Source organism: Miniopterus natalensis, chromosome 9 (genome assembly GCF_054644295.1).
Source record: "Miniopterus natalensis isolate mMinNat1 chromosome 9, mMinNat1.hap1, whole genome shotgun sequence".
Lineage (NCBI taxonomy): Eukaryota > Metazoa > Chordata > Mammalia > Chiroptera > Miniopteridae > Miniopterus > Miniopterus natalensis.
Window position 1 is genome coordinate 4,960,721 of NC_142089.1, and position 140,612 is coordinate 5,101,332.

At 46.8% G+C, this 140,612-nt stretch overlaps 4 protein-coding genes across 6 annotated transcripts in view; 2 read left to right on the forward strand and 2 right to left on the reverse strand.

The window, feature by feature from the left end:
* Window positions 1–9,439: 9,439 nt before the first annotated feature.
* UBIAD1 (UbiA prenyltransferase domain containing 1) lies at window positions 9,440–19,972 on the reverse strand. The gene is made up of 2 exons (XM_016217899.2): window positions 19,154–19,972; window positions 9,440–11,868 (listed from the first exon to the last, which is right to left on the reverse strand). The coding sequence occupies exons 1-2, from the start codon at window positions 19,683–19,685 to the stop codon at window positions 11,381–11,383; spliced, it is 1,020 nt and encodes a 339-aa protein (XP_016073385.1). The 5' UTR covers window positions 19,686–19,972; the 3' UTR covers window positions 9,440–11,380.
* A 2,629-nt stretch (window positions 19,973–22,601) lies between these two features.
* Window positions 22,602–121,490, forward strand: MTOR (mechanistic target of rapamycin kinase). The gene is made up of 58 exons (XM_016217893.2): window positions 22,602–22,673; window positions 24,976–25,151; window positions 25,791–25,899; window positions 26,597–26,829; window positions 27,656–27,856; window positions 28,826–28,960; window positions 30,641–30,916; window positions 30,998–31,106; window positions 34,047–34,233; window positions 35,435–35,563; window positions 36,278–36,522; window positions 37,793–38,008; window positions 38,338–38,543; window positions 40,929–41,051; window positions 41,692–41,781; window positions 41,890–41,982; window positions 42,604–42,738; window positions 42,992–43,121; window positions 44,430–44,680; window positions 46,220–46,306; window positions 49,010–49,177; window positions 49,657–49,769; window positions 50,081–50,243; window positions 51,992–52,084; window positions 52,722–52,868; window positions 55,482–55,624; window positions 58,448–58,610; window positions 58,748–58,893; window positions 83,254–83,329; window positions 86,255–86,394; window positions 90,252–90,352; window positions 92,084–92,199; window positions 93,400–93,477; window positions 93,678–93,785; window positions 96,427–96,552; window positions 96,652–96,783; window positions 100,706–100,821; window positions 101,681–101,798; window positions 103,990–104,238; window positions 104,868–104,968; window positions 105,660–105,756; window positions 106,033–106,131; window positions 106,423–106,545; window positions 106,738–106,920; window positions 107,309–107,443; window positions 107,663–107,837; window positions 109,281–109,416; window positions 110,036–110,183; window positions 110,800–110,922; window positions 112,048–112,130; window positions 113,212–113,284; window positions 113,781–113,855; window positions 114,242–114,377; window positions 115,047–115,112; window positions 116,823–116,903; window positions 117,174–117,254; window positions 119,774–119,879; window positions 120,545–121,490. The coding sequence occupies exons 2-58, from the start codon at window positions 24,990–24,992 to the stop codon at window positions 120,558–120,560; spliced, it is 7,650 nt and encodes a 2,549-aa protein (XP_016073379.1). The 5' UTR covers window positions 22,602–22,673; window positions 24,976–24,989; the 3' UTR covers window positions 120,561–121,490.
* On the reverse strand, window positions 62,720–67,950 carry ANGPTL7 (angiopoietin like 7). The gene is made up of 5 exons (XM_016217894.2): window positions 67,101–67,950; window positions 64,715–64,815; window positions 63,983–64,177; window positions 63,175–63,373; window positions 62,720–62,937 (listed from the first exon to the last, which is right to left on the reverse strand). The coding sequence occupies exons 1-5, from the start codon at window positions 67,468–67,470 to the stop codon at window positions 62,768–62,770; spliced, it is 1,035 nt and encodes a 344-aa protein (XP_016073380.1). The 5' UTR covers window positions 67,471–67,950; the 3' UTR covers window positions 62,720–62,767.
* A 1,716-nt stretch (window positions 121,491–123,206) lies between the features above and the next one.
* The window catches only part of EXOSC10 (exosome component 10), a 17,538-nt gene continuing 132 nt past the window's right edge, over window positions 123,207–140,612 (forward strand). The window contains exons 1-25 of one of the 3 annotated variants that reach the window (XM_016217897.2): window positions 123,207–123,332; window positions 125,033–125,169; window positions 125,819–125,942; window positions 126,993–127,094; window positions 127,388–127,553; window positions 127,713–127,827; window positions 128,798–128,873; window positions 129,057–129,167; window positions 129,378–129,521; window positions 130,029–130,219; window positions 130,367–130,523; window positions 130,688–130,836; window positions 131,006–131,056; window positions 131,698–131,809; window positions 133,162–133,212; window positions 133,340–133,418; window positions 133,513–133,625; window positions 135,289–135,384; window positions 135,678–135,752; window positions 136,891–136,978; window positions 137,975–138,048; window positions 138,564–138,732; window positions 139,489–139,550; window positions 139,967–140,043; window positions 140,603–140,612. The exon at window positions 140,603–140,612 is cut by the window's right edge and continues 132 nt beyond it. In XM_016217897.2, coding sequence (XP_016073383.2) covers window positions 123,207–123,332; window positions 125,033–125,169; window positions 125,819–125,942; window positions 126,993–127,094; window positions 127,388–127,553; window positions 127,713–127,827; window positions 128,798–128,873; window positions 129,057–129,167; window positions 129,378–129,521; window positions 130,029–130,219; window positions 130,367–130,523; window positions 130,688–130,836; window positions 131,006–131,056; window positions 131,698–131,809; window positions 133,162–133,212; window positions 133,340–133,418; window positions 133,513–133,625; window positions 135,289–135,384; window positions 135,678–135,752; window positions 136,891–136,978; window positions 137,975–138,048; window positions 138,564–138,732; window positions 139,489–139,550; window positions 139,967–140,043; window positions 140,603–140,612 — 2,655 coding nt within the window. The other 2 variants (XM_087820111.1, XM_016217898.2) reach the window with 2 other exon arrangements.

Here is a 140,612-nt window from a genome sequence, read left to right on the forward strand (position 1 = left end):
GGAATGGGTGGAACCAGGTCCTTCTCAGAACTGTGCCCCCTAAAGTTCCTAATTCTCTCATACAGCCCCCCAGGCCCTCCTCCCAGGGCAGCAGCCCATGGGCTGGACAGTTCTCATCTGTGTGGCATCAAAACTCACCCATCTTGCATAGCATTCATTTTGGGCCCCATCCTCTGTCCTCCAGGGTGAAGGGCAGATTTTTTTCCCCCTCTGAGAGAGCTTGTATATTAGCAAGGACCTTTGGGAAATACCATGCCTTCATTCCAAGGACTGGCTGATGGTGAGATTCGAGGCACCTGGGCAGGTTGCTGCAGAGCTATTTAGGTGCGGGAGAGCCTCTGAGCTCCCATTAAATCATAGCCACAACGACCTGATGCAGGAGCAGGTAGTGTTCTTTCCATGAAAAGTTTTCACCTGCAGACAGGCACGCTGCTGCCAGGGGTGGGGCTAAGCCTTTAAGAATGTGTTCAGCCCTGGCCGGTGTGGCTCAGTTGGTTGGGTGTTGTCCCGTGGACCGAAAGGTTATCAGTTCGATTCTGGGTCAGGGCCCATGCCCGGGTTGTGGGCTCATTCCCAACCCGGTATCGGAAAACGCAGGAGGCAGCCAATAGATGTTTCGGTCTCACATCGATGTTTCTCCCTCTCCCCCTTCCTCTCTCAAAAAAATCTATTTAAAAATATTTTTTTTTTAAAAATGTGTTCAGTAGCCAGTTGTGAATGAATCCCAAACCAACATGGAACTCAAGACCTTGACCTCATCCAACTTTCCAGATTCTGAAAGTCAGAGCAGAAGGCCCAAGGTCCCCATCATCCTTCCCTCCCTCTAACATCAGCTTCGGGTCCCCAGGTGCTGGACCTAGGAGAGAGCAAAAGCATCTCCTCCCAGAACCAGTCCTCACCACCCAGCGGCCTGGACAAGGGGCCAACAGGGCAGCTCCTCCCAAGGCTGGCCCAGGACACGGGGCAGGTGGAGGAGGCCCTTCTCTGCACCCACTGTACTCCAAACCCAAAGGCCCACGGGAGTGCCAGCTTCCGGAAAGAGCCTGAAATAGACACCCGTCTCTGTTTCTCTAATCCCCCTCCTGTGCTTAAGCGCCTATTAGGGACAAAGGGACAGGAACAGAGGACAGTAACATCTGTTTTTCCAACAAGCCAGCGACAATGCCGCTCTGGGGGCGGGGCTCCCGTTAGCACTGCGCCCAGCTGCAGCCCCGCAGCTGCGGGAGCGGGCGGCAGGCTATCATTTCTCAGAGATTATCTCCCAGTCAGCGCTCCTCACTTGCTCGCTTTAGCCTATCCCCCCGGGGCGCAATGCTGCCTCTGCGGGATCAGGCTGTGCTCTCCGCTAGCTTTTTATCTTTTTATCTCTGACTCGGGCTGGGCACCCATTTCAGGAGGAACCTGGAAGCCACAAGTCCTCCAATCTTGCTCCTTCCTTCTTGAGGCCAGACCAAGGTCACGATGCTGGCCCACACCACAGAGGGGGTGGAAAGAGCACTGGGTTAGGAGGCAAAGGGCCTGGTTTCTAATCCCAGCATGGCTCCTGGCTTGCAACCTGGGGTGGCTACATCTGTCAGGGGACATTGGGAGCCTGTTTCCTCACCTGTAAGGTGGGAACTATCATAGCTCCGTCTTGGAATTGCATGAGTCCCAAAGGCGAACACCCAGACAGGTGAGCCAATCCAGGTTAGAGAGCAGAACTGAGAAGGAGGGCGGTGGGGAGGGCGCTGCCCTGTGGTTTCTGCAGGCGATGCTGTGGGAGGATGCTTGCGCCTAAACACGCCTCCCAAATGTGCAGGAGCCACGCTCCTGCTCTGGATCGGAGGGATGGCTGAGACGACCTCCTGCGTCAGTCTGCACAAGACAAATAGAATCATCCATCCCCTTCTCAATGGGGGAACCCTGAGACCCTCTCTTTCATGAGGCCCCTACCTCTTCCCCCCCTCCTGCAACACCCAGGGCAACAAGCATGAGAAGCCCCACGTGCAGGGGAAGCTACGGGGGAGCCTAGAAAAGGGTTGGGGCGTGGAGGGAGAGAAAGACAATGACAAGAGGCAGCTGTGGTTCTTTCAGCATTTTAAGAGAGATTGGAATTGAAAATAAGATTTATAAAAACAACAACAACCCATCATGCCTTCCCCCTTCTAAAGAAAAGAGAAGGGTTGAAGATTGAAAAGGTTTCTAACCAAACGGAGAGACGACTAGGGTAGAGGTGCTGCCTTTCCATGGCCGTGTGACCTTGAGCAAGTCACATAACCACTCAGCCCGTGAAAAAAGCCAAGCTCTCGGCTCTCAGGGCCATGGGGACATCGGGCTGAGAGACTTGTGGAGAAAGGCTTGGTGAACCCCAGGTTGTGCCCAGACCTAGGGGACAGGCACTCTTACTATGATCAAGGCTGGGCATTGTGGCCCGGCTGCTGTCACTCCCGTTGCTCCCTCAACTTCTCCATCTGAGGACACATCCCAGGGAGTGAACAAGGGACACCCTCCTCAAAGTAGCCCAAGCCACCTCCAAGAACGGCCACCCACGAACACGTCACCCGAGCCATGGAGAGGGAGTAGAAAACGAGTGTCGAGGATCACCCAGGGCGGGCAGTGGAGCCTCTGGGGCAGGGCCTGGCCTCTCCCAGGAGACAGGGACCCTCCGGGGAAGCAGGTCTTGCCTGGCTCTCAGGCAGAGCGAGTTTAGCCACAGCCAAGGATGGCCCGGTACGAGTTACCCAGCCCCCTTCCCCGCTTGACTAATTCGGTTATCTGAGCTCTTCACCAGCCCCTCACTGTCCCTTCTTGGAAGAGGAATGGCCCTTCTCTGCGGAGCAGCCTGCCTGGTGCCCAGCCTCTGCTTCGAGCTGGCAGGATGACGAACCGCTCCGTCTCCCAAGCGGCTCCCGGCTATCGTTTGCTCACAGTCCCTGCGGTTCCCTTTCACCCTCTCTGGAACTGCGAGGAGATTGGTTATCTGGTAATTGAGATTGTTTTACAAGGCGTCACTCATTGCATCGGGCTCCATTCATTTTCGGCTATTCCTGATACACAAAATAATAGCTGTCCTGTGGGTGAAGGGCTGGGGCAGGGCTGGGGGAGGGGTGCAGGTGTCCCCACATGTACACAAGTGCACACACACATATGCACACGTATGTACATGGAAATTTTTTAAAATATGGCAACCCTGCTAAAACAGACTTCAGCCATTTTCTGGATGTCCTTCCCTTGTTGAACTTGACACAGCCCCAAGGAGGTGATGGCATCTCTCTCCAGGGCATATTTGGGGAATAGGACCCCCCTGAAAATTCCCTTAACCTGGAGATTTCTGAAGCCCCTCTGAATGGCAGGCCACTCACAGCCACGCGGAAGCCCAGTACTCCCTCGGCACCAGCTCAACCGTCAGGCTCCCAGGCCAGGCCGTGGGGCATTCGAATGGGAAGCCACCTTGACAGTCTCTGTCGCCAAGGCCAGAACCTCAGGGGTACTGGGCAATGGTCAGGAGAGGGGCCAGTTTCCCATAGCCACCCCACTGGGATTCTAACCTCACACAACCAGGTCTGGCTGGCCCTGAGAGACAGGCTCCAGATGGGTCGCCCCTCTGCTTCCTCATAGAACCCTGTGCAGTCGCCAGAACAGAGCCCCACTGAAAAGTTCTTTTTCTTTTCTGTCTCCCTTACAACCTTATAAGCTCCACGGGGGCAGGGGCTGGGTCTTGTTCATCTTCTATTTTAGGTGTTTCTTAAAAAAAAAGTCTTTATTGACTTCAGAGAGAGGAAGGGAGAGGGAGAGGGAGAGAGAGAGAGAAACATCAATGATGAGAGAGTCATTGGTTGGCTGCCTCCTGCCCGCCCCCAACTGGGGATCGAGCCCACAACCCAGGCATGTGCCCTGACCAGGAATCGAACCATGACCTCCTGCTTCATGGATCCACGTTCAACTGGGCCCGTGCTCACCTGGGCCCATGCTCAACTGAGCCACACCGCCCAGGCTATTTTTAGTTTTTTAACACAGTGACTGGCACTTCTCAGGTACTCCATAAATGTTTGCTGAATGAGTGAATGAACAGTGTTGGCACTGTGAAGACCACCACCGTGTCAGCCGTGGTCCTCTGCCCTTTAGTAAGAAGTCTGAGATTATACAGAAGCAGCCACATTCTAACACAGTCATCGACAGGAGGGAAAAGGGGACCCGCTTTATGAAGTGCCTGCTGCAGAGCAGGCACCATGCTAGGTACTCTATGAACGATACTCCACTTAACTCAAAACTACCCTACAAGCAAATACTATCACCCTCCTTTGCAAAGCAGGAGTTGGAAGCTCAAGAGGTCACATAGCTTGGCTTGAACGCATCTAGTGGGCAGGTGGCACAGCCTGGACTTCATTCAACCCAGTGCTGTTAGCTTCCAGGGGTGTTTTACCAGACAAGCTCCACGAGTGGCATGAGGAATACCAGTTTGTGTCTTTCCCTTGGGACTGTGAGATTCCTGAGGCCAGGGGCCAGGTCTTATTTACCATTATACCCTAGAGCCTAGACGAGTGCTATGGAGTAATATTTGCTCAATTAATGGTGAGGGACAGACTGGCCTTGCAGCCACCTGCAGATGGTGCCAGAGAGGATCAGAGGTCAGAAGACGGGTAAAACAGGCTCTTGTCACAAGCAGTTTGGAACAATGGGGCGTGAAGACATTAATCTCTGCTACCCTAATTCTCCCACAGTCCTTTGAGCCTCTACTATGACACGTGGAATGGCATCAGAATAATTTATGTGTATGTGATCTCTCCACCAGCTCACGTGATTCCTTAAAGGGCAGGGGCATGCCTTGTTTATCTTGAGTCCTAGGACAGAGCTGGCCCAGAGCAAGCTCTCAGTAGGCTACGGTCCTTGGCCAGGGAAAGTGTCAGCTAAAAGGCCCTAGTGGGTGACAGTTGGTGATAGACGTGAACTCTGACCCCCTTGGCATCTCCCCTGAACCTGGACTCCTCCTCGCCTAGCATTCCCTGGCCTCAGTGCAGCCCAGAGCCAAGGCAGTCTTCGCATTCCCCTAACACGATACTTCCCCTGGGCCTCATCTCTCAGGGCCATTTGTCTTGATTAGGTATTGGCAGTCTTGACTGATTTAATGTCCCACCATCCCTCCTGTTTGTTTCTCAGCAAGGAGGTGTCAGGGTCTTTCATTCTTCAGGCTTTGACCTTGCCAGTGGTGTGATGGGCCTTTGCACAACTGCCTCAATGCTGCAGCTGTTTGTCTGTGCAGCCAGAGAGGTTGATTAAGAAAAACTTCCACATTCTCAGGCAGAAATCAGGGGACTTTCTCCAGCTGGGGGAATTGGGGACAGCTGTCTACCAGCACCTCAGCTTTGAAGAAAACAATCATCACCCTCATGGCCGCCTCTTCCTAAAAGCCTTCATCACTGCTCATCATCACCTCTTCCTGGAAGCCTTCCTGATTAGCTCCATCTGGTACCCCATCTCTAACCTCAGTGCACTGTTTGTCAGTGTTTACTCTTATACCTGACATGCGTCAGCCTCCTCTCACTGAACCCAAAGAGTGAGTCTTCTGTGTCCCAAACATGCGTCACTATCACCTCCTGGGCTGCTCCCCCTGACCATGGGGACGGGCTCTCAGTCTCCCCCAGGTGGCCAGCACATTCTCAGGAAGCAGACACTTGGATTCAGTGGCCCGGTGAGGACTACAAGAAGCAGAGAAAATACACAGGCAGATGGGGGAACAGGAGTAGAAATTTAACCTGAGACTAGACCTTCCTGTGTTGTCGGTGAGTAAGTGACCACTCTCCGTTAATGAGGGATGGGAAGACTTTGACCGGAAAGTTTAGCCCAGCCAGCCAGCCAGAGTAGGTTAGACAAGCAGGCTTACTGATCCCTGTAGAGCCGGCCTCCTGGGGAGCTGGAGGACAGAGGGCAGAGGGCCTGAGGGGGCCTCATCTTGAAGACCAGAGGGCAGCAAGCCAGTGCCAAGGCTGAGGGCGGCACCCAGCAGGACCTATGGTGCCTCCTCTCCCTCCAACTGCTCATCTCCCCTGCCAGGTCTCAGGCTTGGGGTGCCCTGAGAGTCACACCACATGGGGCTGCCTCTATGGACATATTAGCACCATAGTAGGGCCCCAAACCAACTTCCCTTTACCCCTGAAACCTGGATGGGGGCATGTGATCAAGACTCTCACTATCCCTCGCACGCGTTCCTCAGAGCTCCTACATTCTTGAGGTGGGTGAGGGGCACTGAGGGGTCTGTGCCCTCCAATTACAGCCTCCCCCCTAACCTCCCAGGAACCTGTCTGCAGGCCCTCCTGAAGAGCCCAGACTCGGCCCTTGTCACCTCTTCAGGCAGGCGACCCAGCTTGCTTTACGCCACTGTTTGGCATCCTGGCTTGGTTACTCGTGGTGGGAGGGCTGTCCCAATTTGAAGCAGGGCAAATCACAAATATCAACTGGCTGAGACCTGAGAGCCAGGTTCTCGCCAGAGGCACTGCGTTTACCCCAGCGGCACAGTCTGGAGCCCGTAATGAAGGAGGCTGACAGTCCATTAGCAGCACAGTGGTCCGCGGGGCTTGGAGGAAGGGAGCTGTCATCCACCTCACTTCAAAGGCTTCTGAGGGTGAAGTCAACTGTGTGTGTATGTGTGTGTGTGTGTGCGTGTGCACAGGCATGCACACAGGTGTGCATGTGTGTGTATAACCTAAAAAAAAGAATGTCAACCACAGCTGTGCCTGTGAAAATGGACAGACCACAGCCTAACATCTTGAAGAGGAAATGTCAACAACTTTCTTGTACTCTGTCTTCCCAACCCCTGGGGACAGGTCTGAGATAATCCCTTAACTACAGAACAATCGTATGGCAGGATCGGAAGATCCTGGGGGTCTCCTCACACACACCCTTCTCTGAGGTCCAACTCTTCGCTTCAGTGTTCCTGACAAGGAATCCTCCTTTCGCTTGAATGCCTCTAGTCACAGGGAACTCACCGCCCACTGGGACATGTCAAACATCTCACTTGCCATTCCTCTAGCGGCTAGAAACTTCTTCCTGACCTAAGAGCTAAAACTTGGGGCCATATAAGTCACACGCAAAAAAACACACAAACCACCAAAAACCAATCTCTTTTCCCCAAAACAGTCCTCTTGCGAGTCTCCTTTCCACGTTGATGTGGTTTTAAGCGCCCTCACCAGTCTGCCTAGTGCTTTCTGGACAAGGTCCAGTTTGTTAATAACAGCTTCAAAATGTGGTTCCCATACTGAGACGTAAAATCTCTGCTGCAGCAGCTTCCAGTGTGAAAACACATGCATGTGCCGTAGAAATAAAGTTCCTCTAACTGGGTTTTCATTCATTCCACATTTCACATCCTACTGTCAAATGCCTTGCTGGAGTCCAAGCGTACTGAACCCGCAGCGTGCTCCTGATCCACCACTGTATCTGCTCTATCAATGAAAGAGAAACTCAGAAAGAAGGAAAGGTGCCTGGGAACAGACCCAGCTTTCCACCTGTGGTCTGACAACACGGGGATGGGCAGAACCTGTGCCTTTAGTGTCCTTTGTTATGGACGCTAATCTATTAATTCCACCTCAGGCCACATTAACCTCCATGGAAGTCAGAGCTCACCAACTCAAACAGAGCTTTGGGCCAGGTCACAGGCTCAGATTCTTGCTTGTTTTAATGCCAGAATGACAGAAGAGTAAGACAATAAATTATGTACTTGCACTTTCCTCATTCCACCATGGGGCCAGCACTGGGCTTCCAAGGGCACTGGGTGGGACTTTGTGCAAAGGTCCTGCGAGGGGTGGGGGGCGAGAGAAACACTTTGAGTAGGGGAGATGGACGAGGCAGGTCCTGGAGGGAGTGGGTGCTTTGGAGGCTGGGCAGAAATGGGGATGGGGCTGCACGGACTAGAGCCCTGCAGGCCATGGTACTCGTCAGCAAAGAGGGCTGCTGTCAGGGGCATCTGGAGCCCTTCCAGAGCAGTGTCCAAGGAACACGGGTAGATGCCAGGACTGAACCCCAGCATGAAGTAGCAGAGAAGTGACTTTAGAGATACTGAGCAAATGGAGCAAGGGCCAGCGAACATCCCTGGCTTCTGGCCCCACAGAGGCCAGGACTCCTGGATGATGCTACAGGGATGGGGGCCAGCCTGAGAGGTGACTGTGGCTAAATTTCTAGCCACCCCATTGGGGAGCAGAATAAATCTGGGTCACAGAAATAAAAGTATGCAATGTTGTATCCCAGTGTCATTAATAAAAATCATATCCACCACATCTACTGTCATCACTCCAGGGAGCTTCCCCTTTGGGTATTAAACAGTTGATTTTGGGGGCCCAAGTATATTGCTTCATATTTAACCATGTTGTTTTGTTTATTAATCCTCACCTGAGGATTTTAAAAAATATATCTTTACTGATTTGAGAGAGAGGAAGGGAGAGGAAGAGAGAGAGAGAAACATCAATGATGAGAGGGTGTCATTGATCAGCTGCCTCCCGAACGCCACCAACTGGGGATTGAGCCGGCAACCTGGGCATGTGTCCTGACCGGGAATTGAACCTCGATCTCCTGGATCCTAGGTCGATGCTCAATAGCTGAGCCATGCCAGGCCGGGCCTGAGGAAATTTTTTTCCATTGCTTTTCAGAGAAAGTGGAAGGGAGAGAGAAACACTGACCTGAGAGAGACACATTGGTTGGTTGCCTTCTGCACGCGCCACAACAAGGGCCCAGGATGACATTGCAACCGAGGTATGCGCCCTTGACTAGAATCAAACCAAGGATCCTTCAGTCCATGGGCCAATGCTCTATGAGCAAACTGGCTAGGGCTATTCATGTTAAGTTTTTCCTTTGACACATCAAAGCCACCTTTTGATTTGTTGTCATTTTATAAGCTCTTCCTCCAAGATTTACAAAACCTGCGATTTGGGCTGTCTAATTCTGATCTGTAACAAGTATTGAACCTGGCTGGGCAGAGGGCAGAGGGCAGGCCCACACTTGCTGCTAAAGGCTTCCTTGCCTGGAATGCTGATCAGTGAGCTCTCTCCCACAGCTTATTCAGTCTCCCAGAAAGTCACCTAACTAGACTGTTATTTACTCCACATCTCTCTGCTTTGTTCATAAGGATAGATTGTCAAATGCCTCACTGAAACCCAAATTGCTCTATCTACTCCACGTTCTCAATCTATCAACACAGTGACCCTCTCAAGAAAAAAGAAACACGAAAGTAGGAAAGGACAGGAAACAAGGTTAATCTGGCCTGACTGGCTCTGAGTGGCTCCTACTGCCTTTTCTACAGGCTCCATCAAATCTGGTCAAATCCTACCCAAAGTAGGGGTGGGGCATGATCTTCATCACTAAAGATCATGCACCCCATCCCCACCAAATGTCCCAATGCTTATGTGCTGGTCTCCTGAGATTTATGAATCAGAGTTCATAATCAGACAAGACAAGAAGTAGGGGAAAGCAAAGAAAAAACAGAAACTAATAAAAAAAATTTTTATTAACAAGTCTAAAGAAAACTTTCATTGAATCAGGGGATGTGATACAAATTATGGTGACCTGCATATAAAACCTGGCACCAAGTTTGGCCTTTTAGAATATTTGTATATAAAAATCTGCATTAAAATCTGCACCAGAACACAATGCGGAGGCTGACACCCCAACAGGAGCCCTTACAAAGGTGGGTCAGGTCTATGGATGAACGCAGGAAGTTCTTGGTCCTACAGCCTCAGGGCTGAGCCCTCTGTGAAAACAGCCTGCTCTGAGGAGGTGCTCAAAGAGCTGGTCTCTGAAGGGAGGACCTCTGTGAGCACCAAATGCCACAAGCCTGGTGTAACACAAAAATGGTGCTGGGAAGAAGGGCTGTTTCCCTTGTTACAGGCTCTGACCACTATCTGAGGGTTCCAGATCTCTGCAGACAAACCACCTTCAACTTCAGAGGAACTTTTGCAATTTCCAGATCTGTGTTTTCCAAGTAAGCTGACCAATTCCAACTCAAGGAGCCAAATCATATAATTAGCTTGATTTTAAGGATTAAGAACTACTTCTCAGGTCATTTTCTGCAGGCCAAGCCCCTGAAACAGCTATCAGAATGGCTATCATCACAGCAGAAAAATATAACGTGATGGCCTCAATCTATTTCAACCTCAGACCAAATGCAACTGAGCAGTTCTAGCCCAGAAATTATATTTCACAGGCAACTAAATAAAAAGCAGCTTTGATCAACGTTGGAATTCCCCCATTCTGGGTGCAAAGTATCTTTGCACAAGGCAACTGAAGCCTCTGGGAGAAGTAGTGTCAATACTGCACATTTGTCCTCAAGGAGGAAGACACAGTTCCTTCCCTGGCAGGGCCTATCATTTGTCTGAACAGGGTCAGGACTGTTTGTCTACTGGATTATTCCTTCATGGAGAAACTGGTGTCCCTGGTCTCCTCATCCTGTGGCTATGCAGAAAGTGGCAACTGTCCCAGACTCAGCTGCTCAGCTGCTGTGCAAACAGGCTGCTGGGATGGGAGGCAAACAAATGGGAACCGGATAGAAATGGAGGGTGGGAGTCAGGGAGCATTAGGAGAGGCAATGGGGGCAGGGAAGGAAGAAGCCTTGTGGGCGGTAAGTAGCTGGCAAGGAGAGCAGTGCTTCTAAAATTCCAGGGCTCCTAATAGTTGTGGAAAGGGCTGGGAGCCACTCCTGTCACTCCAGCAGATTCTACAGAGGGAGAACAGCTGCTCTGCCCATTTCTATCCCGAAGCAGAGTGATTTTCTCAGCTGCCTCCAGGGATGGGTCTTTTTTTTCCCCCTTCCCGGTCCCCTCTAGATTGTCTTGCTGCAGGTGATGTGACACTTTTCCTCAACAGTAGCAAGAAGTGAAAAGAGAGATGAAGGACAAAAACCTCTGAATCTCAATTTAGGTAAATACCCGAGAGCAACTTTAGGCTGTTAATGAGGGACTTTCTCTGGTGGTATATTTCAGGACCCATATGCTCAGAGGAAGGCGCTCTTTGGTATCATGCGGGCCTGACACCAGTCATTACCATATCCTTCAAGACCAAGATAACAGGAGGACACTTGGCCCAATTACTATGACTTTCAGGACTGGAGGCCAACTCAGGTGGCTCCTTCACAAAGTCCTTGGGCCTTTTAGTCCCCTCTAAAGTGACCTAACAACACCCTCTAGTGGAAATTATAAATAAAACAAGGGCCATACAGCCAGTTCACCTTCTGATACCAGTGGGTTCAAGATTCCCCATAAAACAGAACAAAACATTATCTTTAAGAACTTAATAATTTAAAACAGGTGGGAGTTCATAAGCCATCCTTAGGCCCCTCGCTGCCAAATCACCTCTCTTGAGGCTGTGCCTTCAACACAGCCTCAGATAGGGGGACATACTGATGGAGGAGCTCCTGGTCCCCTTAGAGTTTGGGAAGACTGCCCGCTGGTGCCAGAATGATGCCGAAGACGTAGAAGATCCCCAGGAGCAAGTTGAGTTTGGCGGTCCTCTGGGGCAGTTTGTTGAAAGTCTGGCTTCGGAACTGTCTCTCAAGGGAGAAGGCCATGGGAATGGTGAGCAGGGGCAGTGCCAGGCTGATGCTGTAGTGTGTGGCCAGGATGCTGAAGATGAGGTAGGGCAGGAAGAGCAGCATGTTGTAGAGCATGTAGGAGAAGGTGGGGCCGACGAGGATGGCGAGAGTGACGATGCCTGCCTCCCGGTCGGACTCCATGTCCCTGGTGTTGTTGGAATGGAGAATGGCCTCAGTGCTAAGGGCAAGGGGGATGGCGTAGACCAGTGGGAAGACTGCCAGGGACCCCACCTGAACAGCGTAGGCGAACATCACGGCCAGCGGGCCAAAGGTGATGAGGATGACGAGGTCTCCCAGAGCCACGTACTTGAATCCGACTCCTATGGCCAGAAAACCCAGAGAGCTGGTGTGAGATCAAGGCTGGAAACTGAGGAACTGTTCATGAGTCAGAGACCAGCCACTCCTGGCTGGGAAGGGTGAGTCCGCAGAAGGGGAGAGTGGCCCGTCACTGAGTTCCCTTCCCTTCCAGGGATAAGGAGGGACAGAGAACACTAATCTCTTAACCCTTGGTGAGATTTTAGAGTCATACCCAATCTTTCCTTCCTAAAGCCCCCTGACAAAGTTCTGCAACAAAGAGCAATTCACACACAGTTCAACAGGAGAGCCCATGAAGGATCTAAAAGTGTGGTTGGCAGTTACAACAGACATCAGCAGAGCAAGGACATGGGCCAGGTACAGAAGGTCACCAGGGTGGAAAGCAAAGAACAACTGTAGGGTGGGACTTTGCCCCCAAGGTGACCTTTTCTCCCCTAGCATATCACTGGCCATGCAGTTTGGACCCCTTGGCCATTCCTTCCTAGAGATAACATCTAGGCCTCAGTTGTATTTCAGCTCCAGGCCCAGAAAAGCAACAAAACCAGCCACAGCTGACTGAGAATCAGCTGTGTTGAATAATTACACCCCCCCACCCCCGGAACCCACCAATCAATCAGTGGAACCTAGACCTTGAGAGGTCACACCTGGAAACCTGGAAAACTGCTGAATATTCTACTGAGATCTTTCCCTGGGACTGCCTCTAAAATCTCCACCCTTAAAACCCTTAGGATGGAAGACCCAGTGCTCTCTCCCTCCCAGGGAGCTTGCCCGTGCCTTTTCCTTTCCCCCACCCTCACCCCCAGGCATGTTACCATTACCTTCCTCAATCCCAAGCTCCAAGAGCCCTTCCTTTGCCTCTAAAACTTATTTCCTAAGCCCATTTCTTCTAGAAACTACTTCTCCCACTTCTGTAATTTTACCAAATAAACGTTCTCTTGTAGTCTGGGTCTTGGCTCTGAATACTTTCCTAGCCAGAACCCAAGTGCAGAGGTTGCTGAACCCAGGTCCCGTCTGACCTCACTGGTCAGACACCTGATGCCATTCTGCTGCCTACAACAAAAGGTTTTACAATCCAGTTTTCAGTTTCTTTCACCCTTCACCAGCCCCTGCAAGATACCACTTCTGTCTGTAACTCCGTCAGCCCAGGCCCTCACAGAATATCCACCAGTCCCTTACTTTTCTGCCTCCTTCCTCTACAACCTCTGCAGGCACCTCTGGTTTTGACAACCCCCAGAATCTCAGTGAAATTTCAGGGTTCCCAAACCCTGCCTCACCTAGAGCTCTCCTCCCCTCTCCCCTCATGCTCCTTTCAGTTCCTTAGGCCTTGAGATTCATCCACCCCCCTTTGTCTGGCTAACTCCTTCTTACCCTTCAAGACTGTAAAGGCCATTCCTTAGGCAGCCGTCCTTCACCCCTACACCACATTCGCCCCCTTATAGCATGTTCCATGGCACCCTGACTTCTGCTTTCATAAATTTCATCACATTTCTCATTAATCTCTGTCTTTCCCAAAAAATGCTAAGTCCCTTGAGAGCAGGGCGTTGTGTCTGGCTTGTTCTCAGCTCATTTCCCAATGCTTGGCACGAGGCTGAACTGAGCACAGAGCTACAGTAACAAGCACCTGATAGCTGGGACCAAGGTCAGAACAAAAATCCCATTTGAAGTAAAGCCCCATGGAACAGGTGAGAGGTGATCCACACATATACTGCCAAAGAAGCTTGGGAAACCTCCAGATCTAAACAAGCTATTGAGGCATGGCCTCAGCAACAAGAAGACTGCTGGTGACCAAAGCACATTAACCAGCCTAAAATGATAAGGGACAATGGTCTGCAGAGGATCTGAAGCCACAGCAGCTAGAAAGCAAGATTCAGCCCAAGATTACCTTCACACTAGTAGTGGGCTTCTTTGATTTTTGTCCCATCCTCCCAGCTTTATTGAGATATAATTAACATATAACATTGTGTATATTTAAGTTACACAACATGTTGACTTAATACACTTACATTACAAAATATTCCCAGCATAGGTTTCTTTGGTGCTAAACGACTACCCTTGGTCCGTTAGAATGAAGCGCCCCCTGGGAAGTGTATCACAGGCATGGCCCCTTATTCCCACCAACACACAGCAAGCTAATTCTGTACTCAAGCAGTGTTTTGATAAATAATTTGGTTGTCTTGAGGACAAGTCCTCCAGGAGGAAGTTCTCTCAAGCAGAACATTAGCTCCAGTTCTGAATTAGTAAACTGATGTCTCTTGTAGTATCTCACACATTTAGGGATGATAGTAACCCCCCTTATCCTCATCTAAGACCCCCAGGGGATGTCTGAAACCACAGGTAGTGCCGAACTATATATATACCATGTTTTTTCATATACACACTGTACATACCTTTCCACTTAAAGGAAACACTTTACAGCTTCTCTCTGGCACATCCGCATCGCCAGCATCACCACTCTTGTGCTTTGGGGCCATTATCAAGTAAAGTAAAGGTCCCTTGAACACAACCACTGCAATACCTTGACAGTCAGTGTGATGAGCAAGGAGTTACTACATGGCTAACAGGCAGGGAGTGTGCACAGTGTGGACACACTGAACGAAGGGATGATACACGTCCAGTGTGGGACAAAGCAGACAGCACGCTATTGCATCACGCTGCCCAGAGCGGCACCCAATTTAAAACTTATAAACTGTTTATTTCTGGACTTGTCCATTAATATTTTTGGACCATAGAAAACTGAAACTACAGAACGTGAAACTGCAGATATGGGGGGGCTGCTGTACCGCTGCTCTAGAAAGATGAGGGGCAGGAGATACTCCCAGCACAGATCTAGCAAGTTTCTCCACCACCTGCCTGCTTTCCTTTGGCTTATGTTCTCAGTTCTCCAAGCGAACTTAAGGGCTCTGGCTATGGAAGAAGACACACAGCTCTAAAGCCCTGATCTCTGGCTAGATCACCCAAGAACACCTCCTGAGATCACCTGGCAAAAAAATGATGTGAGCAAGTTGAACAGAAACCTGTGCCTGCAAGGATAAGCCCCCACCTTCAACAGGCCCTACCCAAAACCCAACCGCAAACCCACTCTAGGGATGAGAAAAGTCTGGCAACCTCCTAGAGGCTGTCTGACCCAAGAAAATGCTCGAGCCCTCAGGAGAAAGCCCAGTGTCCTGAGTGTCCAACATGTGGCACACCTGCTCCACCTGACTCAGAGATGTGGCCCACCTGGGAGTTTCCTTTAAGGCACTCCCACCCCTCCCAACACCATTTTCCAAATGAACCAGCATAGTGAACTACAGTTCTCTACATGGCAGCCAGAATGAACCTGTTAAAACATGAATCAAAATGTTGACAAGAATGTGGAGCCACTGGAACACTCGCACATAGTGGGAAAGACCAGACCAACCACTTTAGAAAACACTTTGGTCACTTCTCATAAAGTTAAACATCATCTAGCCTATAACTCAACAATTCCCTTCCCAGGCATTTACCCAAGAAAAGTGAAAACAAATATCCACAAAAAGACTTGAACACAAACGTTCAGGCATAATAGCCAAAATATGGAAACAAGCCAAATGTTGATGACCAGGAAAATGGATGAGCAAATGGCGGTATGTCCATACAGTGGTCACTGCCCAGCAATACAAAGGAACTGCTAATGCCCATCACAACCTGGCGAGTCTCCAAACCCTCATGCTGAGCAGAAGCCAGGACGAGGATTCATACTGAACGATTCCATTTATATGACGTTCCGGACCAGGCAAAATGAATCTACGTGAAAGAGATCAGAACACTGGTCATCTCTGGACAGGGATGGGGAGGAAGCACAAGGAAGTTTCTGAGGGTGATGGAAATGTTCTGTATCATGATTGGGTGGGGGTTATACAGCCATATGCATCTGTCAAAATTCATCAAACTGTAATACTTAAGATCTGTGCACTTCACAGTATGACTTTTATTGCTATATAATTGACAGTGTTAAAAAACCATAAAATCCGATTATGTCATTACTCTGCTCAATATATTTTATTATCTCCCCATTTGTTCATTCAATGAATATTAAGTACTGACTACAGGCCAGGCACAGTTCTGGGCACCACGGGTTCAGCAGAGAACAAGGAAACTAAAATCCCTAACCCCAGAGAGTTTATAGTCCAAGGGGGAAGATAATTAACAAAGTAAGTACTTACTCATGTTAAAAGGTAGCATGTGCTATGATGAAAAAGCAGAGAAGAGCAATAGGGGAAGTTGGGGGGGGGGGGGTGTCACAAAACCTGTGTGTTTATGTGTAATTTTATTTTTTCTCAGCTGCTGCAAAACCTTTGTTTTGTCATTTTAAATAGGGTAGAAAGCAAGGCCTAGCTAAACAGCTGACAAATGGGTAGAGTAGGTTAGAAGGGGAGTCATACAGATAGGAAAGAGCATTCTAACTCCAGGAAAGAGAATCTTCAAAGGATCTGTGAGTCAGGAGCATTCCTGGTGGTCCACAAATAGCCAGGAGGGCAGTGTGCTGGGGCATGTGCCCACAAGGAAAGAAAGAGGGCAGATCAGAGTGGGGGAGATGGGAGAAGATGGGCAGATAATGGCCCTGGGATCACTGTAATGACCTTGGCCTTTATTCTGAACTAGATGGGAGCAACTAGAAAGCTTTGAGCAGAGGACTGATGTAACTGTCTTATGTTTAACAGGATTACTCTGGCTGCTGACCCTGACAGGGGCAAGGGTGGGTGTACAGAGAGCAGTAAAGAATCTGAATACTTGAGGGAGATAAGGAGTGGCAGTGGTGGAACGTGGTGAGCAAAGGTCAGATCCCAAATGCATGTTGAAAAGGTCAGATCCTAAATGCATGTTGAAAGTAGAACCAACGGGATTTCTTGACGGACTGGGTGAGAGATGTGAGAAAGAAGAGCTGGGACGTTGCCCGTGATTTTTAGCCTGAAGGACTAAAAGGATGAATTTGTCATCGAGTTAAAAGGGGGAAGGTGTGGAAGAGCGGGTTTCTTTGGGGAAAAGAACAGGAATTTGATCACAGAGATGTTTAGCTGGAGATGTCTGGAGACCTCTCGGAGAAGTTACTGAGGAAGAAGCTGAATAGGAGTCTGGAGACAGCTGGGAGAGAGGCATAAATCTGAGAGTCAACAGCTTAACAGATAGTATCTGAAGCCAGGAGACTGGCGAAAATCACGGGAGGAGGAAATGGAGACAGAGGAAAGCAGTTCAAGGACAGGCCTGCAAGTTGGGAATGAGGAGGAACCAGCACAGGAGACGGAGGCTCTAGAAGACCAGAATGATCCACCCCCGCCTAACTCTCCAACTGTATCTCCATTCCCCTCTCAAACACACTGGCCTCTCCGTAGGTCTAGATGTCAAGCTTTCCTCCACTCCAGTGCATTTGCATTTGCTGTTCCTTCAGCCTTGAAGGATTCGGCACCCGAATCAGGCCCCATGGCTGGCTCCCTATCCTCCAGTCTTAGTTTAAGTGTCACCTTCATAGAGAGGGCCTCTTCCTTCCAATACCACCTTATACTTTGTTACAGCATCCACTGATTTCCTTTATTGAACATTACAGTTGGCTGCAAGGACACCAGTCTCTTGGTCTTCTTTCTCCTCCAGATACTCCATCACAGTTTCCTTTACCTGTTCCTTCTCGACTCCCCACCTCTTAATGTCAGAGTGCCCAGAGCTGTCTTGGTCCCCTTCACATTTCTATCAAACTCCCTCCTCTGGTGGTCTCACCTAGTCGTACAGCTTTATGTGCCAGTGATTCCCAAATATCTATATTTCCAGCTCAGACCTCTCCCCTGAACTCAGACTCCTATATCCAACCATCCATTTGACATCTCCACTTACAGATCTAATATATTAAGATGCTCAGTCAATTATCTCCCCCAAACTATCTTCAACCTTTTCCATCTCACTTGACATCAACTCCATTATTCAAGTTGCTCAGGCCAAAACCTCTGAGTTATTATGCTTAATTCTTCTGTTTCTCTCCTCATATCCCATCTATCAGCAAACCCTGCCTACCTTTAAAATATATTTGAAATCTGACTACTACTTCCCTCTCCACCACTACCACCCTGATCAAAGTCACCAAACATCTCTTGCCTGGATTACTCAACACCCTGCTCCCCCGCCATCCCCCTGCTTCTTCCCTTGCTCATTCCCCTTTATCCATTCTCAATACCTTACTTAGCCAGAGTAATCCTGTTAAAACATTATGGCCTACATAATCTTTGTACCTCCCTGACCTCGCCAAACACACTTCTCTTACTTCACCTCCTTTCACTCTCTCCCTCATCCATACCCTGGGCTCCATGCTGCTCCTCAAACTTTTCAGGGACACTCCTGCCTTAAGGCCTTTGGCAATTAGTATTCCAAGGTCTGGGACACTCCGCTTAGCTAACTCCCTCACCTTTCACCTCCTTCAATCTTTGCTCATGTGTTACCGTTTTGATGAGGCCATCCCTAATCAAACTACTTAAAACAGTCCATGACGTCCCCCTCCCTTCCTCTACTTACTATTTCTCTCCAAAGCACTAATCATCTTTTCATATACAATAATTAGGGTACCAACTCATCGTAACTTACCAGGAACTTTCCTGGTTTCAGCACCCAAAGTCCCACATCCTGGGAACTCTCTCAGTCCTGAGCAAACCAGGACATTGGTCAACCTAACTATAACGTACTATTTTTACTTTCTGCCTCTCCTCACCATATATAAAGTAACTTTCACAAGAGCAGGGATCTGTGACTGCTGTGTTCACACAGAATAGTGCTGGCACGTAATAAGTTCTCAATAAATAGGGCTTAGCCGCTTGGCCATCACTATCTTAATGAGCCTGCCACAGTGAGTCGCCTAGCAAACTAGCTGAAAGTAATCAGCTGTACAATTTTGAGCTCTCGAGTTAATTCCACTAAAATTTGAAACGGTGGCATTATAAGACATGTATAACAAAAAGAAATTAGATACAAAAAGTTTCCATATATATGAATATGACTCATGAGTCATTTTTATATATATGTGTGTATATATATATGTCATACACACACACACACACACACACACACACGAGTCATTTCTAACATCTAGAAGCCAAGCCGGGATTTTTTCAACCCACTCCTGTTTTCAAAATAATCCACATGACCCCACTCACTTATAGATGTCACATAAGTGGCCTAGCTGAAAAAAGAACTTTTGATACCACTCTTCTAGTCCGAACTCCTACGCAAAGCAGCAGTTTTTAGTATACATGCAACTACGACCTCCAGCACCGGAATCAGGCCAATTCTTACCTCCTGTGTAGAGAAAGGAGCCTGACAGGCCTCCAAAGTAGATGAGAGCCAAGTGCTCCAGTTTCAGAGTGGACAAGTAGTAGAGGCAAGCCGCGCAGACACAGCCCAAAGTGTAGAGGAAGACTCCAAACCGGACAACATCCTGGGGCTCCAAGATCCGGTCCACCAGGGTCCTGTCATCACTCTTTTTGTGGTCAATGCCCTTGGAAAAGTCATAGTAAGTGTTGACCAAATTCCCAGCCCCGTGCACAGCCAGCACGGCCACGGCACAACCCACCAAGAGCCTGGGATCCAGGACGCCCTGGGATCTATAGGCCAGGGCACTGCCCAGGGCCACCGGGGTGAGGGAGGCGCTGAAGCTCCAGGGCCGCAGGGCCAGCACATAGGAGGCGCACTTCTGCCTCCAGGAGCGCGGGAGAGGCCTGTCCCACTCCAGACGGTCGTCCCCCAACAGGTCCCTGTCCCTGGCCGTGGCTGCTGTCTCCTCCGCCAGGATGCTAATCTTCTCCCCGGGGACCTGCGAGGCCGCCATGAAGGTGCACGTGGCTGGAGTCCAAGCTAACAGCGAGCCACCGACTGAACAGCGACTGCGGCGGGAAGCAGAGGGACGCGACGAGGTGGCCAGCCCTGACCTTCCTTCCTTCCTTCGGTTCCGCCCCGGGGCAGGGCTGGGGAGGCAGCAGGGCCCCGGGGCAGTAGCGAGCGGGCCCAGCCCGGCACCCCACGAAGCCCGGCAGCGCCGCTCCGGCTTCCTCCTGTCCCCTGGGCGAAGCCTGTCACCGCACCGCACGGGCGCTAGAGCGCGAGGCCGAGAGACGACCACCTCCCCGGGGCTCCCGGGGCCGCCATCTTGTGCGCCCGCCTCTGGAGGCCGGCGGGGAAACAGGGGCCCGCGGCACGACCTGGCCGGGCTGGGCGGGGCCGGGGCCGGGGCCGGGGGCGGGGGCGGGGACCCCGCGGCCCAGCCTCTCTCTAGCTCGGGGCTGCGCCGCTGAGCGGCTGCCAGACGCGCGGGACACGTCCTCGCTCAGCGTGCCGGGGTCCACGCGTGCGTGTGGCTTTTCCACTTACCAGGAGCGCTCGTTTCCCGAATGGGATGCGTTCAGGTGCTCGTGCGGTGTGAACAAATTGTGAGCATCTATTGAGCACTGCTGTACGCAGCAGGTAACAAAATGGACCAAAATCAGGGAGCGCACTGAGGAAGGTATAATTACCCCCCTCCCTTTTTCCCCCCTGGCTTTTCAGAGAGAGTGGGAGGGAGAGAGAGAAACACCGACGTGAGAAAGACACGTGGATCCCGGCTGTGGGCTGAAGCTCTAACCACTGGGCAAACCGGCCAGCCCCCCTTTTAAATGAGAAACTTGAAGCTCTGAAATGGGAAATGATATCTAAGAGGTTATTAACTATCATGATCATCCCAACGGTTAGTTTTACTCCATCCTGCTTTTATCTACTGTGCTATAATGCCCACCAAAATGCCTGATACTTTGTAAATGCTCAATAAGTATTAGTCATTATTTTAACATAGTGGTTAAGAAAGCTCTTTGTAAATCTGAAAAAGAGACCTACAAATGCAGTGGTCACTGTTGCTATAAAACCATCTTTGTTAGTTAGAAAACAGCCTTATCATGTCTTAGGGTGGCAAAAATCTCCTATTATTGGTGGATATGAAAATTGGTACTTCCCTCAAAGAGTTCGATTATCACAATACCATCAAACTAGACATACATTTACCCTCTGACCCTGTAATCTTATTTCTGGGTATTTATTTTGGTATAGTGCCAGGGAATAAAATTATGTATGTACGAAGGAATTCACTGTAGCACCATTAGTAATAGCAAGAATTCGGAAGCAACACAAGGCTCCATCAACACAAGACTGGAAGAAGAAATGATGGTACCTGCATGTGGTGGAATATTATGCAGTTACAACAACAGAAGAACAAGGAAGCTTTCTATGTACTAAGGTAGAAAGATCTCCAAGATACACTAAATTTTTTAAAAGTACAGAACAATGGTATAGTGTAACAAAATGGAAAAATAAGAATATATATATTTGCTTGTATTTGCATAAAGAAATTCTAGGGATACATAAGAACTAAGAAAATAACTGAAGGGACAGGTGGAGCAAGACTTTGTGATAAATACATTTTTATTTATTTTGAGATTTGAACAGTGAATATATTACATATTCAAAAATGTTTAATGATTAAATACAGAGATGTTTAACACAAGTGAAAAATGTGAAATTCACAGGAACAATTATTTCATAGAAGAATCAATGCAATGAAGAGATTCTAAACCTAAAGCAGTAATCATAATTTTTTCCCCCCAGTCTGCCACAGGATATTACCAAACCTCTTTAATTTGGCAGTTTAACACTTCCGGAAACTTGCATTGCTTCAAAAAACACTTCTTCTTTTTTTTTTTTTACACAAGTAATTGATGGTAATGTATAAAGAAAAATAGTATGCCTTCCCCAAATTTCATTACGCCTTAATTGTATATTTTCCCTATGGTAACACAGACATATAAATACATAAATGTTTTTAAGGGTCATATTATACTGTTGTATAATTTATATATTTTTTACAAATTGTGAACCCTTTTCCTTCTTAGCAAATATTCATCTGTTACGATTATTAATGGCAACATACGTTTTCCTTAACATAAATGAATCATATTTTATTTAATCAGACTCCTGTTGTGAAATACTTAGGAATTGTCAATACTAATTATAAAAAACGGACCTTGGTTTTTTTAAAAATTGAGATGTAGTCAAATTCTATTTTCGTTATTGTTTTTTGACAAGATGATTTTAAAATGATGTTGCTTTGAAATTACTGATTGATGAGTCACTCAGTTAGAATTTGGTCATGGTTCCTCGCGAAAGATCTTGTGAGCTAGATAATTTTAGAAAAGTGGTAAGTCTAACTAAAAAACTTTTCAAATGCATATGACATCTAACAAGAGAGAAATCGCGGCTCCATAAATCCGAAAATGTCCTTTTTCTCCAGTAACAGGAGGAAGCCGCGTGGCTCACACGCTCCTTCTTAACTGAGCCGCGCGGGGTCGGGAACCTCCGCCGACCGCCGCTCGGTCCCAGCCCAGCTACCCAGGTGGCGGACCAGGCTCGGCCGCACCCCCGGCAGCGGGGAATTCTAGTAGCGATGCACCGGAAGTGTGCGTGGAAGTGACTGAAGTCAACTCGCGACCGATTGGTTCTTCCGAATGACCCTAAGCCTCCTTTCGCCTGCCACTGGCCGCGTGGTTTGTCTATTTGAACAGTCCCCGCCCCCTGGAGAAGCCGGGTCCCGAAGCTCCACTTCTCCTTCATGACTATTGGCCGGCGTTTCAGTCCATCGAATGCTTCCGCCTGCCGATTGGTCCTTAGGGTTGGGAACCTGCCCTCCCTCCCGCGGCTTAGAGGACAGCGGGGAAGGCGGGTGGTCGGGCGGGGGGCCTGAGGCGGCGGTACCGGCGCTGGTGGCGGCAGCTGAGGCCTTGGCTGAAGCCGCGCGGTGAGTCTGGAGCCTGGCACCGACCCCTCCAAGGCGGCGGCATGTCCAGACCCGCAGCCAGCCTGGTCCGTGGAGGGGGGGGGGGGAGGAAAGACTGAGCAAGCCGCCCGTCTGGGACGTGGGGTCCCCTCAGAGGCGGCGCCGCGGAGTTGGGCACCGCCTGAGCCCTTGACCCCACCCTGCGAGGCAACGCCCCCCTCCTCCCTGGCCCCCCCTCCCCCAGGACACCCCCTGACCCCTGAGTCGGCCGAGCGTGTGTGGCGCCACGAAGGCCGGCCCATCAGCCCGGCTTCTGCCGCGACGCCTTTGCGTCTCCATGCCGGTCGGTCACCGCCTGCAGATGGTCTTCAGAGGGGCCGAGCGTGGGTGTCAGCCCCTCGCGCTCCGACCTGGAGACTCGTGTAGGACCCAGCCCCCGGATCTGAGCTCGGCCCCGTCCTTAGGTGTCATCCTTTCTGCCTGTCCCACCCCCATCCCCAGTGTCAGCCACCCAGCTTGAACTTCTGTAAGCCCGGGCCAAGACCCCTTAGGATGTTCGACTTTCAGGATCTTCGTGGAAATTTGCGCAGAACAGATGGCCTGCGGGCCTCAGGCTTCTAAAGATAGGCCGGCACTGTCCTGAGGATGGAAATTTCTCGCTGGCCTCGCTCCCCCTCTTCACAGACAGGGCCACACACTCTGCAGCAGTTTTGTGGTCGGGGATCCTTGGGTTTCCTCTCCCCTGAAGGATGGCCCTTCCTTCTGCAGTCCTTTTCTTGGCACTGGAGTATTTAAAAGCTTTTAAGAACCCATTATTCCTTGTTTGTTTGTTTGTTTTTCTTGGCATGGACACATTCTTTCAAAATAAGAATTTTTGAAAAATGGACTCTCTAATATAATCGGGGCATACCTAGGCTACGTATCTATGTATCTGGGCTGAGCCCTGTTATGGCCGCTTTATTGTGGGTGCCTGATTATTTGTATTTCCCCCTGAATTGTGAGCTCATTGAGGGAAGGGACAGTACATACTCCAGGAATGAATGAATGAATGATCTCGGGAACTAATCCCTCCCCTTTAGCTCACATTTCAAGTACTAGTGTTCCATAGGGCTGCACTGTCCAAGGCAGTGCCGCCAGCCACGTGTGACTTAGAGCGCTTGAAATGTGACTAGTCCAAACAGAGATTGTCTTAAGTGTAAAATGCACACTAGTGTTGGGCGACTCGGTACCAAAAAAAAAAGAAAGAAAAGGAAAATATACCAATTTTTAATATTAATGATACATTGAAATGATATTTTGGATATATTGGATTAAATAAAATATTAATTTCACCTGTTTCTTTTTACCTTGATACGGCTGCTAGGAAATTTAAAATTACATTTGTGGTTTGTATTTTATTTCTGTTGGGCGATGCTGCTATAGAATAATTACCCTCTTTAAAATGAACTCTTTGAGGAAAGAGGCAGTTGTAGGCATGTTTTATTCTCTCTCTACCTCCTCACTTTTAGTACCTGGCCCTGTGCCATGTACATAGTAGTAATAATGTTAATAATAGCTAACAGTTATTAAGAACTCACTGTGTGCCCAGCACAGTTGTAAGTACTTTGTGTGTGTGTGTGTGGTTTAATTGCTATTACTGGCCAACATGCCCCCCCTCCCCTCCCCCCCCACACACACACTGGATATACAAATCTACAAAAGGGTATCTTCCCATCTGAAGACTGTATTATTTTAGAAAATATCCCCAGTCCCTGTTTCAGACAGACAACAGCTAATTTATTTTTGCGTGTACAAATTTTCCCAAACTCATAACCAATTATATTTCTACTTAGTAAGAAGGCAAGTAAATACCATGCTTTCCTTTGATTTTCAGAGTGTCTCCAAGTCTTGCTAAAACCTTCTCTTTAATCTTGCACATAATTTCCATTAGTCTGCACTGCTTTAGGTGTAAGTACTTTTTAACAAAACTTAATCCTCATGTCAACTCTATGAGTTAGGTATTATTATTGCCCTGTTGCAGTTGACGAAATAGACATTTTAAGTATCTTCTCGAGGTATATAATTTGGGGCTGGATTCAAACTCAGGTAGTCTGGCTCCACAGCCCACAGTTTGACTCTCTTACTATGCTGCCTCTTATAAACATCAGTCACTATTGAATAAATGGAGGCTTTCTACATGTTCCTCAATGAGGTCTCCCAACCTTTTTAGGGTTCCCTACCTGATGTGGACAGGGTGGGGATCTGTGTTGAGGAACTAGGGCCATAAATAAATTTATTGCCATAGTTTGTTATCCAGAATATCAAAGGAAGCTTCTCTCCAAAGAACCTCAGGGCAAGATGCTTGGAACCGGACCTGCCGCCGCCACCACAGCTACCACGACATCTAGCAACGTGAGCGTTCTGCAGCAGTTTGCCAGTGGCCTGAAGAGCCGCAATGAGGAGACCAGGGCCAAAGCTGCCAAGGAGCTCCAGCACTATGTTACCATGGAGCTTCGAGAGGTTGGGGCTTCTGTGATTTGGGGCTGTTCATTATGGAGTGTTTGGGCTAAGTGAACCATCACTGTTTTTGATTTCTTTTGACAGCTAAGTAAGATTCTGTTTTAGAAAGGCAACCAATTTCTCATGTCCCTAGAATGTGCAGGTTCCTTTGCAGCGGTTACACATTTCTATGGCACCTCCTGTGTTGTGGTGACACTTTAGGAGTCAGCCTAGAGTCAGCTGTTTTTAAAAAAAAATTTTTTTCTTTTTCCCACCGCATTCTAGACCTTTGATTCTTTTTGCCTGATAACATTGGTTGGAATGGGTTTGAAGAGCTTGGGATTTTTTAAATAGAGACTGGACTGGAGGTCAGAGACAATGTCTTGTTCATTCTTGTACGCCTGGTACTAGGTAGGACCTAGGATAGGATGTGGTGTGCCATGGAGTGTACTCAATAGTATTTGTTAAGTAAACAGATGAATTGAGAGTTCAGTTGCTCTACAGTTTATAGAAATGGGGCAGTACCTTTGTTGTGTTTGGTTTGAGCTGTACCCACTGGTACCTCTCACGTCCTAATCTTTGGAAACCACCCCACCAACACCACCACTACCACCATCAGGGAGACATTAGAAATTGTTCTGAATACATCTTCCTTTGCAGATGAGTCAAGAGGAGTCTACTCGCTTCTATGATCAGCTGAACCATCACATTTTTGAACTGGTTTCCAGCTCAGATGCCAACGAGAGGAAAGGTGGTATCTTGGCCATAGGTAAGGACAGAGTCTCTGGTGACAGTAACAACTGGGAACAAAGGACTGTTTACCTTTGTGTCCACTGCACCCCGTGTCTCCTGTTTACTAGATGCTAGTTCATAATTGGCTTTATGAATTTTAAGGAGCCTTGTAGTTTTCATTGTACTTATTCAGGTATTAATTCTAGCAACAGTCCTGGGATGTAGGCAAAGCAGGTATTTTCAGATATGGAGTCTCAGAACCATCAAGCAACTTTTCTAGGGCCAGAGATTAGAAGCCAGCTTTCTTTTCACCACCCCATGTAGCTTTTTGCAGGTTCTGGTTTCTCTGTAGAGTGATGTTGGCATAGCAGGGCTCGTGAATGGAAAAGTAGAGCTGGGGGACTGTGAACAAAAGCCAGATAATTTTCAGCTCCCAGAGGTGGTCATCCAGCCTGTGATTTAGTATTCAGTCCCAGTTTCTTTTCCTTTTCTTCTTGAGAAACAAGATATATATATGCTAAAATGAGAGCATTTTGCTTTATGCAGATAGTCCTTGTTCAAATATCAAATCTGTTGGTTAAAATGAAAATTACCCGCATCCTTTACCATCTGGAAATTGCCATCTATACTCAAAGTGAAAGGAAAGGGTCACTCACCAGCTTTCCTTTGAGGGCAGCATGTACTTTCCTGGACAGTACGTGTCCATCCTCACCTTTCGCCTTTCTCTTTTCCAGCCAGCCTCATAGGAGTGGAAGGTGGGAATGCCACCCGAATTGGGCGATTCGCTAATTATCTTCGGAACCTCCTCCCCTCTAATGACCCAGTTGTCATGGAAATGGCATCCAAGGCCATTGGTCGCCTTGCCATGGCAGGGGACACTTTTACCGCTGAGTATGTGGAGTTTGAGGTGAAGCGAGCCCTGGAATGGCTGGGTGCTGACCGCAATGAGGGCCGGAGACATGCAGCTGTGAGTGCCTGCAGGAGGAGCCCAGCCAGGCCTGGAGAGCCATGGCACCGTGCCTTTTTCCTTCACACAATGTGCTTAGGTCCCTGAGGGGCAGAGAATGAGAGGGAACCTTCCAGGCAAAGACACTGTGCTTCTTGGTGGCCTTAGGTTCTGTCCTGAATCCCTTTCTGTCTTCACCTTGAGCTTTGTACCTGAAGGAGAAACTTAAAAGTTCTTTTTTGTTGCTTGAGAAGCAGCCCTAAGTGGGGGAGAGTCTGTCTTTAAGAGAGAGAATTCGGGCATGAATGTGGTGGGGATCGCAGGCATCAGTTGGATCCTTTCCGGTCATCTCCCTCTTAAGGAGGCAGCACACAAGGAGGGAGCGTGGGACGGGGAGACGGACACGTTTGGACCCTGGTTCCAGTCTTGGCTTTGCTGCTTCCTAACTAACTTGGGGCAGCCTCTGATCTTTGGTTTCTTCTATTGTCAAATGAAAACAACAGCAGGATTAGGTATTAAACAGGATTTTTCATTCATTCAGTAAAGATTTATTGAATTCTTGCTGTATTCTAGGCATTGTTCTAGGCTGTTGGTAGAGCAGGAAAGAAAACAAAACACATCTGCCCTTCCAGAGCTTACGTTCTAACAGTACCAGCATTCTGTGTAAATGCCCTAGGATGATGAACACAGATGTTTGGGCCATTTTCCTTTCCTTCCCAGAGTCCCAGAATGTCCAAGTCTGCTCTCTCCTAATGTGTGTAGGCTCTAGGAAGCCAGAGCCTGTATTCCTGAGGGGACAAAACTCTGTGATCCAGATGAGAGTCCTGATTGTGCCTTTTTCTCCTAGGTTCTGGTTCTCCGTGAGTTGGCCATCAGCGTCCCCACCTTCTTCTTCCAACAAGTGCAGCCCTTCTTTGACAACATTTTTGTGGCCGTGTGGGACCCCAAACAGGCCATCCGCGAGGGAGCTGTGGCCGCCCTTCGTGCCTGTCTGATTCTCACCACCCAGCGTGAGCCGAAGGAGATGCAGAAGCCTCAGTGGTACAGGGTGAGGAGATGGTTTCATTCCATCCACCAGCACAGCATGTGCACATAGAGATCACTGGGTGGCAACAGGCCCCTTGCCACACAGCAAGTGTCATGTTTGTTTTGGTCTCAAATGATTTTTTTAAGCTCAGTTTAAATCAACAGTTATCCTGTTGTATTTCAATAAAGCAAAGACCCATGGGTAGCCACACTATTATCTCATGTACCACTAAAACTGAAAATGTGCCAATTAAACCGTGATTCAGTGCCTTCTTGTCAACAATTATAAGGTATCTCTTTCCAGAATGGGTGTCTCAGAATCGATGAAATAAGGTTAATACTAATCTAGAAAGTGCCAGTTCTCTCTTCTCTGGAATCTTTTTTTTTTTTTTTTTTAATATATCTGTATTGATTCCAGAGAGAGGGAATGAGAGGGAGAGAGAGAATTGAAATAATGATGAAAGGTGTCATTGATCAGCTGCCTCCTGCATCACCCCTGACTAGGGATTGAGCCCACAACCTGGGCATGTGCCCTGACTGGGAATCAAACCCTGATCACCTGGATCCTAGGTCGATGCTCAACCGCTGAGCCATGCCCGGCCTGGCTCCTCTGGAATCTTGAGTCCTGTGCTGATTGCTGTTAATAAGAGAAGCTACTAAGGGGTCCGTACAATAAAAAGATCCCTGAGCATGAGATTGGAGACCTGGGTTCTAGCCTCGGCTTTGCTATGTGACCTGGGACAAGTCATGTAATTTCTTTGAGCTTGTTTTTTTATCTGTTAAAATAGGGAAGTAATGGTATCTGCCTGGTGGTATCATGGGAGTTGACGCTAAATTAAAGGCAAGAGCTTGATGAATTAGGACTGTCAATGATATTGGTACAAGGCACTGAGCAGTGCTAACACCTCCGAACCCCCATATAGGTGGAGTTTGCCTGTGTTTGTCTAACTTTGGACATTGGGTAATTAAGGCATTCTCTATCACTACATAGCACACATTTGAAGAAGCAGAGAAAGGGTTTGATGAGACCTTGGCCAAGGAGAAGGGCATGAATCGGGACGATCGGATCCATGGAGCTTTGCTGATCCTCAACGAGCTGGTCCGAATCAGCAGCATGGAGGGAGAGGTGAGAAGCCGTGTCAGAGGGGAATCCAGGCTTCTCTGACACTCAGCAAGACAAGGCATGATCCTTGTTCTCATGGGGCTGATGTTTTCTAGTAGAAACAGACAATAAATAACAAGATAATTTTGGATAGCAACAAGTTCTATGAAGAAATGGGATGAAGGGTAGCGGGGTGGGGGCAGTGACGGGGGTCAGGGAAGTTCCTTCTTTAGGTGGTGACATTAGGAGCTGAGACCTATATGACATGGAGGAGCCAGTCTTGCAGAGAGATTATGTTCCAGGCAGAGGCTTGAGGTGGGAGAAAGTTTTAACAAATTCAAGGAACAGAAAGAAAGGAAGTGTGGCTGGTGCACCCTGAGCACAGGAGGGAGGGAGGGAGGAGCCAGATTACTAGGCCTCATAGTTCTTGGTAAACACTGACTTTTACCCTCATTGCAAGGGCAAACGTTGGAGATGTGTATGCAGGAGGATGGTGTGATGTCATCCATTTTTAATGATGGGTTGGCTCCTTGTGGGGAATAGCTTGGGGAGAGGCAGGAATGGAAGCAGGAAGACCGGTTAGGAGGTGGATTAGCTTGAAAAGCAGCTGCAAAGATGGGTTTGAAAGCACAGGATTTTATTAGGGAAGTAGTCTGCAAGAGACGATTGGGGGGGAGCTGGGAGAACCCTCAGACCTCAGTGCACATCTGACCCTGAGTGAACAGGGAGGGAAGAAGAGTGGGGTGAAAGCATCCTGTCTGCGTTGCAGAGCCATCACGGGAGGCCTGCGTTCCGTCCCTGCGGTGTGTGGTCACTGGCTAGGAGCAGCCCATGGAAAGTGTGGCCTTGGCACAAACAGGGCGACGATATATTTCAGAGTAGCAGCTGGGGCCCTTGTGGGAGGTTGCGTTCCCCCGCTGCCAGGGGTGGTCATTACAGCAGTCTGGGCGGGTTTCAGGGAGGAGGAAATAGCAAGTTGCATCAGATGCTCCAGGTCAGTCAGACAAGACAAGGCCTGAGAATTGACCATCAGATTTAGCAGCATGAGACTCATTGGTGACCTTGACAGGAATAGTAGACAAGATTTTGGAGGGGGGGTGTCTTGTGTTGGGAGAAGTTTGGAAGTTTAGAAAAATTTTTATATCCTTATTTTGGACTATTGGAGGGTGAATTCCTAAGCAGCCCTTTGAATGGGAGATAGGTGTGAATTCTGTAGCAGCCAGCATATTGCAGACCTCCTGTGGAATTCCTAGGACTCTGAGAAAATTATTTGCCTAAGTTGTTTCTACCTGGGTTTCTGGCAAGAAGGAGAGCAGACTGTTCTTAATAGGATGCTGGCGTGGGGCTGCCCCTCACTTTGGCAAGAGGCTTCCTTGCTGTGATCTTGGGTCTGTAGGCACAGCAATTTGCAAGTCAGCTTTCCCAAACCAACTTCGGGTGGGGGCGAGTCCTTGGCAGCCAGTCCCCTGCTGCTGCTTTATTGTTCAGTAGGTGGTGCTCTTTTGCCTAAATTAGAACAAAAGCTGGCCTTCTGCAAGGTTCTGGGGAAACCATCATCCTGAAGTTGAAAAGTGGCCACCCACCACTTTGGAGATAGTTTTCTTTCAGGGTCAGGCAAATGGGTTGCTCTGTAGGCTCAAAGTGTCTGGGCAAGTGCCACTTGTAGACAAAAGTGTTTTTTGTTTTTTCCCCCCACGTATATAGCGCCTAAGAGAAGAAATGGAGGAAATCACACAGCAGCAGTTGGTACATGACAAGTACTGCAAAGACCTCATGGGCTTCAGCACGAAGCCTCGTCACATTACCCCCTTCACCAGTTTCCAGGCTGTACAGCCCCAGCAGTCAAACGCCTTGGTGGGACTGCTGGGGTACAGCTCTCATCAAGGCCTCATGGGGTTTGGGGCTTCCCCCAGCCCAGCTAAGTCCACCCTGGTGGAGAGTCGGTGCTGCAGAGATCTAATGGAGGAGAAATTTGATCAGGTAGGCTGCAAGAGGCCCACTCCCCCTCCTTCCATGCTCCACACCTCCCTTTCCTTCAACCCTGTCCCTTTCCTCTCTCAGGTGTGCCAGTGGGTGCTGAAATGCAGGAATAGCAAGAACTCGCTGATTCAAATGACAATCCTTAATTTGCTACCCCGCTTGGCCGCATTCCGACCTTCTGCTTTCACAGGTGAGGATGTCTGTGGAAGGTGTCGTTACCCGCTTAAGGGTAATTATACAGAAAAGTGATTCCAAAAAGTTATGCCTGCTGCTCATTGGAAGAAACACCAACTAGGGGCTAGCTTCTGGTTTCTTTGCCTGCTGTCCAGTTTCAGGGGTACCAGTTCAGGTTTTCTGCAGATGCCAAGGCAGCAGATGTAGGGACAATCAGACCATGTAGGCACAGAGGCAGTTCTAGAGCCAAGCATGTTCTCATGTATGGAAGCCAACAAAGTCATGAATGCACTGAAAAGAGACCAAAGGAAGGGCAGATTCATTTTAGATACTGCCGCAGCCTCGGTGGGGCAGGGAGGATCTGGTGACTGCCCTGCTTCTGCCTTTGAAGAGGTCACTGAGCTGCCTCGCCATTCACAGGAAGGGATGCTTCAGAGGCAGGTTTTGTGGATGATAGACTGTGGGTTTCCCTATTCCTGCCCTGTGTTCAGTGGGAAGTGAATACCTGCCTCCTGAAGGTGGCCCAACTCGGGTAACTGACTTCCTCAAGGCCTTCCTGGAGTACTCCAGCCAGAAATATTATTCTCTTCATTCTAACCCCCAGCTGTGCAAAGGCTTGGGTGTCAGACCTGGTGTGAATCCTGCCTCTGTCCGTAACTATGAGGTTTTGGACAGGTTACTTGACCTTTCCTGACTTGTAACATTAAAATGGCAATCCCTGTGTCACAAAATGATCTGCATTCATGCCTGAGCACCTGCTCTAAGTGCCTGGCACAGAGTAAGCCCTCAAAAATGGAGACCATTATTACTCTTAAGTCCATGTTAGAAATCAGGTAAAGATAAAAATTACAGTACTACTCCAGTGTAATTTGTCCGCTCGTATTTATGTCCCGTTTCACCTCCACATTTGCTGATTGCAGAGGGCCCCATCCTGTACATATCTTTGTACTTCACTGTGGTGCACATTGACGCATTCAGGGCCACATAAGAGCCAGGAGTGTAAGTGGAAGGCCATCCTAACCCTTGGCAGATGCCATTCCCTAGCACACACTCATTTTTCACCACCCAGCCCAGATGAAACAGCAGGAGAAATATATAGCTGTTGAGCTGTTGAATGTGCTTTGTGCGAGAACAGAACGTGTTGAGTAAGGAGAGACAATTAGCCACATAAAATCACTGAACCAGAGAGAGATGATACTGTGAAAATCACCCCAGTTTTTTCAGCTTTCGGTTCTTCCCACCTGATAACCAGCAGCTTTTTTCTTTTTTGATGACCAAACATACCCCTGTTCAGTAGAGCTGTAAATGATCTTGGGTTGAAAGTCTGGTTCAAAAAAACACACCTAATAACTAGGCCAAATTTGATGAAAGTCTGGCACACTGTGGAAGCAGTTACCCGACTAAGTTCAAAAGACTGCCTAGCAGCAGGATACAGAGGCTCAGAGGGCCTAGGTTTATTCTTTTGATGTGGCTTTTTGTTGTTTTATTAAATAATATGCTAAAATATGCCATTGAAATTCAGCCTGGGCAGCCTCCAATCTATGTGCCTCGTTGGGAAAGTTCCGCTTGTTTAAAGTTTGTAGTTTAGAAGTGTTCGCTTGAATTTCCTGATGATGTCAGCTTTGGGAACATCAAAAACGCCCTAAAATTGGCCTGGAATCACTAACAAAGTCAAATTCCTAATCTCTTAGGGTGCTAAATCCAGAAAAGGAAATTCTCTTCTTGATTTAAGCCCATTTCCTGCTGAAATGCTGTTCTCCTGGTCAAAGGCCTAGTTTTCCTGGTTGATGCACTCTGTAGGCTCGTGTCACCGTGGTCTCTGTTTTCAACCCCAGCATGCTTTAATGTCATTTGGCCGCAAGAGCTGTGGGAGATGTTTCTCGTTAGAGTAATGCAGTAATGTTTTCGTGCTGTTTGGGAGTCTAGTGCACTGTCTCCTAGCTGTGGTTTGGTAGCCCTTGCCACCCCTAACTTCCTAGTGGATGTGTGGTCTTTCCTGCTCTGCTGTTATGTGCTTCTAGTGCACAGACTTGGGGCCAGTAAGAGAAGGAATGGAGGAAGAGGCAAGAATCAAGAAATTCCTGCCTTCACGGGAGTTCTAACACTTTAGTTTCAGGTGCCCAAGAATTGCCTGCCCACGCACATCGGCTTCATGAAAATACTGTGTGGTAGTCCACATTACAGACTAAATCTTGTTCTGTTAAATATAACTGACAGAAATCTCTAGGTAATGGCAGTGATTTCTAGGCCGAAGCTAAGTGCAATGGCCTGTTTATTGCAAACAGTATTTAGTATTACTTTAAATTTCAGTATAATATAAAACAGTTTAGGTGATCCTCTCTGTTTTGTTTGTTTTGTTTTTGTTAGTCCTCACTGGAGGATATTTTTTCCATTGATTTTTTTAGAGAGAGTGGGAGGGAAGGAGAGGAGGGAGAGAGAGACATCGATGTGAGAGATACATCCATCAGTTGCCTCCCGCACCCACCCCACCAGGGCGGGGATCATGCAGCCCAGGTATGAGCCTTTATCAGGAATCAACCCCCGCGACCCCTTGGTCCGTGGGCTAATGCTCAGTAACCGCTGAGCCAAACCAGCCAGGGCCTCTCTTTGTTTTTAAACAAGATTTAACATATATTTCTTAAACAGGAGGATATCTTTTCCTCAAAATATAACACTAATGGAGACAATTATGTGATATTATTGCTTTGGAGAGCCTGTAAGTTTTTTTTTTAATTAAAAGAAAAAATCTTATATTTTTAGTATTTCCAAAAGATGTATCTGAGGAGTGATTGTCAGGCATAAGTCTTTGGTTAGTCCATCCTCTAAATTCTTCTTAACATCTTTCCAAAAGGCTTTCTTAATTTATTCTTAAATCTGAGTGACTTATAGGATTTCTGACCTTTGCTATAGACCAACCCTGAACTTAAGCCATACATTTTGTCTATTCTGTGCTCAGATACCCAGTACCTCCAGGATACCATGAACCATGTCCTAAGCTGTGTCAAGAAGGAGAAGGAACGTACAGCAGCCTTCCAAGCCCTGGGGCTTCTTTCTGTGGCTGTGAGGTCTGAGTTCAAGATCTATTTACCTCGTGTGCTGGACATCATTCGAGCAGCCCTGCCCCCTAAGGACTTTGCCCACAAGTAAGCAACTCTTATTACGATTTACCTGCCACCCCATTTGGTGGTAGAGGAAGGATGCTCCATTCATCTCCATGGAGCTTAAGCCCATTCTCTGCGTCATTAACCTCCATGTTATAGCAAATCATGTAAAGAACAGCCCTTCTTCGAGGAGGGCTGAAGTCAACCTTTTCCAAAGGAAGTGACATTGATATAAATATTTTGGGTTGGTTCAATTCCCTGTGAACATGTTAGATGCCAGTACTGTTTTCAATATTATTATTTACTGGGAATCACCTAGTTTTGCTCTTTTATCTGACTTTCAAAGATTTTTTTTTTAATATATTTTTGTTGATTTCAGGGAGAGGAAGGGAGAGAGAGAAACATCAATGATGAGAAAGTCATTGACTGGCTGCCTCCTGCATGCCCCCTGGCAGAGGGATCAAGCCCCCAACCTGGGCATGTGCCCTGACCAGGAATCGAACCTTGATCTCCTGGATCCTAGGTAGATGCTCAACTGCTGAGCCACGCCCGGCCGGGCATCAGAGATCTTAGTTTGATATAAAACCTAAAGAGAGGACTCCTAGACTGGAACTTAAGGGACCTAAGCGTCGCCCTTTTTTTATCGCTCAAGTTGGATATGTTATTCCATCTCTTGAAACTTGCTGATGAATAAAGCATGAAACAACCTTTAGCACCTGCAAGATGGAAAGGCCAGGGTATCTTCTCTAAGTCTGGGGGGGGTCAGCGTTAATTGGAATCGTGTCTGTATTTTTCTGTTTTAGTAGCAAGGATTGTCCTGGTGAATTAAGAAGCCTTACCCATTCTAAAGCCCAGCATTCTTATAGAAAGAATTTCTTTCCATATGATGGTTGTGTCCTGCACTCTGGTCCTAATGCACATATCGTTCAGTTTGCTTCCTAAATAGGTACCTTGGCCAGCATCACACTAACCAATATGGTACCTTTTGTGTGAATTGAGGAAATAGGCCCCTTCCTCAAGACACTTTACTGCCATCTGCTGGATTGTTGTTTTAAATACTATATACAGATCTACAGTAACTTTGGTGTGATGGGCCCCCTAGTACTGTGCAGCAGATAACCTGCACACCCACATGTGGTGACCCTACCTGGGTAACCAGCCTTCCTTGCCCCAAGGCAATTTTGAGGTGGGGCATCACAGAATGTCCTTATGTCTAAACTAGCCCCTCTCTGGCTCTCTGCAGGAGACAGAAGGCCATGCAGGTGGATGCCACAGTATTCACCTGCATCAGCATGCTGGCTCGGGCAATGGGGCCAGGCATCCAGCAGGACATCAAGGAGCTGCTGGAGCCTATGCTGGCGGTGGGACTGAGGTGGGTGTTGGAAACCTCAGCTTTCTTCATCTGTGGTAGTATGAGGCATGAGCCACGGTACTGTGATGGTGTGGAAAGAGCGAGGCATAGTTGTTAAATTGGATAGGCAGGATAGCTCTCACTAAACACATAGGCTACTTTCAAATCCTAGTTTCATCACTAGCTAGCTGTGTGATCCTGACAAGGTTACTTTACTTCTCTGAGCCTCTGGTTTCTTACCTGAAAAATGGGTACAATAGCAATTCCTGTTGTCTAGGGTTGCAGGGATTAAGTGAAAGAGTTAATGAAATAGCCACTCTTAGCACAGTGCCTTGCATATAAGAAGTGCTCAGTTAGTGTTTGCAGCTGTAGTGTACATGTTTATTGGTAAGTTGCTTAAGCTCTCTACACTTTAGTTTTCTTCATCTGTAAAATAAGGACGGTGCTCTCAATCTGCCTCCTGGGTTGCTTGGTGAGACTTGGTTTTCTACAGTGGCTGGATTACCGTAAGCAAGTTCTCTCATGGCAAGGACCAGAAACTCATTATTTTGAAATCTGTGACCAGGCCAAGGGAGTTCAGGGCATTTATTCTATTTTATAGTATCCTTTCTACTTTAAAGACCAAGCAGTGAGGGGGCCCGATCCCCTTGCTGGACAAGGAGGATTGTTTCTTCTCAAGAGCAGACCACATGTCATCTATGTAGCCCCATGTATGACTGGTGTCCTCCCCCTTAGCCCCGCCCTCACAGCTGTGCTCTACGACCTGAGCCGTCAGATTCCGCAGCTGAAGAAGGATATCCAAGATGGGCTACTGAAGATGCTATCCCTGGTCCTCATGCACAAGCCCCTCCGGCACCCAGGCATGCCCAAGGGCCTGGCCCATCAGCTGGCTTCCCCTGGCCTCACAACCCTCCCTGAGGCCAGTGATGTGGGCAGCATCACTCTTGCCCTCCGAACTCTTGGCAGCTTTGAATTTGAAGGTAAGAAATTGCAATGGTGCCCAGGTGGCCAATGTGGCTCAGTGGTTGAGCATTGACCTAGGATCTAGGAGATTGCAGTTCGATTCCTGGTCAGGGCACATGCCTGGGCTTCGGGCTCGATCCCTAGCAGGGGGTGTGCAGGAGGCAGCTGACCAATGACTGTCTCATCATTGATGTTTCTCTCTCTCTCTGAAATCAATAAAATTATTTAAAAAAGGAAGGAGGGAGGAAGGGAGGGAGTAAATTACAGTGGCTCTTGCAAAGATAGTTTAGTGATGCTGGGAACCTCAAGAAAGGAGTGAGGGTATCTAGAATTCCTGGGTTTTGCTAGGGGCCCCAGAGACAGGGTAGCTGACTTCAGCAGCTCATCCTTCCTAGATTCTTTCTGTATAGTGTTAATTCCTATTCCTACTGCTTGTTCCTTTGTCCCATACTGAGTTTTGGGGCAGATGGTATTCAGGAAAAGTATGCATTAGTCCAAGGATCTAATGCTTCAGAGGTGGAAAAATCAGAGGTAGATTCCCTCAGCTCCCACCTCCAGGTAACTGAGATGGTATTTAATGCTTTAATGTGTGTGAGCGGGGGCTTTGGGTGTTCGTGTTGCTGTGGCTATGTGATTTCCAAGAGTGCTGTGCTGTGTAGTTCAGTTCGGAATTCCAAGCTGCATATAAATCCCCACTAATTCCTGAGAAAGATGTAGTTCAGGAGAGAAAAATGGACACTTTTTTGAAGTTTAAGATCATGTAGGTGGTGTCAGTCAAGCCTGGAGGGAAGCAAACAAGTATGAAAAGCCTGAGTACGGACAGCCATCTGTTTTCCCTGTTGCAGTTCCTTCACTCACGGCGTTAGCACCCAGGACAGTTTATTTGTAATGAATAAAAAGTAACTATATTTAAACGCAGCCTACATCAGACTCTCTTTTTGATATTTAAGTCAGGAACTAAAAGAGACAAGGTAAAATTGACCAAGAATTGTTTTACTCTCCGGGAATATAAAGGGTCGGTCAAAATAAAGCAAAACCATTTTTCATTGAAAGGAGTAGAGGAAGGGTTAGGATGGAGGTGCCTTTTTTCTGTCTCCAGCTCCTTCACCTCCCTTCTTCCTTTCTAATGACTGGAAGCTCATTTGTTAGGAAGAGTCAATACCTTATTGATCAATATCTTGTTGAAAATTGAGTTAGTAGCCATAAAATGGAAAATGCAGCTAGCAAGTTGTGGACCTACTGTCTGAATCCACAGTGATTGTTGTTTTCTTTCTGCTTTGTATCCAGGACACTCTCTGACCCAGTTTGTCCGCCACTGTGCGGATCATTTTCTGAACAGTGAGCACAAGGAGATCCGCATGGAAGCTGCCCGCACCTGCTCCCGCCTGCTCACGCCCTCTGTCCACCTCATCAGCGGCCATGCTCACGTGGTCAGCCAGACTGCAGTGCAGGTGGTGGCAGATGTGCTCAGCAAGCTGCTTGTGGTCGGGATAACAGACCCTGGTAAAGTTTATTAGACAGAAGCAGTCTCGGGAAGCTTGCGGTTTGGGGCAGTTTCATTGCGTGGCCTCTCTAGAGACCTTCAGCCACAAGCTGACTTCCAGCTCTTCTCTGCCAAGGTGTTAGGCTTGGCTGCTCCAGCCTATTGCTGTAAGATGTCTTTAATTCTGTTGTCCTTGTCCCTGTGACTAAAGAAAAGAACAACAGGTTGGATGAGAGAAAGGTGTCTGACATCCTCTCTCTAGGCTGATGGCAATGGAGGTGACCACTGGGAAAGGACTGGAAGGATGAGAGCACTGGAGGGGTGTTCAAAGGCTTACTTGTTTTTGCAGACCCTGACATTCGCTATTGTGTCTTGGCATCCCTGGATGAGCGCTTTGATGCACACCTGGCCCAGGCAGAGAATTTGCAGGCCCTGTTTGTGGCCCTGAATGACCAGGTGTTTGAGATCCGGGAGCTGGCCATCTGCACCGTGGGCCGGCTCAGTAGCATGAACCCAGCCTTCGTCATGCCTTTTCTGCGCAAGATGCTCATCCAGGTAATGATATGACAGTGAAATCTAGAGGCAATGGGGAGAGGACTTTCATCATGACAGCTGTTTGGGGAAAGAGAGTTTAAGACAAGGGAGGGGAAGAAAGATTGATCTACCTGATTGTAGAAGCCACAATTGGCCCCAAGGTCCACATGTTTTCCTGGCTTTGTAATTGGCAGTTCTAATGTTTATCAGCTTGTAGCTTCTTGTCAGTAAGACTCCAGGGTGCCTCTTAGTCCCACGCTAACCTTTCATGCAGCTCTTTCTTTTTCCTGGCAAGTCACCAGCGATTCCATTTCTCAGCGCTCTTAGCTGCAGATGGTCTTCCCAGTGCCTCTATCCTTCCACACTCCTGCTTTTCTTGCTGATGCCAGGTCAAGCACAGAGGCCAAGCGTGAGGCTCCACCATTGTTCCTCAAAGTTACTGCCCTGGTCTGTGGTCCCTGGCTTTCATTCTTAAATAATGTGAGATGCCAAACTAAGCTGCTTGGACTAGAGCCTAAGGTAGATTCAGATTGACATTGCTGGTAGGTCCAGTAGATTTTCATTTCCTGCTGAAACCTGTCTTTACCCAGCTAAGTTCCCTGACTGTGAGCGATGTGTGGTCCAGTCCTTCCTGCCTCAAGTTACTTCCACCCACCTTTTCTGGGTCTCAGTGTGACTTACCCACTCATTTCCTTTCCCCCCACTTCTACCCTGTCCCCACTTCACCCTCTGCTTCCTGAGCCTCTCCCATAGATTCTTTTGAAATAAACACTTTTCATAACATATAAAGAACTTAAACGTAGGAAATCATTAATATATGTAGTTTTTACCCTAGAGAAATGTCATTTATTCACAATCTGTCATAATTAGTGGCAATAAATTATATCATCACTCAACAAATTAGAAGATTATACTTATGGTGGCACTTCTGTTTTTGGCCTCATAGTTTATTTCTGTAACTGCTGGCCTGTGTTTGGAATGCCTATTGTTTTGTCTTTTTAAAATACCTGAGGTTTTAGGAAGGAAAAGAAATCATTGTTCAGCCTGCCAGTTCAAATTATGCTAAATAAGCTTCATAAAGAAATAGCTCCTAGTGAGAGTATCAGTGTGTTAATTCAGTTAACAGACCTTTTGAGCACCTATGACGATCCAAGTGTGCTGGGTGCTAGAAGCATATCATCAGGGAACAGGCCAGGTGGGGCCTGCGTCCTCTGGAAGCTTACAGTAAGCTACCAGGTTGTCTCACTCCCTGATACTGGAGGGCCTGAAGCACCACTGAGTGAACATACCACGGACTGAACTTCGCCTCCGAAACTCCAAAGTTTAAATAATCTTTCTCGTTTTTAAGCTTTGATGCGAATTTTCCCAAGTTGAATTGCACATTTTCATACCATGATAAGGGATATACCCTAATTGTGCTTTGGTCTTTTCTTGCTGGCGTAACCATCGAGGTGGGCATTGGGCGTTGCGATTAGGGTGTAGTGATGCTGCCTGGCTCTGAAGGTGAATTGGGGTACTTTGATTGGGCTGTGCGCTGCCCCAGAGAGCCGTGCTTTCCTCGCTGGTGCCCGTTTCCTCCTAGCCCGCCATCTCTCCTCGCTGTGTGGGTCTGTTCTTGATATTCCGTTCCATCCTCTTGCTGCTGTCTGCTGTGACAGGAAAAACAGCCACTGAGGGGATCCAGAAAATCAGTCAGTAACCAAGACAAAACAGAATATTAAGTTGTAGATTCCTTCTCTGAGTAACAGAGTTAGCACGACCTTTGTTTTTTCACTTCCCTCACTGTTCAGAGATTTCCTCTGGCATCCAGCTCCTCAGAAGTCTGTCTATAAGTTCTTAATGTCTGTGTCATGTGAGCACAATGTGCACTTTACTGGTGTTTGAAGGATGTCGGAATGAACATGTTATCTCTCCTCATTAAGGTCCAAGGGGTTCTGTTGGTATGATCCCTAACTGCTTGGATTTACCCAGATGTGCCTGAAACCACGACTGAACATCAGTATTTCTTTTAGTCATAGCTGTTCTAGTTTCTGATGCCTTTGTCATTATTTATAGGCACTCATAGTGATTTGCTGTCTGGACAAAGATTTTTCTGGCAGAGAGCCCCTCTTTCATTCCTCATTTCTGCAGAATGCTACTCACAGCTATCCCTAGTTTTCCCAGTCTTCTGTGACTGCTGACTGTTAAAAGCTGTGCTTTGGAGAGGACAATGGGACCTTGGGTGCTGTGATGGGGAGAAGGCTGGTTTCACAGTTTTTCAGTCGCTGCTGCATTCAAGACTCTGTGAACTGCAGAGACATCCTTTGCTTAAAGTATCAGGCAGTTACCTGACCCACAGTGGAGTTCTGGTTCCTTCTCCTGATTCCTGTCCACACTTTCCCTTTAACACGCAGTTCCTCTCTACAGATTTTGACAGAGCTGGAGCACAGCGGTATTGGAAGAATCAAAGAGCAGAGTGCCCGCATGCTGGGTCACCTGGTTTCCAACGCTCCCCGACTCATCCGCCCCTACATGGAGCCTATTCTAAAGGTAACTCACAACAGACAGAGAACAGCACTTGCTCTGATTTGTCTTATGCCCTCTTGTTCAGGGTGATGGGAGTGATTTAGTGCTCACTGGTACGCTGAGCAAAATAGACAATTTCTTTGGTCCCAGGGACAAAGGCTACATCAAGCACCCTCAGTTAAAGAATACCAAGAATCTCACCAATTGCAGCAAAGGGCTCTCCTTACAAGAGGTGATGCTTCAAGCACATCATCAAATCCGTGCTTGGAAAGGAGTAGGTGGATTGCAGCATAAAGCAGCTCCTCCAAAATGAAGAAAAAATGAGCTTTAAAATCTGAAACAGTCTTCAAATTTGAATGTGTTATTGAGTCATGAGGTCTTCATAATTTATGTGAATGTGGGCAAATGATCACGCTGATATAATTCAGAGGAGGCCTGTTAAATGTTTTTGAATCATGGCACTTCCAGCTCTGTCCTGTGTCAGACTTGTCTGCAGTATGGAGCAAAGTTTGAGAATCCACATTCCAGAGAAATCCTGGGTTCATAAAACCTAGGATTAATTTATCGATGACTGAGATGGTCTCAGGTGAATTTTGCTTTTGTAAAAGAAAGGTTTTTCGTAGACTCCAGCCTTCATTCGTTTTCTCATACCTTTTTTCCGTAGGCTTTAATTTTGAAGCTGAAAGATCCAGACCCTGATCCAAACCCTGGTGTGATCAATAATGTCTTGGCTACAATAGGAGAGTTGGCTCAGGTAAGAAAACATCTGCTTTCTCCATAGGATGGAAAGAATACTATTAAGTCAAAATACTTCTTAATGTCATTTCCACTCTTATCTACCACCCTCTTTTTCATTTTGTAGGTTAGTGGCCTAGAAATGAGGAAATGGGTAGATGAACTTTTTATTATCATCATGGACATGCTCCAGGACTCCTCTCTGTTGGCCAAAAGGCAGGTGAGTACCACTGCTTCCTGACAGCAGGACAGACTCCATGAGGCCAGGGACCTTATCTCTCTTAGTGATCTCGTGTCCCCAGCCAGCACCTAGCATATCGTAGGTACTCAGGAATACTTGCTGAATGAGTAAAAGGAAGAAAGAGATGGAACCCGAATTAGCTGTCATCCTGACCAGGAGCCACTTTCAGTGAATATCAGGGCTGGCCAGTGGCATTTCATCTAGACAAAGAAAATGCAGGTCATCTGTCAGGGCCCTGCCCCTAAAAGGAAAAAGAAAGCCTTGGCGTCCAGCCTGGAGGCCAGAGAGCTTCAGCTCCCCCCTCCTCCCCAACCTGACTTCCTGTTAGTCATTGAGGTTATTAGGTGATGAGACTAAAATTAAGAGCAATTTTCATTTCCTTTTGAGTCAGCCTTCTCCTGCTAATCAGTGAGGATATGGAAGGACTATGTATTTCCTTCGGGAAAGGTGAAACTATTCTTTACTTTTTGATTCAGTGATTGTTGTATTGGTTTGTAGCTTTGTTTTTGTTTCCCAACTCTCAGGATTTCTATTCATGTTTAGTGTCGTTACTGGAAATTCTTACTGGCTCAACTCACATGTGAGCTTTTGTCTATCCAGGTGGCCCTGTGGACACTGGGACAGTTGGTGGCCAGCACTGGCTATGTGGTGGAGCCCTACAGAAAGTACCCCACTTTGCTTGAGGTGCTGCTGAATTTCCTGAAGACTGAGCAGAACCAGGGCACACGGAGAGAGGTAAGGAGCATGCTACACTTGGTCTTTGAAGGGTTTGCTGGAGAATAGAGAGAGAGAGAGAGACACGAAAGTTCGTGGCATTAACATGCTCTGACAGTATTGATTAGACTTCCTGTCCCTCTCCATTCTGTTCATTTAGCCTGTCCCTCGGTATGAATTGAGTATCATGGAACATGAGAAGAATACCCCTGAGAGCCATTGTAATCAGATGTTGTAATGATTGTTCTCTTTTTCCATCCTCTTTCCCACCCAGGCCATTCGTGTGTTAGGGCTTTTGGGGGCCTTGGATCCCTACAAGCACAAGGTGAACATCGGCATGATCGACCAGTCCCGGGATGCTTCTGCTGTCAGCCTGTCTGAATCCAAGTCAAGCCAGGATTCCTGTAAGTTGAGGAGACCCATGAGAGATTTGCCAAGTGTCTACCTCACAGAGCCCTTGGCAGCCATGTTTAGAAAGAGTCTTGGGTGGATAACTATCAAATTAGAGCATATTGGCTCTCTTCACAATTTTGAGTGAAAAGTCAATAATTTCCTCTTGAATCTTAGCAGGGATGCTGCTTCCGGGTGGTCCAGAGTCCTCACATCTACCCAGGATCTTTGTCCTTAAGGGTTAACAGGCTAAGTCTGTACTCACTTGTTGGGGCTGATGAGGGATGTGAATATCCCTCATCACCTCTGTTCACCCCTATTCTTTGCTAGTGCTTCTCTGATGTCTTCTATCCCCGGGGCACCCAGGGAGGAAGAGGGTGAACTTTATTCTTCCTGTTTTAATTGATAGGGAAATCTGAGGAAGGCTCGGGCCTGTGAACACTAGTAGCAGCCAGATCCCAGGGCTCTTTTGTCCACCAGGTAGTTTGGCCCTAGAGCCCTTTTGCCTTTGAACATGTTCCTGAGAGATTGGGTAGGGTGTGGGGATGCCGGAGAATTTTCTAATCATAACCTACTGTTCATCAGGGCGGGTTTCTTTCCAAAAGTGTGAAAGTTCAACAGTGCCTTTCCCAACTACTCCAGCAAAATGTTTTTTCCCAAAAATAAAATAATTTGTTCCTAAATTCTGTGGATGGGACCATATTGCTTCCAGTTTGTTCCTCTATATATTAGAGAAGAGTGCCTGTGGTGTTATCCTGACAGGAGCAGAGCCTGAGCCATGTCCCTCCAGGTGTCCCCCTTACTCACAGTGCCAGTCATCTAGTCTGACCCTCTTCTTACTGCACTGTTAACCACCCACCCCAAGTCCTTGAGGTCCTTGTTGTTCAGGTCAGGTAGCACTTGCCACTCACTTGTCTCAATTGCCTAGAGGGACCAAGCAGCTGCTGAACAGATGTTTGCCTAATTTAATTCCCTTTATTTTCATTTGAGGAAGTAATTATTTTTGTAGATGGTTTCAGCTACAAAGTTGTAGACTGTAATGGTAAGAAGCTAAGTTAAACATAGCAATTTGAAGAAAACCCATCATGTACTATTTTAGGCTTTAGTGGTTTGGGTAATAGGAAAGCCAAAGACTGCTTCGTCCTTGACACTGAGAGTCTATTCATTGGTTCGTAATATATCCTGTATTTCTCACGGTGTTGGAACAAGGGAGAAAGATATGAATGCTAATGCCTTTCAGGAGGCTTTTTTATTGTTGTTAATACAATCATGCTCTGCCTAAAGCCAGAGTCATGTCACGTATTCTCGTCTTTTTGTCCTAGCTGACTATAGCACCAGTGAAATGCTGGTCAACATGGGAAATCTGCCTCTGGACGAGTTCTACCCAGCCGTGTCCATGGTTGCCCTGATGCGGATCTTCCGAGACCAGTCCCTCTCGCACCATCACACCATGGTCGTCCAGGCCATCACCTTCATCTTCAAGTCCCTGGGGCTCAAATGTGTGCAGTTCCTGCCCCAGGTCATGCCCACATTCCTGAATGTCATCCGGGTCTGTGATGGGGCCATCCGGGAAGTAAGTAGCTAACCCTCAACCCTTGCTCCTCCCTGCTCCAAGCCATACCTGCGTGGAAGGCCCATCTGTGTCCCAGCTTCCTAATAGTGTGCTCTGTGGGCTGAGGAACCTTTTGCCCTCCTCTCCCTTCGCTTCTGACACCTAAGTGCACAGGTTTAATCAGGTGGCCCTATTTCCCAAGTTTCCCCTCAAAATGGCTAAAAGACGAATGCCTGTGGGGAAGGACGGCGTGGTTATTCTCTGTAACCTAGGGTCCATATGGCATAAACAGTTGTTTGGTAGGATGTCCCACAGCGTGGACCTCTGGCTGCTGCTTCGTGATTAGGTTTAAGTCAGGTTTTAGTGAGGGTACTACAGAGGGGAAGTCGCTGGAGCTCATGTCATTTGCCTCGTTGTTGAGCCAAGTTTGAGCATGTGGTTAGGTGGTATCTGTCAGTGCTCCCCATTGTACAGCTACCTTTTCTCCTTAGTCATTAAGTAATCTGTGGGGTGATTCTTTGAGACTGTGTCCCCAACTACCTTTTACCTAATGGCTTTAGCATCCATCGACGATCCTTGCCTCCGCCAGCTATCACATTGGTTGCACAATAGTGACTTTCTAGTTCTATTATTCTTTCTGCTTTTAATAGCTTGCATTTTTCTGTAAAGAGGAATTTTCCCCTTTTCCTCTTTCTCTCTTGCTCTCTTTTTTCTTTTTCTAAACCACAGAACATGCAAAGCAGTTATGTGGTTACTATACCTCTACCTCTACGGACTGCAAACCTACTATGTAAAGTTTGAAGTGGCTTTGCAGTTCCTGCTATCCTTAGACTGTGTTCCACAAGGGTGAATAGATAGAGTACTGTGTTTATAAGATACTTGAATTAGTTATTTTTCCTTCTGTGAATATATTCAGTTGGATGTACATTTAGAGGAGGTGGTGTTTTTTCAGAAAGTACATTTTCTGCCCTGGCTGGGTAGCTCAGTTGGTTAGAGCATTGTCCCAATATGCCAAGGTTGTGGGTTCAATCCTCCGCCAGGGCACATACAAGAATCAACCAATGAGTGTATAACTAAGTGGAACAAATCAGTGTTTCTCTCTTTCTCCCTTCCTCTCTCTTTAAAAAAATCAATACAATAAAAATAATAAAGTACATTTTCTAACTTTGTGCCTGGAGTATAGAAGTACAATTTACTTTTATGTAATGAACTTCACTGAGTTCTCAGTAATCCTAAAAGGTATCTATAAATTTCCTCAGGTTATTGCTTTAGATAATTGTAGAGTCCGATAGGTGCTAGAGTGGCTTAAAATAGCCGGTCTGGCCCCCGAGCCTCTGCTCTGCAGGAACTGGCTTGCCTGGTATATGAAGCCATGGACAGCTGTTACTAGTCCCCACCACCATCACCACCAAAGACTTTAAGTCTGAGTCTTTGAAACTTATTCTCAGTAGATGGGGTGGCGCGGAAACTGATTTCATGGTTGTCTTTATTGTTTATGTGGACTTAGGGTAGTTCTGCATCCTTCCTGGTGCCAGTGTGCTGACCTCTTCTCCATTTCAGTTTCTGTTCCAGCAGCTGGGAATGCTGGTGTCCTTCGTGAAGAGCCACATCAGACCTTACATGGATGAAATAGTCACCCTCATGAGAGTGAGTAGAAGTTAATGCTTTGGTCTCCTCATCAGTGCTTGGGTCAAGGAATCCTCAGAGCAGGTTTCGACAGCGCGGACATTTTTTCATGGGTCAGGGTAGAACTCTTAGAACCCAAGTATAAGGCGAAGGAAGGTGTCCCATGGCATTAGAAAGGGCGGGGAGGGCTGTTGCTGCAGTGCTCCCGGGTACAAGAGAACAGGTATGAAGTCTGCGGAGAAATCCAGAGGTAATTATTCTGCAGGAAATAGGCTCTTGAGTTCTTTGCCTTACACACAATAAAGCAGTTTCACTGTAATATGTCAACAGTGCATCACTGTTCCCACAAAAGCCCTCTTTCTAACTGCCTGGCCTTAGCTGTGGGAGTGTGTCTCCTAGGACTGTTGAGTACAATGGACTCCTGTTGGGCGCTGAGGAGGAAGGTGCTCCATAACCCTGCTGCCTTCGGGGGCATACATGCTGCCTCATGCGGAAAGGCTCGCATCCCCAATTTTATAACACGTTTTAAGCAGGTGCAGGACTCCCCATTGATGGCAATAGCGATCTTCTGTTTGATGGGAGGCCTGCCTCTTGCTGTTCTATATAACTTAAATGTCTCTGTTGGGAAGGTTGCTTTGTAGAGATGGTTGTGTCCTGAAAGAAGTAGAAGACAGTTCTTCCAAGAATTTCTGTGCTTCACACAAGCCCTTTGTAGTTAGCTTGGAGAAGCAGCAGGACTAAAATCAAAGTGGCTGGCTTCAGAAATGGATCTTCCTGAAACTGAGTCTGAAACTGAAAACCTCCGTGTATGAATAATTAAAGCTGCTCTGTTTCCTGACTGCTGCCATGGTGGCCTCAGTATGAGGAGGCGCCAGGCAGAATGCTAAAGAGCCTGGGGATGGTCCTGGTGAGGGGCAGGGAGGAGCAGTGTGCTTGTAGTTTGAAGCCCAAGTGATCTGTGACTTGTTCCCCAAAAAGGACTAATGACCAAAGCAGGGATTTGAGGCAGGGAGACTCATACCTGCTAAATGCAGCTTTCATTTCTTCCAAGGTAGAGAAGCTGCAACAGGGCTCCTCTTGGCTGTTGATCCTGGGCATTAATGAGCTCCCCCAAGCCCAGGAGAACAGTCTTTGTGAACACTGATCCAGTCCACATCCCTGGGCAGGCTGCCTGGCTCCCTTGAGTAGAGCAATCCCTGTGAGGAGCCACGAGTAATACAGTGGGGAGGTAGGGGGCTTTCTCTAAGGAAGGCGGAGTGTAGTGCAAAGGAGTGAACATCAGAAAAACGGTGGAGACCATTAGGTCTGTGCTGTTTCTTGGCAAAGCTTCCTTATCTACAGAACAGTAACTTTCTCTGAGAGAATCTCTCTCGCTCCAAGCAGAGAGAATGTTTTGCCAGCACCTTTTAGTATGGTTTTTACTTTCTAATTAATTATGCTTTAAAAATAATTTTTAAATAAAAATACTGTATGCTTCTATAAAGCCTTCCTCCTGGGGAGTTAGCCTTTGTTTTTATTGATTTCCACTCTGAATTATGAGTATTAATAGGCATGAGTATTAATAGGCATGTGTTGCCATAGTTGGGGTTTCTGTTATCAGTTCTAAAGAAGGCAGGAGGCAACTATGTTTTTTAGTTGACTCTAAGTGACAGCTTTTCCTGGTGTCAGAGACGTGGGCCAGTTTGCCTTGCAGTGCTGAGGCAGGGCCTGACCACACTTTTATTTTAGCAACGTATGTAGAATGTAATTATGTCGGCATAGAAAAGTGCTTCTTTTGCAGCACTCTCCAGGCCTGAAAATGACATGGACAGTTGTCATATGATAACTAGCAAAGTCTAAATTCAGAAAGGGCAGAAAGCCTTGTTAACAGTGAAATCACCCTCTGGGAGAGACCAGGTGATAACCAGAGTAAAGAATCCACCCTGGCCCAGCTGGGTGTGGCTCATTAGTTGAGCATCTACCTAGGACCCAGGAGATTGCAGTTCAATTCCCGGTCAGGGCACATGCCCAGGTTGCGGGCTTGATCTCCACTGGGGGTGTGCAGGAGGCAGCCAATCAATAATGACTCTCATCATTGATGTTTCTATCTCTCTCCCTCTCCCTTCCTCTCTCTGAAATCAATAAAGATATATTTTTTTAAAAAATCCACCCTGGATGACTTGAGAGCTCCAGGTGACATAGACATAGACATAGTCATTTGTTCATTCTGTAAAGGTGTATTGGGTGGCTGGAATATGCCAGGTGCTCTGCTAGATTCCGGGGAGACAGAGATGGACCGAAGGGGTTCTTTCCCTTAACTAGCTTATAATCTAGTAGAGGAAGGGTTGCAAAGAGAATTAAATGTTATAGATGCTAGAAAAGTGGAGGGCAAAGGGACCCAAAGTGGATAATGGAAGGAGAATAGGAAAGCCTTTGTAGGAGAAGTGAGGCTTGAGCCAAGGCTAGAAAGATAAGGCTTAGCTGGGCAAGAGGTAGGATTCTAGGCAAAAAGTGGCATGAGCAAAGCACAAAGGAGCAGAGGAGGCTTGTGCATTCAGAGAAATGCAGTTTTAATTTGTTCACTGTCACTGTGACAGGATACAAGGGCACATGGGGAGAGGAGAGGGAAGGAGCTCATCTTGGGACAGACAGTGCTCACTGTATTTTTGTTCCTTTTTGCCGTCTCAGTTCCTTGGTTCATATTTCAGCATATTGGCTTTGCTCCTGTCTCTTCCCTCTTTATAGGAATTCTGGGTCATGAACACCTCAATCCAGAGCACAATCATTCTTCTCATTGAGCAAATTGTGGTAGCTCTTGGCGGTGAATTCAAGCTCTACCTGCCTCAGCTGATCCCACACATGCTACGGGTCTTCATGCATGACAACAGCCCAGGCCGCATCGTCTCCATCAAGGTGAGTAGCCAGGGCATCCTTGAGGAATTTCCAGCATCCATCCAGGTCAGCTAGGAGACAAGACCTTGTTCTATGTGACAGGGTGGTGCTTGATCTATAAGACTGACTAAAAATACTAAGATTGCAGCGTGCAGCTCACAGTCTGCAGCATGCTCACCATCCTCCTTGATTATCCTTATGTTTTGTCTCCTTTAACGGATTTTTCTTGGTAAATGTTTTATCCGAGACTATTTTCTCTGTTATCTAGCAACAAATTCCTTACCAATTAAAATCAGCTCAGAGAAAGCAAAGTAATATGTGATCAAAATAAAGTGAAGGGAGGAAATGCTACCAAAAGAATGTAGTTCAAACCACTTAATAAAGGGTTTTCAGAGTTCCCACAGAAGTTTGAGTTCTCCATAGCACTGCCCCTCCATGTACTTGGATACTTGACACCTGACTGTACCTGTCCATTGCCATGCTTTTGCTCCCTTTTGCAGCTGCTGGCTGCAATCCAGCTATTTGGCGCCAACCTAGACGACTATCTGCACTTGTTGTTGCCCCCCATCGTGAAACTGTTCGATGCCCCTGAAGTTCCACTGCCCTCTCGGAAGTAAGCACCTGCCCTTGGGACAAGCCATCAGCAAACTTTTAGCGTTTTGTTGAAAAGATCCTATTTTAAAATTCCCAGCCTTCTTTTTCTTGTTGTTATTGCAACTCCCGTTATTTTAGTCCAGAAATGTCCCAGGTTTATGGAAATCTTAACTGTCCCTATCCCACTGAAATATATGTTGGATCCATGTCACCTAAAATACCTCAGAAGCTGTACCTTCCCATTGGGTGCTGGTTGGTAAGGTAGCCTCAGCTACTTCTCTTACGTTGGGGCTGCATGTTAGCAGTTACTATATGTTGTGGTTGTTGTAGGGCAGCACTGGAGACAGTGGACCGCCTGACCGAGTCCCTGGACTTCACCGACTATGCCTCCCGGATCATTCACCCGATTGTCCGAACACTGGACCAGTGCCCAGAATTGCGCCCCACAGCCATGGACACGTTGTCTTCACTCGTCTTCCAGCTGGGGAAGAAGGTAAGGCAGCCTACGCGGATGTGCACTCCCGCCTGCCTTTGGGAGAAAGACTGAGCTTCTCCATTTATTAGTCTGTAGGCCTTGAACCTCTGTCGGAAAACTTGGAATTATTGGCGTTTTTTTCCTTCTTCATTTATTCAGCAAATATTTATTGAGCCACCTATGTGGGCTAAGTGCTGCTCTGGGGATAACATATTAAACAGAATGATGTCCTTGTTTTCACAGAGCTTACATTGCAACGAAGCAAAGCTAATAAACACATTTGTCTCATAAGAGTGATGGTGGGAGTGGGAGAGATGCTGTTTATTCAGGGTAGACAGGGAGACCTCTGATAAGTGGACATTTGAGCAGAGACCTAAATAAAGTCCAATCCCAGAGAGGTGGATGCAGGCAGAAGGGATAGCAGCACAAGGGTGGGAAATGGGAGCATGCTTGAAGGGTTCAAGGGACAGCAGGAGAGCAGAATGACTTCAGAGGAGGAAATGGGCAGAGTGCTTGAAGTTCTTGGAAATGGTCAGAAGGCAGGGCTGGGTGGTGCGTGGAAACTAGGTGTTGTATGCTAGCAATTCTCAAATGTGGTCCCAGATGAGCAGTGTCCTAATCTACATAGCTGGGAACTTAGAAATGCAGGTGCTTGGCCTCAGCCCAGACCCACTGAACCAGAAACTCTGGCTGTGGAGCCCGAAATCTCTGTTTTCATAAGCACCACCACCACCCCCCGCCCCGTGATTCTGATGCCATTTGCACATCACTGTTCTAACTGTTGTAATGATTGTAAGTACTTTGGCTTTTACTCTGAGCCAAGACTAGAAGTCATTGGAGGATTTTGAGCACAGGGCAACTATGGTCTGACCTAATATATATATATATTTTTATATATATACATTTTTTTAATTTTATTTTTGTTTAAAATATTACAGATGTCCCTTTTGCTCCGCAATGACCCGTTCCACCCCGTCCCTTCCCCCTCCCCAGTCCCTCTCCCCACCATTGTCCATGTCCTTGGGTTGTGCGTATATGCATATAAATTCTTTGGTTACTCTCTCCCCCTCCACCCACCTGCCCTCCTCCATCCCTATGACATTAATCAGTTTCATCTGTGCTTCCATGTCATTGAATCTATTCTGTTCATCAGTTTATTAAGTTCTTTAGATTCCACGTATGTGCGAGATCATGTGATGTTTGTCTTTCTCTGCCTGGCTTATTTCACTTAGCATAATATTCTCCAGGTCCATCCATACTGTCCCAAAGGGTACAAGATTCTTCTTTTTTACAGCTGCGTAGTATTCCATGGTGTAAATGTCCCACAGCTTTTTTATCCACTCACCTACTGATGGGCACTTGGGCTGTTTCCAGATCTTGGCTATTGTAAACTGTGCTGCTATAAACATCGGGGTACATATATTCTTTCTGATTAATGTTTCAGAATTCTTAGGATACATTCCTAGGAGTGGAATCACTGGGTCAAAAGGCAGCTGACCTAATATTTTAAATGATTACTCTCAGTGCCATGTGGAAGAACAGGCTAAAGAGTGGAAGTGGAGAGACTGTTGAAAGGCCACTGCAGTAACCCAGATGGAAAGTGATTGGGGTAGACTTATAGCAGGAGGGGTAAAACGTGGTTCTGAATACCGCAGAGCGAGCCCAAACCCAGAAGAAATAGCTATAATGTAGTGGTGGTAATGTTCTTTTTCTGCTTCCCACTCTCCAAAGTAATGGTTTCTGATCTCCCTTATCTCCTGTTATAGTACCAAATTTTCATTCCAATGGTGAACAAAGTCCTGGTGCGACACCGAATCAACCACCAGCGCTACGATGTCCTCATCTGCAGGATTGTCAAGGTGAACTGTGCTTCGTTTTGTTTCCAAGCCCCTCATGGTCTTTCCTATTGGTATTCTTGTCATCTTAGCTATGGAAATACGTCTACCCTTTTAGTTCTCAACTAGGGATTGGCAAACTTTTTCTATAATGATAGTACATGTTTTCAGCTTTGTAGGCTACGTGGTCTCTGTAGCAACCACTCAGCCTGAAAGCAGCTCTGTGCACACGTATGAATGAGCCTGCTTGCAAACCAGTAATATTTATTTATGCACACCAAAATACTATGCTCTAATTTTCACGTGTTACAAAATAGTAATCTGTTGATTTTTTCCAACCATTTAAAAATGTAAAAACCATTCTTGGCTGTGGGCCAACATAGGCACAGGCTGTGGACTCTGCAGCCCCTGCTCCTCACCCCTTTACTATTGCTCACAGTTGCTTCCTCTTTGCCAGCTGCATGCTCACACTCTTGTCCGTGACCAAGAGTGACCGGCAAAGACTGGTCTACAGTGGGGAATACAGCCTCATTTTGTCCATACTGGAGCCATACCTACCTAAATCCTGGCTCTCCCAGAAAATAACCTAAGGCTGAGGGATGTTTTCTGAACTAGGAGCACCTCTGGAGTAGCAGGTTTTGTTTATAATCTCTGGTTGCAGGGCTACACCCTGGCCGATGAAGAGGAGGACCCTTTGATTTACCAGCACCGAATGTTGAGGAGTGGCCAAGGGGATGCACTGGCTAGTGGACCAGTAGAAACGGGACCCATGAAGAAACTGCACGTCAGCACCATTAACCTCCAAAAGGCAGGTCCAGTGTTTCTTGGAAGACTTGGAAAGGAGAACCCTGCTCTTCCCTCTTGTTCAAAACTTTCAGCTCTTGCTACCTTTTGTTTAAGACAGCCAAAAACCAGCCTAAGAATTTTTCTGAAAATCTAGATATCATTAACTTAGGTCATTTTGTCTTTCTCAGGGTGTCTGAATTATAAATTTTTTTTACTAGAGGAAAAATAATGAGCAGAGTGTCCTCTTGTGCTCCCTTGGAGCTTTGATCATAGAATACTTGGTTGCCAGTAACATTTTTTACGTGAATGGAACACAACCAGCGAGCCCCTGTTAGCACGGAGACTGATGATGGCTCTTTAAAGCAGTGCTTTGCAATCTTCTTGGCTCACGGGCTTACCGACCGCTGGGGAGCTTATTAAAATGCTGGTTCTGATTCAGGTGGGGCAAGGTCAGGCCTGATATTTTGCATTTCTAACAAATTCCCAGGTAATGCCCATGCTACTGTTTCATGGACCACACTTTGCGTAGTGAGGTTTTTGATTCTTGCAGATATGTACTGAATTCTCCATGCTATGCTGCCCAAAGTCTGGGATATAACCAGCTTCTCACCATGTATGCCATCAGCCATCCACTTAGGCACATGCAGTTTCAAAACCTCTGAAGTGGATATGAGTAGAATCATCATAGTTACATCACTGACTTTTAAGTAGATATATCAGGTTGCTTGTTTTCCCCCTTTTGCATTAGTCTTTAGTGCTTCTGGGGAGTGGCGGCAGCTCGAGGTTTGGATGTTCACGTGGTATTCCTCGTCCTTTATGGGCAGCTGCACTTCCTGTGTAGCAGCAGAGTGAGGTGAGGAACTGGGCAGGACTGGGGCCCCGTGACCTGTTCTCTACTTGCCCAGGCCCATAAAGATGTGAACACAGACCTGTGGGCATGTGTTCACACAGTCTGGAGCATTTGGGGTTTATTACTGACTGAGGTGTCAGTCTTTCCCAGACAGCTCTAAAGTGGCCACTGCTAAGAGATGTGTGAGTTTCAGATGGCATGGTGAGAGATCCCTGGGTCAGGAGTGATGCAGCTTTTCCGCCTGGGCTTTGGACTGCTAGTGTCAAACTCTAGAAGGAAAAGAAAGGTCGTAAGTCGCCTGGCATTCCCAGGCAGTTTTGAGGCCACCGTATTTACACCTCACACTTGAGGGAAGGACCAAGCAAGGCCATTTCCACCCAGATGTTTTCAGCCTGCCCAGGGTCAGAGTGTTCTTCCAGCCAGGCAGCTGTCTACCCTGGTTTAGAGGTTTAGTCTCTATTTTAGGAAATTCCCCAGTAGTCTAGCTTGCTCCCAGGGAGTTTTGCTCTCTACCCAAGACTTGGAAAAATGAGCATAACCATTGCCAAATAGAAAAAAAAAATCTCTAGATTATCTAACCTGAGAAAAGAGATCAAGTTCACCTCACTTGAGAACTTCTCTCACTTCTGTGATCTCCCTAGTTTAGAGAGGATCAACATGTCTGTTTTGCTGGAGAAATCTTTTAAGAACATATTTTTAAAGTTTGTTATTTAGTAGTTAGGACCAGGCCAATTCAAAGAGATGTCACTTTAATAACTGCAACCGTGTTTCACTCTACTTTCCCAGCTGTGCCCTTAGATAACGTTATCCTCAGATGAGGAGACTGAGGCTCAAATGCAACAGACAAGTACTTTGCCCAGAGCGCCACTACTCTGAGTGGCAGAGCCGGGATTCCAGCCAGGCGTTTCTCACCCCAGAGTAACAGGCCCCTACACGCACAGCATGGACTGTGCCAAGCACTGTTACAAACCCATTACACATAAAAACTTAGCTAATCCTTAAGACACCCTATGAGGTGGGAACTCATCGTTATTTTACAGAGGAGGAAGCTGAGGCACAGAGGAGTTAAGGAATTTGCCCAAGGTTAGACACCCAGATTCACACTCAAGCCCCTGTGCTCCAGAGTGTGGCTGTGGCCACTGCACTATACTGCGCATGTCCAGAGCCAGAGTCTTTCCACCCACCTCCCTAAGCTGCCCCTGGAGTAACTCTCGGTGCCTGGAGAGTTCAGAGTTGAGGAAAGTTGTAGGGCATGTACTGCAAAGTAAAGACTAAGTCTGCTCTATACCTTTGTCTCCATCCCACCATGGTGCCATGTGCCTTGGGCTAACTGCTCACCTGATTGTAACATGACTTGTGATGCTGAGAAGCTGAGCACTTCCCCTCTCCCTGTGTGACTCTGCCGTCAGGTGAACCAGAGTCCTAATACAGAGTGCCCAGGGCCCTCCCCACACTACGGAGGCCATTAGTTGAATGCACTCCGAATGTGACAGACCCCATCCATTCTCAGTCTGTAAGAGCTCTCTGCTTTGCTGATACAATCCGGCACAAATGGGTTGTGAAACAGGCTTTTTCTATACTGTGGTATATTCTAGAATTTGCTGTTATTGCTTTATGGCTTTTTAAGGAAATATCACTCTTTCATGTTTGTGATCTGGGGGAGTTTTATCATGAGGAGTTTAATTTTATATATCAAAGAAGTAGAATAATCATTAAATAGATGAGGACTCTTCACAGTTGTCCCTTGAAGTTGATGGTTTTTCTTTGTCACCTGTGGGATTGCAGGCCTGGGGAGCTGCCAGAAGGGTCTCCAAAGATGACTGGCTGGAGTGGCTGAGGCGGCTGAGCCTGGAATTGCTGAAGGACTCCTCATCACCCTCCCTGCGCTCATGCTGGGCCCTGGCTCAGGCCTACAACCCGATGGCCAGGTATGATGTGTCAGCTCCTTCTGTCCAACTGCAGACTGGGATCAAGGTGATCCACACATAGAAAATGACATATGAGAATTGGTAATAGTACTAGGCAATAGTAAAAGGGCTAGTAGTTTTAATTTTGCTAACTTCTGGGGGGAAAAGTAAAGAAAAGGGCAGATTGAAAAAGCTCATCATGCAGGAACAGCATCCATCTTAACCTTACTAGTAGACCCTTCCTCAGTAAATTTAGGTCCAAAATTGTAATTACAAAGTTACAAAGTCACTTACAACTCTGAAAACAGTTATATAATAGTTTAATACAACCTGTTTCCAATAATAATATATTCTAATTATTTATTGCTGCATTACAAATACCCCAAAACTTAATGGTCTAAAACAGCAACAGTCATTTTATTTTGCTCATGGCTCTACAGTTTGGTCAGGACTTGGGACAGCTTGTCTCTGCTCCACACAAGAGTCAGTGGGGGATGTTTGGCTGGAGGCTAGAAGATTTACTTTCAAGATGGCTTATTCATATGTCTGGCAAGTTGGGTCTGAGTATCAACCAGAAATTCAGCCCTGGCCAGGGGCCTTGGTTCCTCTCCACACGAATTGCTTGATGGATTGCTCAGGCTTCCCTAGAGAATACTGGCTGAGTTCAAGAGTGAGTGTCCCCAAGGAAGTGCATGGTATTTGTATGATCCAGCTTTGGAAGTCATATAGTGTCACTTCTGCCATACTTGGTTGGTTGTCCAAGGTAGTCACCAAAGACTCACTCACGTTCAAGGGATGGAGACATGGATACCACCTCTTGATAGTCCTGGAAGAGCATATGCAACGGCAGAGTGTTGCAGCCATCTTTGGAAAATAGAATTTGCCATAAAAAAAAAACTTTTAAATAGTAAATCTTAAACAGCCATTAAAAAGATTTGTAGTATAATGTAAGCGAAGAAAATGGAATACAAAATGGTATAAATGCGTGACTTAAATTATTGAAAATATTTGTACATAGGGAAAAGATCAGAAAGTAGTAGAGCAATTGTTATCTCTAAGTGAGAAGATTTAAGGAGTGATTATTTTATCTTCATTTTTCCCCCCTATTTTCCAAAATTTTCTACAGTGGACATTTATTATTTACAATGAGGCATAAAATAGTGATTTAATTTACAGATGATTCTTCTCAATTGTAAAAAGCAAAGAGCAAGGCATTTTTATTTCACTGTGGCCGCACCGCTGGTATGCTGTTGGAGTGTATTTAGCAGGTGGTGGTGATTTAACAGTGTATTTAGTGATGGTCCCTGGGACTGTTGCTTTGATGCCATGATTTGGTTCCTCTCATTTCTTTCAAATATTTTTATCATGCTTTAAAAATAGCTCCTAGGACTTCTCTGTTTCCGTAGTGTGCAGATTTTGTATGTTTAGCTGGCGTGGCGTACCTCTTTTCTACTCCAAGTCACTTTTGAGCACAGTGTCATCCAAGAGACTTGTGATAAATACACACATATGTGTTTACCCCTTAGTGCCATCTATTTTCATTTGGGATCCAATGTAGCCTCGGACCTAAATCAGAAAGCTTATTTCTTAATTTGTGTGGGAATTCTTTCTGTCTTTACGTTACTCTTTGAATTTCAAATAGTGTTCTTTCCATCAGATAGATTCCAAATTACATACATTGGTCTGATTTACTCTTTTTAAAAAAATATATTTTTTAATTGATTTCAGAGAGAGGAAGGGTGAGGGAGACAGAGATAGAAAAATGAAAAATCAGTGATGAGAGTTATTGATCAGCTGCCTCCTGCACACCCCCTGCTGGGGACTGAGCCCACAACCCCGGCATGTGCCAGGATGGGGAATCTCTTGGATCATAGGTCGATGCTCAACTGCTGAGCCACGTTGGCTGGGCTGATTTGATCTTTTAATGTAACAAAAAGTGGATGCAGAGCCATCAAATGCTTAACCTACACATTATAGGCATATTCTATAGTTTCCAACTCCACTCCTCCCACATTCACCAAAAACGAAGGGATAGGATGAAGTTCAGGTGTCGGGTAGCAAATATGTTCACCCATATGATGCTGTAGTGATTTAAAATTGTATTAGTAATGTTAGAATTAGCACCTCTGGTTCCAGGTCTTTGAAGGCCCCAGCTATGAGAGACTGGCTTAGAGAATCTTTTAAGACTTGAGGACTTGAATTCTATTCTCAAATGCTTCCAGTTCCTTAAGTTCTGTTGTCATTTTGTTTATGACCATCCAAAAAAAAGCATTCTGGTTTTATTTTGAAAAGCAGTAGCAGATGCTGCCTTTGCCATTTCCAATTTTAGGAATTTGGACATTGCCTGAGAAATATCCCAAAAACCATTTGAAGATTATTTTCAGAATCCATTAATGCCAATTTCTATGATAGAAGTCCTCTTTCTGTTCATTTGTTCCATGAGGAGCAGTGGTGCAAAAACTGCCAAGAAATGTGCCTTTTACTCTACTCTTCTTTCTCCTCTTGCCCCCAACACAGGCCCTGTATGTCACAGTGTCTATACTTGCTTTATAAAATTCTGTAGTCACTAGCCACATGGGGTTATTTTAATTTAATGAAAATGAAATAAAACTTAACATTGAATTCCTCAGTCATACTCACCACACAGTTCATGCCCTCAATGCCCAGTGGCTACTATATTGGATGGGGAAGATATAGGCCATATCCAGCAAGTTCTATTGGACAGCACTGCTCTGTATAACCAATGTCAGTGAAGCCAGGAGTAGCCTGGTATGTATGACTCTGCACCGGGCAGAGGCGTGAGAGGTATTTCCAGCCTCTTTGTCTACTCCTCTCTGCCTTCAGGGATCTCTTCAACGCTGCCTTTGTGTCCTGCTGGTCTGAACTGAACGAAGACCAGCAGGATGAGCTCATCAGAAGCATCGAGTTGGCCCTCACCTCACAGGACATCGCCGAAGTCACACAAACTCTTTTAAACTTGGCTGAATTTATGGAACACAGTGACAAGGTGAGACTTTTCCCCATTGTCCAGGTGGAGCCAGACAGGGAACCAGCTGGTGGGAGGGTAGAAGCACCCACGCAGCCCACTCCTATTTGTGTTCTGCCTGCCATTTTCCTATGCTGTGGGGTTCTGCTCTCCTCCAGGGCCCCCTGCCATTGAGAGATGACAATGGCATTGTTTTGCTGGGTGAGAGGGCTGCCAAGTGCCGAGCATATGCCAAAGCGCTACACTACAAAGAACTGGAGTTCCAGAAAGGTCCCACCCCCGCCATCCTAGAGTCTCTCATCAGGTAGGCTGTAAACTATTTTAAATTATTGCCTTTATCTCAAATGACTTCTTTCCTCCCACTGTTTGTTGCCAATTCACTGGAGTCACGTGGAGACTTCTGCTCTGTGAAATCTGCCGTCAGGTCTGGTCAACACATTTAAATGAGAAGGGGTTGCACATGGCTCTCCCAGTACTCCAGCCACAGTTATCATTTCTGGTGATCCTTAGCACCAGGGCTCCTCTTGTTTTTCAACCTCTGTTTGCTTATCCCAGTGAAGTCCATCTAGAAGCAGTTTTGTTTCCATAGCAGCCTAGGAAAAACTGATTTTATGTCTGGGTTAGATAGCGCTCTCTGGGGCAGGAGTGGAAAGTACTGGTTCCTGTGCCTCAGAGACCACCCAGAGACGGGGTGGGCTTTTGTTGACCACGTATGTTGGTGCCTGCATGGTGCTCCTCTGGAGTTCTGTGATTATAAAAGGCAGTGAAGTCTGAGAGTCAGTGGTCCTTTCCCCTGGTTTGGTTATGTTCTGTCCTCTCATAAGCTGGTATTCAGTCTTCTAGGTATGGACAAAATAGGTTGTTTAATAAATTTTCTACTGTGATGAAATTACAAGCATCCCAAACTGCTAGCTCCAGCTCCTGGAGAACTCACTTTCCCTGATGATGATCAGAGAATATTAGCCCTGGGATCTAATTATCTTGACATAAATGCCAACATGACAGTTTAGGAAAAATCACCTGGCTAGTAAGTGCCTCCTCTGTGGCTGGAACAGGCTGCCAGGCGTGGTGCTTCCTTCACTTGAGAGCATAATCAGATAGCAAGTTCTCTGCCAGCTCTGCTTTTGAGTAGATACTAAAAAGTATTCCTGTAGACACTAAAAAGTGATCAAAAAAATCAAAATAGAATCATGTTCTTGCCCAGCTAAATTGGACTTGGAGAGAATGTTGATTTCTCAAATACCACATGTTATTTTAGAAACATGCCATCCTGTGGGGTGGGCTTTAGTTTCTAACTAGGCCCCGCAAATGTGAAACCTATGCTGCTTCCTTCAGTCTCTGGCTTAGGTCATGCAGTCTTGTTTGATAACTGAATATAGTAACTTGATTATCAATAACTAGTTTTGCACATTAACTTCCCTGCTAACCTTTCTCTGCAACCTCCCTCACCCTACCCCAGATTTCCCCTAGTTTTGAGAGATAATAGATTCATTAATGTTTATGCACATTTGTAGTAGAAAGATATAGTCAGGGGCCTGGAAAAGTGTTCAAAAGGTCATTTAAATTATTAAGCCAATATAATTGAAAATCAGTCCTCAGAATTCCCTGCAGATTAATGTTGGCTGTAAGAAAACAAACGCCTCTGTCCCCAGGTAAAGCCTATACTTGAAGCTCTGCGGTTTGTACCCTTTGACCTACACCTCCCATTTCCCTGTCGCCCATGTCCTGGCAACCACCATTCTATTCTATGTTTGTCTGAAATCAGCTTTTTTTTTTTTTTTTTTAGATTTCACATAAGTGATACCATGTAATATTTGTCCGTCTTTGTCTCTTATTTTACTTAGCGTAATGCCCTCCAGATTCATCCATGTTGTCACAAATGACAGAATTTCCTTCCTTTTATGACTAAATAGTATTCCTGTGTGTGTGTGTGTGTGTGTGTGTGTGTGTGTGTGTGTGTGTGTGTGTGTATCGCCTTTTCTTTTTCCATTCATCTGTCAAAGGACATTTAGGTTGTTTCCATATCTTGGCTATTATAAGTAATACTGCAGTGAACGTGGGTGCAGGTACCTGTTTGGGATGGTGATTTCATTTCCTTCTGATATATATCCAGAAGTGACATTTCTGAATCTCATGGCAGTTCCATTTTTAATGTTTTGAGGAACCTCCACACTGTTTCCCACAGTGGCTGCATCAGTCTGCCCTCCCGCTAGCAGTGCACAAGGTTCCCTTTCTCCACACCCTCGTCCACACTTGCTCTCTCTCATCTTTTTTGTAATAGCCATCCTGCCAGATGTGAGCTGTGAGGTGATGTTGTGTTTTTGATGATTAGTGGTGAGCTTATTGGCCATGTGGATGTCTACTTTGGGAAAATGTTTATTCAGTTTCTTTGTCTGGTTTTTAATAGGATTATTTGCTTTTTTGCTATTAAGTTGTATAAGTTCCTTATATTTTGGATATTAACCCCTTACTAGGGGTTAAGGTTTGCAAATATTTTCTCCCATTCTATAGGTTGTTCAGTTTATTGATTGTTTCCTTTGCTGTGCAGAGCTTCTTAGTTTGACTAGTCCCACTTGTTTATTTTAGCTTCTGTTTCAAAGAGGCTCAGTTGTGTTTTCGTTGTGGGGCGTATGGGACGCGGGAGAGAATCACACAGGTACCTTAGGCTCTTCCTCTCTTATCGCCTCATCTTTCGCCCTCCCTTTTCTAGAAGTGCTGTATCGTGCTGGCTGCTAAGCATCTCAGGTTCTCCTGCCTGCCTTAGGAAGCTCTGTCTGAATGCCTGTCTCTGGGACGCCCTACTCAGGACACTTTGTGTTTACTCAGTTTATTTCTTTGAAAATCCCCAGTGTTCTTGTTTTTAAGGTTAAGTAGGTTCCCAGCAATCAAAGGACTGTAGATACAATTTTAAAATACTGAGTAAGCATCATGGCTTACACACTGACTGGTTCAAGGGAATGGTTCTTTTGGGCAAGGAAAAATGACTTCCTAAAAGTCAGAATTGTTTGTCATATGTTATGACTGAGGTTACTTTCCCTCTCTCTATGTGTTAATTTGCTCAAGTAGAAAGTAGTTAGCAAAGTATTTTGAAGCCAGGTGATGGCATTGGCCTCCTTGGGGGTTAGGTGGTTAGGCCAGATCTGACCTCCTAAGACCACAACAAAATGAGTCTCTTTCTCACTGTTCACCTTCTGATTTTTCACTTAAACTTTTTACCATGCTCTAAGTGGTCATGGTAATCATTTAAAAACAAACGTGTTAAAAATTTATTATAGGAGGAAAAAGGAACTTTGAATATTTAAAACAGTCTATTTTATTTTTACAAAGCATGAGTTATTAACCATAGTGCCATCTACCTTCATTTTTCAGCCAGTTTTTATAGACAAGATAAAAGAGGAAGCTCTTTTCTTTAAAAGTAAATAAAAATAGATATATCTGTAGACTGAATAGTTTCAGGCAGTGTCGTGCAAGCGTCCACGAGAGAACCTATCCCCACCTCCCGCTGGAGCTCCCTTGCCACCACCAGTCCACTACCTGCTTTTAGTGCTGTACCCTGATGGAGGCCTAGCAGGAGAAGCTCTCTGAGGCCAGCAGCAAGGCCTAGTGCCCTGGAGTACCTGCCAGTCAAGTCCAACCTGGATCAGCTCACCTCCAGCAGAACAATTATTGTCTTTTTTTTTTAATGTGTAGACTGAAGGTAATTTTATTGGATTTAAAAATAGAAACTCCTCTCTTCCATGATCCCCTTTCATGTCTTTATCTAACACCCAGGGTCTCTCCTTGAGAACCAAAATATTTGGTTCTTTTTAGCAAAGGAACTTGTTTCTGCCCTCCCCTCACCTTAGAGATGGATAAAGTCATCTCACAATTATTTTTTTTTTTTCATAGAAAAATCATGTGGAAAAAAGCTGCTGCTATGTCAGGGATCACAGCCAGGAGAACCCATTCAGACCAGCCCCCCAAGAAGGACGTGTCAGAACCGATTGTATTCAGATGCTTCCCATTTACTGTAACGTCCTGGTACATGTGGTTGTATTGTGCCCCTCAGAGACTGACTCTCTCCCTGGAGACCCTAGGCCGCTTTCCAGGCATACCCTTTCTGTCCTCTCCCTGTCCTCCACCCTCCCAGCCTCCATTTGTCTCCAGCTCTCCAGCCCTGCTCCACAGAAGGTCTCCTTTTAGGGCTGGAAGTCTTCTGGGCGGATTTTCATCTCCACTCGTTTGAGGGAGTAGGTAGAGCCATGCCAGCCATACCAGGTGATGCCATCCAGGTGCTTGTTGTGCTCCCCAAGGCGATAGAAGACTCCGTTGAGGTTGGAGTCCGTGCAGCAGTTGTACCAGTATCCGCCTGGTGCAAGAAACAGATCAGTGCTAGTGGGCTGAGTGTACCCTCCCCTTGGACATGGCTGATAGGCGAGACCACAGGGGTTCGTTTAGTAGTTTTTTTAGTAGTAGCTAAGCAGTCAGAGCCTATATAAAAAGGAAATGCCAGATCAGGATGTCAGCTGTGCAGTTATAATTCACACTTTCTCTTCAAGTGGGACTGTGGACTTATACCTGAACTTCCCGCCACCCCAGATCTCACCTTTGCGGAGCTGCGCGCACTTGTCTAAGCAGTTGTCATTGTCCTTGTCCTTGGTGCTGAAGGCTGTGTTGTTATGATAGATGAGGGCGTCATTGCCCACATTGCCACTGTAGTTCCCCAGAAAGAGGCGGTAGCTGTTCAGTTCATTGCCCAACACAAAGTGGCTGTACTCAGCGTAGCGCACGTTGCCCTCCCAGTCCTGTCAGAGGAGGCAGAGCCTGAGAAAAACTGCTGCAGGTGTCATTTCATCCCACCCTGCACCTCATCTTTCTCCAGCTGTAGCCACACATCTTTTTACTGCTGGGAATTGAGTAAGCTTTATTGCTTATTTACCTCTAAACCTGGGAATCAGAAAACAAGGGTCCTAGACCAAACTGCTCTCCTGAGTCACCACACGCCTTGATTAATCTCTCTGTATCCTCTCACTTTCTTGTCCATAAGGTTTTTATAGTACCCCATTTAGAGATGTCATAGAGTAATTTGAGAATATAGTGATGCTTCAAGGCTTTTGATGAGGAACACCAACCAGTGTCAGTATGGTTTGCACATTAGAGGACCTTGTGCCCCAGGCCGCTGACTGTTGGATTACTCTACTCTGGCCTGAGTCTAGCCTCTTCCTGTGCACTTGCAGCCTCACTTTTCTGAAAAGTAGGAACAAATCTATTCTTTCTCAACTGTACTGTAACCTAAAGGAAAACCATCATAATACATAAGCCTAAAGTGAGTAGGAATAGGAATGGCGTCCCCACAGTTGCACAGTCGTGTGTGGTGGCCTGGTCCAGTCCTGGGACGCAGGCCTTGTTCTCACCTCCATCTCCACACGGAGCCGGGTTGGCCGTCTAGAGAGCCGGTGGATGTGTTCGTTCCCCAGCCAGAAGTCCCCGCGGATGCTGCCAAAGCCCTGCTTATACTGCTTCCAATCCCGGTAGAAGGAGACAAGGCCACTCTTTCGTCTCTGAATGATGGTCCAGCCACCACCTGCCATCTCCATGTCACAGAACACCTGGAGCAGAAAGGATGCTCTGGTCAGGGACCCGCAGAGGCAGGAGCAGGAGCATGAGCATGGGGTGGCCTTCACCTCCCTTCTCCCATCCCTGTAGAGCCGGGGATGTCCGCTCTCCCATAGCCACGCAGGCTCTATTCTGCCCAAGTGATCAAATTTGAGAATGATCCAAGCTGAGGACAGGGCTAGTAAGTGCACATCAGGTTTGAAGGGGAAACTCCAGGCACTTCTGATAGGCTCCCTCCGTGTTCTCTCTTCTCCCCCAAAGACCAGCTGCTTTAGGACATGGCAAGAGATTTTAGCTAGTTAAGTGGTAGTTCTAGAATTATCTAACCTACTTCAGAAGGTTGGTCTTTAGTTGATAATGATTTGAAAGGGCAAAACAGATGCTTGGATTTTTCCTCCCATAAACTGAGTGGATAGCTCCCTGGTATATGATATGCTTGTTTCTATCTTGAGTTTCCATTTTGTTAGAATCTGACTAGTCCTATTGTCCCTTTGCGGGTATTGGAGGAACATGGGTGGTGATGGCCTCACCTCCAGCTCAGGGCTGCCCAGGAAGTCATCAGGAGGAAGCTTATATACTCCAGAGATGCGGTAGTTCTTCTGGTAAAGGGATGAGCAGTCATAGATGGCATCTACGAAGGGGACAGACCACAGCAGTGAGCATACAGACCCGGGTCCCTGGCAACAGGGCCTTCCTGCTGCATAGAAGGTGAAAGCCTAAGCACTGGCTCCATTTCAACCACGAAATTCATAGGAATGTTCATTGCTAGGCAGTGTCTGGATGTGACAGACCAAGAGTGGGTATATTTTGGCTTCACCAGTGGTGGGACTGAGGGATGGGGAAGCCCTTCACCTGGAGAACATCCATGGGACAATCAGATGATTCCAGGTTTACTGCGAAATAAATTATCCTGCAGTAGTTCTAGCCCGAATCCTGGAATTATTACAGTGTGCGGGGCCACATAACAGATGCTCTAACAGATCCGACTTTGGGACATCCAGCCTCTACTCCTAGGTAATCATGAGTGTCTTGTGGGATTCAGTTTTGTTGTTTCTTGGTTTGGTTGGTTGGCTTTATTGTTTTTCAGAGGTAATGGCTACTAGGTCCCTAATTAAGGGAGATGGATTTATAATCTTGCCTTTCCCTCCTTAATCTCACTCTGCTAGACAAATGCACTTTGAGGCACCCCTGGACCTCTTCCCCTGGAGTGGTTGTTAGAGCAGGGAAGTGAGAGCATTAAACAGGCTGGTTTTCACTTGGGGGTTGATTTAAATGTTTCCCCAGCTGCCCTGGGGGCTACTGCTTTATACCAAGTTTGTCTCCTTGTTCTAAATATTGAAGACGTAGTGGAAGGGACTGTCTTTCCTGAGAGGATTCAGAGAGTGGGAACTGGTGCTGACCAGAAACACTTCTGCCCTCTGTGTCTTGGGAGCTTCTTCTGGTGACCATTGCACTGGGCCTTCGAGGAGAGCACACATGTGGCAGGTGGAAACATTTCCTCCTGGGAATTGTCCAGGGCAGAGCACGTCGGGGAGGGGAAAGGGTTGTCTGTGCCAGCAGAGTTCTACACTTTCTATTACTGATGCAAGCATTAGCTTACTGCTTTCTCCAAGGGGCTACCTGTTTGCAGAGTATAAAGGTGACCCAGCACCTAGTAATACAGAAGAAAAATAAGCAGTGTTGTTTTGGGCAAGAGTAAGAGGCCCGGCAGGAGAGCTGCATTTGACTCCAAGAAACTCCCTGCTGGGGGTGAGAAAACCCCCTTTGGAGGAGCAGGAAGCGGCACGGTCAGATTAACCTATCTCACAAACCGAACCAGGACTCGCTTGTCTAGAAAATGGCCTGTGAGTCCCAAACTGAGGGTCAGGAAGTACATGCTCAGAAACTGACTTACGCACGTTGCTTTAGATAACAGAACTTTTAAGCTTAATTTCATGTTAAAACTTTTTCATTTGAACTGAGGCTAACCAGTTACTTACTCTCTTCTTTGTCCTTGACTTAGTTTATAGTGTGACCAAAAGTTTTTATATCAGCAAGAAATGACGTATCTATAGGATACGCTCCTTGTAATTAATAATTTCCCGATAATTTTGGAAAACCGGATTTCTCTCTAATAAAGTCACTTGGCCCATCTGAGCTGAGCTAACCATAAGCTGAAAATTATTATGCAAGAGAAAACATTAAGTATGCCTTATTTTTGGCCTCCCCAAAATCCAGATTTCAGTGTTACATTTTCTTATTTCCTGTACTATTAGGCAGAATTTTGAGATCATGGGGAAAAATAGAAATATCAAAATTGAGGAACTTTGAGGAGCCTGTCCTTTCCTGAACACAAAGGAAATTTTCAAATGTCCCTGCGCTGTGTCTGCACACTTCATTCTGAGCCAGCAAGAAGTTAGGTTTGCAGAGAGAGGAGACACAATTCCATTTACACCCGTTCCACTAAATGTTAGAGACATGAGAGAACTGTTTTTGGCAAAACTTTGCTTCTAGAGCAACGGACGCTATGGTTTCGGTGCTCACTCCTGCTTCCTTGGGACTGTCAGCTCTGGGTAAGGAAGGGGACCAATTGGGAAATTTGAACCCTCTTTCTAGGACTTGCTGTGTGACTTTGGGTAAACCATGTGATCTCTCTGTGCTCCAAGATGGTAATTCATACCTTCAGTGTGCTGAAACATTGTGTGAATAAGAGACCTGTGAAGGTACTGGGTAAATTTGCAGAACATTAGAAATCAAAAGAAATACTTCTTAAGCCTCTAGTAAAGAGAAAATAGAGCTAATAGCACATACCCAAGAAAGTATGCCCCCAAAGAACCCCCAATAATTGTTCTGATGACCACGTTACCTAGAAAGCAATGCTACAGACAGGAGACACTGGGCTCTGTGAGGGCAGGGTGGTGAGAACGTGCTCCTTACCTGCCGAGGTCTGCGTGACAGTCTGTGCTGCCTGCAGTTGCATGATGTCAATCTGGTTGTTCATTTCCGAGTACTTGCTCTCGGCCTCTGTGAGCCGAGACTCCATACGCTTGGTGTTGCTCTCCAGCTCCATCACCTGCATGACCACGCTGACCCAGTCCCTCTCCTGCTTCTTGCTCAGTTCACTCAGCAGACTGCTTAGGTTGGCGATTTGGGCCTTGAGCTCCTTCACTTCCTCACAGCAGGCAGCCACTTTGAGCTGCCCAGGTGTCTTGCGCTTAGGGGGCTTCTGTGGCCACACAGGGTGGCTGACAAAGGCCAAGATGAAAATGCAGAGCCAGGTCACAGCTGAGAGAGTCTTTTCCAGCATCTTTCGTGGGCCTGGGCGAGGAAGGCTCTTCCTGTAGGGGAATCTGGATCTGCCCGGCTGAGGTTTGCAAAGCTGCAGCAATTATAACCTTGCACTCTTGATGGGCCCACCACTCTGTTTTCTCTTTCCTGGCTCTTTCTTACTGGCCTTTGTCAAAGCTTGAGTTTCTGAAAGTGCAGCTTAATTGGGAATCCTATAGCTTTCCTTCCCAAACCTAAATGCTTTACAAACTCAGCATCTTAAATACCATTTGCTGCCTGCACCTCCACCCCATGTGCATGGCGCTTTAGCCACTCCCAGCTCATCTGGGAGGGTCAGGTGCCTGTTGGGTGAAGTCAGCGTAAACTTAGGCCAGAGAAGGGAGGAGGGAGACAGGGCGAGTCTGTCTTTCCTTGCCGACACAGTCTGGGCCGGGACCAGAGGACTGCGAATTTGTGTGTTTCCAGTTTCGCCTATTAGATTATGCCCCTGCCAGCCACTGGCTCAACTCTATCAGCAAGCAGGGCAGGGTCAGAAGAATTTCCAAATTCCATTCTAAAGGTTATATAACCATGGGGTGAGCGTAAGGTAGGCAGAGAGAGTTGGGAATGAGACTCTGCTCACCCAGGGAGGCCTGTTAATGTAATCCAGGCTGTTTATAGGAGGGCCCGGCTGCCGGATGTGCTTTTAACAAGGCTGCCTACTCCTTTCCATGATCGCCACTCAGTGTTTTACAAAGCCCCCGTCCAACCTGAATCCAACAGCATCTCACATTGGAAAGCTGACAGTTTAGAAAAGCTCTAGAAAGAGGAGGGCGGAGTAAATCTCTTAGGAAGCAAAAAAAGACTTTGTAGTTTGTATCCCTGGGATCTGCTTGGTGATCTTTCTTTTTACATACTCTCTCCAGCAGAGAGTGGGCTTCTCATACTTGACTTTAGCAAGGAGGTATCAGAGGCCGCAGCAGGGAGGAAACCTCAGGAGCAATGGACATGGTTCTAGGTCGGTCACCCACATTTCCGTTGGTCTTCAGGCAGAACAGAACCCTTGGCCCGTGATGCAAAGCTTGGAAAATACATTAAATCATAGAGAAAAGAAGCCCCGAATATATCCATATCCAGAGTCTCCTTTTCCTCTTCCTGTGCAGTGTGGCTGCACATCCGAAATTATTCTCTGTATATCCCTGAAAATAGGGATACTATGATTTTTCATGTACTATATTTGAAGGGCACTCCTTTGGAAATAAATGGGAAAAAACCTGTGATTTCAGCAAACCTTAAATTCTTAAAATGAGCTTTTCACTAAGAATCTATACAAAGGTCCCTTTGTCCTGAGACAGTAACCCTGTCTTTGAAACACATTCTTGCACTTTCCGTGTTAGAGAGCCACTGAGGCAGTTCCTGTACTGTTGCTATTCTGCGTGGGCCCTTCACACACAAGCCAAGCCAACTCCTGATAGCTTTCCTTCCCTGCCATGACCCCCCAGAGTCCTTTCTCATCAGAGCTTTTAGCTTCTCAGAGAGTCATTTCTGTCCAGGTAGCTGGAGTGACCAAACAGTTTTTTGTCTCTAAATCAAAAAGCAGTAGTGGATCACATGGATCAGGGTTTGTTTTCTTACATCATATCCTCTGCCTACTAAGGGGTGAGGATATTACTGGCCCTATAGCAACTTGTCGTTCAGCTCAAAAGGTGCTCTTTGCAGTTGGCACTGTCAGCCGGCCCCTGGTCTCTTTTTGCAAATATCTAGTCCAGCCGGGCTCTGCAGTCTCAGCTCCATGGAGTTCATTTCACTAACGTGAACCTGGTCCCAACTGTCAGCATCTGACAGGGTCTGCTGAACTTCAAGAGGATCTTCACGATGGTCTGCTAACCATGAAATGACTTTGGGCTCAAACCATGTGCCAAAGAAGTGCTGTGTGCCATATAGTCATATGTGACATCACATGTGACCCTGCCATCTAGGGGCTCCCGTGTAGCAGCGCGTAGAGGAACCATCATGGAGCAGTGCAGCTTTATGGATTCCCAGTCAGCTTTTTGTTTGTTCTTCTGGTAGTTGCTTTCCCCGCCTAAACAGGAAAGTGTCGTGAGCAGATGTTTATATGTGGGCAGAGAATGAGCCAATCATTCGTATTTGCAACCCATGTAGCAGTCCTTTGTTGGAACGGTGGGAGGGGTTTGGATCACAAGCTCTAGCTTTTAGCATGAGGGTCTACGCTCTGACATTTCTTTTCTGGAAGCTTATTTCTAACATAAGGCATAAGTTGGAGGCAAGCTTTTCTTATTTGAAGATTTTCTTAACTCGCCTAAGCTGCCCAAATTTCAATAACCCCCCTCCCCCCAATTTTGAATAAAATAGCCAATTAAAAGTATTCCCCACGCCAAGAGATGATCTGTCCTCCAGAATATCCACAACCCCTCCATGCCCTCAATTCTGAATTTCTAAGAGAAGGAAAAGTGAACCCTTGTTTTGAGTACAGCTAAGCCCATAGAGAAAACCAGGAAGAACATGGGGACCAGAGCAGTTTTCACTCCCTTCTCTAAAAATGGGAATTAACTGGAAAAATACGGGTGACCTGGGTTGGATACCTTAGAGTTTTTCCTTTTTTCCATTTTGCTGGTGGTGAAAGAGGTCAAGTTGGTGCTCCATGGAAAGCTGTTTTTGAAAATAAAGTTTGTATTCTTAATGAGAAAAGCCAGTGAGCTTCTGCTTAGCCTGGAAGTTCTCACAGACCACAGTCCAGGCTGCATGGCCTTGGCTGGCACCGAGGACTGGCAGCCTTCAAACAGCCCGAGGGGGACAGCTGGGAAGGGCCTAGAGGAAGTCTCTCCTTCTCCAAGTGAGTGTCATGTCTCATTTTCTTGAAAATGTCCCCTGTTGGAGAAACTTCTCCTTTTCTAAAGCATTCCTGCCCCTGCCTACTCTTAAACCATTGCTTTCAAAATTGGTGAGGGAGAGAAACAGTTGCCCTCAGAACCAGGCTCCCCGTCTATTGAATGGCTACACCTTAAAAGCGCCGGTCTTGTTAGTTTAATTGTGTACTTCGTGGGAATATTTTACTTCTTCTGAAGTCTTTTCATTAGTCACATCTTGCCTTGCTATATGTAGCCATTTAATACCTGACCCCTCTATCACTCAGTCCTATTTCTAGCTCAGCTGAAAGCCCAAGTCCATCACAGAAGCTGTTTCCATCTCTCTCCAAGCTTCAAGTTTGCCACTCTGCCAAAGTGTGTCCTGGGTGTATTAGAAACCACTTCTCTCAGGCCTCCTCCTGGAGCTGATGACTTAATTATAGCTCCTAGCACAAAAGTCGATCCCAGATCTCTCAGGACTTTGTAGCAGACATCTGCTCTGTGAGCCAGCATGCAAGTTGCAGTACCAGCCCAGCCTCAAGTGCCTCCCAGTGCAGTTGGAGAAGCAGACAACCATACTCTGGGACAGTGTGATGTGTGAGGATAGGGGACACAGAGAAGGATTGTCCAACCCAGATGAGGTTCTAGAAGGCCTCCCAAGGGAAGTGATGCCCAGGTTTTAAAGAAGTAGCCAGGAATGGGTGAGGGCACTCTGGGCAAAGGTGCAGCCATGGAAAGACCTTGGCTTGCTAGAAGAATGCAGGTAGTGAGCATGGCTGAAGAGTCCAGAGACAGAGGCGCTGGGCAGTTTAGGCTGGAGAGGTGAAGTCCAGGAAGCGTTTACCTCTCGCTGCTTTGTTTTCCTGAGTCTTACCAGGAAAATGGCTTTTGTAGCTGCCAAACAAGATTTTTTAACTGGAAATAGGTGGCTTAGAACTTTGGAATTTCTTAAAATTGTATTGCATTCATAGGAAATTCCCCAAAGGAATTTGCTGGCTGAGGATTAGGGAGGTGGTATGTGAAGGACCTTAAATCCTTGGGTAGGAGCACACAAATCTGAGTTCTAATCCCAGGTTTAATTTGACAGTTATCTCTGATCCCAGATATAACTTGATAGATATATGATTCTGGGCAAATCAAATTACATAATTTCTCTGAGTCTACCAGTCTGTGAAATGGAGATAAAAATCGTAACTACTTCACCTCACGGGATTTTTGTGAGGATTAAGTTAAATAAAGTAAAGGATTAAAAATAGCTAAGGCATTTTTGAATAAGAAAAATAAATTTAGAAGAATTACACTATTAGAAGTCAAGTTTATCATAAAGCTACAGTAAGTAATTAGGCAGGGTAGTACTGGTACAAGGATAGACACACAGATAAATGGAACAGACAGCCGCAGACCCACATATATGTGGACACTTGATTTATGGAGCACCACAGAACAGTGAGGAAAGGACAGTCTTCTCAGTAAGCTCTGCTGGGTGAGTTAGATAGCCTTGGGGGTAGGCGGAAGCTCTGGACTCTTATCTCACACCACATACAGAGCTTCAAGTCCAGAGGAGATTTAAGCTGTAAATGTGAAAGGTAAAACAAGCTTCTAGAAGGTAACATAGGAGGTTATCTTTGGCATCTTGGTATGAGCAAAGATTTCTTAAGCAAGATATGAAAAACACTAACCATAAAGGAAAATATGCAATAAAAGTAGTTATTTATGTGCATTAGAAGACACCATGAAGAGAGTCAAAAGACAAGAAGATATCTCCAGTACGTTTCTGTGTATATCGTATTCAGTCAGAGTATATATAGAACTCATCAATTTTTTTTAGAGTGGCCAGATGTGAACGGGCATTTGTTCGACAAAAGAGGATATCCTCAAGACCAATAAATGCACAAAAAGCTGGTCAAGCCCCTTAGTCATGATAGAACGTCAAATTAAAACTATAAAATGCCACTGTTTACCAATCAAAGTGGCTGAAATGGAAAACGCTAAAAATACCAAGTGTTGACAAAGAGGTGGAACAATTGGGATTTTCATACACTTTGGATGGAAATGTAAATTGGTGAAACCACTTTGGAGAGCAACTTGTCAGTATCTCCTAAAGCTGAACATACCCTGTAACCCAGCAGTTCTACTACGAGGTATATTCCCAAGAGAAATGTGAATGCACGTGCACCAAAGACGCGCAAGAACGTTCGTAGTAACACCACACGTAATAGCCAGATACTGCAAACAACCTAAATGTCCAACAGTAAAATAGGTAAATTGTGGTATATTCATACAGTGAAATACAGTTCAATAGAAAAAAGCTACGTACGTGGCATATAACAACACAGCCGTGTCTCACAAACATAATTTTGAGTGTTTATATCAAGTTCACAGCCTGGCAGAGCTAACCCAGTGTGTCAGAGGTCAGATAGTTGCTGCCTCCGTGCAGGAGGGAGGAGCCATGATTGGGAGAAGGCTCGGTGCTCCTGGGATGCTGGCCGTGCGTTGTGTTCTGTTTCTTGGTCTGGGTGGTAGTTACAGGGGTATCTTCACTTTGTGGGGACTTATTAAGCTGCACACTGTGTATACATTCCAGTGTATGTGTGTGTTGTACTTCAAGTAGGAAGTTTCTTTAAAACTTCCTAAGTGCACATAAAACACTTAGAATAATGCCTGACACATGGTCAGTGCCCAGCAAATAATTATTATTTAGTCCTGTGATTATCATCCAATCAGAAAAGCCATCACGGTGTTTGGCTCCACAGCACCTCCTGCAGTTTGTTCTTGGTACAGCTACTTCAGCCACCTGGAAGGTCCGTGAAAGCAAAGGCCTTGTCTGTCTTATTTACCACAGTAGCTCTAGCGTCTGGCACTTAGCACAAAGCTGAAGACAAGAGATACTTAATTGGAACTTGTCAGATGAAAGACTAAATTCCCAGCAGAAGGTTCTGCTCCCCTAAATAAACATCTGCTATGGAGACTTGGCATCTCCCTACATGGTCACTGCCGGTAGTGTATCATGGTAAGGTCTTCATTGTAGAGACTGCACCCTCTCCTGCTCGAAGTCCATTTTTCTTCCATAGGTTGCAATTAAAGAATCAAAGAAAGTGAGAACTGGAAGAGTTGAGGTTTTTTTAATCAGTAACTTGAGGCAGCATCCTTGTACGCTTTGTGTCCCTGGAAGCCATCAGTTGTGTCTCACCCCGCTTCCTTTACCTGTGAAGATGACCCGTGAGAGGAGGGCAGAGCAGTGGGTGGGCTGTCCCGCTCCTGTTTATTCAGGACGCCTGTGTAACGGCACAGCCGACCACTGCAGCCTGCGCGGGCCTGTCAGTTAACCTTCGTCGTGGCCCAACGGGCCATGCGCAGCTGCTAACGTTGAAGTGAGAATGAAGAAAGTAACATGTCCTCATAAAAAACAGCCATGTCTCTGGGTAGCTATATTCCCCATAATGTGTCCAGGAACCCGACAAAGCTTGTGGACATCAAATGCCCATTACATTATAGTTGTAGACAATCACCGTTAACCAGAGATAGCCCGAGGTGGGCATGGGGGTGCAGGACAAGATGACAAGCCCGTGTATGGCCACCCTGGGCCTACAGATCTTCCCTTTGGGCTGCACCTCTGATGCCCTGACTTAGGGAGCACTAACAGGAAAATGGGCCTGTAATTCTTTAAGAATGTTGGAGAATTTGAGTCAGTTGTGCCTGAGCAGCCAACTAATGGCAGGGGTGACTGGGCTGTACGGTCTGCAGGAGAGGGCTACGTGGATGAACAAAACCCCTCTGTGTCTTAATTCTGAACACATGTTCCAGAGGTGTCTATTGTGTTGCTTGGAAGTATGAGTCCTGCTTTTACAGTTGTTTCCTGGCTTCCAGAAAAGGTACACAGTCTCGTTTTTTCCCTGCACCTCTGCTGGAAGAAAAAACACTCTGCCCAGAAGGGTAAGGATTTACTCAAAGCTCTTCACTTCTCAGTAAAAACACATTCCAAACCTCTGGGCTCATGCTGGCTTCAGGAGTGCCATTGTGCCTCTAGGAACCTGTACCCCTTGTAGAAGAGGGGCAAAGAGTAGGTGAGTGAAGGAAGCCCCAGGGTAGCCAGAGCAAAAGCGCAGGGTGTATCTTTCTTTCCAGCTCCATTGTTTTCTATAACACCCATCACAGCCAGCCACACCCTAGAGGTCAGGTCTCACCTGTCACCTGTAGAGCGAAATTTATTTCTGGCCATTCTGAAGACTTCCTGCAGGTTCGCTACAATAGCTTGCCTTTATAGAGCATCTTACAAACCCCAAGGACAGCTCTCTTCAATGCAGGAAGCTCACCCTCCATGAGGAGCTGTACAAAGGGAATGGTCCTAGGGTTTCTCCTCAAGTTGGCCGAAAAGACAGAGGTTCCTTGACGGCAGCCCCAGACCACTGTAAAGGGAGGAGCTTGCTGTAGTTCAGTGGTCACCCTCTGCGCCTCCACTGCCTCTGGCTCATCCTCAGGAATGACTGAGATTTAATGGGACCACGCATGGTGACTTAGAGAAGTTGCTTGTGATGTTTATGTACCACTACAGGGAAGAGGGACGGACTGCTGACAAGTAAATGGTGTCACCGGGCTCTGAAACCTTGCGTTGTGTGCTGTGTCACAATTGCAGAGACATTCAAGTGTGAAAAAAGTGTGTCCTAGAACTGATGAAATATAGTAGGTGCCGGGTTACACCCTCTGACACAGCCTGTCCCGGCGACAATGAGATGTATCAGTGGTGACACATTGGTCTCCCCAAATTCTTTTGGAGATCTCATTGGCCTGGAATGTTGGCAGTCCAGTAAGAGTGAGTGCTGGACCTTTCTGTTGGCTTTTCCTTACCAAGGAGGCAGGCACATTTTTTCCTTTGCCCTGTTCCCAGAATATGGGCATCAGTATCCTACAGTGCGGCCTAACGCCTTACTGGAGTAAACGGCCAGCTCGCATCTGCTCACCCAGTTAAGCGTGGAGAGCTCGAAGCTGCCAGACCACTAGGTGCCAGCTCACTTCATTTTTGTTTCCCAACTCCATCCACATAGTTGACTGAGTCAGAGCTCTTGGACATTGAGAAGAGTATCAGCTCTGCTTTGAGTCAAGGTGGCTGAAAAGCGGCTTTGGATTCTGTCTGTCAGCCCTCTCCCTTCTGTTCCTTTTCGCCTTCCTTTCCCTGGCAGCTCCTCTCTAATCTCTCAGAGCTCTTCACTTTGCTCTGCATATGAAGGCTCCGCAAGGAGAAAAACCTCCAGGCGTCACAGAGAAGGAGCAGAGCTCATTGTTGTAGAATAAAAAGATAATGGCCAATTTGTCAAGAAGTGTTGACAAGAAAGATAAAGTTGGAAGTAATTAACTGGCTGACACGCTGGGAGTGATGTGCCTGCCAATAGCTCCCTAAATCAGCCAGAGCCTTGGAGATGTGACAGCCATTCATCATTTTTACAGCACACCTCTGACAGGCCCCAGGGTTGCACAAATCGTGTCCTTTGACACTTTGGGGCTGTGCGGCCCTTCAGTGCCTTATGATGCTGGGTTGTGCTAGGGCACCCAGACCGGGAGGTACGTCCAGCCGGGAGGTGCCTAGAGGTGACGTGTATAACAGAACCGTGCCTGGTTTATCAATGAGCAGCGTGCTTATCCTCAGGAGACGGGCACTGACTCCCAGAGCCGACCTTGCATACTACAGGACACATCCTTTCATGAGCATAGGGAGTGCTGACTGTGAGCTCCCAAGCAGCCCTCCTGGGGGCCTGGTCATTTAACAACTGCTGCTCTCAACCAGCCAAGAGGGTGCGCCCAAGAGACTGGTTATATAAATGGGATCTCAGCAGGATGAAATTAGTATGCAGCCGTAATTATGAAGTAATTATGAAGCCTCTGGATAAAGTATAAAATGCCTCTGTTCTGTGAAAAAGCAGAATACAAAATTAGAATGCTCTGGTTACCACAATGTATCAAATATGTATTTATTTAAACAGACTATGCACTGGCAGGACAGTATTTTGGAGAGGTGATTATATTGTGGTGAACTTCCCTCCCCCAATTTTTTTTTTAATTAAAATATATTTGCCCCCCACCAGTCTTGAAAAGATAGCATTTTTTGTCTCCCCTTTCCCTAATCTACGCAGCTATTAGCATTCTGTCTTCTTTATTCTTAAGGGCCCATTTTCTCACGTGGTGATCTAGAGTGTCCTCTAGGTGTAGTGACAGACTGGGTGAAGGACAGGGTGAGGACAGACTGAGAGCTCTCTACCATTAGGCACTAGGCCTCAGACTTCCAGAACCTATTTTGATTGTCCAAGTTGGGCTACCCCTTTTGCACCAAATCTTTTTTATCTTGGTGCCTTAGGTCCCCAAGAGCTCCAAGGACGTTAGATGTCTTAGCTTTGAAACCTTCCAGCAAGGCCAGCCTCCTCTTCCTCAGTGTGCAGAAAAGGAGTCAAGTTACTTCTAAGTTTCTAAAGCAAGAAAGAGAAGCTTGACCTGCCAGAGCCAGGGGTGCTGTTTTCACCACCTGACTCTGGCTTTAAGTGGGTAACAGGCCTGCCAGCCTCCCTTCACTTCCCTACTGGTTACTGTGAGATTGCCCCTCACCACCTTTCTCATGTCACATTTCAGATATTCCTGCATTCCCTTATGTCTTCACTCTGTCCTCTTGCTTTTATTTATTTTTTAAATATATATATATTTTAATTGATTTCAGAGAGAGATAGAAACATCAATGATGAGAGTCATTGATCGGCTGCCTCCTGCACGCCCCGTACTGGGATCAAGCCCGCAACCCGGGCATGTGCCCTGACTGGGAATCAAACCTTGACCTCCTGGTTCATAGGTCGATACTCAGCCACTGAGCCACGCTGGCCAGGTTGTCCTTTTGCTTTTAAATGACCCTGTTCAAAAAGAGACGATCACATGTTAGAGTCCCCAGTTCATGCTGCTGTCCCCAGAGTCCCAGGGCAAGTGCCCTGTAACAACACCAGGCCCTGCCAACGCCAAGTCTTTCTGACTCTGCACGAGCACCAAACTTTTGTCTTTAATCATCCATGGGGCACAGAGCTAAGTTTATGTGCTGGGAGAAGTGATGGGGTGACCTGAAGCAGTTACCACTCTGTATGAGAAGTAAAGACTGTTTGATATGGTGCTAAGGACTTGCATCATCTTGGCTGGTCAGGAACTCCTCACTCATACCTGCCAAGGTCCCTTTCAGCTGTGTTGCCTGTGTCACCAGCCTAGCACCAAGGGAATTCAGAGCATCCTTACTTGACAGGGAACCAAGTCAAGCGCAGGCTTGAAACAGACAGAAGAGTGAAGGCCCAGAGCCATTTGGGAAGCAAGTGCATAACGTTCTTGTAAATTCCTGATGGGAGACTAGGAAAGCCTAAGCAGTCCCCCAGATGGGACTGCAGATGCTCCAGTCTCACTCACTCTCTGGCAGGCTCAGGCTTTGTGTTGGATAATCCTGCATCATTTTCTCTTAATAGCTGGAGGTCACCAAGGCGCAAGGCTACGAGATGGGGTCAATAACCAAATGAGCCACACAAGAAGGACACGCCAGGCCAGGTTGCTTTGGCTTTGACATCAGCCCAGAGCCTGTGCAGCAATGACTTAGCCTTTCGGGAAACAAGAGTTCTTCAGGGGTAGGAAGGCATTTGGATGCCAAGCCAGAGACCCTCTTACTGCTTTGCTGTGGGTCAGCATTAAGACCAGGAGCAGTTAATGACTAGCCCTTCCTGTCAGCCTCATCCTCAGTGCAGCTGGTCCACCTGCCCGTGGAAAGCACAGAGGAAAAACTCCAGAGGGAGAATCACAGAGAAGTGAGCAGCCCCTGCTCGCAGCACCATCTTCTCAGCCATCACTCCCGACAGGGAACCTGCCAGCAGTGAGAAACTCAGATCGGAGTTGCTTGCTCAGCTTACACAGCTTACACACTTTCCCCACTTCTGGGAACAGATCTTTGGAAAGTAGGGAGAAAAGATGCTTGGTAGCATCTGTTTGGTATAGGAGGCACTGAGACAACTTCTTATCTGTATTTGTTAATTCTACTCAACTCTAGAAAGCCTTTCCTCAGTTTCCAAGCATGTTCTCCATTTCAGGGTCTTCAGCTCAGCTTCCTTTACTAAAAATTAACTCTTGAGGTGGGGAACGCATAGGAGCGCAAAGGTCCGTATAGCTGCTCGCCCCCGTCAAACCCTAGTTCACTGTGTTCTCCTGTCGAACACCGGGTTCCCTTGTGGGCTCTGGGTTTTAGTATGTGGATAGGCAGTTTCCGTTTGTTCTGTACACTCACAGCTATATAAGATCTCAGCGGGTGGTTCTCACTGGGACATGGAATAGAACACATACCCCTTCGCGCATGTTAAGACAGCAGCAGGAATTGGTATCCACCAGCTTAGAAAGTTCTTGCAACACAGCCCTCATTTCCTTCTGGCCTCAGCGCAGGTTGAGAGGAGATGGGAAATCTGGTCGGCCTGTCATTTCTGCACACTGTTGTTGTGGACACACTGCTGCCCAGGCCTCCGTCTCGCTGAGCTTGTTGTCAGGTCTTTTTACACAGACCGACGTTAGTGGTCTGGTTTGTGTTATTAGCGCTCCTCTGCTGTCGGGTGGGGCTTTGAATGGTTTGCCCTTTGTAAGGCTCCAGCATTAACAGGGAAAAACTGCAGGGCACACAAGGGAGTGTTTATAGAAAGGGCTGTAGAGAATTCCCAGTTGCCCCATAAAACCAGAGTTCCTCGTTAGGGGGCTTTTGTACAAAGGTGATTTTTCCCCATGGGCCAAACATTATACAGTCTCTCCCTCCAGTCTCATAAAACCACATTTGAGTTTAAAAGGGGAATGTTTCAAAGGACAGGCCTGTGTCACCCAAGAAGGCAGGAGACTGGGGACTTAGTAGCTAGGAACTGCCGAGTTTCACAGAGGCTAATTTATCCCACACATTGCAATCTGGGCTCTGTCTGTGAGCCTGGCGGCCTTGAACAAGCTGCCTCAGAGAAGCCCGCTAGGGCAGCATGGCTCACTGTCGTGTTGGGAGACTTTAATGCGTATTAGCACCTTCTGAAAGGAGATAAAAAAATAGGGTATGGAAGCTTGGGGCTCAGAGGGGAGTGTTAGCCACAGAGTCAGTAAGGACGTTAAGATGAAGGTGCAGTGGGGTTCCTTTCTCCTGAATGGCCAGTTAGAGAGTTAACTAATCGAAACATCCCATCCAGTGCTGTCATTCATTCATTTTACAGTTATTGAATACTGGGTGCCTACTGATGCCGAGAGTAGAAAACTAAGACGCTGTCTCTCCAGTTGCAGAGCTTACAGCATACAGTTAGTTATTATTTAAGATCCTTTCAAATGATACAATTTTTAAGGGAAAGGATAACACCCAATAGCCTGTGACCTACTGGGCCACAGTCCCTTCATATTAAAATGGGAACATAAATAATAGTGTCTACTTCATAATGTTGAGATAGCACATGTAAGCATTTAGCACAGTGAGCTCTCAATAAATTTAAGTATCTTTTTGTCGTTGCTATAGTATGTTGTCTCCCATGATAAAGGAAGGGAAAAGGCTAAGGTCTCAAATGAGATGACAGACTTCTGAGCACCAAGGGTTTTGTTCACTTTCCAGAACCTCCCATCTGCATGTGCATCAACAGCAGCCTGTAGATGCACTGGAGACTCCATGAGGCACAGGAGAGAGAAGTGTAGCTTAGGGAGAAGGTCCCATAGAAAGTAAAATAAAAATAGGGAAGAGGAAAAATTAAATGGGTGATAGCAGCTGGCCAACTTAAAATCTCTGAACAATCTAAAGTGGGTGTACAACCTCCTTCTTTCCTTCAGGTCTTCAAACGAGGGACCAAGAACTTAATATTTGAAAAGGACTCTTTCGCAGACTTACCCCACTCATTTCTCACGGGTGCATTTTAGTCCATTTAGTCAGCGTTGTAATTTTTCAGTGATTGTCCTTAATGTCGACCAAGAGTTTATGGTGAGTCTCAAGGTACACCCCCAGTTTTCATGTGCATTGCTGAAGGAGTCAGGAGTTCCTCCAGCGAGCCCGGCCTCTCTCACTCCTTTCCCTGGGCTCTGCACCCTTGCCTGCCTCCGGCTGTCGGAAGTACTATCCAGACACTTTATTTGGGCTTTCTCTTAAAGAAGTGGGGCCATATGATGAGTTTTCTTTTTTAATTTGCAAAGCTATGACTGAGGTATATCCAAGTCATAGCAGCATCAAGATAAAATTTGTGTTTCTCCTTTGAGGTCTCCAGTCACTATTCCCTGATTTTGATCAGTTTTTGTGAAACTTTTTTATGCCTAACTAGTGGGAGAGTGGAGCAGGAAGAGACTTTTGCTTGTTTTTGTTTTTGTGTTGCTTTATCTCTAGCAACTTTTGGGAATGTTTGTAATTTGTTCTTGAAAGTAGAATATTCCAGAACACAAGGTTTAAAGACAGTTGTTAGAACACCTAGATTCTGATGTTTGATTCTTAAAATTCACTTCTTTTGGTTCAGGCAAAGAACACCTTATCTTCCTCATCAAAACAGTTTATATTCCCACCAGGGCCATTCCAAAAGTCCACATTAGAACTATAAATAATGTATAGAATATATAATTATATATGCTTATATATAATACATTATGTATTTGGTTATAGTATAATAAATAGTTGGTTTTCTTTTTTCCTGTCTTATGCTTCCAAAATCTTTACTTGGTTCAAGGAACTAGATAATCACACATTTATACCAAGTAATAGTAATTATCAGTACAGTTCATCCAGCCCCATGTGAGTGAGCAGCAAAGTTGAGAACCTGACCCCAGGGCCAGGAGGAATGGGAAACTGCTTCACAATGAACGTGTGGTGGGGTCAGCCCCTTTGGACTTGGCTTTCCATTCTTAGCTTAGAAAAACTCTGTTGGGCTTCTTAAATGTTACAACATTTCTGAATCCTACAGCAGAAAACTTACAGAGAACCTTCTGGCCCACTGCTTTGCTTAGTACCTGCACAGAGTACCGACGGGCCTGCCCCATAGATTCCACATGTGGCTGCTGACCTGCTCCTATAAATAAAAGAGAGGGACAGCTGTATAGTGACCTTACCTCTGGTTACAGAGCCTGGTGCCCAGAGCTTGGACACCTGATTCGAATAGTCCTGTTCAGGATGAGTTTGGAACTTGATCTGCTAGTGTTGGCTCCAGCCTCAACAAGATATAAACAAGCATATAACTGTTTCTAACAACTTCTATTCTTGGACAAAAACAGGTGAAAGAAGACGCATTTATAATGACCTGCTTAACAATTTCATATCCATTATTTCTTTTAATTCCCTGAACCCTGTGAAGGAGGTAGTATTAGCCCCATTTTATAGGTGAGAGATTTGAAATTCAAAATTGGTGACTTGGTTGTGGTTACACAGCTTATAAATTGCAGAATTGAACCTCCAGAAATGCTAATCCAAGTCTTCTGACTCCAAGTCCAGAGCTGCTTCTCCCCCCACCTCGCCTCAGCAAAGAAGAGAGACAAAAGATTGCTTCCATCATAGGGGGACTGTGCCCAGTCACTGTGGGTCTTGGGGAAAGTCACTGCCCTCATGGGCCTTCGTCTCCTCAGGAGTAAAACAGGATGGAAAATACCTCTCCTTTCCCATTCTCTTAGGGATGTGTGAGGTCAAGGGAGTGAGAAGCTGGAAAGATTATTTGAAATGTGCTTTGTAAATATGAGGCGTTAGATTATTACTTTCACAAATGTTAACTGCTCTGGTTCATCAGATTTCTGGGCAGTTCCCTCTTGGTTTTATTGGAAGAAATGTGATGGTACTTGAATTTTTAAAAATAATATTTATAACAGCATTCTCTTGCCATATTACCACATTGAACTGAAAACCCGGAATTTCCCAAAACCACTTAAAAATGAATTCTAGTCAAATAGTTTGTGCTCAGGGCAGTAAGCTGGATCCTTGCTTGTTACACCAGTCTAGACTCCCAAGTTGGTCCATTATATTTTGCTCCCTCCCTGTGAACTGATAAGATCTTCTTGTCCTTCGACTTACTCAGGCCTCTGCCCTCCCTCCTAACCTCCTTCCGTAGCTCACGTGTAGGTTTTAGCGTTGTGTTGGTTGCTCTTCACCCTCACTCAGGTTCCTGCTGGAACAGGTCTAAGTCCTGTGCTCTCCTGCTTTCAGAACCACTTGCAGCCTCTCTGATGAACTGACTCCAGGCACCAGGCCTTATTACTCCTAGTTGCCCCAGTATAGTTACAGTCCACCAGTCCCTATTGGCCACATGCCGTCTGCAGGGTGTTAGTGAAAAGCGTCTCCGCCACAGAGCAGGCAAGTACCACTGGTATGGTCCCTTCGCAGCCTGCTGCAGAGGTAGGCAGGCGGTGTTCCTTGCAGAGGGTCGGAGGAGGCATCTGAGCTCGAAGGAGATGGGCTTTGTCTGGGGAGCAGGCAAGACGGCTGCATAGCCACGGTCCCCAGGATTCACTGTTGTTGACGTGAGTGACCCAGCCTCGCTGCCATTTCTGTGTTACCCACAGAGCCCAGTGATTTTTATTTATTTTGGTTCTTAATACTGAAGGCACCTGGGGAGAGGAGTAAGAGTTAAAAGTTCAAAGATACTTCATCTGGTTCTGTTGTGGAACAGGGACAATTTTGGATCCAGAGTTGCTAGTGTTTAAAAGGCAGGCATGTGCTGCCTGACCTACAGTATCTGAGAGGAAACAGCCTGTGCTGCCTGGAGGAAGGGCCCAGAGCAGGCAAGGGTTCCGTCCACCCCCTGTGCCCCTTAAGTGTGGGGTCAAGATGCAGTTGTTCAGGCTGAGCTTTCAGTGGTAATGGATAATTGAGTCCCTGTCTGTGTCTGCAAAACATTGTCCCCAAGATACTGGTGAGCCACCTGCCCACAAGTGACCCCACGCCTCCCCCACTCCAATGTGTTGAGTGTAACCACCTCGCCCTTTTGTTTTCCCAGCATTAATAATAAGCTACAGCAGCCGGAGGCAGCTGCTGGGGTGTTGGAATACGCCATGAAACACTTCGGAGAGCTGGTAAGTGCCTCATTCCTTTTGGAAAAGCAAGAGGTGGCATCCTGGCTAGAGAGGCAGCCAGCCATGACCTTCGGAAAGTTACTTTCCTTTTCTGTTTTTCTTCCCGATTGGTAGCAGTCTGATGTGACTTACCTATATCTTAAGGACGAAGGAGTCAATGGCTATATGGACTCTATTCAAAGTGAACACGGATCCTGAAGATAATCTATAAACAGTACTAGCTGGTATTTATGAAACTCTTAGCATGTGCCTAGCGCTTTGCTAGGTGCTTTAAAATTCTTCATTAATTCAGTCCCCACAGCAGCCCTATGAGTAGGCACTGTTGTTATCCTAGTTTAAAGATGAGGAGACTGGTCCCAACAGGATAACAACCTGCCCTGAGCCGAGAGGGAATAAGTGGCAGAACCAGGACTTGAACCTGGCAGTCTGGCATCAGGGTCCAGGTGTTTAGCCCTGACCTGGTTATCTTTGTGTCATCTGTGGCATCTGGCATTGCCACTGGGCCACAGTTAACAGTACACACTTCAGAAGAAACCATGGCCAATTCTCCCGAAAAATATACTACAATTTATATCTGATATTGAGTGATTGTTCCATTTCATTACTGCTTACATAGCTGCTTCTCTTCTGCTGTCTTTGCCCTCCCAGGATTAAAATGTTTCCATTACTCTCTTTGGTCCTGGGAGGGTGCTCTGGTAACTTCCTAACCATATATAAAGCATCAACTTAATCAACTTAGCATTGACTTCCTGGAAGGTCAGGAAGTTCTGGGCCCATATATTTGATAGGGAACCTTTGATTAGCCGTGTAGGTCACTTACCCTGGTTTGCCTTGATTAAGAGCCCAATGTGTTATATTGAAGAAAATTGTGGTTACTGCCCAGGCTTCTGCTTCACACAAGAACTGAACCTTTACGGGAATATTTTGCTGTCTTGAGCACAGATCTGTAACTAGACTAAGAAAGCATCTCTCCAGGTGACAAAACAGAAAGGACTATGTCTCATCCGTCCATGCCACCATCCTTGTTTGCAGAGGGAAGGAAGTCAGCAGAGAGCACTTAATGCGGTCCACCCAGACAAAGGTGTCCTCTCCTTTGACAGCCTTAGGGCTCTGGGCCACAGTGGGTGCCGATTGAAACCGGGATGCCGCAATCATCTGGTGTTTAGGTGATCTCCCAACAGACAGTTTTTACCCCCGTGGCTCAGAGTGAAAGTCCCTCTGTCTCTAGGTTCTAAAGGTGGCCATTAGCTTCAGGATTAGTGCTAAACCCGTGGTGGGTTTTCTGTTATATTTAGGTAGCTGAATCATATTGAACTTGACAATGGTTTGCTTTTTCTTGGCAGAGCCTGCACTTTCTCAGCACAATTTATGTAACAGCAATCTCATTAGAATTTTGTGTGATTCATCGCTTAAACCTTATACTTTCTGCAATCTATTGCAATTCAAAACATCCTGCCCCCTACCTGACCTGCTCCATATGCCACTCCTGTGCTTTCTGCTTGTGTCATACTGTGTATATCACACATTAGCCCCTCTTTTCTCTTCTATCCAGTATAGAAATGCAAAATGGGAAATTTTCCACTGTTACTTTTTAATTTCACACTGTCTTTGCAGTCACTCTTTTCTCTGAGTTTTCTCTTTTATATTGAGGCATTATTCTAAACAGGCATGGGAAATGAAGCTTAGATAGTTTTACCTTCGTGGAGCCAGAGATGTCCATTTTGAGAAACCCCCTATCCACTGACATTGGAGAGAAGGCTGTGGTAGCAGCAGACTTAGTGCAGGAGCAGCAGAGGGGATTGGCTCTGCTGAAAATAAATGAGGAGAAGTAAGTACAGTTAATGACCTAAAATGGAAATGACCTCCTTACAGAGGTTCAAGAAGAAAAGATCCTTTCAGCGAGCTTAGCAGAGTTGCTGTTAATGTATATGGGACTCAAATATCAGCTTTATTTAGAAAGGAGAGAGGGTAATGGGGGGAACTAATGGGGGTCCTGCATTACATGATACAAATTCCACTGCAGAATCATATTGTTGTTAAATCCCTGGAGAGCCCCTACCCTGGTCTGGTAGAGAAATAGTCATTTACTAAGCTGGTGATGAAACCCAGAAGACAAACTGAGGTGGAGGGTAGATGGAGGGCAGACTGAGACATAAAACAGTCCCCTGCCCATTTAGAGCCACAGTCTGTAGCACCTCTGACTCACGTGGCTGACACTGAATCTCAGCGTGGCACACCATCTGCCCGGTACTGGAATCCATCCTTTGGCCCTAACACTGGTGAAGCTGCCAAGTGCTGAGCAGGAGGGAACATTGGATGGGGGACTCTAGGAGAAGAGAAAGATTTTCCAAAGAATTTTAAGTGGTAGTATTATATTGTATTTTAAATTATTATTTCCTGGAAGTTTAAAAATGCATGAAGAGATGCAGAGTCAGAAGCTTTTAAAAAGTGAGCTGTTTTCCTCCAGCAAATATGCAGATGTGGCCTGTCTTTCTGGCCCCATCAGGCAAGCAACTGCCATCCCTGTGATGTGGCCACCGACAGCACTTCAGCAGATCAAGGCCTTGGCACCCTGCAGAAGCTCTGCTCAGGCTTCCTGTAGTCCCAAATGGTTTCTTCTGTCCTCACATCCCTGCATGCTGAAGTTCTGGTGGCCTCTTTGTCCAGGCAGGAAGTGATGGGGGAGGAGCATGACCTGGCATCTCTCAGATTATCCCAGGATCATTCCATCAGTATGCCAAGGAACCAACATTTCCATCATCACCAAACATAGCTGACTTCCTGAGCTCTTTTCAGTCAAAGCCAAGACATACTGATAGGTGAAGTGTCTTCCCTCCAACGTGGCACCTCAGGAAAGAGTGTGTGGATTAAAACTGTGCCTCTCTTGTTCTCTGTGCCTCACCACAGTCCTTTTCTGTTTGGCAGGAGATCCAGGCCACCTGGTATGAGAAGCTGCACGAGTGGGAGGATGCCCTTGTAGCCTATGATAAGAAAATGGACACCAACAAGGACGACCCCGAGCTGATGCTGGGCCGCATGCGCTGCCTCGAGGCCTTGGGGGAATGGTGAGCTGCGCATGGTGATGGCTGAGTGGCTGCCAGAGACGTCCTGTCGTTGATCTTTGGATTTGAAAGGCTTCCCCCAAACAGACTTCTCTCCTAAGACTCTCATTTTTGTTTCACTTGGTATTTTCCCAGGAATCATCTATCATTTTGGTATTTTTGCTCTCTGTTCTGTATTAGGGCTAAATAGAAAGGTTCTTTTTAAAAAAAAAAACCCACAAAAAAACAAGGACAACACAAAAACATAAACTTTATCATGCTCTGGGACAGGACGGACTTGGGTTCTGCTCTGGGATCTGCACCTGCTCCCCTCATCTGCTTCTCAGCCTTGATTGACTTTGACTGATGAAGGAAGACCTCCTAGTGTTTCTTTATCAGCACTTGCCAGAGTTTAGGAAAGACGAAATGGCTGCCCTCTTCAGGTGCTTCGGCTTTACTGAATGCTTGCTCTGTTCCCAGCCTTGTGCCAGGCTCCAGGTGTAAAAAAGACAGAAAACAACGCCTCCATTGTGAGGTGGGTGAGACAAGCACATAGCAGTTAGTTACTAAAGCCTGAGCAAACAGTGACCATGGTGTGAGCATGTGGCTTTGGAAGACCAAAGGCTGGTCCTGCAGTTCTCCCTGGAGGAAGGACTGAGGTTGGGAGGCTGGTGAAGGAGAGTGGGGAGAGGGAAAGGGGGATTCCAGGTAGAATCAACAGTGATGCTTAATTGAGAACTCTTGCCTACATCTTGGTTTGGGGAGTTTGAGGACTGTCTCCCCCCCACTACCACCTTTTCTAAATTAAAGTCAAGTACTTTCCTTAGATGGGTTAAGTAGGGACAGCTTCGATGTATGAGAAGAGAATTTAGATGCAATTTTGTCTAGTCTGCCTATTTGACAGTTGGAAACTGAGACTCTTAGAAGTTGACACAGCTGGCCCGAGGTCTCCCAAGAGCACAGTGATCCAAGTCTCCTGACGCTGCAGTACTCGGTCCCATTTACCTCTGATCTCTTGGGTTCGTTCCAGTTTTATAATCACCTATAAAGTGTAAGTGGCAGGGATGCTGACCAAGGGATTTGAGAATGCAGCAGACTAAAAGATTTTAAAAGAGATGAAAGAAGCAGAATTCTTTTTCTGATTATATGTAGGTTTCTTACATGGTTTATTCCATTAGTTCTATTTAGAGTGCAATTTCTAAATTGCTTTTGCTTTGTGTATATATCCTGAACATGCCTGAGGCAGGTGTTCATCAGAGGTAGAATGACCTAGGGCTACCACTGAGCTAAGACGCTACCCCTACCCCCATACTCATCTGCCTCTAGAAAGCTAACTACAGGAGTCAGCCCCCAGCCCCATAGTGCACATGGCCACAGCTGCAGCCAAAGTGTGAACCTAGATAAGCCCCCTCCCCACACTGTTCCTTACATGGCCTCTGGATCCTTGAGAACAGATTATTTGGGAGTCAGCCAGCCACTTAGGTGTCCAAGTGAAAGGACACTTCTAAGCTTTTTGCTGCTGCACTGGGAAAGAAAGTCCCAGGGGTCCTCCCTGGTGCGCAGTGAGAGGTGTCAGAACGCAGATCCCAGTGTTTGCCCCACACACAGTCTCATTTTCTTACTACTTGATTTTGTCTCCCTCCACTGCCTTTGAGACTTAGGACTCAGTATATTCTGCATTCTGTAACAAATGTTTGCGGGAGAGGAGCCCCGCCTCCCTCGGTAGAGTCCTGACAGCTCTTGACACGGCCACAGCTTGAAGGCAGTGCTGCCTTCCCAGGATGCTGCCCCTGCACTGCTCCCTGCCTGGTCTCTCGACATAATCATTCGTGGTGTCTCACATTGAACTTGTTCCCTACCTCTAAATGAAAAGCAAAGCTAAATCCTTAGACCCGTGGCACAGAAAGGGGTAGTCCTGACAAAAGACTAGCAGGATGCTGATTCTTGTGGCAGTGAGCCACAAAAATTTTAATTCTGCTTTCCCCCTCTTCTTCCCTCAAGGAATGTACCTTTGCTCGCTCGCTCTCTCTTTCCCCTAAGCTCCAAGGGCCCTTCTTCTGCCTCTGTAACTTGTTTCCTGAGCCCACACAACCCAGGTGGCTCACTTTTTCTACCCCTGTGACTTCCTAAATAAACTTTCACTTGTATTTGGAAACAAATTTTTTTGAATTCTAGGGTTGGAAGAACCATTCAGAAATCATGTAGCTTTCTTTCTGACCTCCAGGCCAGGCCTCAACAAAGATGCTACCCAGAGGAGCTGTTCCTATGCCCTGAGCCAGTGGTTCTCAGACTGTGGCCCCTGACCCACAGCATCAACATCATCTAGAAACTTGTTAGAAATGTACCTTCTCAGACCCCAATGCCAACTTCCTGAATCAGACACTCAGTTCATGGCACCCAGCGGTCTAGTTGAGGAAGCCCTCCAGGGATTCTGATGCACATGACGACTTGGGAACTGCTACTCTAACATAAACCTCAGCAGGATCCAGCAATGAAGGCTTCTAGGTTTGGAAGGCAGGAAATCAACACTGAGGTTCCTCCTACTCCTGCCTCAGTAAGTGGATAGGGCAGGTCATCTTCCTCTTTGATCTTGGCTCTGTATTGAGTTACACTGCTTGTGTCCCTGGCTCTCTTGATCGTGTGCCAGAGAGATGTAAAGTTAGCAACTCCCATGCCACAACTCTGGATAATGGGCTTGAACGGTTCTTGACTTGCTCACCAGTCAGCTTCTCAGTGAGCTCAGCCCAGACCCCCTCAGCATTGACTGACCAGCATGCTTATCTCTCCCCCCACCCATGTCACCTTATAATGTAGTACAACTCATGTCCCATGAGTCTTCTGAGCTGGGCCACTTGTACCCTTTTCCTGCCTCCACTCCCAATACCAAGTTAAAACATCCTGCAGCATCTCTCTTAGAAAGCAGGGAAGACTAAGGAGTCTCCCAGCTGAGTCTTGAAGCTCACATGAAAATAGGGCTTGTATTTGCTCAGGAGCAGAGTTTTATTTCCTTTCACTCAGAAGTGGGCATTAGCCTGGCCAGGCGTGGCTCAGTGGTTGAGCATCGACCTAGGATCCAGGAGATCGGGGTTCGATTGCCGGTCAGGGCACATGCCCAGATTGTGGGCTAGGCAGCCGATCAATGACTCTCTCATCATTGATGTTTCTATCTCTCTCTCTTTCCCTCCTTTCCTCTCTCTGAAATCAATAAAGATATGTTTAAAAAAAAAAAGAAGTGGGCATGAAAGGCTCTTGTTTTAACTTTCAGCAGGATGCCTGTATTCTTGAGAGGGCTTCTGCTCTCTTTGAGTACTGGAGTCTGTTGAGCATCGCTCATAATGTCTGTATCTCATAGTCTTTAGCCACACTCGTGGTAATTGTGCAAAATCCTGAGAATAAGATTGGTTTCATTTGAGTTTCATTTCAACCTGCAATCATTGGTATAATACTTTTAAGAGCCAGTTCTCCCTATAGCTTTGAGCCCAAAATGAATGTCCAGATGTGTGTCTTCAGATTGCTTTTTCTGTAGGCCTGCCAAAGGGGAAGAGCTGGAGTCCATTGGCATGCGAGAGAACTTACTTAATATTTATGAAGGGGGCAGATGCTCAGGACATTTCACATTGCATCCAGTTAGACATGGTCCCTATCTTTGATGAACTCACTGTCAGATAAATTATGAGTACCAGGCCATAGGAACAACAAAATGCCAATCACTTCTCTGTTGTGTGACCCAGTTGAAAGTGCTTTTTATTTAAAGGCTCCTGATTCAGGGCAGGCCCCTATCATCCAGTTCCTCTGTGGCCTCCAGCTAACCCAGTAGGAGAAGGAGCGGCAGGCTATAGAGGTGATTTCAGGTAACCAACTGTAGCATTCTTTCCCTCCAGGGGGCAGCTCCACCAGCAGTGCTGTGAAAAGTGGACCCTGGTTAACGACGAGACCCAAGCCAAGATGGCCCGGATGGCTGCTGCAGCTGCGTGGGGGCTAGGTAAGGCTTCCTTTCCCTCATCGGCACCCCAGTCATCATGGGGAGAGTGAGGCTGGGTGCTCATCGAAAAGCAAGGTACTGCAGCTGCAGGTAGGATGTCAGACCTACAGTGTCGAACAATCTGTGCACTTCTGTCTCTTCCGTCTGTCTCTACCTGATGATTTTGACTCACCTGTTAGACATGGGTAAAAATGGCTTTTCATGGGGAAGCCAAGAAAAACAGGGAGCACGCATCAAAATTAAGATATTTAGTGAGGTGTATTTGGGGTTTTTTGTCTTAAGTTACTGGTTATTTTCTGTCTTATAAATGAAATCTCAAGGTGAAAATTCTCAGACCAGTACTCTGGCTCCGTTGTCATTAGTCTTTTTGCGTATTTCTGCTTTGCCTGGGGCCTCTGTGTCCAGGGCTACCTCATGACCCAGGGTGGTTGCTGAGCTCCACTCATCATGTCTTTAGCCCAAGTAGGAATAAAGAGAGATGATAGCTGTCTGTCGCCTTTTATTAATTTTCCCACCATATATAAAAGTGAAGACAATAGTATAATGAACCCCCAGATGCCTTTCACTGCCTCTAACAATTATAAACATTTTGACAGTTTTGTTTTCTCTGTTCTCCTTGATGCCTGCTACTCACCCTCCTTGTTCCCACTCCCCGAGTATTTAACTCCCACAGACTGTGTGGATTCCTGACACCAGGCCCCAGCTGAAGGGATTACCAGCATCTGTTCCAGAGATGTTAATGAGAGGGAAAGGGTCCACAGGATGTCCCAGGAGAAAAGCTTCACCCATCGAGTCCCAAGGAAGGATACGTAACCTTCCATCCACATTCTATCCTTCTCGAGTCACAGAACTTATATCCTTTCCTTTCATGAGCTCTGAGCTGGATCCAAAACATTTTTCAAAAATAAATTACTTCCTGAGGAGTCGTTGTTTGCTATTTTGCTTTTGCCCAGAGGCATAGAGAATGGACGAGCTGCTGGGCTGGAGTGAAAGGCAGGAAAATGCCTTATAAAATTGGCAGCCCTGCAGTGTGCAGCTAATGAAGCTGATATCTTTTCTACAGATGGTCTTGGCAGTGAAGCTGGCGTTCTATCCATGCTCACCCCACCGGGGGAAGCCATTCCCGGCTGCAGCCATTTTCCCAGTTGGCCATGACCTAGCCCGTCTTTCTATTTATCTCCTCCCTTCTAAGGCAAAGGTACTGCCAGAGTGAGATGGGCAAACTACGTGTCTAATCCTGTCCCCTGTCTGGATAATGGCCATTTTCAGTTGTTAAGGGGGAAATGGAATTTCCAGTGTACCATGGAGCTGTGAGATGCTTCTCTAGTGAGGAAGAAAGTCATTCCACCTCACCTAGAGAAACCTGAAAGCACGCTCCAGGTTAATGCTGCACTGCATCACACCCTCTTGACATGGGCTTTGCACTCAGGCCGTTCTCCCATCTTTCACAGAGCTCCCCAGGGCAGCATGGAGCCCTGTGCTCGGAAGACAGATGTGGCTTTGTGAGATTGCCTTGCTCAACCCCACTGAGTATAGAGGGTTCTCTGCAGGAGTTTGATACATTAGGCTCAAGTTTTTCTTACTTGAACTCCAAGCTAAGTGCAAGTAACAATGACAAGGCCTGTTTGAGATGCTGCCTTTAGCCCAGGAACTTAACCATCCTAATGCTCCCCTCTCTCTCTCTCTCTCACTCCTCTGTGTGTGTGTGTGTGTGTGTGTGTGTGTGTGTAGGTCAGTGGGACAGCATGGAGGAGTACACCTGTATGATCCCCCGAGACACCCACGATGGGGCATTTTACAGAGCCGTGTTAGCACTACATCAGGACCTCTTCTCCCTGGCCCAGCAGGTAAAAACCATGTATACCCAGACCATCTAGCAAAAGAAAGGTCATTGTGTGTGGCCTGTCAGCTCCTGGGCATATGGTGCCTGTGCAGACAGGCTGCCGTACTTCAGTTCTGGAGTCTGGTTCAGTGAGCTCACTAGAGTGGTTTTGGAGCATAATACTCAGTAAGGAGGCTGCCAGCACGTTAACCAGGGACACTTCCTTTGGAGGGACAGATGTACTCTGGAGGGACCACTTAGATTGCGTTTGGAGTTAGCTCCCTGAGCCATCATTACGTCCCGCTGACCACCTTGCCTTGATGGTCCCTGTAGTAGAGAGAAGCGGTCTGTTTCATCAGCTGTCCCCCTCTGCAACAGGAATCAGTCACAGGCTTCTTCTGGCTCTGGAGGTGTGTCACACATTGATGACCTTCCAGGAAGGTCAGTGCTTTATTTGAAAACCCTGTGCTGACTTGTAGAATGAAATAATGAAGTAATCACATCCACCCTGTTGGGCACCAGATTGTCTTGAATGAGGTGCTGGGTAATGACCTGAGCACTCAAGGTTTGAGGATATAGTAATTAACCTTAAACATTCAAACAAGGAAGAGCTCTGCATGATGGGTTTTAAACAGGAGAAACAGAAACTGCAACCCCAGTCCTGTGGCCATCCCTGGGGCTTTGATTTACATGACAAGAACTGAAACCTGGGCCATCCACCTCACTGGCCCAAAAGCTTTGTTTTCACATGGAGAAACCTGGCCATTCCTTTGCCAGTGTCACAGGCATTCTTGTAAGGACAGTACTTCTCAGCCAGGGATGACCTCCCAGCACCCCCGCCCCAGAGCTCTATTTTCACGAGCATGCCCAGCATGGAAGAATTGGAAGCAGGTTGACCCCCAAATTGTCCTCCTGAGACAAAAGAACACGTGATTCTAAGCAGAAATTTCCCCTCCCTTGTTACCCAAGATTTGGGGTGTTATCATAGGTGTTAAGCTTTTGGTTGCCATGCACTTCTGTCTTTTCCAAGAAATCAGTACTCTTCTCTAGCCATTCAGATCTAGGAAGAGGTTTCTCCCTTTCTTTGGTGAATTTTTCTCTTTGTCATTGGAATGTAAGTGAAACAGGTAACTTCTGCAGCTCATTGAGAAGCCTGAAAATAACAGCACTACCCTCAGCTCCTAAGTCCAAAGCTCAGTTCCAGGGTTCCCTGTTTCTCTCCTAGTGCATCGACAAAGCCAGGGACCTGCTGGATGCTGAGTTAACCGCTATGGCAGGAGAGAGCTACAGTCGGGCATATGGGGTGAGTGTCATATTCTGCATGTTGTTGTTTCAGAGGCTCATTTCAGCTCTCTCTTCAGAGGGGGCTACTGAGGACTCAGGCTGCTGAGCACATGGCTGTGTGTTCTCAGCAGGTACCCTGCACCAGGAGTGACTGAAATGAAGCCAGGCTTTTGCATGGTTCATGCAGTATTAAGTTGGAATGTGATTTGCTTTCGTCAGGCCATGGTTTCCTGCCATATGCTGTCCGAGCTAGAGGAGGTTATCCAGTACAAACTTGTCCCCGAGCGACGCGAGATCATCCGCCAGATCTGGTGGGAGAGACTGCAGGTGAGCCTGGTAGGAAGCCCTGGGTAGCGGTCCACCGTCCTCACAGGCTGGTTTGCTTCAAAGCAAAACATTCAAAGGCTTTTCAACTGTGCCTTTAGCTGTAAGGGTGACTGATTCCCCAGCCTCCTTTTACCCTTCTCTAGGAATAAAAAAAAAAATGTCTTTAATAAGTGATACTTAAGGCCAGCCAGGTGAGAATCTTCACCTCAAAGTCAGTGGCTGATCTCAGTTTTAGCTGCACAATAGAATGAGCTGGAGAGCTTTTAGGAATTGGGATACCCAGGCCACTTCCCAGACCAAATAAATCAAAACTTCTGGGGACAGACCCAGCATCAGTATCTCTTTAGCCTCCCCAGATGATTCCAGTGTGTGGCCAGCACTGAGCACTGCGGCTCTGAATCCAGTCGCTGGCCACTTGTATCCAGCTCTTTCCATGGGGTTGCCTGATGTTCTCATTGACCACCGCCTGCCATGTACAGTTCCTCAGGTCGTGGTCATCCCATGATCTCTATTCAGACTTTTTCCACTGAAGTTTCCCGTCCTAGAGAAACTTTTCCAAGTCCTCCATCAGTGTTTTCATTGTGCATTCTGATCATTTTAGCATGAGGAGCTGTCAGTTCCAGGTTCCAGGTTTGGGAGGCAGCAGTCTTAAGTGTTCTTGGAAAGGACAGTTCGCCCATTCCTTGAGTGGGTAGGAGGGGACAGTCATCAGCAAAAGAGAGCATTTACCACTTCAGAAGCCACTTGTCCCCCTGCTTGTCATATTCAACCTCCTCAATTTTAAACTGTCTCCTCTTGGCCCAGTCCACACCTAATGCCAACTTCTGTCTTCAGACCAATCAGGATTGAGCTTCCAGGCCTCTCAGGAGACTGCGACAAAGCCTTTTGCCTCCAGGCTGCATTCCTGCCTAAGCAGGTCAGGCACATTCCACTGGCAAGGAGAGAGCAGTGGGCAGAGGATGGCTGTGAATATAGTAGTGGTTTGTGCTCTGGAGCAAGCACATGCAGTTCCTCCACATGTTTTATTAGCAAGTATGAAATGCCTGGTCAGTGTTTTGATGGAAAATTGTCTGTTGGACACCAGAAAAGAGCTGCACAGAGCAGGCATTGCCCACTTGACTTGTACACACCCTGGCTTTTAAGTGCCTGTAATGGTGTGAAGTTTCCAAACCAGAAGTCTGATGAGTCTTCTGCCATTCTAACAAGTAGGACTTTGTCCAGTGAGAGACTTGGAAGGGGAGTGGACTAAGTGAGCCTTGGGGAGGGGAGACCCATGTCCAACTTTACAGCATCCAAGATACCGTCATCATCTTAAGCCTTCACGACTCCTATCTCAAGGCAGCAGGATGTTTTTTGGCTGACAGGCCAAATTATTTCAGCATCTGGGAGAAACTCGTAGATGGTGAGAAGTCACCAAAACAATCACTCAGTATACTTTTTTCTGTTTTTCTAACTTTCCAAATCACTTGTCGCACTTAATGGGATGGAAAGATATGGTCTAAGGCCTGAAAATAAAGCATTAGGTTTGTGGTAGAAATTTGGCTCTCGTGGATGGCTTGATGTCAAAACATTGTTGGACTGCCTAGGCTGGAAGACTGCCATGTGGACAAGTCATCTACGTTGAAATCCCCAGCAGCGTCTCCCAGGGGGCAGGGCAGTGTGAGAGGTCAACCTTACTGGCATCAGGTCTCTTCTCCCCTTTGGTTCTTATTCAGGCTCAGCCTGTGTCCTATCATGTTGAAAAGCCTACCATCCCTGCTCCCAGGCTTTTAGACTTGTTTCCTTGGAGAACAGCTCATTTGGCTTCATGGAATTCACTGACGAAGTGGTAGATCTTAGAAACCCTTCCCGGATGGTTTGTCTGACTGACTGGAAAGGAGGGGCACAGTTGCTCTTAGAAGTCTTTTGATACAAAATTAGCTTATCCCTTTGATAACGATTAAGTCGCTCTTTTTTTATTAGAAAGAATTTATACGTGTGATCAAATGAGGCACTTCCCCTTCTAAATGCAGTTTTTGACCCTGAGATAAAAACGAAGAGGAAAGACCTTAAGCATAAGCAAGGACAAAAGTCTTAATGCAGGTTTAACCTTTAATGCCTTCAGAAATATAAGTGCTACCAACTTACAAACAACATCATTTGAAATTTTAATTATTTAAACTTTTATACTTAAGTTTTTGAACTTTGAGCTTTTGAACATTTTAATTTCTTTGTCAGTGATAATCATCTACTAGAGAGGCTAAAGAAAAAAAAACAAACCAAAAAACTGATAATGCATTATTTATAATTGAGGGAAGAAACTTAAATAATTTCATTCCTTTAATCCTCACCATCGCCCTATTAAGTTGGTACTGTTTTTATCCCATTTTATAGATCAGTCACAGAGAAGTTTGGTAACCCATCCAAAGTCATATAGATAGTAAGTGGCAGAGTCAGTATTCATGCTTCAGAGCCCATGTTCTGCTGCTTCTCAAATTTTGAGACATCCCAAAGGTGTTTTCATTCACAGTACCCTTCACTTGAGAAAGCTGAGATTATAAAAATGGACCTCTTTTTTGTTTCAGGGTGGGTCTTGCTGTTGATTGTGGGGGTTTAAGATGTAGCTGAGGACATACCTGATCCTCACTTCTGAATGTTCCAGGGCTGCCAGCGGATTGTGGAGGACTGGCAGAAGATCCTGATGGTGCGGTCCCTTGTGGTCAGCCCTCATGAGGACATGAGGACCTGGCTCAAGTATGCAAGCCTGTGTGGCAAGAGTGGCAGGCTGGTGAGTAACCCCCACCTCCTTGGAGTTGGCGGGAGGCTAAGGAGAGAATGGCGTGCTTGGTCCGGTTCTGTTTATACCCTGACCTCTCTTGTTTTTAAGGCTCTTGCTCATAAAACCTTAGTGTTGCTCCTGGGAGTTGATCCGTCTCGGCAGCTTGACCATCCTCTGCCAACAGTTCACCCTCAGGTGACCTACGCCTACATGAAAAACATGTGGAAGAGTGCTCGCAAGGTCTGTATCTGCATCCACTCACCAGTAGGCCAAGTCTCTCCAGAATGCTCACTGATCAGCCTCTCACAGGCTCCGCAAGGCCCGGGGAAACAGTGTCCAGACCAGCGAGTCTGGAGGTTTGCTCCCGTTAGGAAGCCATTTGGCCTGGTTTCAAAAAGTGAATCAGAATCAGGGAGATGCATGTATACCGTCGATTAAACAGCAAGTGCAATCAGTTATAGCAGCAGCCGGGATGTGCTGGAGCACAGAAGCAGCACAGTTTCTACCCCTCCGAGCAGATGGGCTGTTCAGGACCCAGAAAAGCAGCCTGTGAAAACACTGACTGGAAATTTCACAGGACCAGTGTGGTTCTTCAGGTTTCTCGTCTCCTTTCCTAGCATCAGTTGGGGATTCAAAAAGCAACAGCACCCAGAGTGTGATGCTGAAGCCAGTGGGGAGTCTTCCTGCAGCCAGTGTAGGACTTCTCCTGCTTTATGTGCAGACAGGTCCTTGGGAGATGGATGTGCCTCCTGGTGGAGTTTTTTAGTTTTTATTAAGCAATCTTCCTGGATGGTGATGATGAACAGAAAGTAGGCCCTGGAGGCAAAATGAGCGCCTGCTTTGGCTCCTGCACCCTCCGCCTTACGGAATAGAGGAAGGGCCCACAGTGGGGCCTGACGTGAGAAAGCAGTGCGGGGCAGCCACCAGAGTGGTGGCTCAGGAGAGAGGTGGTAAAACCGCAGTTGTGTCTGCCGAAAGCTTACTTGGGAGATCCTTGGACTGGGTCTAGAAATCAACTTCTTTTGTGGGTGGACAGCCCTGCACCCAGGCACTGAGTCTTTGGGATTCACTTCAGTAGTAATGACCCAAGTTTCCTTCTCCAAATGTGCAGTTTTGGGGTTTTCTTTTGTTGTTCTTTGGTTTTCTGTTTTGGTGTGTGTTTTTTCAGTCTCTGTAAGCCTCCCAAGCCACAGCAGTTCTGATTCAGAGCCTGACCTTCCTCCAGGCAAATGAGAAAAACAGAAGGTGCTGGATCTGAATGTAGTCTGGTTTCTTTCCTATGTGTAGCCTCCAAGTCTTTGAATGTCTTGCCGAAGGCAGGCAGAAGGAGCCTTTGGCTAATATCTCAACCAGGGAGTGGCCTTTTTCAACTGATGACCACAGCCCAACTTCTCCACAGATTAAAGCCTCTTCTTAGGAGCCCAAAGTCTGGTGGAAGACCATAAAACCACATGGGCAAACATTTGGAAACCTATTTAAAATTAGGTGCTTGGAACTCAAGCTCAGAGCTAGGGATGTCACATCTTCTTAAGAGTTCAGGAGCTACCCCAAGAAAACGAACTTCTTAATAATAACTGTGCTATTGAACAAGTCACCTGACTGTAAATAAGGACTCTCTGCCTTGCGTAGGGCAGATAGAAGTGTTGGGGAAGAGCAGACCTGCTCTGCAGGAAGGCATCTGGCAACAGGTGTGTATACAGTATTTTCCCAGATGAAATGCTTCACAGAATTCAGCGACAGCCTGGCCCTTTATGAAATTTCACTAAGCTTAGGACATCATCTTGCCCACAAACACCCCCCAGACAGTCAAGAACCAGGAATACTATGCCCAGCTTAAAGAGTGGACTGAGAGAAGCCCCTTCCTATGAGTGACCGGTTCTGCATCTGTAGGGAGAAAGAATCTTTTCCCCCTCCTCACTTCTTAGGAATGGAGAAGAGAAAGCATTTTTAATAGAATATTTTTAATTCCTTGAAAATAAGTTGCTTCATGCCACAGAGTAGAGAAACATTAGATTCTCCCAGGCTGGGCGGACTCGCTAAAGTTAATACTGGGCTTCAGATCCAAATTCATACCCAGCCTCCCCAGTTTGGGCAATTTATTTTTTGTTCAGCACCTCGTTGAGTCTCCCAAACAGTTTTAGCTCTATGTCTGGATGGTCATGGTGCGGCATGTGGGCTCTGAAAGCCTCTGACATCAGTTCCCAGTTTAGTGCTCACCTGCTTGACATGCACACTGATCTCACGAGTGATTTATCACCTTCCTTCCTGGTGATTGATCTTTTCAGTGCTGCCTCCCAGTTCTTTGTTTTTTTCTTTTTAATCAGATTTCATTCTGGTCAGTGTAGTTCTCACAGAAGAAAAACTAAAGGAACATTTATCACTTCCCAGGTGTGGGATGCTAATGTAGTTCATTTTTCAGAGCCACTGGTGAGTAACAGAACTCTGCAAAGGCAAATCTCTAAGGGAGCCAGGTGTCCTGTTAACTGCTCGAACACCTGTGAGTCTGCCCTGTCCTCATGCATGGCTTAGGTGCCTGATAAAGTGTCACATCATCTGGCCCTGGGTTAGCCCTAGTTCTTTTTTTCTTTCCCTTTAATTTTTAGAATCTCTTGAGTAAGCTATCAAGTCATCTTGTTTGAAGGGTTATTATGCCAGTTTAGGTAAAGTGTCTGGAACATGGCCCATCACACGTATTTCATAAATGGCACCGGTTCATGTAGGCTGGAACTGTAGGCAGGGGTCCCGTATAGGAATTCAGTCAGGAGTTAGGCGACAGCTTCCCCTTGGAGGGCTGGCACTGCCCGCAACCTTTCAATGTCAGGCGACCTCCAGGTTCTTAATTCACCCAAGAAAGATTTCAAGGGCAAATTGGAGTGAGAACAAAGCAAGTTTTATTCAGGCAGAGAAAAAGAAAGAGACCAGAGCGCGGCACCACTATGAAAAAAGCGAAAAGTACGTGTCCAGGTGGCCGCAGCCAACTCGCAAGTGTGTTGCGCCCGCCCTGACTCTTAATGCCACGTACTTCCTTATGTTGGAAGGTCTCAGGTTCGTCCTGGCCCCCAGGCCAGGGAGTTTCATTTCCCTTCAAGGCCATCCTCACTGACTTGTTTCTTTTTTCTTTTTTTTTAAAGAAGACATGATTATAAGATCGTTCTCACCTTATTTATTTGACGTGTTTGTTTTTTCCCTCCTCTTTTGCAGCAAAGAACACATAGCCTCTTTTTTACATTCTCACATACTGTGCCCCCTCCCTATGTTGGTAGATTTAACTTTCACCATTTTTTCCATTTGTGCTTTTGATGTTTGTAGGCTCTATCTATCTCCAGCCTCAAATACCTTTAAAAAATTATGGACCCCATTTATCAAGATGCTGTGTCTGGATGTGGCAGGCTTATACAGGTGGCTTGTAACTTACTCCCAGGTGTCTGGCTGTCTCTGCTCTTCCCTAGTTCAGCTGCCTGTCCCTAATGTCTGTTCTCCTCTTTACCAGGAACTTCTGTTCCTAACCCAAATGCCCTCTGCTCACTTGGTATGAAATCCCATTGTGTCCAAAGATTTAACTGCTTGAGGATGCTCTGAAGATATTGCTAAGCCACCATGTTCACCTGGGTGTCTGCTTAGCTAGTGACCTCCTCCCTTTCCCCATGGATGCCTGGAGGGCTCACCTGTCTCTATGTTCTGACTTGGGTACTAAGGGTTCTATCAGAATTTTTTAACTATAGTTTTTGCACTGCTGGATTGTCCAAGGTACCACAGTGTTTTAAACAAACACTAAAGTTTTACTAGCCTAAAATAATTCCCCATAACCTAATTTCCCCCAGGGCAATATGCTGATAGTGAAGTAAGCAGTTATTTCAAATTACTTCATAGGAATTATTTGGGGTAGCCAGGCAAGTAGCTTTTCCAGAGCTTATTAAACTAGTAATTACAGTTGGCAAAGGAGAGCTAAGACTTGGGATGAAAAAATATGAATCTTCTTGAAAAGCCCAGCCATCCCCCAGCATCATGCCCTGGTCCTCTGTCCTACAGAGTCTTGCCCTGTGTTTTACGGAGCTCTGTTTAGAGAGGGGCTGGCTCACATTCCTATTTCATGAACTAGTTCATTTCCCGTGAGGTTGGGCCACATGCCAAGTGGCTCCCTGTTGCCTTTGCCCTGCTACAGATCGATGCCTTCCAGCACATGCAGCACTTTGTTCAGACCATGCAGCAGCAAGCCCAGCACGCCATCGCCACCGAGGACCAGCAGCACAAGCAAGAGCTGCACAAGCTCATGGCCCGGTGAGGTCCCCACTGGCCAGGGCCAGTCACACTCCCACCCTGCCCTGCCAGCAGCGCCTGCAGCAAGGGAAATGTTCAGGGCTCCTCGAGCAGCCAGTTGCTCACATCTCTCACCTTTTCCTGTAGGGATCCTGGGCAGCCATCAAATCGTACTGCTCCCTAGTCTCTGCTGCTTATTCCCGCAGGATTCAGCAGCCCAAGAGCACCCATGTGCTATTTCCCTCCTGGAGCCTGGCTTCAGAGTTAGACTCCTTGTTTTCAAATGCCAGAGGTGATGCTAATTTGATGAGTGACTTTAGATGAGTTTAGTTCCTTAACCTCTCTGTGCCTCCAGTTCCTCATCGTATAAGAAGGGGATAGTGAGAGTTCCCATTTCCTAGGGTGGTGTAAGGTAGTGTGCGGATTAAGGGAGAGAACACATTGTCAAGCATTTAGAGCAGTACCAGTGAATGCTAGCTGTGAATTTCACCACTATAAAGAATGGGGGAGAAGGGAAAGAGAGGGAGAAGCCATATAGCAGTAAGAAAAATTCCTCTCAAACCACTGTCACCCTCAAAAGTTGGATTGAGAAAGATAGGTCCATACAGACCTACCTGTCCCTTGTCCCCGGTCGCTGGTTTAAGCTAGCATTGGAAGACAAAGGTCAAGAAGAAGAGAGAATCCCATAAAGTTTATCCCAGATGCCCATCATTTCCCTTCCATGTGGTTTGCAGTTCTGTTTGTTCCATCCTGTTGCTTCCTGAGAGCAAGGGTTAGCCGCAGAAAGGCTGTGGTGCTCCCCACCGGAACTCCTTGTTCTCCTTGGGAGCGCTGTTTTGAGGAGGGAGCAACACATGGGGGCTTGTTTCTCTGTTTCCAGGTGTTTCCTGAAACTCGGGGAGTGGCAGCTGAACCTCCAGGGCATCAACGAGAGCACAATCCCCAAAGTCCTGCAGTACTACAGCGCCGCCACGGAGCACGACCGCAGCTGGTACAAGGTAACTGACGCAGGTGCGGGGCTCCCAGCCGTGCCGCCTCCAGATGGCAGCCAGCACCCGCCAGCCTGCTGTGCACTCTTGTGTGCTCATGGTTGGCAGCTGGTCTAATACTGTGGATTTGCTGCTTCTAGTGCTGGGAGCTGGTCTGTCGGAGGCCCCTTACAAGTTTAGTTGGTGTAGAAAGATGGGTTCTTTTATTTGAGAAAGATCTGTTCCACCTTTGTTACATACATGGTTGCTGTCTTCCGGACCCTTAGCTGCTTGTTTTCCTAGGGTCATCTGGACACGGTTAATCTCTGGAACTTTATCTTCCCCTGGGTCATCTGTTCCTTCCCAGCTGCTTTCTTATTTCCATTCCTGCCTGCTCTTCATCTAAGAACTTAACTTTCTCTGTTTTTATTGGAAAGCTCTGAGTAACATCCTGTTATGTCATAGGAAACTTTTCGAGAAGATAAACAGAATTAGGAAATGTGTAAAAGATACGACTCACTGACAGAGGAGTGATTCTTGGAAGTGTACATTGAGGGCCCTTCTGATAATAGCTGCTTGGTATAACAGATGTCACCGATTTCTTTCCAGTATCTGCTTAACCTGCTAATACTTTGTGAATTAATCCCTCTGGGCTCCAGACTTGTATCTGAAGATCACAGAAACTTCTGCAACAAAAATCTTATTTTTATTCAGCATGCTTCATTCCGATCTGAAAAACACCTGTTTCGCGATACTAGCAATAATTACTCTCTAGGACATCTTCAGTCCAGGGCTGGTGAAATTAACCCAGTAAACCCTTTATTAGCTGGAACCTGACTAATTAGAACTGTCTCCTAACCAGATTACATTTCTTCATTCAACTTTAAGAAAAAAATCACAAGAAAAAACCTGCATCCAGGAATTTTAGATTTTTCCCACCTAGTGCGGGGCTTATGCCTTCTTCTCCATCGGTGGTGTCGTCCTTTGTGCATGCAGAGGACTGTTTCTATCTTATCACTGTGTCCCCCCACTCAGTGCCTGGTACATGGTAGATATACAACGGTGTTTGTTCAGTAAATGAGGGTATGGGAAAACGGAACCTGGGTCACTGTAGAATTCTTACTCATCAAGTAAAGGTCAGTTGTGATCAATCTGCTCTGCTTAGGAGAAGAAATGGACACATTTTTATTAAAGGATGGTTTTTAGCAAGGAACTCAAAGGAATTTCAGAAAGTCCAGTTGCAAACTTATGAGGCCTCCAGTCCAGCTCTGCTTCATGCTCCCTGCACCACTCAGCGCTGTGCCATAGTATCACTGCAGCCCAAACCTCAAGTGTGACAAGTTCCTCCGTTATCCAGATAAGCCCTGAGGCTCCTTCCTGCAAACAGCCATTGAGCTGCCAGGTGTGAGGGCTAGACAGTGAGCCAGGTTCACCCTCCACAGTGTCCCCGTGCCCTAAATGTGTTCCTTGCCCCACTGTCACATGACCTGGTTAAGCCCTTTACCATCACTGCCCTAAACCTCTGCCATCTGATGTCATCTGTTTTATGCATTGCTGCCAAATTAAGCTCTATTTCCTTCAAAATGAAATGGGACCTCCTGGGCCTGATATGCCAGCCCCTCTGTGATCTGACCCCGCCACTTTGCTAGCCTTCCCTGTTGCTGCTGTCCTGCACACACCCTAAGCTTTAGTCAGATTGTTTCTTTGATGCATGCCCAGCCTGCATCTTTGTTCCTGTTCTCCCCGCACCAGGAAGTCCTGACTGCTGCTCTTATTTGTTCCCTCCTTGCCTATCAAAGGCTGCTCAAGACCTACCCCAAATCCCTCCTCTCTGAGAAGGTTTCCCAGGCCCTGTCCCTGGCATTCCCATTGTTCATTCCTTATTGCCCCTGTTGCATTCTGCCTGTCGTCAGGTTTGTGAGTAAGCCCTACTGGATTAGAAGGTACCTGGTCAGGACCAGGCCTTGCTCCTCTCAGTGCCCCTGCCCATAGCATTCAGCAGTGCCTGACATGGTAGTTGTGCCACAGCATCAGTGAACCACCTCAAATTGAGTAAACACCTGTTCCCCAATGTTCTGTAGAAGCAAAGTTTGGCTCTACTGACCACTGAGGAAAAGGCTGTCACAGTACTGCTCCTCAGCTGTGTCCTCAGGCTCTCTCAGCCCTCGAGGCCCAAGCTGTTGGTCACAGCCCCTCGTCTGACCTCACTCTGCCCACCCAGGCTTGGCACGCGTGGGCAGTGATGAACTTTGAAGCTGTGCTCCACTACAAACATCAGAACCAAGCCCGTGACGAGAAGAAGAAGCTGCGTCATGCCAGTGGGGCCAACATCACCAACACAACCACTGCCGCCAGCACAACAGCTGCCACCACCACTGCCACCAGCACTGAGGGCAGCAACAGTGAGAGTGAAGCTGAGAGCAGCGAGAACAGCCCCACGCCCTCGCCTCTGCAGAAGAAGGTCACTGAGGTAGCTGGCCCTTCCTCTCGCCAGGCTAGCCCAGGCCCAGGCACTCAGGAGTGCATGAAGGGGGGCTTATAGGAACCTGAGGCTGTACCCCCGAGTGCCCACTGCAGCTAGAAGGCATCGCTGTTTGCCGTATAGCATTGTTAGAGACAGCCTTTGTGCACATGCTTGTGTTTGGAGAGCAGACATAGGCCCGAGCTGAGGAATGAGTTCCTCGTGCATCCCCGTGCATGAGCTCATTCTCCTAAGGCCCGCATCTGTGCGCGTGGGTGACCATGCACATCTGGTCCACTCTGAGCACAGAGCCTGGTGATATCTGTCCTCTGCCACCCCCACCCCCTTGGGCTGTCAGTTCAGAGTACACCCGGGCAGCTGACAGGCGGAGAGGTCAGCGTGTTCAGAGATTCAGCCCTGCCACCCTGTTCAGGAAGCCACCATTAGCCCAAGATAGTAAGTTATGAACCATTGCCATTTACTGCGCTCGCTGTGTGCCAGGTACTGCTCTAAAGGCAGCATCTGATTTAACCCTCATTACCACCCTTGGAGGTGGGTACTGCTAGTATGCTGCTGTGCCATTTTACAGATGAGAACGCTGAGGCAGAAGTGTCACTAACACCCATGTGTTCCCACAGGATCTGTCCAAAACCCTCTTGATGTACACTGTCCCTGCCGTCCAGGGCTTCTTCCGTTCTATCTCCTTGTCACGAGGCAACAACCTCCAGGACACACTCAGGTATCAGGGACAGGAAGGGGAAACCCTGGTGGGCCATGGCAATGGCAGATCACAGAAGTTCTACATAAAGTCCTCTTTCCCTTCCCTGCCCCCATCAGCACATCCAAGAGTAACAGCTGACCAGGCCCCACTCGTGTGGGTGAAACCTGCAAAGATTAAGTGGCCTGAGAAGCCTTCTGTGGTTTGTTACGTAGAGAAGAAGAAACTCACCTGTTTGTTGCAATATTGCCGAAATCCCCCCAGCTGTTAGAGCCAACTCTGAGAGGCTAAATACATGGCACAGACCAGCCAGTCCAGAGGCCGCAGGTGACAAGGGCGGCCTCCTTTGTTTGGGGATCTCCACCTGGCTAAGTGTCAGGTTTCTGAATTGCCACCGTTGTGCAGGCGACTCGTTCTGCCTGTGCAGCGATTACCCCTGGGTTACCCATGGGCTCGTTAGATCTCTGAGCTTATACCATGGTGATCCCTCCATGTTATCTGAACGAGATGATTATTCACTTGGGGTGCTCCTGCTGGTGCTCAGTCAAGCACTGCGGCTCTCACCATGTACCCCCTTGTAGTGGGCCCGAGACCAAACACCTGGAGAGCCACGGATTTGAGGCCCTGCCAGTTCGCTCAAGAATCTTAAAAGTCAGAAACACAGAATCTGGGAAACTAAATTTCCTGTGACTTTCTCATTTTTCTTTTCCAGAGTCCTCACCTTATGGTTTGATTATGGTCACTGGCCAGATGTCAATGAAGCCTTAGTGGAAGGGGTGAAGGCGATCCAGATTGATACCTGGTTACAGGTGAGCATGGCTCCGCTCTGCTCCTCCGCATCCTCTTAGCCACGCAGTGTTGGGAGTAGCAGGTAGCATGCGCTGCACAGTGGTGAGGAAGTAGGGCTCAATCCCACGGTCAAGACTCCATATTTTTTTTAGTTTCTTTTAAAGAACTGAAGGGAATGAGCATCTTAGTGTCCAACGGAATCTACCGAAACAAGTAACAAGAGCTGGTCATTGCCCAGAATAACTAGAGTCCCTTCTATCCCTCATATGCTGCATAACTGTCTTTTTGAATAACAGGTTATACCTCAGCTCATTGCAAGAATTGATACGCCCAGGCCCTTAGTGGGACGCCTCATTCACCAGCTCCTCACAGACATTGGTCGGTACCACCCCCAGGTATGTGGAGACCTGGGTAGTTGCTCATCTGACAGCCGCCGTTTTGCTTCGGTGTTCAGCCTTTCCTAAAGCTACTCCAGAGCACAGCACAGGAAATGGGAGCCAGGCCTCCCATCCTGCTGGAAGCATCTGCCTGGCTGGCAGGCCCAGCGGCCTTTATGAAAGAGCGATGCCCTGCCTGGTGGACTCAGACGAGCATCAGCATCTTACTCCCCTCCCCGTTTGTCCTTCTTGCGGTTAATGTCAGGCTCCTTTCACACGTGTTTGCACCTCTGCCTCTGTTTGCTTCAGGCCCTCATCTACCCCCTGACTGTGGCTTCTAAGTCTACAACCACAGCCCGTCACAACGCAGCCAACAAGATTCTGAAGAACATGTGCGAGCACAGTAACACCCTGGTGCAGCAGGCCATGATGGTGAGTGAGGAGCCAGTGCTGGCTTCTGTGGACCCTGGTCACCTGGCCAGAGGGCTTCGGTGGTGGTTTCTTCCTCGCGACAGTGCTGCATGCTCCCTCTGGCTGCCAGAAAGAGTGCCTCCTATTTCTCCAGGACATTATGCGTTTAGCTCATCCTTGGTGCTTCTCTCCTCCCTGCCCCCCGTGATCCAGGTGAGTGAGGAGCTGATCCGAGTGGCCATCCTCTGGCATGAGATGTGGCATGAAGGCCTGGAAGAAGCTTCACGTTTGTACTTCGGGGAGAGGAATGTGAAAGGCATGTTTGAGGTGCTAGAGCCCCTGCATGCGATGATGGAACGAGGACCCCAGACTCTGAAGGAGACATCCTTTAACCAGGTATGGGATGACAAGGCCTGGAAGATGTGACCCGGAGCCTTTGTCAGACCCCTTTCTCTCTAGCCTTTCTACTGACTTGAATAAAATGTACTGTGACAAATGTCACAGGATATAAAGACACCACAAAAGTAATTGTTATCAAGTTTCAAAACCCTCCCAAAATTTTAACTGGAAAACCACAAGATACTTCACAAGACGTTACTTTACCTAACAAGCCTTTTGAGATTGGGAGCTCCAGGCCCAGAGAGCTACAGAGCAGCCCATGCTAAGCCATCCATGCCGTTGCCTCCCAGTCAGTATGCTGAGGGGTGCTGCTGTCTGCTGGGATTCAGCCTTCGGCTCAGTCAGTACCCATGACCACTTACAAATTTCCCCTCTATTCCCTCAGGCATATGGTCGAGATTTAATGGAGGCCCAAGAGTGGTGCAGGAAGTACATGAAATCAGGGAATGTCAAGGATCTCACCCAAGCCTGGGACCTCTATTATCACGTGTTCAGACGCATCTCAAAGCAGCTGCCTCAGGTAGGCTCTTCAGGTTCGAGCACAGTTAACTGTCATAGTCCTTTCTGTTTTACCTCCTGTGAATGTTCTAACACTAATCCCGAAGCACCTGGTTTCACTTACACCTGCAAATTTGGGACAAGTCATTGCTGTTAGCAATTCACTGAAAAATACCTATTAAATTGCATTTCAGTTCCTCCCTGAAGGCAGAAAACTAATCCCTGTGATAATTATCCGCAGCTCACATCCTTAGAGCTGCAATATGTTTCCCCCAAACTTCTGATGTGCCGGGACCTTGAATTGGCTGTGCCAGGAACGTATGACCCCAACCAGCCGATCATTCGCATTCAGTCCATAGCACCATCTTTGCAAGTCATCACATCCAAACAGAGGCCCCGGAAGTTGACACTTATGGGTAAGGACCACTGTGTGTGCCTCCCACCTGCATCTCCCCCAACCCTGGCTGAACCCCTGCCCTGCCTTAGAAACTACTGCTTGCTGTTCACACTGTTGATCTTTCCGATGCCCTGTCTCCCATGTTTACTGGGAGGGCAATAGAGGACAAGGGGATTTTCCCTATTCCACCCTCCTCGAGACTCCCAGTTCCTTCGTAAAGCCACACTTAAGTAAAGCATAACGATCCTGCACAAGACCAGGTGGAAGGAATCGAAAGGCAGGCAGTGTGGAGCGCAGGTTGTGGTAGCAGTGGTGAGGGAACTGGTGAGGCCCACAGAGGCATCTGGATGCATGGCCATGACAGGCTAAGTCAGAGGAAGGCCATCTGGGCTCTGAAGTGTTCTTTTTTACCATCACGGCCCCTCTGTGGGAAGTGATTGTGTAAAATCCAAACAAGTAGGAATGAATTCTCACATTGAAGTTTGTTACCTGTCTGGGATTGTTTCAGGAGGCCTAAATACTCTGAGGCACTTTGAGGTCTCTTGCCTGTGGTAATAATGCTCATTTTTTTAAATGCGGTGATGATTCATCAGCACCAGTTCCCTGTGGTCCATAGGTGATTGACTCTACATCAGCATTATTTAGGAATATTTAGTTAGAGAGCCCTAATGAAGGAACTGTTTCCAGAGGTGTAAACAGAGTTAAGAGAACCAACAGTGAGAAGCTGTTACCCCACTCTCCAGACCTGAAAAGGCAGGGAGCTCATCAAGGGCTTGTTCCACCAGAAGCTGTAGCCCAGGTAGAGGGACATAGCTGCTTCTAGGACTGTAGCCTGGCTGGTTGTCAGGGGCAGATACCCTGACCTCTCCCTCTTCCCACCTGCTGACCTCCTGCTAGTGCCCCCATTGGCCAATCCCAACTGGGAGCCCAAGTGATACAGTCTGAGGAGATCAGGCTTCTCAGGTCAGAGCAGGACAGGGAAGGGCAGAGTGGGTTGGGGAGGGGAACATTCAGAATGACCGTTTCTATGCAGAATCCTTCCTGGTCCTGCCTGGCTGGTGTGGCTAAGTTGGTTGGAGTGTTGGCCTGTGCACTGGAGTGTCGCAGGTTCGATTTCCTGTCAGGGCACATACCTACATTGCAGGTTCAATCCCCAGTTGGGGCTCGTACGGGAGGCAACTGACCAATGTATCTCTCTCACATTGATGTTTCACTGTCTTCCTTCCTGTATCTCTAAAATAAAAAAAGAATCATTCCTCAAAGACAGAGCTTTTTAAATTTATTTATTTTGATTTGAATAACATCACATTGGGGGACCATCAAAAGCAGGGCCTGTTCTTTTCATTGCTTCTAGGGAGTTTTATTTGCAGCCTGAAGGATCTTTTGAAGACAGTGGTGGTCTACCCCCTGATGGGTTTGAGACCCTCTGGTCTCCACTAACTGCTCCCACCATTCCTTACAGGCAGCAACGGACATGAGTTTGTTTTCCTCCTGAAAGGCCATGAAGACCTGCGGCAGGACGAACGAGTGATGCAGCTCTTCGGCCTGGTTAACACCCTTCTGGCCAATGACCCAACATCTCTCCGGAAGAATCTCAGGTATTCAGGATGCATGGAAATGGCAATGATTTGCGAAGTCTTCTGGTTTTTCCTACATCTCTCCCATGTAGTCATGTACCTTTATGAAATAAATCATAAAAGTATGTACCTGACAGGAAGTCATCAATAGCCAAGGTGTCAACCACAAAAAGAAAAATCCTCCATATTTTTAGGGTATTCTCATAAAAGTGCCTTTAACAACCACCAAAGGATCCAGAAAGGAACACTTTGTGGCCATTAGACTGGAGATTCTGGAAATTTGATGTTTTACCTGTGGTGGGGTTCCAGCCAAGCCAGACCTTTCCTATCTTCAGTACTCTTACCCCTCTTTCTATTAAGAACATGAATATTAAGTTGGGAGGTTATTTTAAGCTTAGAAATAATCACTGGATTTCCCCCAAACACTGAGTTTGTTAGGCAGGTTGAGTGACCAATGTGCTTCTGTACCATCAGTGCACCGTCTCCACGTGATACCTTATGCTTTGCAAAGGCCTTCATCACGCACCTTACAACAGCCCCATGCAGGGGGGTTCATTAAAACTTGTTTGCATATGCAGTGAGCAGGTCAAAGGTGTACTCTGTTTACTGTACAATAACCCTGCTTTCCCATGGGCCCCAGCATCCAGCGATATGCAGTCATTCCTCTATCAACCAACTCGGGCCTCATCGGCTGGGTCCCCCACTGTGACACGCTGCATGCCCTCATCCGGGACTACAGGGAGAAAAAGAAGATCCTTCTCAACATCGAGCATCGCATCATGTTGCGGGTATGTGATGAGGCTCCAGCTCCAGCCCAGTAATGTCTCGGAGGCAAAACTCACCAAAGAGGCTATACAGAGCTGCTTTTCTTGTGCTCTTATATATGTCCATCACTGAAAAGTAGATTTGAGGGGATTATCCATTGAAGAAGGTTTAAGAAAGTGAGTCCTAAAGAAGAAAACCTTCTCTAAGAAACAGAAGGACCGTTAAAGCCCAGGACTTAAGATTTCACTATCCTAGGTGAGACTGGATAGTATTACTTGTCAGGTACCTAAGGCACACAGAGCACTGGCCCTGCAGAGAGACAGTGTGTAAGAGATGTGTAAGTAACAAGAAAGAATTGTTTGTTAACCAGAACCCTGAGCCCTCCAGTGCTCTCATTCACACCAGTGGGCTTGTGCTGTGGTGAGGCCTGATGTTTTGCACGCAGGTCTGGCAGTCCCTGTGGTCCTAGGTGAGAGTGGCTGCTCCATTTGTCCTTTTGCAACGTTCTTATTTCACGCCTCCTTTGGCTGTGGTGGTGAAATTAGAACCCAGCTCTGCCTGACCTGAGCCTTATTATTTTCTTGGGTTTAAGCTGCTTGTCTTCGGCTGCTCTCTCAGAATGGTTGTGTCCCTATACAGATGGCTCCAGACTACGATCACCTAACTCTGATGCAGAAGGTAGAGGTGTTTGAGCATGCCGTCAATAACACAGCTGGGGACGACCTGGCCAAGCTGCTATGGCTGAAAAGCCCCAGCTCCGAGGTACGGCGCACACTGCACTTTGACACACCCACTCTTGTCAGGATACTTTCTCTCTGTTCATGCACCTGTGGGCTCATCTTTGTCACGATTAGCTGGAGATTATGTTATGTGCAATCTCTTATAATAGATTAAAAGGGTGAGCCATGCAATTTAGCAGATGTAGATTTAATACTTTAGTGTTTCTCCTGTTACAGTAGTATTTGAGCTCTTTATATATTAAGGCGATTAAATCTTTTTCATGTATAAATTTTCTGTTTATTTGCTGTTTTAATTTTGTTAATAGTATGTTTCTTGGTTTTGAGTTTTTGTTTTGTTTTTAATATACAGACATTTTTAAAATTGTAAGTTAACAGATTTTTAATTATTTAAAATTCTTGCCTTTGGTTTTATATTAGAAAGGCCCTCTTCGCTTCAGGGTTATGTATCTTTTTACATCAGTTGTACTAATTATAAGATTTGTTCTTACATTTAAATTCTTAACCCAATTTGGAATCTAGCATTAGGATATAAGTTTTATTAAGATGACTTGCCAGCACCACAATATTTACCAAATAATCCATCCTTTCCCTATTTAAAAGATTCCATTTTTGTTATGTAGTAAATTCTTACATGCCTTTGGATTTCTTTCTAGAGCTTCTATTGTCTTTCATTGATATTTCTGCCTTTTTCTCCTCAAGTACTGTACTATTAATACAAGTCTCTTCTCATTGGCTATTTTCATACTTTTTTTTTTCCAGATAAATTTTGGGATCATTTTCTCAAGGTCACACAAAAAAAAATTTTCTCAAGGCCACTGAATTTTTATTAAATTACATTAAATGTATTCAATAATTTGGGAGGATATTACCTCTTGACAGTCTTAAGTGGATATCCTTAAATGGATATTTTCACTTACTCAAGTCTTTGTATTTCTAAGCTGAGTTTTATTTATTTATTCACCTAAGTTCTGCCCATTTCTAGTTTATTTCAAGCACAGCTTATTTTGTAATTGTGAATGAGATCTTTATGCCATTATATGTTCTAATTGGTTATGATGGATTATAAGCAAACAGTTGATTGGGTGTAATTATGTGGAAACCATTTAAAGTTTCCAGAGCCTGGCTCACTTGTGCTCCTGTGTTCTAGGTGTGGTTTGATCGAAGAACCAATTATACCCGCTCTTTAGCTGTCATGTCCATGGTTGGGTATATTTTGGGCCTGGGAGATAGGTGAGTGAATTTAATTTGTTTCTTGCAGCCTTCTTTATCCATTGTAGTGTTTTGGAATGGTTTCATTTTGTTTTCCAGTGAGATTTATGACGATTTGGTAAATATTTGTATTTTGTACTTTAGGTATTTTTTGCGACATCAGCCTTACTCCCCTATTTATTATCCGTGTCAGCAGAACAGTACATCAAACTAAAGGGAAGAAAAATCGTAGTTCAGGAGTACTACTTCTGCGTAGGTTGATTTAATGTATTATAAAAACACAAATCCGATTGATTTTATTAATTCAATGAACATTTATTAATCACCACTGTGTTAAAATAATTCTATTTGTGTAATTGAAACCAACCAAAGTAGATCCTTCTGATGTTTCTTCATGATAAATTTCATCCAGATGTACTGATTGAAAAAGTAGTTTAGGCATGTTCAGACATTGACTCAATAGACTTTTTTTAAAACTAGTTTTCTGATGTCCACTATTTTTCTCCTGGGATCATATCTCGTGCACTTATTTGAGAGTAAAAATAATTTTATCACACAAAAATAATAAATTCTTATTTTTAAAAAAAAAAAGGCAGAATTCCTGTTGACAAAAGTCAGGTGATCCTGCCACGGTTGGCTCCAGGGCTCAGGGAGACAAGGCCCTGTGGTAGGTACTAAGTAGTAATGACAGAGCCTATCACTCTGAGATGCCAGCACTGCCAGAATCTTGTGACCAAATTATCATGGTATTGTGGGGCAACTTGTGATTCACACAGATAAATCCTTATTTCAGGCCTAGAGCAGGGGTTGGCAAACTTTTTCTTAAAGAGCCAGACAATAAATATTTTTGGCTTTGTTGGCCATACAGTCTCTGTCACAACTGCTTATGTCTGCTGTTGTAGCAAAAAAGCAGCCTGAAACAATACTTAAAGAAATGAGTGTGACAGTGTTCCAATAAAGCATTATTTACAAAAGCAGGTGGGGGCTGGATTTGGCCTGAGAGCTGTACTTTGCCAACCTGTGGCCTAGAGTATCACATACTTGTTGATTTATCAGTGTTGCTCTCTTGACACCACCCTGGTCTGTATTCTGTTTCTCAAAGACACCCATCCAACCTGATGCTGGACCGGCTGAGTGGGAAGATCCTGCACATTGACTTTGGGGACTGCTTTGAGGTGAGCACATGTTCCAGAACATCAAGTAAAGCTCACCTTCCCGGGTGACATAAGCCCACGATGCATTATCTCACCCCTGCCTCTCCTACTGAGGTGATAGGAAGTCAGTCTAAGAAATTAAATCCACACTCTTTAATACTTGGTTTAGTGGGACTCTGACGCCCTTGGGCAAGGGCCGCTTGTTCACTGTTCCCACACCCTCCTGGGGTGGAGGAACCCTCATCCTCCACACGGCCTACTGGTCCAAGGCCTGGCGCAGTGCACACTTTTTCTTTTTGTTCCCTCTTTCCCTCTCTCTCTCTCTCTCTCTTGTTTTTCTTAATTGTCTTTTAAATCCCTGTGATAAGTCCCTCACTAAACTCAACCTGCTTCATTCTGTGCTCTAATTGAAATCAGTGCTGGTGATGTGAAGGAAAGCCACCTGCCTTCACGTGGCATTAGCCAAGGAAAACAGTCTAACCAGTGGACTTGGGTTTTTCCCTCTTTTGCCCTATAGGTCGCTATGACCAGAGAGAAATTCCCAGAGAAGATTCCATTTAGACTGACAAGAATGTTGACCAATGCTATGGAGGTAAGTAGATGACCAGCTGCTTTGGAATAGGGTCACTACAGCTATGACTCTTTGAGGACAGACTTGCTTGTTAGGGCTCATCAGTTCCCCAAATGCCCAGAGTATTTCTGCAGTCTTTTTCTGGAATTTTCCATTGTGTTAGAAATGATCAATCTTTGAAAATATTACCATTCTTTATGTCACATGAATCAGTGTTTCATATGAATGACAAATGTGACCTGACTCCTTGCTCTGAAGACATTCCCAGCCTCATACATTGATAATGGCCTATGTCCACTTCCTCAGCGGGTGTGGCAGACCCTCTCAACTGTCTGACTTTTTGTCACGAGGCCTTAAGGAGGCAGTGCCAGTGACTTCTGTGGTGAGTAGCTGTGACCCTTCTACAGGTTACTGGTCTGGATGGCAACTACAGAATCACCTGCCATACAGTGATGGAGGTGCTTCGGGAACACAAGGATAGTGTCATGGCCGTGCTGGAAGCCTTTGTCTACGATCCCTTGCTGAACTGGAGGCTGATGGACAGTGAGTATTAGCAAGTGCTTGGGCACTGGAGTCAGCACCCTACCAAATTAGGAGTATCTGACACAGTACATTTCACTAATCTATGGGCCTTCAGGCCTGGAGCCTGAGCTGTATTACTGAGCTTTTGCATCACATTTCACAATTCAGCTCTGGTGTCTGGAAATGAATTTCAAGAATTTTTATTAACTAGGACGGAAAACTCCAGTCATCAGCTTGGGTATAAAGTATTTTTTAGTATAAATTAAGTACCCTAATGATTTTCGTTTGTTTGGGTGTCTGTAGAGTAGCAAGCTGGAATTTTGATTGGAGATACAAACAGTTGTGATTTTAGTCAGCAGAATCTCAGTCTGCCCTTTGTTCCTACCTCCTGAGAAGCTTACTAACAAGAGGAATCTGATCACTGTGATTAAGTTATGTTTTTTTATCTTAGGGGATCTGTTTACATTGCCTAAATCCAACCTGATGATATAGAGTATCCCTCAGGATTGGACACCCATGCTAACACCCACCCACGTACTCCTGAGCAGTACATCTTTGGTTCTCTCTTAGGGGATATATCTTTTGGAAATATTATGTTTTTATGATTGTAAGAAAATATCACATCAACCAAGTTTCTTTCAAGTCAAAGTCTGAAGCACTTTTTAATCATCCCTCTCTTTCTTCCCCTAGCAAATACCAAAGGCAACAAGCGATCCAGGACAAGAACAGATTCCTACTCTGCTGGCCAGTCAGTAGGTGGGTGTCTCCCATGGCAACTGCAGATTCTGTCCCCTTCTATCCAGAGTGTTTCTAGAACAGGGTGAGCTCTGCTACTGCCATTAGGAGGCATGACTTAAAATAGGAATGGGTGCAAAAAAAAGTTATGAAGTTATTTACACATTGAGATTTCCTGAAAGTACAGAATCACGTTATAGAATTGACCGAAATATATATGAAATAATAAAAGAACATCCCACTGTGTAATCAAGTACCACGCGATATGGTTTGGAATACAAGGGCTGTGGGACTTAGAGGAGTTATCGCTCCAAACTGCAGTAGGTAAGGGAGCTCTTGGGTTGGTGGAATTAAAGCTGAGACTTAGTGGAGGGATGGAATCTGTATGGGCAGAAGGGAAAAGGGTGTTCTGGGCAGGAAATTGGAGTCCTGGGTTACAGTGGCATCTCTGCACATGCGTGGACTCTACCCCAGACAGATAAGATCTGTAAATGCCTAAGTCCCCCACGGTGTCTGAAGTACCTTGTGAGATGACTGGTCTCATCCAAACTATGTGGGACTTACTGCTGAACTCTCAGGACCCACCTCGTCACTACATAATCGGGTGACTTCTACATGCTGCCTGTGGCATGCAGGGGGTAATTAGGAAGCCAGCTCTAATGCAACCAGGTGGGAGTAGACCCAGTTGTTTTGTGTGCCTTAAAAGTTAAGTTCCAGAGGGTCATTAAGAAAATAGTAGTATCACTGGATTCATTTTGCAGGCCTGTGGTGTACAAGGGCAGTGCATAAATAACCTCAGGACTCTGACTTTAGGCTCTTCCCTCCTGAAGGCCACAGCCAGTGGAGGGTGACTCTAAAGCCTGAGGACTTTTTCTCCCCAGAATTGCTGTATAAATTCCTACAAAGAATAACACTTCATCCAAATGGCCGAGTGGCTTATTTGGTTGGAGCATCTCCCCTTGCACCAAAAGGCTGCAGGTTCAGTTCCCAGTTAGGACACATACCTAGGTTGCAGGTTCGACCCCGGTTGGAGCACATAGAGGAGGCAATCAATTGATGTTTCTTTCTCGCATCGATGTTTCTCTCTCTCTCTTCCCCTCTCTCTAAAATCATTAAACATATTGACAATTTAAAAAAAAAAAAACACTTCAGTCATATGCGTTACCCATTGAAAACTAGTTTTCTTTACATTATTGCCAGTTTTTGTTGAACCAAACAAAATGGTTTGTGACTCATACTCCTGTTCTCTATGTCAGAACATTTTATTAATGCTGTTTGCCCGAAAAGTCATGCTTTGTAGGTTTAAAACCTTTTAAATACATAAAGAGCCCTAGCCAGTTTGGCTAAGTGGTTGGAGTGCCAGCCCGTGGACTGAAGGGTCCCGGGTTTGATTCCAGCCAAGGGCATGGACCTCCGTTGCAGGCTCAATCCCCACCCCAGTCGGGTGTGTGCAGGAGGCAACCAATCAATGTGTCTCTCACATCGATGTTTCTCTCCCTCTCTTCTTCTCTCCCTTTCTCTCCCCCTTCCACTCTCCTTAAAAGCAATGGGAAAAATATCCTCCTTGAGTGAGGATTAAAAATAATAATAACATAACGCTTCCTTTCTCCTTTCCCCTTTGAGGTGGGGAGGGCTAGTGTCAGAGGAGTGTGTAGTGTGTGAAGAATTAGAGCTCATACCTTGGAACAATGGCTTTTTTGTTTTCTGATAATTGACTCTTTTTCCTCCTAGAAATTTTGGATGGTGTAGAACTTGGGGAACCAGCCCATAAGAAAACGGGGACCACAGTGCCAGAATCTATTCATTCTTTCAGTAAGTCTGAGGACTTGTGCCAGTAACTAGCTCATTAAGAAAACAGCAGCTGTGTTTTACTACGAGAGGGTCAGTGCGATGAAACAACAAAACTGCCTGTGAGCAGAAAAGGTTCCATGAATTTCTCATTATGTTCTGAGGACAAAGGTAGACACACAGGAAGAATTACTCAACACTTACAAAAGTGAACATTTGAGAAGGGCAGGGGTGTTTATTGAACCTGTGTGATGATCCAGTTCTTACTATTACTTCTTCTTTGGTGTGTTCCAGTTGGAGATGGTCTGGTCAAACCAGAGGCCCTAAATAAGAAAGCTATTCAAATTATTAACAGAGTTCGAGATAAACTCACTGGTGAGTATGTGGATGTGTTTACCTAAAAGGACATACAGTCCAAGAGACTTTCTCTCCTTGAATGGTGGTCACCCCCATTTTCTAGTGGTATTGGTGCCTAAATGAGTATGCTGCTCACTAGAGTATCTGAAGCCATCAATTAAGAGCTCTCTCTGATTCTCTTTCTAATAAACTTTAAGTAATGTGATTGACCTCATTTTAACAGGGTTAAGTAAAAGTCTGTTGGGTCCAAAGTCAGCCAGATTCAGGAACATTTTTATCATCATGACTTGATATCAGAGCAAATCTGACCACCCTGATCATTACCTCTCTGAACTTTGGAAGCCATTATGGAGTGGAGATTCTGGAAGGGGAAAAATGCATGTGTTTGAAAAGGAGACATGTCACATTCACCAGATGGTGTGACTTGGGGGACGAGAGTCAGGGAAGCCAAAGACCCTCAGCTCCAGCATTTCCCATGGCACCTGCGGGCCTCTGTCACTTGGTCCAAAGATGATGAGAATCTTTCAGAAGGTGGCAAGGCTCAAATGAGACATGCAGTGCCAAGTGCTTAACATCAGGGCCTGGCACGTAAGTGCTATGTAGTCAGGGCATATTCATTGATTGAGTGGCTGCAAGAGCTAGATGCTGAAGAAACAGTGTTGGCAAAAATGGACAGATTCCCTGCCTCTGTGGGGCTCAGGATCTAAAGGCAAGCACTGTATTAGGTGGAAGGGAGGGACCTGAGGCTCTGCTTCCACTGACTGGAATTGAATCTAAGTTCTGGAGTTCAGGAAAAGCTCCCCTGAGCATACCAGCCCAGGAGATAATACCTGGAAGAGGAGTGAATTAGGGGTAGATTGTTCTAGGGGCAGGAAGCTGCACGTGCAGGTGCCCTGTGGTAGGAGGGAGTATGGCCAGAAATCTCTGGTCTGACTGCCCCAGAGAAAGGGAGATGGGAGGAGCTCAGTGCAAAATGAGCAGCCCAGGCCAGATCTTACTTACGACCTTACTTTTTAAATTTTATTTAAGTAAATCCTTATTGATTTCAGAGATAGGGAGAGGGGGAGAGAGAGAAACATCAATGATGAGAGAATCATTGATCAGCTGCCTCCTGCACGCCCCCTACTGGGGATCGAGCCCACAACCCGGGCATGTGCCGTGACCAGGAATCGAACCTCGATCTCCTGGATCCTAGGTCGATGCTCAACCACTGAGCCATACTGGCTGGGCAGCACCTTACATTATTATCAGATGTCGTAAGGGCAGTGGGAGAGCACTGAAGGTTTTTAAGTGGGTAGGGAGGGAAGAGGAGGGCCTGGGCGGGTGAAATACTGTGCCTGCTCTGTGTCTGGAGAATTAATTAGAAGGGAGGGAGCAGCTGCCTCAGTCATCCAGGCTGGACAGTTGATGAGACTAGGGTGGTGGCAGTGGCGATGAATTCAGATCTTTAGGAGGTAAAATCAGAAGGGTTGATGAGGGAGAGGGATCTAGGGTGGCTTCAAGTCATTGGTGACCTTCTGAGAGCTGAGATGAGCCTGGCAGCCAGACTGAAGCAATTGAAGGGAACGTGGAGTGAGAGAGAAGCAAAGCAAGCAGACAAGTTTCAGAGCTTGAGAAGGTTGGCTGTGCAGGGATGAGAGGACATAGCTGGAGAAGTAGTTGCTTTCGAGGTTGTTTTTCTTTGATGGAAGAGAGGAACGTGTTTACAAGACAGTATGAGAAGGGCAACTGAGAGGGAGAGTTGGAGGGCACGAGTGAGAGGAAGGTAGCTGATACTGTAAGGCTCCAAAGAGAGCGGGAGGCCATGGGATCCAAAGCGCAGGCGAACTTGGCCTCAGCTGGGACATGGGAGCAAAGAAGAGGAAGCTCATGTTGAACAAATCCAGCACCTCAAACACTGCCTGACACATCAGCGATGGAAAACTGTGTCCAGTGACTTAATTAACTTACAAAGTAGGAGATGCGGGCATCTGCTGAGGCAGAGAAGCCAGAGGAGAGGTTTGGACGTTGGGGAGGGTAGAGGACTCGAAGCCACCCTTGTGGAAGTGGAAAGGCATGTTGCCAGAGCAGCACAGGCTGGCCAGGCAGTGCCGTGCATGCCTGTTGGAGGTTCCAGGTTGTGAATTTATCAGGAAACAACTGCCCTGTGGGAGGAAAGGCTTAAGTCACACGGAGGTAAATTTAAAATCCAAGTCTCGGCCCCTGCGGGGCGTGGCTCAGCGGTTGTGCGTCAAACTAGGATCCAGGCTATCAGGGTTCAATTCCCGGTCAGGGCACATGCCTGGGTTGTGGGCTCCATCAATGACTCTCTCATCATTGATGTTTCTTTCTCTTTCTCCCCCTCTCCTTTCCTCTCTCTGAAATCAATAAAGATTTTTTTTTTTTTTTAAATAAAATAAAATCCAAGTCTCATACAGCCTTCAAACTCGTGTACAAAGAGAAACTGATTGGGCTGCTTAGAGAGTTAAGCTAAACAGGGCCAAGGAGGGAGTTGAAAACCAGCTGCAGAAGAAATTATTTCGTTTTTCTTGTCCTAGGTCGGGACTTCTCTCACGATGAAACTTTGGACGTCCCAATACAAGTGGAGCTGCTCATCAAACAAGCAACGTCCCACGAAAACCTCTGCCAGTGCTACATTGGATGGTGAGCGGGCAGCTCCTAGTACCTGTGTTAAATAAGCAGTCTGGACCCCAATGTGTTCAGAGTCGCCAAATAAGATTTGAGGGATCCATGAAGTAGAATCATAGTTTCACATCTCTTTAAAAGTTTGTATTTACTGTGTATGCTCATTGCTCTAAAAAGGAGAAAATTGAAAAATATGGATGCATATTTGGAAGGCAAACACCAAAATAGATTCAGGTTACATTAAAAATGTTTAGAATAGTGAGTCCTCCTTATTTTCAGGGAGTGGGGGATCTTTTTGGATTTTTGCTGTCAATTCTAAGAAACAGGAAGGGCAAAGAAAAAAAGCCAGAGCAGTGACAGAGAGTAGGAGATGAAAAGACAAATTTATGATCTGGGATTGTAGCGTTAAGGACCACTTGGGGGTCTGCTTTGATTAATTGCCTGAGGCACGCTTGAAGGTAGGAGCTTGAGAGAGAGGGCGATAGGGAAGCATCCTCCTGGGAGCACAGCAGGCCCAAAGTTGACTGGAAGTAATAAGTACATCGTGCACAATTAATGGTGGGAGAGCTCAGGGAGCATCCCAGGGGTTGTCAGACCTTGGTCTTTCCATTTTCAATGCGTCTGTGTAAAGCTTTGAAGAAGCCCAAATTATTAAAATATTCCTTTTCTTTCTGTCTCCTTAGGTGTCCTTTCTGGTAACTGGAGGCCCAGACGTGCCACAGCATTTCTCTCGAGCCTTTTCTACTTTGGTATATGCTTCCACTAAACTGAAACAGTGGAAAACTGTTTCAGAAGGTTCAACTTTGTTAAATATTTTGAAATGTAAATGAAAAGAACTACTGTATATTAAAAGTTGGTTTGAACCAACTTTCTAGCTGCTGTTGAAGAATATATTGTCAGAAACACAAGGCTTGATTTGGTTCCCAGGACAGTAAACACAGTGATACTACATAAATCAAGCCATTGATCTGGGGGAACAGAAGATCCATAACTTTAGAAATACGGGTTTCGACTTAACTCACAATTCATCCTAAGCGTTTGCTGTTAGCAGAATGGCCTAGTCGTTCCTCTCAACGTGAACACAGCAAACTCAGCACAGTCAAGAAGCCTCAGGCTGTGGAGGACACGTCTTAGGATTCAGGACTGTAAGGAAGCTGGAGGAGCCCACTTCGTCACTTTCACCCATCCCATTACCTCACTGGTCCAGCAACAACATTTGCAAAATGGGCCAAAATGGGTGGGAAAGGTCTGTCTTCTGCCTCACCCGTGATGCTGCGACGTTACTTCAGTCCAAGACCCAGACCACTAGGAGAGGAGTTTCTTCAGAGTGCTGGGTAGCCTCAGCTGAGTGAATGCACAGATGCACAGGGGATCACAGTGCAGAGGGGTGGCCCACGCGGTTCTGGGATGTTTCTCGTGAGGTCTGGATGCTCTGTGTTCAGAGCACAGACTTGGAAAACAAGTGCTGTCATGGAGGTGCTGAACGCTAGGGAAGGTCTCCTACATGTGGGAATGTGAGCAAAAGAAACATTAAACCAAGTGCACAGAGTATAAAGTGTAGCTATGTCTAGACTCCATGTTGTATCTGAATAATTTTTGTGCCAATAAATGACATCAGAATTTTAAAAACGTGTATGAATGTCTTCCTCCCCCCCTTTTTTTTTCTTTTTTGTATGAATGGCTTTTTATTTATAATTATTAGTTTATAAAGGAAACAGTTATTCCTTCAACATTCATTAAGCACTTAGTACTAGGGACTGTGAAGGACACTGGATCTGCGTGACCTGATCCGTTTCCTTGGGGTGTTCACCAGGCAGAGATGGCATCATGCAGGAGTAGACCAGTAACTCCACCATGCTAAGTGGTAAGGAGCCATCAGGGAGGTGCCAAACGCTGGGGAAGACCTCTTATGTGTGGAAATGGAGAGGGTGTGAGCCACAGGTGGGGCTCTGAGTTGACTGACTCCACTGGGCGTGAGCCAGGAAAATCATGGAGAGGGGAATAGTTGCCAAGGTGCTTAAAGGGTGAGCATGAGCTGTCAGATGAAGCAAGAGGACATTCTCAGCAGAAAAGCGGTGTAAAAGCACAATATGGTGCAGAAATGGCAAGGATTAACGAGCTGTATTAGAGTGCAGGTATTCAGCCATTTTTTATATACAAAATGGCAGTTTCACTGAGCATGACTGCCGCAGTGGCCAGTGGGGAATAAAAAGACTAATAGGAACTGAAGGAAGGCTCGGCTGTAGGGGGGGCAGGACCTGCTGCCTCACAGTTCAGCACAAGGAGTTGATGCTCTGCACAGCAGGGAACCAGGGGAGGTTTTTAAACAGGTAGAATCTGAGTCTTGTTCCTCCTCTGGAAGTGCGGATAATAGCATGACCTACACCACAGGGTTGTTCTGAGGATGAGATAACCCACGTCCAGCACACAGCACAGCTTGACACATGGCATTCGGTCCAACCATATGAAACAAGTGCTCAAAAATGTTAAAATGAACTAGACGAGGCCTTTGTTCTGCCAGGTACACAAACGGGGAAAACAGTGAAAAGCAAGTATTCTGTGAATAGGATATTCTGAATAACGATATCAGCTAACATTTATTGAACACTTACTAGGCCAAATGAATTGTATTAAGGGAGTCCCACCCCTGGCCTTGGAGAGCAGATATACCCACTGAGCTTCCCGAATCCATCTCCTGGGCGGCCTAATGGTGTCTCCCTCCTAACAGGAGCTCTTCCAGGCCTTCAGTTAGCAAATGTTTTGAGTCCCCACTATGCGCCTAAACCAGTGGCTGCAGCCGTGTAGATGGGGAGGGACGTGTGGCTGGAGGAGCTGCAGGGCGCTGCAGGGAAGTACAAGGAGAGCCCACAGGTGCCTTTTCCAGTGGTCTGCCCACAAAGAAAAGCGATGGGGGCTGGAAGGAGGTGTGGGGTGGCGTGTGGTTCTTCTGTTTTGTCTTTTTAGTCGGGAGGGGTGCCAGCAGACGAGCAGGCTGTTGGAAGTGAACCAGCAGCCAGGGGATGGGTAAGTGATGCCGAGGAGGGTTACCTGCAGGAGCCAAGGTCAAGAGGGTGAAAGGGGCACGACCCAGAGCTTGGGAGGAGCCGGCTTTAAGTACGAGGATCGCTGGGCCCTCTGGGTCCCACCCTAAATCACGGGGTTGTTGGGATGATAAAATATGAGGTTAAAGAAAAACCTCAACTTCCCTGGGTGGGGAGCTCCGCGCTGACGCCTCCATTCTTGCTTCCCAGAGATCGAGCCCCGGGCGGGCGGTCTGCACATGCGCGGGGCGGCGCGCGCAGGTCGCAGGTCGCGTCGGCCCGAGATCCTCTCGCGAGAAGAGCCATGCAGGCCGGGAAAATGGCGCCTCCCAGTCCGGCCGAGTCGAAGGCCCCATCCGCGACGAGTGCGGCCAAGTCCGGCGACGAGATGGTGCTGCCAGGGTTTCCGGACGCAGACAGCTTCGTGAAGGTGAGTTCGCGGGGCTGTGGGGGCAGCGGGAGGCGCCCGCGGCCCGTCGGAAGTAGGCCCGGGCCCTGGCGGCGGCCGCGCGCATCTCGGCGGAGCCCCGGGCGCGCCGCGCTCCGGCCCTCACTTCAGCCCCGGGGGAGGGTGTCTCCCGCGGACCCTGAGGGCCGCCCCGCTCCCCGGGGCCCTCGTTCTCCCAGGGGAAGCCGAGCAGCCCCGAGTGTGGAGAGCCCTCTCCACGGGGGAAAGGGCTTCCTGGTCGCCCTGATGTCCCAGCCCCCCCCGGCCGGAGACACCCCAACCCTCCGGAGGGGCTGGTTCCCGTACCTGCCGCGTCCTCTTCGGCGGCGGGGACGGCACCTCTCCCCTCTCCCGAGCTCCAGGGCCGCATGCTCCCCAAAACCTGGGCTTCATGTCACCCGTTAACGCTGCCACCCAATCTTCCCCCTCTGGGGTACCCCGGAACGTTTCTCCAGTGCCCCCTCGAAGGAACACAGAGGGGGCTCCTTTAAATGCCACTTCAAAGTAGGAACAAACCTAAAAACAGGCGTTTAAACGCCTCAGGCGTGGCTCTTGCAAAACCCATGAAACTAAAATCATTTGTAAGCTAGCGCAACAAATGCCCCCAAATCGCCACTCAGCGTTATATCTGACTCAGTAGTAGTGGATGCTATTATTATTAAGGCGTTTGTTTGGCTGCGACTCGTTCCCGGACCCCTAGCCATGGTCCTGACCGGGGCCGTCCCGCGCCGGGCCGCCGGCTGCCCCACCAGGAGCCGGGCTCCGCTCCCCTTCTCTCTCTCTTCCCTGTCTGTTTCCCACGTTGCCTTCCCACGACCGACCGACCACCTTCTATCTGCAACAGCCACTGCTGGTTATTTTTCTCATTATCGCACAATCAAAACAGAGGACTGCTTGGCACTAACCGAGCGGTAAACCTAAGTACAGCTGTGGGCTGGTCACCCGAAGGATCCTAGACCATGCTTACATTGTGTTTAGATGCTTACATTGTGTTTACATGCTTACAATTGTGTTTCGATGCTTGCCCAAATGAAAACACGGAAATAAATTCCTGTAGAAAAATCATGGATCTGAAGTGGAGTAGTAATAGTAATAATAGCACTTAATGTGCCAGGCAGGATCCTAAGTGATTTTATTAACTTATTGAATCCTCTCAACAACTCTGTGGTAACTTGCTTAAGATCACAGTTGCCGGGCCAGGCGTGGCTCAGCGGTTGAGCGTTGACCTAGGATCCAGGAGATCGGGATTCGATTCCCAGTCAGGGCCCATGCCCGGGTTGCCGGCTGGATCCCCAGTCGGGAGCGTGCAGGAGGCAGCCGATCAATGACTCTCATCATTGTTGTTTCTATCTCTCCCTCTCCTTTCCGCTCTCTGAAATCAATAAAGATATATTTAAAAAAAAAAAAAGATCACAGTTAATAGGTAGCAGAGCCAAGATTCAAACCCAGGCCATTTTGAATACTAGTCATATTATATATATATGCATTTGTTCTTTCTCCCTTCACTCTCCCAAGATTGTAAGCTCCAGAACTTGTTTTCCTATTCAGCATCATATCCTCAGGGCCTGGAGTAAAATCGGCACTGAATGAGTATTTGTGGGGTCGCATAGCTTCATCATCTGGCGCGATGTGTTATGTGTAGTAGATGTTGAAAGCATGCTTGTTCTTCTGGTTTTTGACAGTTTGCTCTTGGGTCAGTAGTGGCCGTCACCAAGGCATCGGGGGGCCTACCACAGTTTGGCGATGAGTATGATTTTTACCGAAGTTTTCCTGGCTTCCAGGCATTTTGTGAAACACAGGGAGACAGGTTGCTTCAGTGGTAAGTACTAACTACTGTGTTTTTTTCATGTTGAAAGAAATGAATATAATTTCCTGAAATTCATTTTTTCTTATCGTAATTGTCTGTGCTGTAAAGAGCTATGAAATGTAAAAATGAAACAATGGATTATGATTAAGGAAACATTAGTTGGTACATTTTTTAGTTAAACTTTTAAAATATATGCACTTTAGTACCTATAGACAATGAATCTTTTTGAATTAATACAGGATTTGAAACCCTGGATTCAAGATTCTCTCACAACTCTCAGTCACAAGTTTTAGCTTTCTAATAAGTTTTTAGGGCAGATGATAAACACTGATTTTGTCTAGCTGTTGCATGACAGATTTAGAGAATGTTTCAGATTTCATGTTAAAACAATGACTATGGAGGACATTATTTACATAGTATTTTGAATTTTTTAGAATTTAAAGGCAGCTTTAAGGTAATTTTTTCTACTTCAATTAGCAGATGAGTCTTAGCGAAATTTAGTGAATTCCCAAGGCCACACAATGTTTTTAATAAGTGCAAGTTTTATTAGTTCAATCATAAAATATTGGAAGTAGTCTGGGCCAACCCTTTCGAGCTTTCTCCCAGGTTGTAAACAAAGTAATAAAAGTATACAAACTAATCTTGGTTTTCTTGTCCTTAGCATGAGCAAGGTAATGCAGTACCATGGGTGTCGAAGCAACATTAAGGATCGAAGCAAAGTGACTGAGTTGGAGGACAAGTTTGATTTACTAGTTGATACCAATGATGTTATTCTGGAAAGAGTGGTGAGTATTGCACCTTACTCTTAAGGTAACTAACAAATGAAGAGCTTTTGTATTATCAGACTATGAAAAGAAACCCAAGCAACTTAGGAACTGAAAAGGAAGTTTAGCATTTCTTGCCTATAATGTTCCTTTCTTCTAATAGTTGGCTTTTTTCCCAAAAAAGTAACATAATTGTCTTCAAGGATATCTCTTCAAAATATCACTGCCCCGTAGAAGCCTATTTTGTTGTTGTTGTTGTTTGTTTTTTTGGAAGGCTGTTTTTAAAGCGCCTTATTATAAATCTAACTTCCAAATTTGCAAATCTTGTTTGTATTGCAAGAGAAGAGGCCTCTGGATCCAAAGCCCAACCAAAATCTAGTCTGTTTTTACTGTCACTCACAGTCTGCTAAACACCCTGACTCGCATGATTGAAAAGATATGCGGATCATTCAATCTAGCTTACTGTCTATGCTGAATTCTACAACAGAACATTATTTACAGAAATACACAGAGATCATCTAAAACAAATCTAGCACTCAACCCTGTGAAAGTCCTACAGATATTTAAATCCTGCTCTCCTATCCCATGAAGTCATGGCTTCCGTAGCCTGAATGCCCACAGATATTTCAGTGGTTTCTCATATTTTATGATTTCACATCCTGCCATTGCTACCATTTGTCATCTGGGTGCACTTCTGTCAGTGGTGCCCTCACTGATACTCCACGTCTGCTGCTTCAGGACAAAGCAGATGAGGACACCCTCAGTCTCACTGTAAATACCATCCTTCTTTGTTTAACTTGTGCAGACTAAGTTCTTTTTAATCATTTTGGTGGACCACGTCATACTGTTCAATCATATTTGAAATTTTGGCCCAATTCAGAACTGTAAAGAGAGCTGAACAAGGGTTGGGAGTGGCTGGTTTCTGTCCTGTCATTGAGCAGATAACGCTTTCATTGTCTGCTCTTACATGTATGTATTGTCACATACAATTCTCTGAATATAGTTCTTAAAACTTTTAGGTAATTAACTCTGTTAACCCTGATGATACTGAGCTATGTCCTCCCCTCGTAGGGCATTTTACTGGATGAAGCCTCGGGTGTGAATAAAAACCAGCCCGTCCTCCCCACAGGACTGCAGGTCCCCACAACAGTAGTGTCCAGCTGGAACCGCAAGGTGAGCGCTGCTTTCAGGTTCACCAGAGCTGCTGTTGCCGGCGCTTGCCCGTTCTCGTTTGCATTTCTGTTCTCATCTATTGGACGCAGAACTGGCCACTGCCTAACTCAGTCTCATAAACAGACATGCTTTCACCACCTCCTCTTCTCTACTTTGCACCCCCAGTCTCACACACACATTTTTAAGCTAATGGTTCTTGGAATGCTCTTGTCTTGTTGGAAGGCATACATTGGAATTTACTCTTCTAACTTACCAAGTTGCTGTGTTGTGAAGTATTGTATTATTGATCACAGGCAGGAGAGTATAGCAAAAAAACAAAATCTGAAACTTTCCGGCTGCTTCACGCAAAAAACATCATCCGACCTCAGCTTAAATTCCGAGAGAAGATCGACAACTCCAACACTCCATTTCGTCCTAAAATCTTCATCAAGCCCAATGCCCAGAAACCCCTCCCTCAGGGTAAGTAGTGCAAACTCCACCTAACAAAAAGAAAGGGCAAAAGGTCTCCCTCCTACTTTTCCTTCTTCAAAGGGAGCCAGCTAACCCCACCACAACTAGACAAGATGTGAATGTGGCTGCCTCTTTTGTGATGGGTTTTGTCACTGCTTGGGTCTCCAGCACTCTCCAAAGAAAGGCGCGAGTGCCCACAGGATCGTCCTGAGGATTTGGACGTCCCCGCTGCTCTGGCAGATTTCATCCATCAGCAGAGAACCCAGCAGGTGGAGCAGGACATGTAAGTGTTTGCCTGTCTGAACTTTACACCACATTTTCTTATGTCACATTTATCTTTATGCCACACTTGCACTCTGTTTTACTTTTGTAAAATGTGTAAATGGACACACAGAATCGAGGTGATTTTTCACCTTGTCTCCAGAGGGCCTGCACAGCACCATCCTCTGTAACCCTCAGTGCAGCCTGGGAGGTAGCAGTTACTCCCCTCGCCATTGTACAGATGTAAAAACAGAATTAGAGGTGCTCACTTCGCACAGAACCAGAACTTTGACCCAAGTTTTCTTAAAGTTGTTCTTCCTCCGTACCACTCTGTTGGGTGGGGGGCTCAAACAGTAAGCCAAGGTTCACTAATAAATTCAATAAGAGAAAGGCATTTTTTACTGGCATTATAAAGCATTTTTGAAAACCTTTGCTTAAAACAGACAAAAGGACTTTGTCCTCAGAATAAAGACACGAGGTGCTGAAAGCTTCGTTAGTCTCTTTCACACATAAAGTCAGTCTGTCTGCACATTCCTTCAGCCCCAGCTCTCCGTTCTGAGGCCACTGGGTAAGTGCTAAGGCCCTGCCCTCAAGGAACCCAGAGACTTGGGGTTTTTATACAAGTAGATGATGGAGGGAAAGAAAAAAGACATCATTTGATACACAGTCATGCTTGCCCCACCCTCTCTTCCCTCACAACGTTGTTATTCAAAACCACAGGGAATTGGAGAGCTCCCATTTCCACAGCCACAGCACCCACCATGCAGTTCTGCTCAGATCTTTATGGTAGATTTTTAGTTATCCTACTTTAAGGGCAAGCAACACCTGATTTTTTTTATGCACTTGAATTATCATTGAAATAATATTGCTTTTTATAGAGAGAAAACATTTTCACAGAAGTCTTTACTCATTTGTTTTTATACATTGGATTAAAGCAATTTTTCCTCGAACCTTGGAATTAATCAAAAATTGTTTTTGTTTTATTTATTCAGGTTTGCACATCCTTATCAATACGAACTAGATCACTTCACTCCACCAGATTCAGTCCTTCAGAAGCCACAACCCCAGGTTAGCACCCAACTTACTTTATGGGTGGTATCTAAGTAGCCCAGGAAGATTCGAATGCCTGCCTTAGTTGGTTTAATTTTGGCTTTCCCTAAATGTCTTTAAAGTAGTGCTCTTAATCCCTGGTGTGCCTTAGTGAAGGGTGATGCCTCATATTCCTCCCTTCCCCCGGACTTTGTGGCCCAGTGGTACAGGCCTGTGGGAGAGACGCCCTGCCATTTTGTATCTTCCCTGGATGACCTGGTGGAACTCAGCGAAAAGCTCCTGCGTTGTCAAGAGTTTGCTGTAGACTTGGAGGTAACTTGTGAATGACTTGGAGTGAAATTTTTACATTTTCTGTGAGTTCACCTACTCGAGAAATATAAAATTAAAACTAACGTAAATCTACTTTTTGGTAAAAAGTAATTAATCTTACAACTTTGTTTCATAACTAACTTTTCAAAATCACTAGAGGAACACCTCATAAATTCCATTTTTCCTGTTCTCCCTTCTTCCCGTGTGTTTCAGCACCACTCTTACAGGAGCTTCCTAGGGCTGACCTGCCTCATGCAGATTTCCACCCGGACAGAAGACTTCATTGTTGACACCCTGGAGCTGCGGAGTGACATGTACATTCTCAACGAGAGCCTCACAGACCCAGCTATTGTCAAGGTCAGCCAGCCTCTTTCAGCTCTTGCCTGTGAGCACAAGATTTACATGCTTTTCAGTTTACTATTTCATTATTTCAACACAGACCCAATAAAACCAAGAGAAATCTGTAATTTCCTACACTAGGGTACCACACGCTAAACTGCTTTTGTTTCTAAACCTCTGTTAGAACAGCTAAGACTTAGCTCATTACCACCCAGAAAAATGTTAAATCATTTTAATGACTACTGCAATGAGCCTGTGCCATCAAGATTGTGTGAACTTAATGACTACCCTTGAAGCAAGTAGAGCTGCTTTCTTAGAATCATTGGCTGTTAGCAGACTGTAGGAGCGTGCAATTAGGAGTGTGGAAGGCTGGGGCCCAAATTAAAAGAAGCATTTAGAACTCAGCCCATCTTAATCTTCCTCTGGCTTCTAACTGCCAGGTTCTAATAACCTGGAGGCAGAGTTCACTTCAGAGCACAGTGGCCTTTCACACAGTGTACAGCCTGACTCCGGTTTTGTCTTCAGGTCTTCCATGGTGCTGATTCAGACATAGAATGGCTGCAGAAAGACTTTGGGCTGTACGTAGTGAACATGTTCGATACACATCAGGCAGCACGCCTTCTCAACCTGGGCAGGCACTCGCTCGACCATTTGCTGAAACACTACTGCAACGTGGAATCGAACAAGCAGTACCAGCTGGCTGATTGGAGAATACGGTCAGTTTGCTCTTGACAAGGAAATATGGGTGCAGAAGAAAGTGTGGATGTTCATTAACCTGAGCCAAGTGAGCCTTAGCATGCACAGAGTAGACAGATTGCTGCTCCTAAGGAAATTAGTGAAAGTTTCCTCTGTTGCCATTCTAGACCTCTGCCCGAGGAAATGCTCAACTACGCCCGAGATGACACCCATTACTTGCTTTACATCTATGATAAAATGAGGCTGGAACTGTGGGAGCGAGGCAACGGGCAGCCCGTTCAGTTGCAGGTGGTGTGGCAGCGGAGCAGGGACATCTGCCTCAAGGTAAAACCTCCCCAGCCCTGCAAACCTGGACACTCCCTCCCTTTCTGATGAGCTCCTAGTTCTTCCCTTTGCTCTTTACGTTTATTAAGAGAGCCAAATGTTTGAAGAGCCCAGGGCACAATTTTTATGCACTTTGATCTAGAATATTCCGTAACACTTTGCAGAAATTCATCAAACCTATTTTCACGGATGAGTCCTACCTTGAACTATACAGGAAGCAAAAGAAGCATCTCAACACACAGCAGCTGACGGCCTTCCAGCTGCTGTTTGCCTGGAGGGACAAAACGGCCCGGAGGGAAGATGAAAGCTATGGGTAAGGGATGGGTCTCAGTGCTTCTCAGACCGAGCAGGCTGGTAACAAGGAAACGGTGGGCTTTCCCCTTTGCCAGGAACGCTGGTTACGCTTTCTTCTGGGTTATAGCATTTAACGGAACTTGCTGGCTGAATTTAGTGTAATTCTCCCATCGTGTGTTTTGTTCCAGATATGTCCTGCCAAACCACATGATGCTGAAGATAGCCGAAGAGCTGCCTAAGTGAGTCTAAGAACTGATTAGCGTGCTCTGGCTTTCTCAGTAGAGAAATTCTTTCCTTCAAAAGCAGCTTCTGTGACTATTATTCCCCCCAGGCTGACTCAGAGGAGATTAGCACTCTGAGGAAGTGGCCAGGTTCAAGGAATTTGGTTTCTGCCCCCGGGCTGCCATTCAGGAACTGAAACTTCTGAACTAGTGCTTTTCAATGGTTATACCTTATGTTGAGTCCAGTGTAAGCCTCTGAGCCTATGGCATCGGCATCCATTTTCAAGAGATTCCCTCATCTGCACTTTTTTCCAAACTAAGGCATCTCGTAGTTTTAAATGTTTTATGATGTTAATTGAAGTATGAGCACAGAATCTAAATTCATAATCTTCTGTTTACCCGCTGCAGAATTGCAGATCAGCAGAGCTGTGGCACTTCTCCAGCTCTCCCTGTTAGCGGGAGGCAGGCTGTGAGGGCCTGCTCAGAGCTCAGTGCAGTAGAGCGTGTGGGAGCGGCTGCCCGGCTGCCTAGGCGTGAATGTGTCACCTTAGTTTCCCGCTTTGCCGTGGAGCTCTGGCTCTACTTGGTCAGTGTTGTTGTCTGGAAGCCTTTGAGGGCTGTGTTTCTAAGTCATGAGCTGCATGTGTTTTTGTCTTCAGGGAGCCTCAGGGCATCATAGCTTGCTGCAACCCTGTACCACCTCTTGTACGGCAGCAGATCAACGAAATGCATCTTCTAATCCAGCAGGCTCGAGACATGCCCCTGCTCAAGGTAGGAAGCCCTTCTGCTAAAGGTTCCCAGCTCAGCTGGCCTGTTCCGCCTGTTAGCGTCTTACTCCTTGGAGTCTCCTACATGCAAGATCTGCTCTCCATTCTAAAAAACTCAAGGAAATAACGGGGCTTAGGAAACCTGGTGGGTGTGTCTTCTTTATGATAGTCACAGGTAAAGCTTATCCTTAAAGCTTATCCTTATGACCTTATTTTTCATAATCTAACAGCAAGTAATGTCTAGTGACTAGGCTGGTCACCTGTTCAGAGGGAGTTAACCTGGTAGAATAAAATGGAGTGGGGATCTCAGGTCAGGGAGCTCAGATGTGAGTGGTCGTGCCCTGATGAGTGTGGCGGCCACAGAAACAGAAAGGAAAGGACAGGTACAAGAAGCACCGTCAGAAGAAAAGCTTGCTGCTGAAAATGGCTGCATTTCTCTTTGAGCGCTGCACTGAGTACTGCAGAGGCATTATCTGAATGGCAGGTGGATTTGGAGATAATGAAAGTGGAGTCAAAGACAGCTCACGCCAAGTATAAAGCCTAGGTGGCTAGGAAGATATGCGAACCTTGGGTAGAAATGAAGGATTTAGAAAGAGCTACTTTTGTGAAGGAGATCCTAAAGTTTAGACAAATGTAGATGAAAGCAGGAAATCCAACCAAAAGTACAGCTCCACATGTCTAAGTGTGTGTGTGCTGGTCAGGCACCGGTGCACCAGCATGCATCTGTGTGTGTGTGCTCCTCAGGTCCCAGTACACCAGCAAGCATCTGTGTGTGTGTGTGTGTGTTGCTCAGGTACCAGTGCACCAGCGAACATCTGTGTGTGCTCCTAGGTCAGTGATACGTGTTCAGGTAGATTTGCATGTTTGATTTGTGTTGTATTAGGACAATTTTTAATGTATTGCCTCAGTAGCATTATCAATATGTGCTAAGTCATGTTTGTAATTTTTTGGAAGATATTTGATTCAGGAAGACTTAAAATCAGCCCCCTTGAAGTGAAAAAGAAGACGCTCTGAGGATAAACACATTTGCAGTCTTCATGTTAAAATATCTTAGCTCCATAGTTTGTATAAGAAAAGAGAGAAACCCTGGTTACTAGAGGAGGATCTTTTTCAGGCTCTTTGGAATCCTGTACTGTGCCTAGTCATGATAAAGGCTTGTATTCTTTCATTCTACAGATAATTAATGAGCACTCGGTAAATACAGTGCCAGGCGCTGGGACGGATGAAGGGCTGAAAGAAAACCTCTGCTCTTGAAAAAAACAATCTAGTGAAGGGCCACAGTCTGTGCTGAGGAACAAATGTGTGTGTCATCAAGTTCAGGCAACTTTCTCACTTCTCTTTGTTCTTGTTCTGTAGTCTGAAGTTGGGGCTGGAGTGAAGAAGAGTGGACCACTGCCCAACCCTGAGGTACAGTAATGTCTGCTGTCTCTTCCTTTGGGAACATAGCAGTCCAGGCCAGTGCCTCGCACTGCGGCGGAGCTCCTGCGTGCTTGCAGGTGCTTCATTGCAACCTTTTGGTTTCTTTTTGATGCAGAGATTGGAGAATGTTCTCTTTGGACCCCATGACTGCTCCCACGCCCCTTTAGATGGCTATCCTATCACCCCAACCAATGGTAATGGCGAGGCCTCTGGAGCCCTGGCAAGGCTGGGAAACTGTCTGGTACACAACCCAGTAGGCTTTGACCGTGCTGACTTCCGTCCCTCTAGGGCCCGTGCCAGTGCAGAAACAGGCAAGCCTCTTCCCTGACGGGAGAGGTGAGGACGGGGCATTGCTGGATTCCAAATGCCTCATCGCTACCGCTGTCATCACATTGTTCAACGTGAGTAATACAGACACACAGCGAGGTGATATACACCACTGAGATTTATGGGGGCTTTATGCCTGGAGGGCTGCTCCCACCTCTGAGACTAATGCCAAAAGTAAAACCTGGCAGCAGTGGGATAGGCATGGAGGCAGATCACGAGGTAGTTTTGCTCCTCTCAACATAGGGGTCCGTGAGAAGTGGACAGAGGATTCTCTATGAGACCCGTGTGAAGAAATCCTCAGGGAAGAATTGGCATCTTGATACTAATGCCTGGCAGGGAGGAGGGCGTGGGCCAGTGATACACAGCGAGACTATTTCTGTACAGCCGCTCAATTTCCGGAGGGACGGAGTGAGCTCTCTGATGAATGGTAGGGCTTGTCCTGCATAACCTCCCTGACTAGTGTCAGCCCATCCATGTGTGCGGTGGATGCAAAAGAGAAAACTTTGACAAGCTTTTCTCTACACTGGGAAGAGCAGGATAGGCAGGCACCAGTCAGTGAAATGAAATTCATTTCCTGTTCCAGAAAGAGGCTGAGTAATGGTGGGTAGTGACTCCGTTCAGCCTGCAGACAGTATGGCCAGGCTCTGCCCCTGGCACATGGATTGGGCTGTGACAGCTTATCCCAGTCTGTCCCACCCAGCAGGCTCCTCGTTACTGCCAGTGACTTGACTACAGGTTCTTTGCAAAAGGAAGACCAAGGTGTGTTTGTTCAGGGTGGACGGTCACAGAAATGAGCAGGGGTGAGAGGGTAAAACTGCTGCAGACAGCAGGTGTGGCAGGAAGGGAATATCACCACTTCTAGAAAGAAAGAGCCAAGAAAGAGAAGCATGGTTCTGTCTACTTAGGTAGAGACAGGTTCCAGGCTCAGCAGATGTTCCAGTGACAAAGGCTGAGGGTGCGGTAGGTTTCAGGATTACCGCTCACAGCCATGCCGTCACACTGGGATGCTGGGCCAAAGCCTGCCTGCAGAGCCTACTGCCTGGGAGTCAACTTTCTGTGTCCCTTAATTATGTAAGTTTAGATCAGGTCTTGCTTCAGTAATTCATGAGGAAAGAAGTCTGGAAGTTTTAGCTGACCACAGAGTTAGTGAGCTGGCAATGTGATGAGGCAGCCAAGAATGTGAGCAAGGACTTTCCGCTGTGGGCACATGGAGGTGCCCCACTCAGGCTAAGGAGGCTCTGTGGAGGGGACTAGCTACATGGTAAGCAAAAGGGTGACACACTTTTTAGGAACCCACTTAGAAGCAACAGTCTGTTGCATAATGTCATTGATTACTTGTAATGGTTCATAATTTTTTTTAAAGGTTTACAATTATAAATTTTAGATAAGTGTTAGGTTACAATCTGAAGTTCGAGGGTAGACAGACCTGGGTTTAAACCTTTGTTTTCTCCCTATTAGCTCTAAGGCCCTGGAAGACTTTCTTAACCTCTGCAAGCCTCAGTTTTCTCACCTGTAAGATGGTGACAATAATGCCATGTCGTAGGTTGTAAGGGCATAGCGAGGTTCACTGGTTTACTGACTGCATTAAACACCCTGCAGTGTGCTGTTATAGGCTAGATTAGTGCCTTATACATGGAGGGGCTTATAGACATTTGCCAGTGTCATCATTCTCTTGCTTGCATCTCAATGTCACAAAACACATCCGGCTATAAGTGACTATTTTCTGTGTTTCTGCAGGAACCTAGTGCCGAAGAAAATGGGAAGGGTTCATTAACAGTTGCACAGAAGAAAGCCCAGAACATAATGGAGTCCTTTGAAAATCCGTTTAGGATGGTGAGTAATAGTGTGTTAGAGCTGACAGTGTGTTTGCCTGGAAAGGAAATGGGGTCTTCAGGGAGAGTACAGGGTGTCGGTTGTCCCTGGTTTCCAGGTGGGGAGTCAAGGTCTCCTGAGACGAAACCAATAGCAATACCTCATTTGAGTGCCAGTGACCTGTCGCCAGGTTGATGCTTTGAGTTGAGGCCTCCTGAAATGAAACCAACCAGAAATCCCCTCTGGGTAGCCTGAAGTCTGGGTCCAGATTCCATTTCTTTTAGCACTTAACACGACTGTTTCCGTCTCTCCAGTTTCTGCCTTCACTAGAACACCATGCTCACATTTCTCAGGCAGCAAAGTTCGATCCGTCGTCAAAAATCTATGAAGTAAGTGGATTTGTCATCCTTTCTAAGACTGACTTTCTAAGAAAGGGAAATTCCTTATTTATTTAAACCAGGTTCCTGTTTTAAACAAGCCCATCTTCGAACCCCCTGAAAATGAATGAAAAGCCCTTTGTATACAAGCAGTGTTTCCAGAGAGAGGGGCCAGAACTTAATCCGGTTCTCAGGAGCATTTGGGAAAACCTTTTAAAAAACAGGTCTTTGGGGGGTTTTTGTTTTTTTCTTTTTGTTTTTTAAATTGAGGTTTAATTTACATGTAGTAAAGGGCACAAGTGTTAAATGTTCAGCTTGATGCATTTTTATGTGTGAATATTAATTTAAGGCTCTGAAAGGTGACAGCTTAAATTTTAAAACACTCTGTTTTGTATTGTTTGGTTTGTTTTTAACAGCATTATGAATAAGAATAAGAAAGCACCTTCCCTGGATCCCCATGAGATGTTCCTGGGAGCCAGCGTGTTAATTAAAAGCCTTCTTCCTCCCTGCAGGAAGTACCTGCTCTGATCAGATGGGTGGCCTGGCTCCCTCTGCTCACCAGCACCGCCCGAGAATCAGGCCAAACCCTGATGGGCCTCAGCCCTGTCGCTGGTGGTTAACTTGTTGTTTTTAGAAATGGGGAGTCAGGCGGAGGTTTTGCCTTCACTCCTCTTTCCCCCACTGGGTGTGGCACATTCGACAACCACACATCCCTTACCGTGCTTACATCTACTGCCACCTAGATGTGTTCTAATGCCACAGGTACATGTGCTGTCACAGAGAAGCACATCAGGCTTGCAGAAGTCCTGCCTTGATTCCAGCTCCACCGTTTACTAACCGTGCGTGGCCCTTCAGACAAGTTACTTAGCTTCTCTGAGCCTGTTGTTCCCAGGATTATGGAAGGGATTGAATGATGATATGAAAGCATCGGGCCCAGTGCCTGGAACAGTTGTACCTTGTCCTTCTTAATAAGTATTATAAATAAAGCCAGCATGAGATTTTATTTTTTGTGTCATCAGATTTGGAATTTATGACTTAGAATGTGTGTAGTTACTAGGCCAGCATGCTCTGCACCGCCTCATTAAAAAAATAAAGCATTCCTAGGTGACTGAGTTTTGGAGTTTTTTTGTTTTGTTTGTTTTCATTATAGATCAGCAACCGTTGGAAGCTGGCAAGCCAGGTACAGGTACAAAAAGAATCTAAAGAAACTGCCAAGAAGAAGGCAGCTGAGCAAACAGGTAGCATTCACTTCCTTGTAAACTCAGCCAGTCAAATGTGTTTGTTAAAGAGTGGCCCCGGTGCATCATTGTGTTTATTCAGTCATTCAACAAAGTGCCAGATACAGCAGTGAACAAGAGACACGGTGCCACCCCGGGGAGCTTGCCTTCTGCTGAGGGACAGTGGACAGTAACCCCTCAATGTGTGTTCTGTCAGACGGCAGTAGGCATTACGCAGAGAGAGGTAGGAGGTGCTGGGGTGAAGCTGAGGGGATGTGGGAGAGAGGCAGGGGTGAGGAAGGGGCAGCAGGGCCCGAGGTGAGGGCTTTGTGGGCACCCCCGGTGAGCTGGGCAGCCCTGGAGGGCTGTGAGCAGAAGACTGAGCTGACCGACACTTTAGAAAGGCACTCTGGCCGCTGTGCAGGGCACAGAGTGTAGAGGGCAGGGGCGGGAGCCCAGGGAGGGGACATGCTGCCGTCCAGGTGACGGGGTGCTGGCTGCACAGCATGGCAGCAGAGGAGGTGGTGGGAGCTGTCAGAACTGGGCGTTCCTGAGGTAGAGGCGACAGCGTTTGGTGACCAGTCGCATGTGCTGTGTGAGGGAAAGGAAGAAACTGTGGGTACAAGAGGGTTTTGTCCTGAGCAGCCAGAAAGGTGGGGTCACCATCGAGAAGAGACTACAGAGGGAGCCCATTTGATGCCGAAGAGGTTTTGGTTCTGGTCCTTGACATGCTGTGGTTGAGATTCCTATTAAATGTCCTCAGAGGTGTCAAATAGGCCTTTGGTGTTGGGTTTGGGTTCTTGGGAGAGGAGCAGGTCTGGGGGGTCTTCGTCTTTGTCAGATTGAGAACGAGGTGGCCATCCCCCAGAGACTGGGGAGGGAGGCGGAACCAGCCAAGGAGCCCGAGCAGCAGGGAGGGCACCCTCCCCTGGTAACCGCTGCGGACAGTCAGTCAGGGGAGCATGGAGCCCTGGCTGCTGTGGTCAGCAGCTCCATAGACAGTTCTCTCTCTTGCAGCTGCCCGGGACCAGGCCAACGAAGAGTGCAAAGCGGCGGCGGAGCAGGCCGTGTCCGTCCGGCGGCAGGCTGCCGTACGTGTTGGCTTTTCTGCTTTTCCTGTGGAGGAACGAGATGCCCCCGGTCACTGTCAGGATTTTCCTCAAATATCGGGCGGGCTTACCCTGTGCTGCGAACTAAACGCTCCTGTCTTTGTGGTGCCTTTTGGCTTGCCCATTAGTGCCTGCCTTGTTTTCCCTCCAAAAGGTTACACTGTAGCTCTCAGGTGGTTTCCTCCACTGTGTTTATGTAATAGGCCATGCCACCTGAGAAGCCATGGGCAGGCATTGAAGCTGGCAGTGTTCTCTGCCTTAGTAAATACTCTCCCTCACCCCAGAGTACTCAGGAAGGCTTGACCCCCACCTTCCTTAAATGGCCTGGTGTGGGTCTCTGCGCAGACTCCCAGCCTTCACCCCCCTCCCTATCATTGATCGATCCTTCCAGCACCGCAGGTACCTCAGTCCCCAGCGGTGTGCTCACAGCTCAGGCCCACGGCGTTGCCTCCTCATGTACCTCCGTCTTCCTTCCCATGGGTGTGTTCCACCTACAGCTTGAAAACGCTGCCAAAAAGAGAGAGCGAGCAATGAATGACCCAAGGACCACAGAACAGAAACAGGAGAAGAAACGACTCAAAGTTGCCAAGCCGAAAGACCCAGATCCGCCAGAAAAAGATTTTACCCCTTACGACTACAGCAAGTCGGACTTCAAGGCTTTTGCTGGTGAGGCAAATCTGTTGCCCCGTTAGATGTGTCCATGTTGGGTGGAAGGCGGCTGTAAAGAAAGAGCACAACACATGCACACACTAAGCCCTGCTCAGGCCACACACCAACCCAGACTTAGTAGAGCGATCAGAGAAACAGCAGTGACCGGACAGAAACCCACCACCCTCGACTGCCGCCAGAGCTAACTGGCACCAGCCACTGAAGGGGTTTAGCAAGAAGGATCCATTCTAATGTGGCTGCACCCTGCCTCACAATAGCTGTGCCCAAAAACTGTTCCTCACAGACGTACACACAGAGGAAAGATTTTACTGACAAAACCTGATGCCCATGAGGTGAAGCTCAGGTTGGTTCCCAGGCCTGTGAGAGCCCTTATTTTGAGGGGCTATAGGTGGTATTCCTGACTCTATCAGTCCCAGCCAGCATGTCCCTTTGAAGAGAGAGAAGGCAGGGCAGGGCAGTCACCTCAGCCCAGGTTATCAACAGGCGCTCCATCCATCAGACAGACCAGAGCGGGTTTCCTTGATGTAAAAGTGGCCAGTGTTTTAACACCCTGACTGCTGAGAGCAGGTCTGTGGGAAATGAGCCTGGTTACCTGGCTGCCCTTAGCTACTGGGAACATGACCTGTGATTTACATTAGCCGAGCCCCTCCTCGCAAAGGGTAGCAGACTGACAGCCCGCACTCCCAGGTGTGCGAGCAGCCCGGAAGTCGCCTGGTGTGTGACCTCATTCACGTGGCCGCTCTTCCCTTGCAGGAGGCGGCAAATGCAGACCTCCTTCCCAGTTTGATCCAAACAAGCAGACCCCACCTGGCAAGGTAAGAAATACACTTGAGGTTTCTAGCGGGTGCATGGTGCTTGTTTTTTCACCTCTTCTGTCGCTGGGAAGATGGGTTCATCCAGGAACCCTTTTGTGTACCTTTTCCCTCACCTTCCTTCCTCCGAAGCACTGACAGTACACACCAGTAACTCCAGCAATTAAAAAAATGTAAGAGACTATAAAGGCTGGTATATGGTTTTAAAGGGTGTTTTTTTGTGTTTGCTACCATGGGAATTACAGCTGTAGGCCAAAAACACTCCTGGTGCCAGCACAAGCCTGCATTTGCCCCGAGTGGGTGTTGGTGCCAGGCAGCCAAACGGGGCTGAGAGTTTGGCATGTGGAGCGTGAGGCTGTGAGGAGCCCTCCGGTTCCTGTATTAGCTCATCCTGTCTTCTGTGCTGCTTACCTTTTCAGAAATGTCTTGCGGCCAAAAAACTTAAACAGTCAATGGGAAACAAGAGCATGTCCTTTCCAACTGGCAAGTCAGACAGGTACGTGGCAGAGGGCTCAACGGAAGGACACTCAGAGCGCCTCTCAGCACCAAGCCCCTCTTTGACTTTGGGAAAACAGATGGGCAGAGGGGAGGTGATTGTGGGGAGCTACGTATCAGTCTCAGCCACTTTGTCCCCGGGCCCACACTCCAGTCCTCCTCAGCTCTCTGTCTGTTGCCAGTTTCCCAGGGTCACCTCAGAGCAGATAGGGTTGAGGTTTTCCCAGGCGAGCCTGTTTCTGAGAGGAGAAGAAAACACGCAGCTGCGGGTTATCTCTGCTGTAGATTTAAATCCTGGCACCTGGAGCAGGCCCTGAGCTCAGAGGGCCCGCCCTGGGGTGTAGCGTGATGAGGAAGGAACCCACCTTTAGGTCTTGGTCAGCTCAGCCAACACTGCCCCGGCCCACACACTCTGGGGGTGGGGCCTTGCTGCCCTGCTCCCTTCTCCAGGACGCCAGGCACGCTCTTCCCCCTCAGTTCTGCAGCATTTCATACACCGGCTGGGAGCAAACATCTGCCCAGAATGGAAGAAGTAACTTGTTTTCATACTGTCTCCGCAGGGGCTTCAGG

What these genes read in the sequence shown, in the direction of transcription:
- ANGPTL7 (XM_016217894.2), bottom strand. Translation starts at nt 67,470, where the DNA reads ATGCTGGAAAAGACTCTCTCAGCTGTGACCTGGCTCTGCATTTTCATC. An exon ending in GGCTCCGTGTGGAGATGGAG is followed by an intron (nt 63,374 to 63,982) that starts GTGAGAACAAGG and finishes CTCCTCTGACAG; the next exon opens with GACTGGGAGGGCAACGTGCG. An exon ending in GTGCGCGCAGCTCCGCAAAG is followed by an intron (nt 62,938 to 63,174) that starts GTGAGATCTGGG and finishes TTCTTGCACCAG; the next exon opens with GCGGATACTGGTACAACTGC.
- MTOR (XM_016217893.2), top strand. Translation starts at nt 24,990, where the DNA reads ATGCTTGGAACCGGACCTGCCGCCGCCACCACAGCTACCACGACATCT. An exon ending in AGAAGCCTCAGTGGTACAGG is followed by an intron (nt 27,857 to 28,825) that starts GTGAGGAGATGG and finishes ATCACTACATAG; the next exon opens with CACACATTTGAAGAAGCAGA. An exon ending in CAAGTCAAGCCAGGATTCCT is followed by an intron (nt 43,122 to 44,429) that starts GTAAGTTGAGGA and finishes TTTTTGTCCTAG; the next exon opens with CTGACTATAGCACCAGTGAA.
- UBIAD1 (XM_016217899.2), bottom strand. Translation starts at nt 19,685, where the DNA reads ATGGCGGCCTCGCAGGTCCCCGGGGAGAAGATTAGCATCCTGGCGGAG. An exon ending in CTCCTTTCTCTACACAGGAG is followed by an intron (nt 11,869 to 19,153) that starts GTAAGAATTGGC and finishes TTCTGGCCATAG; the next exon opens with GAGTCGGATTCAAGTACGTG.